Below are 144,179 nucleotides of genomic sequence, written 5' to 3'. Positions count from 1 at the left end.
CAAGTTGAGCGACCCGAACAGACGGGAGAGATAGGGCCAGCCATCTGGACTCGCAGGGGAACTAGAACAGTCTACCTCCCTGGACCCTGGAGTGGACCAGGGACTCCCCAAGGGTGAGGACAGAGCCTGAAGGGTTGGACTGAGGGAACCCTTCAAGGGAGGCGTGGAGGGGGCGGAGCTCCATTGACTCACAGAGAAAGGAGGGGGGACTGAGAGCTAGGCTCAACAGCGCCAGTAACCATTGTGGCCAGGAGTGGAACTGCACCGCTGACAGAAATAAGGAGCAGAAAGGGACAAGACCCACAGCAGGAAGGCTGCACTCTAGGTAGCAAAGGGGAGGAGAAAGGGCTAGGCCCAACAAACTCACCCAACAGGCCCCTCTAGAAACACCTTCAGGAAGGGGACCAAAGCAGGCCAAAATTAGAAGCCAAAGCACTCCAAAATACACCATTAAATACAAAGAACAATGCGTAAAGCAAGGAAATCGCTAATAACTGGAGACACCATGACAAACCCTATCAAATTTCCAAGTCCACCAAAGCGCACAGATCCACGGGAAGAAGACCTAAAAGCAGTCATGAGGAAGGAAATGCAAGAATTACTAAAAGAATTAAAAGAAACCCTAACAACCGAATATAAAAAATCCATGGACGAACGAATCAGCCAAATTAAAGAAGAAATGTCAAAGAACATGAGAGAGTCCATACAAAAAGAAGTGAAGGAATTAAAAGACAAGGTAACAAGCCTTACGAGCAGAAACACAGAGTTGGAGAAGCACATAGAAGAACTCGAAGGAAAACTACAATCAAAAAATGATCAAGAAACCAACAAAGAAATAAAAGGCAAAGCACTGGAAGGAAAAATCCAATATCTAATCAACAAGGACAAAAGAAACAATCTAAGAATTGTGGGTATACCAGAAGGGGAGGAAATAGGGAAGGGGGTAGAACAGGTAGTCGGGGAGATAATAACAGAGAACTTTCCCACCCTCTGGAAAGACAATTCAGGACAAATCCAAGAAGTCAAGAGAGTCCCTAATAAAGTAGACCCCAATAAACCCACACCAAGACACATAATAATCCAAATGGCAAAAAACAAAGAGAAAGAGGAACTCCTGAAAGCAATAAGGGAGAAAAAAAACCTCAAGTACAAAGGAAAGGACATAAGAATCAAACCAGATCTCCCATTTGAAATAATTCAAGCAAGAAGACAGTGGAATGACATATTTAAACGACTGAATGAAAGAAATTTCCAACCCAGGGTCCAATACCCAGCAAAACTATCATTCATATTGGAGGGCAGACTAAAAACATTCTCAAACATGAATGAACTTGAACTATTTGTGCAAACTAAGCCGATCCTAAGCGACTTACTCAGAGAAGAATTACACAATCCAAACCCCCGATTGTAACAACAACTACTCCATACAATACAACTGTACAACAGTCCTCTCTATCAATAATTTCCCTAAATGTAAACGGACTAAACTCTCCAATTAAAAGACACATAGTAGAGAACTGGTTTAGGAAAAATAAACCGGACTTCTGCTGTCTGCAAGAAACACACCTACAGCTACAGGATAAGCACAGGCTTAGAATAAAAGGATGGAAAGTAATTATTCAGGCCAATGGAAAACAAAAAAGAGCAGGGACAGCCATTCTTATATCAGACCAAATTGTATTCAACCTCAAGAAAGTGATCAGAGACAAAGAGGGTCACTACTTACTGGTCAGGGGAACATTAGATCAAGAAACACTAACCCTGGTCAACATCTATGCACCTAATGTAGAGTCACCAAAATATGTGAGGCAACTACTGGCAAACCTGGAGAAACACATGAAGGGAATTGTGATAATAGTAGGGGACCTCAATACTCCACTATCACCACTGGACAGATCCTCCAAGCAGAAAAATAGCAAAGAAATAAGAGCTCTAAATGAAAAATTAGAAGATTTAGGGCTAACAGACTTATATAGAGCCCTCCATCCCCAGAAAGCAGAATACACATTCTTCTCAAACCCACATGGAACCTTCTCCAGAATAGACCATGTCTTAGGATACAAAGCCAACCTATGTAAGATCACAAAGGTAAGGATCATTAGAAGTACCATTTCAGATCACTATGCAACAGAGCTTAAAATTGATGTCAAGAAGAAGCAATGGAGGAAAACTAATACCTGGAGACTAAACAACATGCTGCTTAACAACAGCTGGATCAAAGAACAACTCAAGGAAGAAATAAAAAGATTCCTTGAGACAAATGACAATGAAGAGACAACATGTCAAAATCTATGGGACACAGCAAAAGCAGTAATTAGGGGGAAACTCATAGCAATACAGGCCTATGTCAAGAAACAGGAAAACAACAAAACCAACAGTTTAAAAGATCACCTCAAAGAATTGGAACAACAGCAACAGAGAAATCCAACCACAACCAGAAGGCAAGAAATAATAAAAACCAGAGCAGAAATAAACAACATCGAAACTAAGAAAACAATACAAAAAATCAATGAGACCAGGAGTTGGTTTTTCGAAAAAATAAACAAGATAGACAAACCATTGGCAAGACTCACCAAAAAAAAGAGGGAAAACACACAAATCACTAGGATCACAAATGAAAGGGGAGAGATTACAACAGAACCCCAAGAAATACAACATATCATGAGATCATATTATGAACAACTATACTCAACTAGGCTAGAGAACCCAGTAGAAATCGACAGATTCTTGGACAAACACCCTCCTCCAAGACTGGAAAAGGAAGATCTAGAAAGTCTAAACAGACCAATCACTTCAGAGGAAATTGAAGAGGTAATTAAAAAACTCCCTAAGAACAAATGCCCAGGCCCAGATGGATTTACAGGTGAATTCTATCAAACATTTAAAGAAGACCTATTACCACTGTTCCAAAGGCTTTTCCAAACCATAGAAAAAACAGGAATCCTCCCCAACTCCTTTTATGAGGCTAATATCACACTCATTCCCAAAGAAGGCAAAGACACCACCAAAAAAGAAAACTACAGACCAATCTCACTAATGAACATAGATGCAAAGATACTCAACAAAATCTTAGCAAACCGAATCCAACACTTCATCAAAAAGATCATACATCACGACCAAGTGGGTTTCATACCAGGAATGCAAGGTTGGTTCAACATACGCAAATCAATAAACATGATACATCACATCAACAACATGAAAGACAAAAACCACATGATCATATCAATCGATGCCGAGAAGGCATTTGACAAAATCCAACATCCTTTCATGTTAAAGACACTCAGCAAAATAGGGTTAGAAGGAACCTTCCTCAAGATAGTTACAGCTATTTATGAAAAGCCTACAGCCAACATTATACTTAATGGCGAGAAACTAGAAGCATTTCCACTAAGGTCAGGAACTAGGCAAGGCTGTCCACTCTCTCCACTCTTATTCAATATAACCTTAGAAGTCCTAGCAATAGCAATCCGACAAGAGAAGGGAATCAAAGGAATTCAAGTAGGGAAAGATGAACACAAGCTAGCTCTATTTGCCGACGATATGATGATATACATCAAAAACCCTAAAGAGTCCACAGTAAAACTCCTAGAAACAATCAACCAATACAGCAAAGTGGCTGGATACAAAGTCAATACACAAAAGACAGTAGCGTTTCTATATACAAACAATGAAGTTGAGGAGAGAGAGATTAAAAATACAATCCCATTTAAGATAGTATCAAAAAATATCAAGTATCTAGGAATAAACCTTACAAGAGAAGTGAAAGACCTTTACCAGGGAAACTTCAAAACACTTCAGAAAGAAATTGAAGAAGATCTAAAGAAATGGAAGAACATCCCATGCTCATGGATAGGTAGAATTAACATAGTCAAAATGACTATCTTACCCAAACTTCTATATAGATTTAATGCAATCCCTATCCAAATTCAGACACAATTCTTTAAAGAAATAGAACAATCAATCACAAAATTCATCTGGAACCACAAAAGATCCAGGATAGCCAAACACATACTGAAAAACAAGAAGCTGGGAGGCATCTCCTTACCTAACTTGAAACTATACTATAAAGCCATAGTAATTAAAACAGCATGGTACTGGAACAGAGACAGGAGCTCAGACCAGTGGATCAGAACAGAATTCCCAGACATAAACCCCCAGATATACAGCCAACTAATATTTGATAAAAGAGGCAAGAATCTGAAATGGAACAAAGAAAGCCTATTCAACAAATGGTGTTGGTACAACTGGAAAACCACATGTACGAAAGTGAAAATTGACCCATACCTCACTCCTTATACAAAAGTCAACTCAAAATGGATCAAAGACCTTGAAATCAGACCTGAATCTATAAAGTTTATCGAGAATAAAATAGGCAGAACACTCGAAGACCTATATATCAAAAAGGTCTTTGAGAACGGAACACCAATGGCAAGAACGTTAGCATCAAATATAAACAAATGGGACTACATCAAACTAAAAAGCTTCTGCATGGCAAAAGAAACCCTACTTAATACAAGAAGACAGCTAACAGAATGGGAAAAAATCTTTTCACTTGACATATCAGATAAAGGGCTGATATCTAGAACATACAAAGCACTCAGAAAGCTGAGCCCCTCAAAACCAAATAAAGCCATAGAAAAATGGGGAAATGAAATGAATAGACACTTCTCTGAGGAAGACAGAAGGATGGCCAACAAACACATGAAAACATGCTCACCTTCACTCATCATCAGGGAGATCCAAATCAAGACAACAATGAGATACCACCTTACACCAGTGAGGTTGGCTCACATCAAAAATAATGGAAACAACCTTTGTTGGCGAGGATGCGGTATGAAAGGAACTCTCATCCACTGCTGGTGGGAATGCCCCCTAGTCCAACATCTATGGAGAAAAGTCTGGAGAGTGCTCAAAGAACTCAGAATTGATCTGCCATTTGACCCAGCAATTGCTCTACTAGGCATATACCCACAAGATGGAAGGACATTCATTCCAAAATATATATGCACCCCACTATTTATTGCAGCACTCAGTATAATAGCCAAATCTTGGAACCAACCTCGATGTCCAACAACAGATGAATGGATCATTAAGATGTGGTACATATACACAATGGAATATTACATGGCAGTCAGAAACGATACAATCACAGACTTTGCAGCAACATGGATGGACCTAGATCATGTTATGTTAAACGAAGTAAGTCAGAAGACAAAAGATAAACACAGAATGGTAGCACTATTCTGAAACACCTAGAACACATAGTTTATACACAACTAAATCCTATCAAATAACAGGGTAGAAACTCCGAACACTGTAATAGTCAGCATAGACGTGGGAGCAGTGTCCAAAATACATGAAAAAGGAACAACGCAAACTCTTGACTACACATTATACCACAAAGAAAACAGCAACAACAGAAACGGCAGCATAGAGAGAACAGGTATGTAATCAGACTTCTACAACAAAGGTCCACAATAATCCCTGAGAGTTCATATACAGGAACACAAGTATAGAACACCAAGGGAAATCACGGACTACAATGGCAACATACCATAACACTACCTTTTAATACCTTTATCTTACTATACTTTAAATAACCTCTCAGCTTTTCTGCCCACAGGTGCCCTTGGATACAAAGGGCGGACAAACTAAGGTGGCAACTCGGGATACCACACGGGATACCATACCTTGCTTGCACTACGAGATGGCCACAAGAAAACTCTTTAACATACACTTTATCTTTAGGTAATACCTTCATTTAGGAATTGAAGCACGTGACCAGTCAGACCACTGAAGCAGTACCTGAGACGTACAGACTTAAACTACAGGCTCTATTCTTCGAACACATTCAATCAAACCAGCATTCCCTTGCTATTCTCTCCCCTCTTCTCACTACTTTTTTTTTCTTCTATTCTGCTCATTACTTTTCTCCCTTTCTCCCCCCCTTTTCTCTCTAAGGTATTTTCTCTTTTCTCTCCCTTCAAACCCTTCCCATACACCTTCCCCTTTCCCCCCTCCGGAAATCCAACTATCCCCTCACCCCTCAATCCCATCCAGATCTCCCACCATATTAAAACTCTTCACCCCCAGTCCTTATTCTATTAGGCATCAAGATCGACCTCCTACCCAACGAACCAGTACCCAGCACCCAGGCGAGAGGACACCCAGATAAAACCACACCTCGTCTCCTGAAAGAAAAGACAGCCAACTCCCCTATGGACTCATGCTGCGAGGCCCTCCCGACCAACTCCCCCTAACGCGAACTGCTCCTTGAAACCGGGCCTAGATCCAAAAGTATCCCCAATGCAAGAACTCTTCCAAGACCCCCCTGCCGCAAATATTTACCAATCTGAAGAAGGTCAGGGGGTGGGTTAGGAAGATGCCTGGGAACCCACACACCACAAGAAAAACCCAAAAGACAATGGGAAAAACTGTACTTCCAACATAGGCATAAGACCTGTAATACACCACCTCTTTACCTGCCCTCCCCCAAATGTAAGGTAGTCTTTTGCACCACTTTGGTCCCATAAAAATTTCGCTAACTCATTTTATTTCTTTTTTTTTTTAATTTATTTATTTATCTTTTTTTTTAAATGTCCTTCATATATATTTGTGAGCACATACAGTTTCAATTCCCCCCCCCCCTTTTTTTTTTCTTTCTTCGTTTTTCGGTAGGTGACCTGTGACTGTTATCCCATCAGTTCACCCACGAATACACAGACATTATAATGTAGCACCACTTCCCCCTACAAAGGCACACTAAGTAAAGGGGAAATTTTACATTTAAAAAAAAAATAAAAGAGAGCTCTTATCTACTAGAGATAGGAACTCATAGTTATTTAAAATATAGGGATATCTCCTGCCTTGAAAATATGTCATGTGGAATCAAATTAGACCTCAGGTGATTAGATACCATTCATCCAGCCTTGAACCCTGGATCTCCGACATAGAAATGGCACAGCTCTCCACAACAGCTGCAGGAAACAAACTCCATCCAGGACGGCCTTAATACGACGAGACCAACAACAAGGCCCACCTCTAACATGATATCCTGACAACGGGGAAAATGCGAACATCTTGACCTTAGAGCAGATTAGCCTACCTTACCAACTAACGACAAGACAAAACCAGAAGTCTTGGCTCCCTTTGGTAGGACAAAAACCCAAGATCGGGATTTACAGATGACTGGCTGCTTGATCCACGACCAAACTGTATACATCTTGGGACCAATAAATAAGCCCTAGTTTAGGGTTTGAACTATGACCTGCACAAGAATCATGATCCCCAGCCCCAAAGATCCGGCAGAGACAATTGTAACGGAATGGGGCTTTTGGGAGCACAAAGAAAGACGCTATCCTAGGTGCCACCCTAGGCTCAGTGCAAAGACCAAGATCATCAACCACAGAAGATGGGTTAAAATGACACTGAGGTAACAGAACCTCTAGAACCACAAAGACTGACTTCATCATAAGTCCCACCTCAGGATCTGTACAGATACTGAGACCTCTAAACACAGAGCAGAAGTCTTCCACACACCAAAGGAAAAAAAAAAAGAAAGAAAAAAAAAAAAAAAAAACACCACTGGGAAAGTAAAGGATCCTGAGCAATGTCTAGAGTTGATCCCATGACAGTATGCTCCAAGGACGGAGAAATCCCATATCTCTTAGGCCAAGTGAATTCTTTTTCGAATGACCCCAATATTTACTGTGCCAGTGCAGGAGGGAAAAAAACAAAAATACAAAAAGCACAAAACCTTGGTTATTTTTTTGATATAAATATATATATTACCTTTATTTATTATTGTTATTATTATTTTTGATTTACCAATCTATTTTGGTCGATTTCTCTGTTTGGGTGTGATTATTGAAAGTGTAGTCCCCAATTATACTTATTTTTTTTATTTATTTTTTTTTCTCTTCCTTTCTTCTCTTTCGTTATGTGCTATGCCATGTTTCTTAATTCAAGACCATGGCGTGATTTTTGTGTGTCTGTTTTTGTTTTATTTTTTTTCTACTTGTTTGTTTGTTTGTTTGTTTTGTCTGCTCTGTGTGGTGCTTATCGATATAGCTGGAGCCCTCACTGGATATTTGACACTTCTTTTGGTACTAGTGGAGTGTTTCACCTACTTTTTCTCCATCTCCCAGATTGATGATGAGAGCCTTTAGAAGGACTCCGCCCATTTTCGGGGTATTAGACTCTTACCCCAGTTTATTGCTTTTTTCTCCTTCAAACAAAACCACGCAACTTGAACTAGCTAGTCCTGACTCCAGATAGAGGGGGAAATAAGGGAGGCATCAGGACCAAACAGGTGCAAGACTACTAAGTAGTGGGTTAGATACAGAGGGGACCACATATTCTAGCCGCCCTGGGGTGAGGGAAAAGGAAAAGGGAGGTAGGATAGAAACGGAGGCGTAGGGATGACAATTTGGCGATGGGAATCCCCCCTGATTTTATGTAAATATGTACCTAAAATATTATTGTCAACAATATGTAAGCCACTATGATCAAAATAAAAATTTATATTAAAAAAAAATACTCAAGAAAATGGACACCTCACCAAGAATATATTATTAAGTCAGACTCTTATTCAGATTTTAAAGAACATACAAAATCTTCACAGATAAACAACTATGTAACTTTATAGATGCAAAATCATAGTGTTTTTTGTTTGTTGGTTTGGTTTTTTGTTTTGGGATCACACCCGGCAGCGCTCAGGGGTTACTCCTGGCTCTAAGCTCAGAAATTGCCCCTGGCAGACACAGGGGACCATATGGGATGCCAGGATTCAAACCACTGTCCATCTGCATGAAAGGCAAACACCTTACTTCCAGCTATCTCTCTGGCCCCCAAAACCATAGCTTTAAGGAGAACTAAAAGGACCCCATAAACACCAAAAATGTTTTAAATAATATTTTTTATTTAAACACTTTGGTTAAAAACATGATTGTGGTTGAAATTCAGTCATATAAGAGGACACCCCCCATCACCAGTGCTACATTCCCACCACCAATGTCCCAAATATCCCTCCTCCCCACCCCACCCCCACCTATACTCTAGACAGGCTTTCTATTTCCCTCATACATTCTCATTGTTAGGATAGTTCACAATGTAGTTATTTCTCTAACTAAACTCATCACTCTTTGGTGAGGATCATGAAGTGGGCTGTAACTTCCAGTCCTCCTCTTTTTTTGTCTCTGAAAATTATTGCAAGAATGTCTTTCATTTTTCATAAAACCCATAGATCAGTGAGATCATTCTGCATATATCTCTCTCTCTGACTTATTTCACTCAGCATAATATATTCCATGTATAGGAAAATTTTATCTCTCCTGACAGCTGCATAATATTCCATTGTGTATATGTACCACAGTTTCTTTAGCCATTCATCTATTGAAGGGTATCTTGGTTGTTTCCAGAGTCTTGCTATGGTAAATAGTGCTGTAATAAATATAGGTGTAAGGAAGGGATTTTTGTGTTGTATTTTTGTGTTCCTAGGGTATATTCCTAGGAGTGGTATAGCTGGATCATATGGGAGCTCAATTTCCAGTTTTTGGATGCGTCTCCATACAGCTTTCCAGAAAGATTGAACTAGACAGCAGTCCCACCAGCAGTGGATAAGAGTTCCTTTCTCTCTGCATCTCTGCCAACACTGCTTGTTCTCATTCTTGTGAGGTGTGCCATCTCTGTGGTGTGAAGTGGTACCTCATAGTTGTTTTGATTTGCATCTCCCTGATGATTAGTGATGTGGAGCATTTTTTCATGTGTCTTTTGGCCATTTGTATTTCTTTATCAAAGTGTCTGTCCATTTCTTCTCCCCATTTCTAGATAGGATTAGAAGTTTTTTTCTTGTAAAGTTCTGTCAGTGCCTTGTATATTTTGGAGATTAGCTCCTTATCTGATGGGTTTTGGGTAAGTAGTTTCTCCCACTCAGTGGGTGGCTCTTATATCCTGGGCACTATTTCCTTCGAGGTGCAGAATCTTCTCAGCTTAATATATTCCCATCTAAAACACCAAAATTTTATAGAAAAATAGCACATAATTCCATGGCAATAATCTCTCTCAATGTCAAAGAATTGAACACACCAATTAAGAAAAACAGAGTGGCTGGATGGTTTCTAAAATTGAAATCAAAATTATTATGCCTACAAGAAACACATTTGAACAGTAAGAGCAAACACAGATTCGAAGTCAAAGATTGGAAGACAATCCTTCAAGCAAGAAATTTTCTTTAAAAGGTAATGTTGGCCATATTTGTATCAGATGACATAAATTTCAGTTTGAAGACATTTATAAGAGACAGCTAAAGTCATTTCTTAATGGTCAAGGGGCATGAAGGACTCACACTCCTAAACATATATGCACCTAATGAGGGAAAAAAAAAACTTACAACTGCTAATAGAGTTGAAGGAAGACATCTCTAGCAACACAATTGTAGTAGAACTCTTCAACACTGCTCTGTTACCTCTCAGTAGATTAAATATACTAAAACTCAGAAGGAAAATACATGCTTTGAAGGAACAAACAGAAGAGAGGGGCTTAGTAGATAAATAAAGGTATTTTCATCCACCCAAAATTCCATTACATATTCTTCTCTAGTGTATGTAAGACATTCTCCAGTATAGAACACTTGCTGGGACACAAAACTTACCTAGGTAAAGTCAAGAAAATAGAAATCATACCAACCTTTTCAGACCATTAAGCATTGAGAAATAGATATTAATTATAAACAAAAACAGAGAAACAATGTAAACACCTGGTAAGTAAATGGTTAATTACTTAATAACTAGTGAGTCAGAGAGAAATCAAAAGATTCCTGGAATCACATGAGAATGAGGAGACAAGTTACCAGAACTTATGGGGCACAGGAAAAGCAATGTAAAGAAGAAAGTTCATAATGTTGCAAGCACTCATCAGGAAGACAGAAAGGGCCACATAAACAATGTGCCTGCACAGTTTAAGAAATTGAAAAATTACCAACAAAATAAGCTAAAAGAAGGCAGGATTAAATAAACAAGGAAATTTAAAGTAGAAATAATAAACTAGAATCCAAAAAAAAAAAAAACAATACAAAGGATCGATGAAACAGAGATGGTTTTTTGAGGGAAATAAAGGATAGACAAACCATGAGCAAGACTCACAAAGTAAAAGAGAGAGAAAACTCTAATAAACCACATGAGGAATGCAAGAGAGAAACCACAACAAATACCATAATAAAAAAAAGTTAAATAATCATCAGAGATTACTTTGAGACCTCTATGACATAAAACAGTGAGAACTTTAAAATAATTTACAAATTCAATATGTATTTCCTCACAAAATCTATCATCTGAACTTTTATTTGATCTACCAATACCACTCATGAGAATATACCTTAGTGTACCAAAAACACAATTCAAAAAGGGCATTTGAACTCCTATGTTCATTTATGATAGCCAAAATCTGAAAAACTCAAGAGTCCAAAACAAGAGTATATTAAAAAAAACTAGGGTACATCTACACAATAAAATATTAATCATCTGTTATGAAAATAATATCATGAAATTTTTTTATTCATAGATAGACATAGATATAACATGATGAGTGAAATGAGCAGATAGAGAGGGATAGACATAGAATGATTGCACTAATCTGTGAAATATAAAAAAGAAACATATGTATGATAATAATACCTAAATACAATAAAAATGTTGGGTGGAAAGAGTAATTACAACAGAAAAGGATCACTATGACAATAGTAATTGGAAATAATCACTCTAGACAAGAAGTTTGAATAGAAAGGAAGTCAATGGATATGCCTATATTCCTTTAGTAACAATATTGCAAACCACAGTGCTTAAGAGGATAAAGGAGATAAAGAGAAAAAGAAAGGAAAAGTATCTGCCTTAAGGGCTGAGCGTGGGGGTGTGGTGGGACAATAGTGGGTAACTGGGGAAATTGGAGGTGGAAAATCAACAATGGTGAAGGGATGTTTTTTGGAATATTTCATGATAGAAAATTAACTGTCAACAACTTTGAACTCTGTATAATAGTGATTTAATAATTTTTTTAAAAAAACTATCCTGGTTTTAAAATAATATGCATCCAATATTCACCTTCTAGAATACATGACAAATGGATATATAAAGGGGAGGACCAGGAAAATCAATGCATAGTAGGAAGCTTACCACAAATAGTGAAGCAATGCAGTTAGGGAAAAGAATAGACCACTATGAAATGATCATTGGAACTGATTATTCAGGATAACAATTAGGTACTGGATGGAGATAAGTGATATGCATGGCACTCCTTCATTAACAATAGTAAATCACTGGGTCTAAAAAGGAAAAAAAGAAGAGAGAGCCAGAGAGAGAGGGAGAGAAAAAGAGGAGCAGAGTTCTTGCCTCAGGCAGGGGCGGGTGGGAGGGAAAATGAGGACACTGGTAGTGGGAAATGTTCATGGGTGAAGGAGGCATACATTGTAAGACTGAAACTCAATTTTGAACAACTTTATAATCACAGTGTTTAAATAAAATGTAAATACTTTCCAATTAAAATTGCTTACATTTTAATTCACATAAAATTTGTTTGGAAAATTGAAGTTATATATTATAAGCATATTTGATAGACTTTTAGTTTCCCTTTCTCTAGGTATGAATTTCATTTAGTATCTATGAAAATCATCATGTCCTTAGATCAAGTGAAAATGGATAAAATGGTTCATAAAATTCCTGAACATCAAATATTTTTATTAAATAATATTTCAATGAGTAATGTTTAACAAAATCAGAAACACATTTACTTCCCCTTGAAATTCAGCTAACTTTATTCTGAGTTTTGCACCTATTATTTGCTGAGTTTTCTTTTTCTATTTTTTTGGTTTTTGGATCACACCCCGCAGCGCTCAGGGGTTACTCCTGGCTCTATGCTCAGAAATTGCCCCTGGCAGGCATGGGAAATCATATGGGATGCCGGGATTCAAACCACTGTCCTTCTGCATGGAAGGCAAACGCCTCACCTCCATGCTATCTGGCCGGCCCCAAAGAATATGTCAATTTTTCTCACACAGAGACTTTTTTTTGTTTGTTTTGTTTTGTTTTGGGGTCACATCCGGCAGTGCTCAGGGGTTACTCCTGGCTCTATGCTCAGAAATCACTCCTGGCAGGCTCAGGGGACCATATGGGATGTCAGGATTTGAACCACCGACCTTTTGAATGAAGGGCAAATGCCTTACCTCCAGGCTATCTCTCCAGTCCTATTTGCTGAGTTTTCTAAGGCCAAATAAAAAGACAAATAAAGTTATTTGAAGATCCAAAATTCAAAATTTTTGCTCAACTGAAATAAATCTAAATTGAGAAATGCCATAATATTATAGAAAATGCTGGCTCCCTTAAGCAAATTGAACATTTCAACTATCTTGAGGTACTAGTAAGGATAAAATGACTTCTTCCTTCTAAGAGCTACTTGGTACATGAAAGACCCTTTATAATAATGTGAATGGAATTGAATCAAAATAATGATTTCATGACATTCTTATTTTCCTTGTAGCACCATTAACAGTGTGCATTCTTTGAAATCTTTTGAATTTAAATATAGACATAGTGTTTGTACTTACTACATATTTGTTTGCTATCTTGGTAGACTTAGAGGTTAATCTGTCATATTATACTTTATTAAGAAGTTATAGAAAACAAGAAATAATTGCTGGGGCTGAATCAATGGTGCATTAGTAGGGTGTTTGCCTTGCACGAGGCTGACCCAGGACAGACTGTAAAACTAAAAATTTTTTATTTTTGTCAAGATATGATGAATACATGACTTTCATCTGTATATAACTATGACATGAATTTCTATCATATTCAGCTTTTGTACAACTTACTTTTTGAAAATTTCTAGTGGCATTCTTTTGTCTGGAGATTAGGGTCTACACCCCACTTTGTGCTTAGAGATTACTCTTATCTCTGCTCAGAAAATCATGATGCTTTTGGAAATAGAATTGGGGTCAACTGGGAACAATATAAAAGATAAATGCCATAACCCCATTCTATTTCTCTATTCTTTAATCACTTTTCTTTTGCGAGATTAAGCCATCCCTCCCATCCAATAGAATGGCTGCTTCCATCATTTTTGTTGTGTCATTTCTCAACAACTAATAGTTCATTTTTAGTCAGTACCTCCTGAGTTTGAGCCTATGTATTATTTTCTATATAAATAAGTTCAAGGGAGTTGAGTGATGATACTGTAGATACAGTGCTTGTCTAGCATGTGGTTGACCCAACTTTAATCCTCAGCATCCAAGACACCTGGAGTGATCCCTCAGCATGGAGTCAGAAGTAAACCCTAAGTAAAAAACCTCATGTGGCCTAAAAACAAAAAATAAGTTAAAACTGAAAAAAGGTAATTTATATTTTAAACAAATCATGTCAGAGGGCTAGATTCAACTTGCGTGCAGCCCACCTGGATTTGACCGCTGGTAGCACATATGATCCATCAGCCTAGAATAGTGCAACATCCAAACCCCAAAATATTCACCAAAATGAAAACCATTAATTTCACTAAACAGCAAATAACCTCAATTCTATATCCATATATTGGTTGAGAAAATACTCAATTATGAGTAAAAGGACAAATTTTACATATAAATAATGAAAATATATAATTCAGTAGTGACTAAAAGGCAGGGAGATTGTTCCTTATTTATAATTTTAGTGCATACCTGCAATATGATTTTGTTTTATGTACACTGTAGTTACTCTCATATTTTTATCTATATTGTTTTTATTTTTCTTTAGTAAATTTTATTTTATTTGTTATAACATTAAAGTTGCTTTAAGCTTTTTTATCTTCTTTAGAATGAGGTAGAATTTACAATAATAAATTAAATATTAAATAAGTGCTTATCATTTATAAAGTTATTTGCATTTATTTTACACTTTGGACAGGCTGTTCTGATTAAGGTTTTGGGCTAAAGTTGTAAAGAATAAGATAAAAGTAATAGGTAAGCCATTTAATCTAGGTGAATTTCTATTTCCTTTTCGGTAAAGAAAAGAAATTTCAGACAAATGGTGAGGATTAGCTGGCTTTATACCTCAGAAAACCTTACATCAAGTTGGCATTTATAAGCAGTTACTGTCTAAGTATAAATGATTATGGTAATGACCATGTGAAGTTTACTACCATGTTAAAAAATATTGTTGATGGACTAAAGAAATAGTACAAGGGATAAAATTGTTGCCTTGCTTCTGGCTGTCCTGCATTCAATCCCCAGCACTACATGTGGTTCCCTCAGCTTCAGCATTGATCCCTGAGCTAGAAGTGAGAACTGAGCATAGTGGGTGTGGCACAAAAAGAAAAGCAACAAACAAGTTTTTGCTGCAACCAATGTATATAGATAGGATAGACTCTCAGCAAACACCTCTGATTTCTAACATCTCTTTATAAATATTTTTGGTGCACTCTCCCTAAAATGCACCACAATTTGGAATTTAACATTAAAAAAATATCAAAAACTAAGTCATTGTGGCTTTTATCCTAATTAATTACCTACATTTAGGTAACCATCTGGTCATCTGTCAGAATAGAGAAAAATAATGCTGAAAAGGAAATTAGAAAAATTGGCCTCTAAGTGATTACCTAGATGCTATAAAATCAACCTTTCTAAAGACAGGAGTCTAAGTTGGTCTCTAGTGACTCCCTGTGGCACAGCAGGAGGCAGAGCTGAGTTTGCAGAATGAGCAGCTGGCCGCTGGCTCTCCCTGAGCATGTCATTGTAATGACCCAAGCCTTTGAAGCAGAAGCAATTGGAAGTGGAATTAATATATTTCAAGAAGTAGGATAAAAGCTCTCCTCCTCTAAGGAAAAAGTTCTAATTTACTTAATTACTGACACTTATTATCTCACCTTGAGAGCTCTAATTATGCAAAGAAAATGTATTGGAGATTCTCTTTTAATACTGCTATTTTGGAATGGGAAAACGTATTAAATCATGTATAACTGGAGTTGGTCTCTGTCAGAAAGAGTTCTTTAATACCATGACTATTCCTTCAGACAGGGGACAAAGCCCAATAGAAGAGAGAATCCTTTCAGTGTGTCCTATCTACTTGTCCAATTATAACTCTACTCCCCAATGTTTTATACAGCAACATAGAGAAAACTGTAATTAGTAGAGCTTTTTCTGGAAGGAGCTTTGGCTATTTCAGAAATGGCTTTGATGATCAAGGCCCTGTCTGCTGATAGAAGAAATTTAAGATCAGATCTGTGGAGAGGTGAAGGTGAGTGAGCACAGGAGACACAGAGTCCCAGAATACTAGTATCTTGAAAGAAAAGGGCTAAAAGCAAGTAGATTATTAACACTTCAGTTAAAAAAAAAACTAAATATTTAATTTCATTGTCTCTGTTTATTCTTTTTTTCATTTTTTATATCTTTAGTTGAGGTATGTCTCATCAGTGACGGTGCCACAATTTAATTAGCTTTTTCTCATTATTGAGTCTGACATAAATTATCAGTGTAGTACAAACTGTGATGAAGTTCAGTACCTCTTTCCTCTGGAAGACAAGTTTAATAGTTTCAGACATCCCACATGGTCCTGAGCCCACCAGGTGTGATTTTTGAATGCAAAGCCAGGAGTAACCCCTGAGTTCTGCCAAGAATGGCCCATAAAGAAGCAAAAAAAAAAAAAAATCTGAGACATTCTGTGACCAAAAAACCTCAATACACTTTCATTTTACATCTTTTTCTTTATTTCTCTTTCTTTACAAATAATCTTTATGAAGTACCATCTTCCATATCTGTGGAAGTGTCTGAAAGGAGGCATGCCTCTTAGTAAATTCACAAAAGTGACTCTGTGAAAAAAATATTGCTGACAAAATCACAGGCAAACAATGTGATGAGTGATTCATTAAGTTTCACCAACTGCAAAAGGAAAAAATAAGAACAAAAGAAATGTGCTATAAAATAAAATATGACAAATGCTGCTTTGACTGGTGATTAGTTAGCCAAATTGAGAACAGTCTGCAGAACTTTTCTGCATAACTTTTTTATGCAGAAAAAAGTTCTTGAGTGTGGCTTTTCCTGGCAAACATTAATAGAGCACACCAAAATAACCCAAAGTGGATTTTCTTTTACAGGTGGGTTCTTGAGAATTGTATGAAAGATTTGCACACAAAACTCAGAAGATTAAAAGTTAGAATTTATTGGAAAGTTTAAGTTCATAGTTTCAGGTTCCTCCCCAAATGTCCAGGTCTCTTCTTCACTATGTACAACATACCTTTATATGTACATATGTACATACCATGAATGACTGATGTCCTGGTCTTATCCCAAGTGATCTACTCATCTTCACTGCACAATAGCCAGGTCTGCATTGCTCTCTTCCCTTGTACAGTTACCTGGGTCTTTCCCGTGCTGTATCCTGACATCTCGTCCAGGTTTTCTTTAGTCTCTGGTCACAACCATGTCACTTTGAATGAGATCCCTGTACTCTGTTCTTATTGCTGGGCCTCTCAATGATATCCCCAGACGTTCTTGCATCTAGGGCAGCTTTTGTAGTCACTAGCCACCGCCATGTTGTTCCTGGATGAGATTTCTGCATTCGGTATTTGTAGCTGTCTGGACATCTGAGCCTACCTGAATAAAGGTCCTGGGTGTATGAACTCTGACTGTATTCTTCCCCCTACCTCTAGTCCCTATAAGGCCTCTCTGTACTCCACCATCTGGGCACACCAGATATACCTGTTCCTGTTGTCTGTCTGAGAGTGTGTGAAGGGAGAGAAAGAAGTACAGAGGAAGAGATAAGGATGTCTGGGAGGCCACCTTTTATCTGCTGCCTTCTCCCATCCCCAGCCATCTCATTTTCTAATTTGTTCTTTTTTTTTCTTTATCATTTTCTAATTTGATTGACCACTGTGATGAACTACCTGTTCTATAGGCCAGATTTAAAGTGACAGACTAAACTCACTTAGCACCTTTCCACTTGCCCTGCATCAATAGGAAATTATTCAATAAACCAAAGGAGAGGGGGTAATTTCTTTGTTTCGTTGTTTTAATGTAGGGGCCACACCCAGCAGCACTCAGGGGGTAACTCTTGGCTCTTCACTCAAAATTTACTCTTGACAGGCTCAGGGAAGATAGAACCAAGGTTCGCTGCATGCAAGACAAACACACCATCCAGTATGCTATTAACTCTGACCCCCAGTGGGACAATTTTTTTTGTGTGTGTGACCAAGCTCTGCCCAAATATGATGGGCATGAAAGGCTATCTTAGGCGCCATTCAAGAAGACATGGTCTTTCCCTTATGCAGCTCTGAATCATGGTAGGGAAATGGACACTTGTAATAAGAATAATAACTAATTTGACAAATATTGAGCAAACTGAAGATAGCATAAATATTTCTGCAGAGTTGTCAATTATTTTTCAAATGTGAAGGAATTTTCATAAATATGCATTCTATTATGAAAAATATCAGAAAAATATTTTTATAAAGGAAGCTAGAGAGTGTCTAGTCCAACTGCTTTAGCTAAACAAAACAGTAGGAATTGCTAGGAGACAGGCAATTTTACTGTAAGTAGGATAAAGATTAGAACTCATGCTTTCTGATTGTTTAGGTTTCTTCTCTGCAGCATATCACTCTGTCTCCGATGCTTGACAATTAGTATTAAAGTTCTTGCTTCTGACTAACCAATAATGTAGTATTTCAGCTAAGATAAAAATTTTGTTAATCATGGAGTAATCATATGTATTACTTTTGGCTCCCCAAAATCTATTTCTCAACCCAAATATCTCCTCTCCAGCATCATCTGGTGTGGCCCTAGAAACCCTGGATCCTTCAGCCTTAGCATTGAACTGCCCAGCACAGTAGATTGAGTATTCTGGAAGTGGTCCCAAGGTCACTTTGTGGAAAGTCACTCTCCTTAAAGCTTCTCAGGGAAAACTATACACTTTTCCTGGCATGGTAAGACAGTGGGTTTTTCACAGACCAAGTGAATTTGTAAAGAGTCTCATGGACTCACTTCAAATCATGTTCCAAAAAGACTGCCTCTGAGCTGCAAGACACTCCACCACAAACAAAATGCTGTGTAGAATGGACTTTTAAAGCTCCATTAGGACCAAGCTAGCAAACAAAGGTTGTGCTGCTCTTTCCTTAATTTTCTGCATATCCCACTCCCCAGTCCTGACTATTAACAATTAGCAAAAGCATCTAGGGCTATATTCAGAGAAGAATGCTGAAGACAGACTAGACCATTTCCCAATATCAGGGTCCATGTCTGAATTAGGGCTAAAGGAAGAGCAGTATGCACTGGATTTGTTTCTTACAAAGATTAGGATATTTCAATTGCTAAAATAAAAATCATTCTTACTGATCATATTAAGAATAATTTTATCACATAAGAAAATGGATGAATGGAAAAGTTGTCATAAATAATCAAAAATTTTATCTAGGAAGGACATATCTAATGGAGATACTGAATCTTAGGAAGATTGATTCCTACTTGTACCCACACACAATATGATGATTTTTGAACTATAATTCCTTGTTAGCTTGCCTCTTCTACTGCCTTTGAACTGTGTCATGCTATTTCTCTTCAAAATTAATTACTCAGTCAAAATCTAAAATAACATTTCTAGGTGGTTTTCTAACTTTCCCCAAAAAGTCATTTTCCTCTTCATTGAATTTGACTACCCAGTTAAATTCTAAAATCTATTATTTGTGCATTATTTCAATAATGACCCCTTCCTGTCACATCCTTGTCAATTTGCACCTGTTCAACTAGCTTTCTTTTATTAATGTTATTTATGGTGTGTGGAGGATCACTTCTTTTTATGTTAAGAATTAATTGTAGAATTATTTGACTGTAGCTTGTACAAAAGTATCAAAGCCTATCAAATTTCTTTTCCCATAAAAATTGTATAATAATCCTATAAGAATGTCAGACAAGGGACCAGAGATAGTGCAACAGAATAAGGCACTTGCCTTATGCTTTATATATACATATATATATATATAATTTCTTTATTTAAGCATCATGGTTACAAACATGTTTGTAGTTGGATTTCAGCCATAAAATACACACCCTCTTCACCATTGCAACTTTCCCACCATCAATGTTCCCTATTTTCCTCCTTCACCATTCCTTGCCAGTTTTCTAGATAGGCATTGTATTTCTCTCTATATAATTGTCATAGTAATTGTTAATGTAGTTCTCTAATTGCACTTACCACTCTTTGTGATAAGTTTCATATCATGGGCTCGTCCTTTTGCTCCTCATCTCTATTGTCTCTAGATATTATTATACTGTCTTTTATTTTTCTTATATCGCACATATGACTGAGACTATTCTGTTTTTATCTCTCTCCCTCTGACTTATTTCACTCAACATAATTGACTCCATATCTATCCATGTATAGGCAAATTTTGTGATTTTTGTTTTTTTCTAACAACTGCATAGTATTCCATTGTAGAGATGTACCACAGTTTCTTTTGCCACTCATCTGCAGTTGTACATTTGGGCTGTTTTCAGATCTGGGATATTATAAATAGTGCTGCTATGAACATAGGAGTGCAGAGGGCATTATTGTATTGTGTTTTTGTGGTCTGAGGATATATCCCTAGGAGTGGTATTGCTGAATCATATGGAAACTCAATGTCCAGTTTTATTTTCTTCTTTCTTTCTTCCTTCCTTCCTTCCTTTCTTTCTTTCTTTCTTTCTAAGTGCAGGGCCAGGAGTGACCCCTGAGCATCACTGAGTGTGGCCCAACAAACAACCAATCAATCAATCAATAAATAAATGAAGTTTAAAAAACAATTATTTTTGAATAAACTTTCTAATTCTGAGTCTCAGCATTTTCTTACTCAATATTTTTATTCTTCAAAGTCTTGATGAATCTGGAAATTATGGATGAACAAAGATCCACAACCTATGGGCTTATTCATCACTACCCCAATTGAATAGTTGAAGCCTCTTAAGTTATCAAATCTACAATGTTCTGTTGAAGTAATAAACAATGTCTCCACCTTTGTTTTTCTTAAGATAACACTTTTTAATTTTTATTTATTTTACTTTTTAATAGTTTATTCAAGCATCTTGAGTCTAAAAATGTTCATGACTGAGTTTCTTTTATAGAATGTATATCACCTTTCACCAGTGCACATATCCTGCCACCAGTGTCCCAGCTTCATCTCCAAACCCCCAGTTTCCACACTAGCATCTGGGGCAGGCATTTTATGTCTCTCTATCCTTTTTGACACTGTGGCTTGAACTATTATTAATGAAGCAGTTCCATGCATGTCATTATATCCCCTTTCAGCACCCAGTTATTATCAAGAGTAATCATTTCCAACTATCATTGACATGGTACACTCTTCTCTACCATAATTGTACTAATTTGTGGCAAGCTTCCTACCGTAAACTGGTCCTTCTGGCCCTCAACTTTATTGTCTCTGGATATTATTACTATACTATCTTTATTTTTATTATATTCCACAAGTAAGTAGGACCATTTAATGTCTAATCCTCTCCATCTGACTATTTGCACTCAGCATAATAACCACCATGTGTAAGCAAATTTCATACTTCATTTTTCCGAACAGCTGCATAGTATTCCATTGTGTAGATGTACCACAGTTTCTTTAGCAACTCATCTGTCTCAGGCACTTGGGTTATTTCCAAATTCTGGATATTATAAATAGTGCTGCACTGAACATAGGAATGCCGAGGATTGTTTTCCATTGTGTTTTGAGCTTCCTAGGAATAGTACTGCTGGATCATATGTAAACTCAATTTCTAGTTTTTTGAGAAATATTCGTATTTTCAAAAAAGGCTATATTAGTCTGCCTTCCCACCAGCAGTTAATGTGAGTTCCTTTCCCTCAAAATCTTGCTCTAATTCATATGTCTTGTCCCCTTTACTAAGATTAATTGCTCGGGCCTGGAGAGATAGCACAGCAGCGTTTGCCTTGCAAGCAGCCGATCCAGGAACAAACGTGGTTGGTTCGAATCCCGGTGTCCCATATGGTCCCCCGTGCCTGCCAGGAGCTATTTCTGAGCACACAGCCAGGAGTGACCCCTGAGCACCGCCGGGTGTGGCCCAAAAAAAACAAACAAAAAAAAAGATTAATTGCTCATATACCTGAAGGGTTCTGTCTCAGAATATTCAATTCTATTGCATTGACCTGAGGGTTTGCCTTTATTGCAATACTATGCTGTTTTAATGATTACTGTTTTATTATACAGTTTAAAGTTGGGAAAAGTGATGCCTCCATCTTCTTTTTCCCAAGGGCTGCTTTAGCTATTCAGGAAGGTTTGTTGTTCCATCTGAATTTCAGGAGTGGTTTGATCTATTTCTTTGAAAAACATCATGGGTATTCCTCTAGGTATTGCATTGAGTCTGCACAATGCTTTGGGAATTATTGACATTTTAATTATTAATTAATCAGACCAATCCATGAACAGTGAATGTGTTTCTATTTCCATGTGTTCTCTTTAATTTCTTTGTTTTGTTTATGTTTTTGGGCCACACCCAGTGACACTCAGTTGTTACTCCTGGCTATAAGCTCAGAAATAGCTCTTGGCTTGGGGGACCATATGGGACACAGGGAAATCGAATCATTTCTTTTATTTTATGAAGCAACGTTTTGTAGTTTTATTTGTATAGGTTTTCATCTCTTTTGGTGAGTTGACTTTAAGATACTTAATTTTGGCAAAAGCCAGCTCCCTGTGTGTGACACCAGGCAGGGAAAATCCACGAAAGTACACCGGCCCAGTGGAGCCCAACTGTGAAAAACTGTGAGTGTGACCTGTATATGTCTGTCTACTATCCTCTTGCGTGAAACTCTTGCGAGTGGGGCAAAAAGAGGCTCCAGCGGAGCACGGCCGCTCCGCTTCGCTATGCGGCCATGCACTCTTTCTAAGGAAAGAACACCATTGCAACAAGAAGGAAAAATCACACTAAGAACGGCGCTATATCACAGAAGCAAACATTTCTCTCCAGACTGTCTTCTCTGTTGCATGCTCGGGCTTAAGATTTGACCCAGTGTGAGGCTTCATCCACGGAGGACTCCCCTCCCTTAGAGGCAAGTCAGCCCATCCAGAAAGGGAGGAGCCAGAGGAGTGTGCTGCCTGCATCATATAGACAATGAATACCACCACAACACGTAGAAAAACCCACAATACAAGTGTGACAATGGGGAAACAACGCAGGCCAGCATCAGACATAGAGAATGAAGATGACAATTCTGAGGACCAGATAATGACCAACCAACTTATCCGCTGGTGGGAATGCCGTCTAGTTCAACCTTTATGGAAAGCGATATAGAGATTCCTCCAAAAACTGGAAATCGAGCTCCCATACGATCCAGCTATACCACTCCTAGGAATATACCCTAGGAACACAAAAATACAATACAAAAACCCCTTCCTTACACCTATATTCATTGCAGCACTATTTACCATAGCAAGACTCTGGAAACAACCAAGATGCCCTTCAACAGACGAATGGCTAAAGAAACTGTGGTACATATACACAATGGAATATTATGCAGCTGTCAGGAGAGATGAAGTCATGACATTTTCCTATACATGGATGTACACGGAATCTATTATGCTGAGTGAAATAAGTCAGAGAGAGAGAGAAAAACGCAGAATGGTCTCACTCATCTATGGGTTTTAAGAAAAATGAAAGACACCCTTGTAATAATAATTTTCAGACACAAAAGAGAAAAGAGCTGGAAGTTCTAGCTCACCTCAGGAAGCTCACCACAAAGAGTGATGAGTTTAGTTAGGGAAATAACTACATTTTGAACTGTCCTAATAACGAGAATGTATGAGGAAAATGGAGAGCCTGTCTAGCGTACAGGCGGGGGTCGGGTGGGGAGATGGGAGACTTGGGACATTGGTGATGGGAATGTTGCACTGGTGATGGGTGGTGTTCTTTACATGACTTTACATGACTGAAACCCAAACACAATCATGTATGTAATTAAGGTGTTTAAATAAATTTAAAAAAAAGATACTTAATTTTATGAGACACAACTTTCAATGAAATTGTTTTTTGTTTTTTATTTAGTTTTTTGTGTTTGTTTTATTTTGTTTTTGGTCACACCTGGCAGCGCTCAGGGGTTACTCCTGGCTCTACGCTCAGAAATTGCTCCCGGCAGGCTCAGGGGACCATATGGGATGCCAGGATTTGAAACACCCGTCCTTCTGCATGCAAGGCCTTACTTCCATGCTAACTCTCTGTCCCCGAAATTGTTTCTTAAATATTTCTTTCTTCTATTATTTATATATAGAATGACCATTGGATCTTTGCATATTAATTTCATAGTGTGACACCTTACTCTACAAATTTATTGTTTTTAGAAGAGATATTTTTAGTAAGATCTTTAGGATATTTTAAATATATTATCATGGCCAGAGAGATAACACAGCAGGTAGAGTGTTAGCATTGCACAAGTTTGATCCCCAGCATCTCATATGGTCTCCCAAACTTATCAGGAGTAATTTCTGAGCATAGAGCCAGGAAGAATCACTGATAACATCAGGCTTTGGCTGAAAAAATAAATAAATATAATATCATGTCATATGCAAACAGTAAAAGCTTGACTTCTTCCTTTTCTATCTGGATGCCCTTGAAAATATTTTCTGTTTTGGGGAGATTGTTTGTTTGTTTGTTTGCCCATAATCAGTGATGATCTGCGGTTACTCCTGACTCTACACTCAGGAATTACTCCTGGCAAGTGAGGGGGACCACATGGAATGCTGAAGATAAAACCTGATCCATCACATGCAAAGCAAGCACCCTATCCACTGTACTATAGCTCTGATCCCTCCATTGATAACTTTTTCTTTCCTAATTTTCTTGCAAGTTCTTCCAGTATTATGTTGAATAGAAGTGATGAGAATTGGCAACCTTGTCTTGAGACAGATCTTGTAGAAAAGGCTTTTAGTTTTCTCTATTGAGAATAATGTTTGATTTGAGTTTGTAGTATATGTATTTATCATGAAAAGGTACTGTACCTTGTCAAATGTTTTCTCCCCATCTATTGATATAATAATATGATCTTCATATTTTCTTTTATTGATATGTTATATTACATTTATTTTCTTGAGTATGGTAAACATTCTTGACTTTCAAAATGTTGTATGACTTTCCTGATGAATTTTTGTGCTAGTATTTTGTTGATTATCTTGCCTCTGTGTTTATTATGGATATTAGCCTGTAATGCTCTTTTAAGTGGTGTTTTTGTCTGCCTTTAGTATTATGTTGATGTTAACTTTATTTATAGAAACTATTTGGGACTGTTTCTGTTTTTTCAGTTTCCTGAATAGCTTTAAAAGTATTGGCTGTAGGTCTTCTTTAAGGTTTGATAGAATTCACTAGTGAATTTATCTGGGCCTGGGGTTTTGTTTTTGTGAAGGCTTTTGATTACTATTTCAGTATGCTCAAAAGTGATAGGTCTATTTAGTATTCAGATAGTCTTAGTTCCTTAGAAGGATATATGAGCACAAAAATCTTTTCATTTCTTCCAGATTCTCTCATTTTGTAGTATACAGGTTCTTAAAGTATTCTCTGATTACCCATTGAATTTCTGTAGTATCTGTGGTGACATCCCCCTTTAATTTGATTCAGTTTATTATGCTTATCTCTCTATTTGTGCAGATTGCTAATGGTTAATGAATCTTTTTTTTTTTTTCAAAGAACCAGCTATTGTTTTCATTGATTTTTTTGGGTGGTTTTACTGGATATTATGGAGCACATCTTCCAGCTCACTAATTCTGTCCTTAGCATCTGCTAATCCCATGGTTAGGCTTTCCAGTGAGGTGTTCATTTGTTTGTTGCCTGCCAAGCTTTTCAGTTCTGACATTTTTGTTTGAAGCTTTCTCATTTCCTCTCTCAAATCTTCTTGAGTCTTATTGAGTCTGCTCCATGGTTTCTTTGAACATCATCAAAAATTCCTCTCTCTAAATTCCTTGTCAATGAGGCTATATAGGTAGCTGATATTAGTTTTGTCTCCAGCATTACTATCTTCATTCACTATGTATGGTGGAATTCTATATTGCTTTTCATTGCAACCTTTGCATTGTAGTGTTTTTCACATATTGTGGTGGGGCTCGCACTAACCTAAGGTCAAAATGGCTTTTTTGCTTCAAAAAGAAACCCCTCCACAGTAGCTGTCACCACTCATGGGTCCTATGTATCTCATGGCTATGCTCTTCCTGACTTATTTCTTATAATCAGCTTTAGAAAGAAACCTTCATTTCAGCCATAAGTGGTTAGTGAAAATGAAAAGCCAAAAATTGCTGTATAATAGAGATATTCTGGTAGTTGGAAAATTGAATAGAAGCAGACTACTATAAGAAATAAGCTTAAATGTGTGCATTAAAGACTATAATAAAGTTATTTTAAATATTGAAATACCCAGAGAGGGCCACAGAAAAAAGTAAGTGTAATTGACAGAGCATGCACTTACAACTACTTAGACCCAAAGTTTTTTTATGTTAGTTCTTTTCTTATGAATAAAAGTAATTTATTTTTCCTTTGCATTTAAATTTTTTATGTCTTATGTATTAATTCTAACCTTCTGAAGAGACAGATAAAGATATAAACCATATGGGCTATTACTACAGCTACTGAAAAGAAATTATTTTTTGGTTTTTGGGTCAAACCCAACAGTGCTCAGGGGTTACTCCTGACTCCACGCTCAAAAATAGCTCCTGGCAGGCTCAGGGAACCATATGGGATGACAGGATTCAAACTTTCTGCATGCAAGGCGAACACCTTACCTCCATGCTATCTCTCCAGCCAAATAAAAACAAATTTTAACTATTCTACATAGGCACAGAATTTGTGAACATATAGGAATATTAGATTGAGAGGAGAAATAAAAAGAGGTGAAATAATGAACTGACATGAAAATATATTGAAAATACTAAATGAAATTTCTTGTCCTGTTAAATGTTGGAAAGTTTGTTGAATAACAGTTAATTTGTTTGTTAAATACGATATAAAAATAGAAAAAAATTTAGTTAGTGCTACTTTAAATTATACTACCCTTCCAAAAATTTACTATTTTATTTTTAAATTATACATTCATTAGTTCTTATGATTTTTTGTTATTGTATTTTATATTGAGTTGTTCTACTGTGAGCTTTTATTTTTATAGGCACCTGAATTAGAATTAACTATACATAAATTCTATAAAGCCTTACTTCTTTCTCTTTCAATAATTACCAGGCAATAATAAAACCAGGAAGTTGACAGCAAAATTCATATACCTTATTCAGATGTGACTTCTTTAATTACACCTACAATATTAAAAAAAAGGTATTTCTTAATCAAAAGTCTCCCTATTTTACACCTTTATAGCCACACTACTCTTTCCCCAAATCCCAAATCGTTAATCTTTTTATATCTATAATTTTATTATTTCAAGACTGTTGTGAAAATGTAATCACACATAATTGGCTTTTTCATCCAAATAATGTACTCAAATTATATCAATTTGGGTTACTAAAATCCAAATAAAGTTATTATTCTGATTCATTTGAAAGCCAATCTATATAATCATAAAGATTTATCCTTATTTGGTAGGAAAAAATCTTGTTCTCTTTTAGGTGACCTAATTATATATCATAAATGACCCTACCATTCCTGCTTTGTTTTTTAAGCAATATGCTTACTTATCTTATACTTTTACTCAGAACACAAAAATTTCATTCTTATATCAGCCTTTTAGAGTAATTGTTTCAATATGCTCTACATTCACTTCATTAGAGAATTAACTTACTTTTCTGTAAACTAAAAATCTTTCTCTTATAAGAGAAATATAGATTATATCATAAATATGTTTTTTAGTCCACAAAACAGTGCTCAGGAGGAGGTCTTCTGGCTTTGTCCTCAAGGGCCAGCTATTTCAACTGAAATTCAAATATCTTGCAATATTTCCCAACTTTGTGCCTTAGTCTCTCTAGTAGCTTGTCTTCAACAACTCTGAAAATCACTGTTCTTTCATTCTTTTGATTCTTCCATGTCATTCATTCTTTTGTATTCTCACTGCACATTTCATCTAGCTTAATTAATTTCCATTAATCATAATTCTAATCAGTCTAGATATCTTTTTGTTATTTATTTTTTAATTTTTTACTGAAACTAATGTGAATTAAAAGTCTTTCACAGGGGCCGGGCGGTGGCGCTAAAGGTAAGGTGCCTGCCTTGCCTGCGCTAGCCTTGGACGGACCGCGGTTCGATCCCCCGGTGTCCCATATGGTCCCCCAAGCCAGGAGCAACTTCTGAGCACATAGCCAGGAGTAACCCCTGAGCGTTACTGGGTGTGGCCCAAAAACCAAAAAAAAAAAAAAAAAAAGTCTTTCACAGTTGTATTTTGATTGATAGTGAAAGTAAATTTGGGCCATTCCCACCATCAGTGTTGACCTCCGTCCACCATAGTTCCTGGCATGCCTCCCATATCTCCACTCTTAGCCCAGTGAACTGTTAGTGTAACAGGTTCGATTTGTATATAGCTTATTGCAGTTTGGTCTCTTGATTCAATTGTCATTGACTTTGGGTTGGGTATTTAGGTTTGTCCATTTTTATTTTCACTCAATGCTCCTGAGACCACTAGGCCATTGAGTCCCATCCACTTTTTTTTTTTCAGTTTGTAGGAAGACATAGAAATATGAGGCAGAACGAGATGATTTATGTTCTATGGTTCTATAAAAAAAAAGAAGTGGGCAGGATCCCCTGTCCAGAAGCTATAAATATAAATTAAATTAAAGAAGAAGAAAGAAAGAAAGAAAGAAAGAAAGAAAGAAAGAAAGAAAGAAAGAAAGAAAGAAAGAAAGAAAGAAAGAAAGAAAGAAAGAAAGAAAGAAAGAAAGAAAGAAAGAAAGAAAGGAAAGGAAGGAAGGAAAGGAAGGAAGGAAGGAAGGAAGGAAGGAAGGAAGGAAGGAAGGAAGGAAGGAAGGAAGGAAGGAAGGAAGGAAGGAAGGAAGGAAGGAAGGAAGGAAGGAAGGAAGGAAGGAAGAAGAAGGAAGAAGGAAGGAAAGAAAGAAAGAAAGAAAGAAAGAAAGAAAGAAAGAAAGAAAGAAAGAAAGAAAGAAAGAAAGAAAGAAAGAAAGAAAGAAAGAAAGAAAGAAAGAAAGAAAGAAAGAAAGAAAGAAAGAAAGAAAGAAAGAAAGAAAGAAAGAAAGAAAGAAAGACACATTTGGATCGTTTAATGATATGAATGCATCTTTTTATTTTATTCAAATTAAAATGTAAAACTTACTATGACCTTATTGAGAAACATATAGGTCCAAGTGTAAAGATATCACTTTTATGACCTTGATATCAGACCTGAAGCTATAAGGTATATAGATGGAAATGTAGGCAAAACACTCCATGACGAGTTTCTGAATACCTGAAGGTCTCCTCAGAGGCCTAGGGAGCGCACCACAAAAAAACTGCATTTTGAAGCTGCCCAGTGAGTAAATTCTGACTGTGGGGGTCGCCGTCCAATAAGCTGAGCTCTTTGGCCTGTGGAGGCTCCGCCCTGCTGTGCCTTTGTTCACTCTGAGGACTTCAAGGGAAACTTCTCCTGTGCCTGTCTGCCTGTGTTTCTGAAAACCTGAAGGTCTCCTCAGAGGCCTAGGGAACGCACCCCCAAAAATCTGTCAAATAGAAGAGTACCAGCTAAAAGAGACCCAAAGAAAAATACCCCAAGAAACGTCCTCGTTACAATGACAAATCCCACAGATAGAGATAGAATACTAAAAGCAGCAAGATCAAAAAGGGAAATTATATTCAAAGGAGCTTCCCTAAGACTTACAGCAGACATGTGACAAGAAACTCTCAAGGCCAGAAGACAGTGGTGGGATATTGTGACAAGACTGAATGAAATGAATGCCTCACCAAGAATACTGCACCCAGCTTGACTCACGTTCAGGTTTGAAGGAAGAATACATAGCTTCATCGATAAACAACAGGTCAGAAACTTCACAGATGAGAAACAAGCCTTAAAGGAAAAACTGACAGGTCTACTCTAAGACAAGAGAAACCAACAAACACAGCAAACTTATCTACAAAGATGACATTAAATCCTATGACAATCATCTCCCTCAATGTCAATGGACTAAATTCACCAATTAAAAGACACAGAGTGAAAAAAATGGGTCAAAAAGATGAATCCAACGTTCTGCTGCCTACAAAAAACATACCTGAATAGTCAGAACAAACATAGACTCAAAATAAAAGGCTGGAGGAAAATCATTCAAGCAAACAACACCCTCAAAAAAGCTGGGGTGGCCATATTAATATCTGATGACACCAACTTTATACTCAGAAAAGTGGTAAGGGACAAAGATGGACACTATGTACTAATCAAGGAATATGTGCAACAGGAAGAAATCAGACTATTAAACATATATGCACCCAATGGGAGACCAGCAAATTATCTAATACAATTACTGACAAATCTGAAAGAAGACATCAATAATAACACAATAATTGTGGGAGACTTCAACACAGCCCTATCAACACTTGATAGGTCAACCAGACTGAAACTCAACAAAAACATACTAGCCCTGAAAAGAGTAATAGAAGAGGGAGGACTAGTAGATATATATAGGACACTCCATCCCTAAAAACCTGGATACACATTCTTCTCCAATGTACATAGGTCATTCTCCAGGATAGACTACATGCTGACACATAAAACATACCTCCATAAAATCAAGAGGATAGAAATCTTGCAGGCTACCTTTACTGACTACAAGGCTCTGAAATTAGATGTGAACTACAAAGCCACACAGAAGAAAAACTTTAACAATTGGAAATTAAACACCCTGCTACTGAACAACCAGTGGGTCCACGATGAAATCAAAAAGGAAATCAAAACTTTTCTGGAAACAAATGATAATGAAGACACAAACTGCCTGAATCTATGGGACACAGCAAAAGCGTTCCTGAGAGGAAAATTTTTAGCTCTACAAGCACACATCAGGAAGGAATAAGGGGCATACCGAATAACTTAATGACGCAGCTCAAAAAATTAGAAAATAACCAAAAAAAGGGAACCAAAAATAGGGAGACAGAAGGAAATAACAAAGCTGAAAGCAGAACGCAATGAAGTGGAAAACCAACAAACAATCCGAAAGATCAACAAAAGCAGAACTTGGTTCTTTGAAAAAATAAACAAGATTGATAGACCATTGGCAAAACATACAAAGAGAGAGAGAGAGAGAGAGAGAGAGAGAGAGAGAGAGAGAGAGAGAAATCTGATAACCCATATTAGAAATGAAAAGGGGGAGATCACGACAGATGTTGCAGAGATCCAAGAGTAATAGAGACTACTTTGAGAAACTTTATGCTACTAAACATGAGAACCTAGAAAAATGGAAAAATTCTTGGACGTTTATAACCTTCCACATTTAAGTAAGGAGGATGTAGCATATCTAAACACCCCCATAACTACTGAGGAAATTGAAACTGTAATCAAACATCTGCCCAAAAAAAAAGCCCAGACCCAGATGGATTTCCTAATGAATTTTTTCAAATCTTTCAAGAGGAGCTACTACCAGTCCTAGCCAGGCTCTTCCATGAAATTGAATAAACAGGAATACTCCCAAACAGCTTTTATGAAGCCAACATCACCAAAACCAGACAGAGATGCTGCCAAAAAAGAAAATTACAGACCAATATTCCTGGTGAATGCTGATGCAAAGATCTTCAACAAAATCCTGGCAAATAGGATCCAATGCATCATAAAGAAGATCATACACTATGGCCAGGTAGGTTTCATCCCAGGAATGCAAGGATGGTTTAACATCCATAAATCTATTAACATATACACAACATCAACCACAAGAAAAATAAAAATCACATGATCATATCAATAGATGCAGAGAAAGCATTTGATAAGGTCCAACACCCATTCTTGATCAAAACTCTCAGCAAGATGGGAATGGAAGGAACCTTTCTCAATCTAGTTGAAGCCATCTACCACAAGCCAATGGCAAATATTATCCTCAGTGGAGAAAAACTAAGAGCCTTTTTTCTAAATTCTGGTACAAGACAAGGCTGTCCGCTCTCAACACTCCTCTTCAACATAGTACTGGAAGTGCTTGCTATAGCGATCAGGCAAGAAAAAGATATCAAGAGAATCCAGATAGAAAAGGAAGAAGTCGGGCTTGGGTGAGAGTTTTGCTCCCTTGTGCGGCTCGGGGGAGACAGGGTTTTCTGTGCAGCTTGGGTGAGAGTTTTGCTCCCTTCTGCGGCTCGGGGGAAACTTTGTTTCCTGTGCGGCTTGGGTGAGAGTTCCCTCCCTTGTGCGGCTCGGAGGAAAGTTGGTTCCCTGTGCGGCTTGGGTGAGAGTTTTGCTCCCTTGTGCGGCTCGGGGGAGACAGGGTTTTCTGTGCAGCTTGGGTGAGAGTTTTGCTCCCTTGTGCGGCTTGGGGGAAACTTGGTTCCCCGTGCGGCTTGGGTGAGAGTTTTGCTCCCTTGTGCGGCTCGGGGGAAACTTTGTTTCCTGTGCGGCTTGGGTGAGAGTTCCCTCCCTTGTGCGGCTCGGAGGAAACGTGGTTCCCTGTGCGTCTTGATTGAGAGTTTTGCTCCCTTGTGCGGCTCGGAGGAAACTTGGTTCCCTGTGGGGCTTGGGTGAGAGTTTTGCTCCCTTGTGCGGCTCGGGGGAGACAGGGTTTTCTGTGCGGCTTGGGTGAGATTTTGCTCCCTTGTGCGGCCTGGGGGAGACTTTGTTTCCTGTGCGGCTTGGGTGAGACTTTGTTTCCTTGTCGTCAGGACCGACTCCCCCCCCCCCCAGTGAGTCCCTTCCCCCGGGTGGGTGCCTGGAAAGGCAAGTTGAGCAACCTGAATAGTCGGGGGAGATAGGGCCAGCTATCTGGACTCTCAGGTGACCTAGAGCAATCCACCCACTTGGGCCCTGGAGCGGACCAGGGACTCCCCAAGGGCGAGGGCAGAGCCTGAAAGGGTAGACTGAGGGAACTCCTTCAAGGGAGGCTTGGAGGGGGCGGAAATCCATTGACTCCCAGAGAAAGGAGGGGGGATTGAGAGCTAGGCTCAACAGCGCCAGTAACCATTGTGGCCAGGAGTGGAACTGTACCGCTGACAGAAATAAGGAGCAGAAAAGGGAAAAGACCCACAGCAGGAAGGCTGAACTCTAGGTAGCAAAGGGGAGGAGAAAGGGCTAGGCTCAACAAACTCACCCAACAGGCCCCTCTAGAAACACCTTCAGGAAGGGGTCAAAGCAGGCCAAAATTAGAAGCCACAGCACTCCAAAATACACCATTAAATACAAAGAACAATGCGTAAAGCAAGGAAATCGCTAATAACTGGAGACACCATGACAAACCCTATCAAATTTCCAAGTCCGGGGCCGGGCGGTGGCGCTAAAGGTAAGGTGCCTGCCTTACCTGCGCTACCCTAGGACGGACCACGGTTCGATCCCCCGGCGTCCCATATGGTCCCCCAAGCCAGGAGCGACTTCTAAGCGCATAGCCAGGAGTAACCCCTGAGCATCACCGGGTGTGGCCCAAAAACCAAAAAAAAAAAAAAAAAAATTTCCAAGTCCACCAAAACGCACAGATCCACGGGAAGAAGACCTAAAAGCTGTCATGAGGAAGGAAATGCAAGAATTAATAAAAGAATTGAAAGAAACCCTAGCAACCGAGTATAAGAAATCCATGGACGAACGAATCAGCCAAATTAAAGAAGAAATGTCAAAGAACATGAGAGAGTCCATACAAAAAGAAGTGAAGGACTTAAAAGACAAAGTAGCAAGTCTTATGAGCAGAAACACAGAGTTGGAGAAGCACATCGAAGAACTCGAAGGAAAACTACAATCAAAAAAAGATCAAGAAACCAACAAAGAAATAAAAGGCAAAGCACTGAAAGGAAAAATCCAATATCTAATGAACAAAGACAAAAGAAACAATCTAAGAATTGTGGGTATACCAGAAGGGGAGGAAATAGGGAAGGGGGAAGAACAGGTAGTCAGGGAGATAATAACAGAGAACTTCCCCACACTCTGGAAAGACACTTCAGGACAAATCCAGGAAGTCAAGAGAGTCCCTAATAAAATAGACCCTAATAAACCCACACCAAGACACATAATAATCCAAATGGCAAAAAACAAAGAGAAAGAGGAACTCCTAAAAGCAATAAGGGAGAAAAAAAACCTCAAGTACAAAGGAAAGGACATAAGAATCAAACCGGATCTTCCATTTGAAATAATTCAAGCAAGAAGACAGTGGAATGACATATTTACACGACTGAATGAAAGAAACTTCCAACCCAGGGTCCAATACCCAGCAAAACTATCATTCATATGGGAGGGCAGACTAAAAACATTCTCAAACATGAACGAACTTGAACTATTTGTGCAAACTAAGCAGATCCTAAGCGACTTACTCAGAGATGAATTACACAATCCAAACCCCCGATTGTAACAACAACCACTGCACACAATACAACTGCACAACAGTCCTCTCTATAAATAATTTCCCTAAATGTGAACGGACTAAACTCTCCATTTAAAAGACACATAGTAGAGAACTGGGTTAGGAAAAATAAACCGGACTTCTGCTGTCTGCAAGAAACACACCTACAGCTACAGGATAAGCACAGGCTTAGAATTAAAGGATGGAAAGTAATTATTCAGGCCAATGGAAAACAAAAAAGAGCAGGGACAGCCATTCTTATATCAGACCAAATTGTATTCAACCTCAAGAAAGTGATCAGAGACAAAGAGGGTCACTACTTACTGATCAGGGGAACATTAGATCAAGAAACACTAACCCTGATCAATATCTATGCACCTAATGTAGAGTCAGCAAAATATGTAAGGCAACTACTGGCAAACCTGGAGAAACAAATGAAGGGAAATGTGATAATAGTAGGGGACCTCAATACTCCACTATCACCACTGGACAGATCCACCAAACAGAAAAATAACAAAGAAATAAGAGCTCTAAATGAAAAATTAGAAGATTTAGGGCTAATAGATTTATATAGAGCCCTCCATCCCCAGAAAGCAGAATACACATTCTTCTCAAACCCACATGAAACCTTTTCCAGAATAGACCATGTATTAGGATACAAAGCTAACCTATATAAGACCACAAAGGTAAAGATCATAAGAAGTACCCTTTCAGATCACTATGCAACAGAGGTTAAAATTGATGTCAAGAAGAAGCAATGGAGAAAAACTAGTACCTGGAGATTAAACAACATCCTGCTCAACAACAGCTGGATCAAAGAACAACTCAAGGAAGAAATAAAAAGATTCCTTGAGACAAATGACAATGAAGAGACAACATGTCAAAATTTATGGGACACAGCAAAAGCAGTAATTAGGGGGAAACTCATAGCAATACAGGCCTATGTCAAGAAACAGGAAAATAACAAAACCAACAGTTTAAAAGATCACCTCAAAGAATTGGAACAACAGCAACAGAGAAATCCAACCACAACCAGAAGGCAAGAAATAATAAAAACCAGAGCAGAAATAAACAACATCGAAACCAAGAAAACAACACAAAAAATCAATGAGACCAGGAGTTGGTTTTTCGAAAAAATAAACAAGATAGACAAAGCATTGGCAAAACTCACCAAAAAAAAGAGGGAAAACACCCAAATCAGCAGGATCACAAATGAAAGGGGAGAGATTACAACAGAACCCCAAGAAATACAACATATCATGAGATCATACTATGAACAACTATACTCAACTAGGCTAGAGAACCCAGTAGAAATCGACAGATTCTTAGACAAACACCCTCTTCCAAGACTGGAAAAGGAAGATCTAGAAAGCCTAAACAGAACAATCACCTCAGAGGAAATTGAAGATGTAATTAAAAACTCCCTAAGAACAAAAGCCCAGGCCCAGATGAATTTACAGGTGAATTCTATCAAACATTTCAAGAAGACTTACTACCACTTTTCCATAGGCTTTTCCAAACCATAGAAAAAACAGGAATCCTCCCCAACTGTTTTTATGAGGCTAATATCACACTCATTCCCAAAGAAGGCAAAGACACCACCAAAAAAGAAAACTACAGACCAATCTCACTAATGAACATAGATGCAAAGATACTTAACAAAATCTTAGCAAACTGAATTCAACACTTCATCAAAAAGATCATACATCACGACCAAGTGGGATTCATACCAGGAATGCAAGGTTGGTTCAACATACGCAAATCAATCAATTTGATACATCACATCAACAACACGAAAGACAAAACCACATGATCATATCAATCGATGCAGAGAAGGCATTTGACAAAATCCAACATCCTTTCATGTTAAAGACACTCAGAAAAATAGGGTTAGAAGGAACTTTCCTCAAGATAGTTACAGCTATATATGAAAAGCCAACAGCCAACATTATACTTAATGGCGAGAAACTAGAAGCATTCCCACTAAGGTCAGGAACTAGACAAGGCTGTCCACTCTCTCCACTCTTATTCAATATAACCTTAGAAGTCCTAGCAATAGCAATCCGACAAGAGAAGGGAATCAAAGGAATTCAAATAGGGAAAGAGGAACACAAGCTATCTCTATTTGCCGACGATATGATGATATACATTAAAAACCCTAAAGAGTCCACAGTAAAACTCCTAGAAACAATCAGCCAATACAGCAAAGTGGCTGGATACAAAGTCAATACACAAAAGACAGTAGCGTTTCTATATACAAAAATGAAGTTGAGGAGAGAGAGATTAAAAATACAATTCCATTTAAGATAGTATCAAAAAATATCAGGTATCTAGGAATCAACCTTACAAGAGAAGTGAAAGACCTATACCAGGAAAACTTCAAAAACACTCCAGAAAGAAATTGAAGACGATCTAAAGAAATGGAAGAACATCCCATGCTCATGGATAGGTAGAATTAACATAATCAAAATGACTATCCTACCCAAACTCCTATATAGATTTAATGCAATCCCTATCCAAATCCAGACACAATTCTTTAAAGAATTAGAACAATCATTAACAAAATTCATCTGGAACCACAAAAGACCCAGGATAGCCAAACACATACTGAAAAACAAGAAGCTGGGTGGAATCTCCTTACCTAACTTGAAACTATACTATAAAGCCATAGTAATCAAAACAGCATGGTACTGGAACAGAGACAGGACTTCAGACCAGTGGGTCAGGACAGAATTCCCAGACATAAACCCTCAGATATACAGCCAACTAATATTTGATAAAAGAGGCAAGAATCTGAAATGGAACAAAGAAAGCCTATTCAACAAATGGTGTTGGCACAACTGGAAAACCACATGTACGAAAGTGAAAATCAACCCATACCTCACTCCTTATACAAAAGTCAACTCAAAATGGATCAAAGACCTTGAAATCAGACCTGAATCTATAAAGTTTATTGAGAATAAAATAGGGAGAACACTCGAAGACCTATATATCAAAAAGGTCTTTGAGAATGGAGCACCAATGGCAAGAACCTTAGCAGCAAACATAAACAAATGGGACTACATCAAACTAAAAATCTTCTGCATGGCGAAAGAAACCTTACTTAATGCAAGAAGACAGTTAACAGAATGGGAAAAAATCTTTTCACTAGACATATCAGATAAAGGGCTGATATCTAGAACTTACAAAGCACTCAGAAAACTGAGCCCCTCAAAACCAAACAAAGCCATAAAAAAATGGGGAGAAGAAATGAATAAACACTTCTATGAGGATGACAGAAGGATGGCTAACAAACACATGAAAACATGCTCACCTTCACTCATCATCAGAGAGATCCAAATCAAGACAACAATGAGATACCACCTTACACCAGTGAGGATGGCTCACATCAAAAATACTGAGAACAATCTTTGTTGGCGTGGATGCGGTATGAAGGGAACTCTCATCCACTGCTGGTGGGAATGCCCCCTAGTCCAACATCTATGGAGAACAGTCTGGAGAGTACTCAAAGAACTCAGAATTGAGCTCCCTTTTGACCCAGCAATTGCACTCCTAGGTATATACCCCCAAGTTGGAAGAACATTCATTCCAAAATACGTGTGCACCCCACTATTTATCGCAGCACTCAGTATAATAGCCAAATCTTGGAACCAACCGCGATGTCCAACAACAGATGAATGGATCATTAAGATGTGGTATCTATACACAATGGAATATTACATGGCAGTCAGAAATGATACAATCACAGATTTTGCAGCAACGTGGATGGACTTAGATCATGTTATGTTAAACGAAGTAAGTCAGAAGACAAAAGATAAACACAGAATGGTAGCACTACTCTGAAGCACATAGAACATACATCTCAATCACAACTAATACTTAACAATCAAATAACAGGGTCTAACAGGGTAGAAACTCCAACCACTGTAATAGTCAACATATACCTCGGAACAGTGCCCAAAACACATGAAAAAGGAACAACACAAACTCGCGACTACACATTATACCACAAAGAAAACAGCAACACCAGAACAGCAGCATAGAGAGAACAGGTACGTAATTAACCTTCTACAATAATGGCCCATAATAATCCTGTAGAGATCGTATACAGGAACACAGGTAAAGAATACCAAGGCAAACCACTGGCTCCAATAAAAACATCCCATAAAACTACGTATTAATGCCTCTATCTTACTATATTTAAAATAACCTCTCAGCTTTTCTGTCCACAGGCGTTCTTGGATACAAAGGGCGGACAAGCTAAGATGGCAACTCGGGATACCACACGAGATACCATACCCAGTTTGCACTACGAGTTGGCGCTGAGAAAACTCTTTAACATACACTTTATCCCTAGGTTTACCTTCTTTTAGGGTTTCAAGCACGTGACCAGTCAGACCACCGAAGCAGTAACAGCGACGTACAGACCCAAACTACATGCTCTATTCACTGAACACATTCAAGCAAACCAGCATTCCCTTGCTATTTTCTCCTCTCTTCTCACCACTTTCTTGGTTATTTTTTTCTTTTCTATTCTTTTCTTTACTTTCTATCCTTTCTCTTCTCCCTTTCTTTCTAATGTATTTTTCTCTTTTCTCCCTCCCTACCCCTTCCATACACCTTACCCTTTCCCCCCTCTGGAAATCCAACTATCCCTCCACCCCTCAATCCCATCCAGACCTCCCTCTATATTAAAACACTTCACCCTCAGTCCTTAATCTATTAGGCAACAAGATCGACCTCCTACCCCAACGAACCAGTACCCAGCACCCAGGAGAAGGGACACCCAGTCAAACCCACACCTCAGTCCCGGGCAAGAAAAGACAGCCAACTCCCCTGCGGACTCATGCTGCGAGGCCCTCCCTACCAACTCCCCCTAACATGGACTGTTTCTTGAAACCGGACCTAGGTCCAAAAGTATCCCCAATGCAAGAACTCTTCCAAGACCTCCCTGCCGCAAATTTTTACCAACCTGAAGAAGGTCAGGGGGTGTGATAGGAAGATGCCTGGGAACCCACACATCACAAGAAAAACCCAAAAGACAATGGGAAAAACTGTACTTCCAACATAGGCATAAGACCTGTAATACACCACTTCGTTATCTGCTCTCCCCCAAATGTAAGGTAGTCTTTTGCACCACTTTGGTCCTTTAAAAACTTCGCTAACTCATTTTCGTTCTTTTTTTTTTTTTCTCCTCTTAAATTTATTTATTTATTTTTTTAAATGTTGGTCCTATATATACATTTGTGAGCACATACGTTTTTATTTATTTTATTTTATATTATTTTATTATTATTTTTTTTATCATTTTTGGGTATGTGACCTGTGTCTGTTATCCCCTCTGTCCACCCCCAACCACACCGACAATACAATGTGGCTCCACCTCCCCCTGCAAAGACACACTAAATAATGGGGAAACCTTACATATAAAAAAAAGAGCTCTTATCTACTAGAGATAGGAATTCATAGTTGTTTACAATACGGGGGAATCTCCTACCTTGAAAATATGTCATGTGGAATCACTTAGACCTCAGATGGTTAGATGCCATTCATCCAGCCTTGAACCCTGGATCCCAGACATAGAATCGGCACAGCTCTTCACAACAGCTACAGGAAACAAACTCCATCCGGAACAGCCTTAATACTGCGGGGTCAACAACAAGGACCAGCTCTAACATGATATCCTGACAAAGAGGAAAATGTGAACAACTTGACCTTAGAGCAGATTAGCCTACCTTACCAGCTAACGACAAGACAAAACCAGAAGACTCGGCACCCTTTGGTAGGTCCAAAAGCCAAGATCGTGACTTACAGATGACTGGCTACTAGAACCACGACCAGACAGTATACATCTTGGGACCAATAAAAAAGCCCTAGTTTAGGGTTTGAACTATGACTTTCACAATAAGCATGATCCCCAGTCCCAAAGGTCTGACAGAGACAACTGCAACAGAATGGGCCTTCTGGAAGCACAAAGAAAGACGCTAACCTAGGTGCCATCCTAGGTTTAGTGCAAAGACCAAGGTCACCAACCACAGAAGATGGACTAAAACGACACTGAGGTAACAGAACCTCTAGAACCACAAAGACTGACCTCACCATAAGTCCTACCTCAGGATCTGTGCAGATACTGAGACCTCTAAACACAGAGCTCTGAATGTATCACCCTGGACAGAACAGAAGTCTTCCACACACCAAAAAACACCACCTGGAGAATAAATGATCCTGAGCAAAGTCTGGAGCTGATCCCATGACAGTATACTCCAAGGATGGAGAAACCCCATATTTCTTAGGCCATGTGAATTCCTTTTCGAATGACCCCAATATTTACTGTGCCAGGGCAGGAGGGGAAAAAACAAAAATACAAAAAGCACAAAAACTTGGTATTTTATATATATGTATATATATGTGTGTGTGTGTATATATATATACATATATATCTTTTACCTTCATTTATTATTGTTATTATTATTTTTATTTACCTATCTATTTTGGTCGATTTCTCTGTTTGGGTGTGATTATTGAAATCGTCGTCCCCAATTATACTTATTTTTTTCTATTCTTTTCTTTTCCCTCGTTATGTGCTATGCCATGTTTCTTATTTCAAGACCATGGCGTGTTTTTGGTTTGTTTGTTTGTTTTTGTTTTGTTTTTTGTTTGTTTGTCTGTCTGTTTTGCTTTGTTTTTCGGCTGTTTTTTTTGTGGTGCTTATCGATATAGCTGGAGTCCTCACTGGATAATTGACACTTTTTTTGGTACTGGTGGAGTGTTTCACCTTCTTTCTCTCCTTCATCTCCCAAATCGATGATGAGAGCCTCTAGAAGGATTCCACCCATTTTGGGAGTATTAGACTCTTACCCCAGTTTATTTATCTTCTCCTTTTCAGGCAAAACCACGCAACTTGAACTAGCTAGTCCTGCCTACAGTTAGAGGGGGAGATAAGGGAGGCATCAAGACCAAACAGGTGCAAGACTACTAAGTAGTGGGTTGGATACAGAGGGGACCACATATTCTAGCCGCCCTGGGGGTGAGGGAAGAGGAAATGGGAGGTAGGACAACAACGGAGGGGTAGGGAGGACAATTTGGGGATGGGAATCCCCCCTGATTTTATGTAAATATGTACCTAAAATGTTATTGTCAACAATATGTAAGACACTATGATCAAAATAAAAATTATATTAAGAAAAAAGAAAAGGAATAAGTCAAGCTCTCATTGTTTGCACATGACATGATACTCTACTTAGAAAACCCTAAAGACTCTACCAAAAAGCTTCTAGAGACAATAGACTCATATAGCAAGGTGACAGGCTACAAAATTAACACGCAGAAATCATTGGCCTTTTTATACACCAATAATAAAAGGGAAGAGAAAGGAAGTCAAGAAGGCAATCCCATTCACATTAGTGCCACACAAAATCAAATATCTTGGAGTCAACTTGACCAAAGATGTGAAGGACCTATACAAAGAAAACTATAAAGCCCTGCTCCAAGAAATAAGAGAGGACACACGATAATGGAAAAAAATACCCTGCTCATGGATTGGCAGGATTAACATCATTAAAATGGCAATACTCCCCAAAGCATTATACATATTTAATACGATCCCCTTAAAAATACCCATGACATCCTTCAAAGAAGTGGATCAAACACTTATTAAGTTCATCTGGAACAATAAACACCCTCGAATACCTAAAACTCTCCTAGGGAAAATCAAAATTAGAGGCATTACTTTCCCCCAACTTTTAAACTGTACTACAAAGCAATAGTTATCAAAACAGCATGGTATTGGAATAAATACAGACCCTCAGATCAGTGGAATAGGCTTGAGTTCTCAGACATTGTCCCCCAGACATACAATCACCTAATTTTCAAAAAGGAGCAAGAAACCCTAAGTGGAGCAGGGGAAAACCTCTTCAACAAGTGGTGTTGGCAGAACTGGTTAGCCACTTGCAAAAAAAAGTGAACATAGACCCCCAGTTAACATCATGTATGAAGGTAAAATCCAAATGGATTAAAGACCTTGATATCAGAGCTGATACCATAAGTTATATAGAACAATAAGTCGGGAAAACACTCCATGACATTGAGACTAAAGGCATCTTCAAGGAGGAAACTTTACTTTCCAAACAAGTAGAAGCAGAGATCAACATATGGGAAAAAATTAAACTGAGAAGCCTCTGAACCTCAAAATAAATAGTGCCCAGGATACAAGAACCACCCACCATGTGGGAGAAACTATTCACCCAATACCCATCAGATAAGGGGCTCATATCCAAAATATACAGGGCATTGACAGAACTTTACAAGGAAAAAAACATCTAATCCCATCAAAAAATGGGGAGAAGAAATGAACAGACACTTTGATAAAAAAAAAATACAAATGGCCAAAAGGCACATGAAAAAATGCTCCTCGTCACTAATCATCAGGGAGATGCAAATCAAAACAATGATGAGATATCACCTCACACCACAGAGATTGACGTACATCACAAAGAATGAGAACAATCAGTGCTGGTGGGGATGTGGAGAGAAAGGAACTCTTATCCACTGCTGGTGGGAATGCCGTCTAGTCCAACCCTCTATGGAAAGCGATATGGAGATTCCTCCAAAATATGGAAATTGAGCTCCCATTCGACCCAGCTATTCCACTCCTCGGGATATACCCTAAGAACACAAGAATACAATACAAAACCCCCTTCCTCACACCTATATTTATTGCAGCACTATTCACAATAGGCAGGCTCTAGAAACAAATGTCCTTCAACAAACGAATGGCTAAAGAAACTGTGGTACATATACACAATGGAATATTATGCAGCTATCAGGAGAGATGAAGTCATGAAATTTTCCTATCCATGGATGTACATGGAATCTATCATGCTGAATGAAATAAGTCAGAGAGAGAGAGAGAGAGAGAGAGAGAGAGAGAGAGAGAGAGAGAGAGAGAGAGAGACGCAGAAAGTCTCACTCATCTATGGGTTTTAAGAAAAATAAAAGGTCATTTTATTTGCAACAATCCTCAGAGACAATGAGAGGAGGGCTGGAACTTCCAGATCACTTCATGAAGCTCACCACAACGAGTGATGAGTGCAGCTATAGAAATAACTACACAGAGAACTACCACAATCATGTGAATGAATGAGGGAAACTGGAAAGCCTGTCTGGAGTACAGGTGGTGGTGGGGTGAGATGGAGGGAGAATTTGGGACTTTGGTGGTGGGACTGTTGCAACTGGTTGCGTGAAGGGGGTAATCTTTACATGACTGAAAACCTAATCACAATCATATACTGTAATCAAGATGTTTAAATAAAGGAAAAAACACTCCATGACATTGAGGACATAAAGGTATCTTCAAGGAAGAAACACCCCACAGTCCAAGCCATGCGGAAGAAGAAATAAATATATGGGGACTATATTAAACCTGAGAAGATTCTGTACTTCAAAAGAAACAGGACTATGATACAAAGGCTACCCATGAAATGGTAAAAAATACTTCACTCAATACCCATCTGATAATGGGCTAATATCTAAGATAAACAAGGTACTGATAGAATTTAACAAGAAAAAAAATCTAGCCCCATCCAGAAATGGGGAGAGGAAATGAACAAACATTTCCTTAAAGAAGAAATATAGATCGACAAAAGGCATGAAAGAAAATGTTCCACATTACTAATCATCAGGTATATGCAAATCAAAACAAGAATATGCTATAATCTTACACTACAGACAGTGGCACACATCACAAAGAACAACAGCCAGTGCTAGCCTGGATGTGGGGTGAAAGGAACTCTCATTCATTGCTGGTTAAAATGTAGACTGGTCCAGCCTTTCCGGAAAACAATATGGAGATTCCTCAAAAATCTGGAAATTGAACTCCCATGTGATCCAGCAATATCACTCCTTGGGATCACTCCTAGGAATATAAAAAACACAATACAAAAATGCCCTCTGCACTCATGTGCAGTACTATTTAAAATAACCAGAACCTGGTAACAATACAGATGCCTGACAACAGATGAGTTGTACATTTACACAATGGAATATTATGCAGCCATAGGAAAATGAAGTAACGAAATTTGCCTATACATGATTGGACATGGAGACTATTGTGCTGAGTGAAATGAGTCAAATGAAGAAATACATAGAATAATCTCACTCATCTCTGAGATATAAGAAAAATAAAAGATAGTATGATAATAATATCCAGAGACAATAAAATGAGGGCCATGATATGAGGCTTACCACAAAGAATGGTGAGTGCAGTTAAAGCACTAACTGCACTGACCAAAACAATGATAGGGTAAGAAAGAGAAAGAAGCAGAATGCATGTCTCAGAGACAGGCAAAGAGTGAGGGAGGAGGAAAATGGAGGACATTAGTGGCAGAAAAGTTGCACAGGTGAAAGGTAGTGAACCTTCAATGACTGAAACTCAACTATGAACATTTCTGTAACCCTGGTGGTTAAAAAAAGAAATTATTAAAGATAAAATAAAAATATGTCATGTTATTAATATTTTATAGTCATTGGCACAAATATCATGTCACAGAGCTCCATTCTATAAAGTTATAAACATGCTATCTATAAGTGGAAATGAGCCTGTATTGGCAATTGAATAGGTGATACTGAATTCTCAAACATGTTAAAAAATAACATATTTATGACAATGTAAAGGAGACATTTTAAATAAATCACCGCTATCTACTTAGCTTTGAAATAATGACAACAGTTTTTGCTCTCTCTACTGAGAAATCTTCAACATGTAGCTAGAATGATAGTGCATGAGTAGGATACTTGCATTGCATGTCCCAACCTGTGTTTGATCCCCAATGCCCTATAGTGTCTCCTGACTGTAGTCAGGACTAAGACCTGGGCACTACAAAAAGGAAAAAGGAAGAAAATCTGGGGCCGGAGAGATAGCATGGAGGTAAGGCATTTACCTTTCATGCAGAAGGTCATCGGTTCGAATCCCGGTGTCCCATATGGTCCCCCGTGCATGCCAGGTGCAATTTCTGAGCGCGGAGCCAGGAAAAACCCCTGAGCACTGCCGGGTGTGACCCAAAAATCACAAAAAAAAAAAAAAAAAAAAAAGGAAGAAAATCTTCAACATATTCCTAACACATTGTATTCTTTTTTTATTTTTATTTGTTTCATTTACATAAATAACAAGCATGGGAAGAAACTTAACATAATCCAATAGTTAATATTTCTTCCAAATATACTTATAAAGTAGATTTCTTTGATTCAAAATCAATGGCAAAAGTAAAAGATAACATTTTAGATCCCTACCTAGTATTTATCAAACAATAAGTTAAATGTATCGTTTTCTCTAATCCTCAGAATTTCGTCACTAAAATAATAGCTATTATTGCTCCCATTTTATCATAAAATTTAATTTATAGGTGGAAAATGACAGGAAGAAATAATAGAGTGGATAGTAAAGGGACTTGCCTTTCTTGCAGCCAATCTGGTTTTAATCCCTGGCATTTCATATGCTCCCCCTAGCACAGGAATGATTCTTGAGTGCAGTGCCAAGAGTCATCCCTGAGCATCACTGGGTAAGTCCCCAAAAAAATGTTTTAAAAATAAACCATGCCCAAAAGTGGAGATTGGACATTGATTTTCTCAGCATTATGTCTAACTATTTTTGTAAGCTCAAGTACGACAACATTATGTTCTGTACACAATCAAAAATTAGAGATGAACACACTTATATATAAGTTCTCTTGATTAATCCTGGGTTGTTACACTTTTCTCTAAAAGTCTTCACCTGTTTATGTTCCCCATCTAATTTTTTGAAATTAGATTTGGTCTGGCTGGAGAAAAGGCCAAGATATTCTGTTACACAGAACAAGAGAACCAGTGATATTATGTAGGTTGTTTTCATTATTGGTTTTTCCTTTTTTTATTTATTATTAAAGTAGGCAATTCAGAACATTTGCATACTAAACTACTTGAAAAAAAACAACCGAATGAAAAAACTAGTAAAAATACATTGAAAGACAAGTATATTGAAAGAGAAAAGCTAAATAAAACTACCCCCTGGAAGTGTCTCCAGTGTTTAATTTATACTCCTCTATTGCCATCTTTTGGTTTGTTAAAAAAAATGCATTTGATAAATGTTTATATGGCTGTGCAGAAGTGAGAAAGAATCTCTTAATATTCATCATATTCTACAGATGGTATGACCCTCTGCAGGTTGCACAAACACCATAATTTGGTTTTGGTTTTGGTTTGGTTTGGTTTGGGGCCACACCCTGTTATGATCAGGGGTTTACTCCTGGCCTAAGCAGTCAGAATCGCTCATGGCTTGGGGAATCACTATGGGATGCAGGTATCGAACCCAGGTCCCATCCTGGAGTCAGCCACATGCAAGGCAAATGCTGTGCTATCCCTCTGGCCCCAAAACAACATCATTTTGGATTGAAACTTTTTATTTTACCTTTTGTGTATTAGTGCTAACTAATTATAAGCAAATCTATTGCTTGTTTAACTCTTGCTTTTAGACCCCACCATTTTTTCCATGGATTTAATGCTCTGTATTACAGAAGCATTGTTGTCAATGCTACACTTTGCAAAATGTTCACCATTTTTACACTTTAAGCACTATGACTATAATGTGTTTTAAATAGCAGAAATGTATTTATATGATGACAAAAAAACACTGAAATCATTTGGAAATTTCCTAAATTTAATATTTATAAGTTGGTTTATCTATACTATAGAAGATAAACCAAAATGATATTGTGATATATCATTATTTGTTATCTCTTTAATAACATGTACTCAAATATCAAGACATTTCATTAAAAATTTCTAATTCTAACTACACTTGAAAAATGGAAGTTCTGGGGCCGGCAAGGGGGCGCTAGAGATAAGGTGTCTGCCTTGCAAGCACTAGCCAAGGAAGGACCACAGTTCGATCCCCCAGTGTCCCATATAGTCCCCCCAAGCCAGGGGCAATTTTTGAGCGCTTAGCCAGGAGTAACCCCTGAGCATCAAACGGGTGTGACCAAAAAAGAAAGAAAGAAAGAAAGAAAGAAAGAAAGAAAGAAAGAAAGAAAGAAAGAAAGAAAGAAAGAAAGAAAGAAAGAAAGAAAGAAAGAAAGAAAGAAAGAAAGAAAGAAAGAAAGAAAGAAAGAAAGAAAAAGAAAGAAAGAAAGAAAGAAAGAAAGAAAGAAAGAAAGAAAGAAAGAAAGAAAGAAAGAAAGAAGAAAGAAAGAAAGAAAGAAAGAAAGAAAGAAAGAAGAAAGAAAGAAGGAAAGAAAGAAAGAAGAAAGAAAGAAAGAAAGAAAGAAAAAAGAAAGAAAGAAAGAAAGAAAGAAAGAAAGAAAGAAAGAAAGAAAGAAAGAAAAGAAAGAAAGAAAGAAAGAAAGAAAGAAAGAAAGAAAGAAAGAAAGAAAGAAAGAAAGAAAGAAAGAAAGAAAGAAAATTGGAAGCTCTGTAATTATTAGGGGAGCATCCCACATGGTAACCATGAATTCAACCTTTAATAAAGGGAGTCTGTACCCTTTTTTTTTTTTTTAATTTTTATTTTGATCATAATGGTTTACATAGTGTTGACAATAATATTTTAGGTACATATTTACATAAAATCAGGGGGGATTCCCATCACCAAATTGTCCTCCCTACACCTCCATTTCTGTCCTACCTCCCATTTCCTCTTCCCTCATCCCAGGTCGGCTTGAATATGTGGTCCCCTCTTTATCTAACCCACAACTTAGTAGTCTTGCACCTGTTTGGTCTTGATGCCTCCCTTAGTTCCCCCTCTAACTGGAGGCAGGACTAGCTAGTTCAAGTTGCGTGGTTTTGTTTGAAAAAGAGAAAAGTAATAAACTGGGGTAAGGATCTAATACCCCGAAACTGGGCGGAATCCTTCTAGAGGCTCTCATCATCGTTTTGAGAGATGGAGAAAAAGAAGGTGAAACACTCCACCAGTACCAAAAGAAGTGTCAAATATCTAGTGAGGGCTTGAGCTGTATCGATAAGCACCACAAAAAAAAAAAAAAAAACAGGCAAACAAACAAACAACAAAAAGCAAAACAAGCAAAAACAAACAAACAAAAAAAAACACACCATGGTCTTGAAATGAGAAACATGGCATAGCACATAACGAAAGAAAAGAAAGGAAGAGAAAATATAAGTATGGTTGGGGACAGTTTCAATAATCACTCCCAAACAGAGAAATCGACCAAAATAGATAGGTGAATAAAAATAATAACAACAATAATAAATGGAGGTAAAAAATATATAGATAATAACCAAGGTTTTGTGCTTTTTGTATTTTTATTTTTTCCCTCCTGCCCTGGCACAGTAAATATTGGGGTCATTCGAAAAGGAATTCACTTGGCCTAAGAGATATGGGGTTTCTCCGTCCTTGGAGCATACTGTCATGGGATCAACACTAGACTTTGCTCAGGAGCCTTTACTCTCCCGGTGGTGGTTTTTTTGTTTTTTTTTTTTTTTTTTTGGTGTGTGGAAGACTTCTGTTCTGTGTTTAGAGGTCTCAGTATCTGCACAGCTCCTGAGGTGGGACTTATGATGAAGTCAGTCTTTGTGGTTCTAGAGGTTCTGTTACCTCCGTATCATTTTAAACCATCTTCTGTGGTTGGTGATCTTGGTCTTTGCCCTGATCCTAGGGTGGCACCTAGGATAGCATCTTTCTTTGTGCTTCCAAAAGCCCTGTTCCGTTACAATTTTCTCTGCCGGACCTTTGGGACTGGGGATCCTGGTTATTGTGCAGGTCATAGTTCAAACCCTAACCTAGGGCTTTTTTTTTTTTTTTGGTCCCAAGATGTATACCGTCTGGTCGTAGTTCTAGCAGCCAGTCAACTATAAATCACGATCTTGGCTTTTGGACCTACCAAAGGGTGCCGAGACTTCTGGTTGTGTCTTGTCGTTAGCTGGTAAGGTAGGTTAATCTGCTCTGAGGTCAGGATGTTCAGATTTTCCTCATTGTCAGGAAATCATGTTAGAGTTGGCCCTTGTTGTTGACCCCGCAGTATTAAGGCAGTCCCGGCTGGGATTTGTTTCTTGCCACTGTTGTGAGGAACTGTGCCGTTTCTATGTCTGGGATCCAGGGTTCAAGGCTGGATGAATGGTATCTGATCACCTGAGGTCTAAGTTGATTCCACATGACATATTTTCAAGGTAGGAGATATCCCTGTTTTGTAAACAACTATGAGTTCCCATCTCTAGTAGACAAGAGCTCTTTTTTTTTATATGTAAGATTTCCCCTTTATTTGGTGTGCCTTTGCAGGGGGAAGTGGTGCTACATTATAATGTCTGTGTATTTGTGGGTGGACAGAGGGGATAACAGAAACAGGTCACATACCCAAAAGCGAGGAAAAGAAAAAAAAAAAAGGAAATAAAAATGTATGCGCTCACAAATGTATATGTAGGACAAACATTTAAAAAATAAATTAATTAATTAAAAAAAAATAAAAAAATTAAAAAAAAATTTAAGGTGAGTTAGTGAGGTTTTTTAAGGGACCAAAGTGGTGCAAAAGACTACCTTACATTTGGGGGAGAGTAGGTAAAGAGGTGGTGTATTACCAGTCTTATGCCTATGTTGGAGGTACAGTTTTTCCCATTGTCTTTTGGGTGTTTCCTGTGGTGTGTGGGTTCCCAGGCATCTTCCTATCCCACCCCCTGACCTTCTTCAGATTGGTAAAAATTTGCTGGCTGGGAAGGTCTTGGAAGAGTTCTTGCGTGGGGATACTTTTGGACCTAGATCGGTTTCAAGAAACAGTCCACGTTAGGGGGAGTTGGTAGGGAAGCCGCACAGCATGAGTCCGCAGGGAGTTGGCCTGTCTTTTCTTGCAGGAGACGAGGTGTGGGTTTGACTGGGTGTCCCCCTCGCCTGGGTGCTGCTGGTACTGTTTCGTAGGGTAGGAGGTCGGCCTTGATGCCCTAATAGATTAAGGATTGAGGAGTGAAGAGTTTTAATATGGTAGGGAGATCTGGATGGAATTGAGGGGTGAAGGGATAGTTGGATTTCAGAGGGGAGACAGGGGAAGGTATAATGGGAGGGGTATGCAGTGAGAGGAAAGAGAAAATACCTTAGAAAGAAAAGGAGAAGAGAAAGGGGAAAAAGTAAAGAGAGGAATAGAATTAAAAAAAAAAAAAAAAGTAGTGAGAAGAGAGGGGAGAATAGCAAGGGAATGCTGGTTAGGTTGAATGTGTTCGAAGAATAGAGCCTGTAGTTTAAGTCTGTACATCACAGGCACTGCTTCGGTGGTCTGACTGATCACTTGCTTCAATTCCTAAAAGAAGGAATAACCTAGAGATAAAGTATATGTTAGAGAGTTTTCTCGTGGCCCTCTCGTAGTGCATGCTATGTATGGTATCTCGTGTGGTATCCCGAGTTGCCATCTTAGTTTGTCCGCCCTTTGTATCCAAGGGCGCCTGTGGACAGAAAAGCTGAGAGGTTATGTACCCTTTTTTTTTTTATTGATTGAAGAACTGTGAGTAACAATACTGCTCAGGGTGATTTCATGTGTACATATTTCAGTACCACATTATCCACTTCCCTCCCCCAACATCCTTAAGGTTCCTACTCCTTACATACACATATCACACACACATGCACACAACTCCATTCAATGGAAAAACTCTCCAGTTGCCTTTGGCCCTTTTGTTGCTACTTTGCTGTGTATTTTTAAGTTTCGTATATGAGAGATATCATACTGTATCTATCCCTTTCCTTCTGATTTCACTCAACATGATATCTTTCATCCAGCTTGCAGCAAATTGCATGATTCTGCCATTTCTTATTTTTGCATAGTTTCCACCGTAGATATATACCAAATCTTGGGACATAGTTTCTCACTTTATCTTAACTTCTACACTTCCCTGAATGTTACATATTCTATACAAAATTCTTCTTTCTTAGATATTAGGCCCTTAGCTGGTGGCTATTGGGTGAGTAGTTTCTCCCATTCTGTGGGTGGCCTTTGTAGCCTAGTCACTATTTCCTTTAAGGTGCAGAAGCTTCTCAGTTTAATACAGTCCCATCTCGTTATCTCCGCTTCCACTTGTTTGGACAGTGCTGTTTCCTCCTTGAAGATGCCTTTAGTCTCCATGTCATAGAGTGTTTTACCTACGTGTTCTTCTGTATACCTTATGGTTCTGAGACTGATATCAAGGTCTTTAATCCTTTAAACAATTATGGAGATTCCTCAAAAAAACTGGTAATTGATCTCCCATATGATCCAGCTATACCACTTCTAGGAATATAGCCTAGGAACACAAAAGCACAATACAAAAATGCCTTCTACACACCTACATTCACTGCAGCACTATTTACTATAGCCAGGATCTGGAAACAACCCAGATGCCCAACAATAGATGAGTGGCTAAAGAAACTGTGATACATATACACAATGGAATACTATGCAGCCATCAGGAACAATAAAGTCATGAAATTTTCCTATTCATGGATGGACACAAAAACTCTTATGCTGAGTGAAATAAGTCAGAGGGAGAAAGATAGATACAGAATAGTCTCATTCATCTATGGCATTTAAGAAAAATAAAAGACTTTATTGTAATAATACCCAGAGACAATAGAGATGAGGGCTGGAGAGACTGTCGCATGGTGGGAAGCTTACCACAAAGAATGGTGAGTTCAATTAGACAAAAAAACTCCACTAACAACTATCATGACAATGGTAGTGAGTTAGAGAAATACAGGCAGTCTCAAATACAGGCAGGAGGTGAGAGAGGAGGGAGATGGGTTGCATTTGGTGGTTGGATGGTTGCACTGGTGAAGGGGGGGTGTCCTTTTTTAAAACTGAAACCCAACTACAAACATGTTTGTAATCATGGTGCTGAAATAAAGATATTAATTTTAAAAATGATTCCTTCTTTAATACAACATAAAAACATTTATAATCCATTTTCATTCTAGTTAATGTTCATTGTAGGATATGAATCGATACATTCTCCTAACTGATGGCTACTCAGAATACTTTGAATGTTTCTATTATTATAAACACCACCATAAATTATATTATTGTTAATTCTATGGCCACATCTTATGTTCCTTTCAAACATAGTTGATCTCAAATAATGACTGACTTAAAAATCAGATTCATGGGGCTGGAGAGATAACATGGAGGTAGGGCATTTGCCTTGCATGCAGAAGGTTGGTGGTTCGAATCCTGGCATCTCATATGGTCCCCTGAGCATGCCATGAGCAGTTTCTGAGCATAGAGCCGGAAGTAACCCCTGAGTGCTGCCGGGTATGACTCAAAAAAAAAATTAGATTAATGGGAGACTAGCTAAATCATTATAAAATGCACTGACCCTGAACATTATTTCAAATCCATTAGGTCAGGGAAGAGGGTTTAGATTTGGTACTCTACCAAGTTTCAGATGCTAATTTTCTAGGGATAATACTTTGAAATTTATATCTCTAGGTTCTACAGTGAAAAAAAAATTTTTTTTTTGGTTTTTGGGCCACACCCGGTGGTGCTCAGGGGCTACTTCTGGCTGTCTGCTCAGAAATAGCTCCTGGCAGGCACGGGGGACCATATGGGACACCGGGATTCAAACCAACCACCTTTGGTCCTGGATTGGCTGCTTGCAAGGCAAACGCCACTGTGCTATCTCTCCGGGCCCGAAAAAAAATTTTAATCTCTGGTGCACTTCTGAGATAACTACATCCTAACCTTGAATATCATGTCATGGCATTTTCAAATACAGTACAATGAATAATAAGCCCACTATCAGTTTCTATAAATTCTTCATTTAAAATTTAGTATTTTTATATTTATAATGGCTTCCAGTTTACAGAGTTTAAAGTGGATTCATAGCATAAATTTATTAATAGTTTTATGATTACTACATTAACTTTCACTTGCCATCCCCTCACTTATGAATTGTCTGTTTAGGAAATGTATTTTAAAGTTTTATAATTTTATCAAAAATGTCAGTTTAAACCTTTCCTATAAATGTTTTGTATTTTCTTTTTTTTCATCTTTTTTTATTAGATATATTTTTTATTTAAGTAACATGATCATATTTGGGTTAGTCATAACCAGAACACCCCCCTTCACCAGTGCAACATTATTCCCTCCCCTCTTCCCATCACCTGCCTGTATTCAAGACAGGCATTCTACTACAGCAATTTGTTTTTAAGTTCAGTAAGAATGTTTTGTATTTTCTAAATAATAATTTATTTAAACACCATAGTTATAAAAAGTGTTCATAGTTGGGTTTCAGTCATCGAATGTACACCACCCTTCACCAGTGTGTGTGTGTGTGTGTGTGTGTGTGTGTGTGTGTGTATAATGGAAATGTTTGAATGCTACAGCACCATTTATTGAATAATCTTAAATTTCTGTAATACTTTGTAACAACTGTTTATCATATATTAATTCCATAAATTGTAAAGCATGCTTTGGGACTCTCTCGTTATATTGGTTCATTTTTTTATATCCTTAATCATAATTTCTAAAGCCTAGTATGGTTACTGAGTAATTGCCTGTTCATATCTTTGTAATTTATTCATGAACTTTCTAAGGTCCCATCGGGCTTAAAAAACTTTTGTGAAAATCTTGAATGTATGATTCCTATTAGGATCTCCTAACTCCTTAAGCCCAAACATACAAACCACATTTGTAAAGCAGAGTGTAATTATACAAAATCCTGGAGATGGAGGGTGAGAGACCATTGTCTTGTTCTGGGAAGAAGCATTCCTTAAATTCCTTCCACCCTGGTTAAAATGTCACACAACAAGGCTGGAAGATGTGGCACCTCAATAATAACTATAAAGTAAAATCATCTATTTTCTTTTGTATTTTTATTTAAACACCATGGTTTCAATGTTGTTACTATACAGTTTGTTGCTACAGATAAAGTTGTTCATGATTGAATTACAATTATGCAATGTACCACAACCTTCACTAGTGCACATTAGCCAACACCAAAGTCCCCAGTTGCCCTCGAACCATCCCCAAACTCTTCTACCTTTCCTGTCTCTGGGGCATACGGTTTTCTTCTCACTCACTCTATCTCTCTTTCTCTTTCTTCTTTTTTTCCCTTTAGACACTTTAACTTGCAGTACAGCTGACACTTGCTGCCAGCAATGTCCCCAGTTTCCCTCGCACCCTCCCTTGCCTGCCTCTGGGGCAGGTATTTTACTCCTCTCTCTCTCTCTCTCTCTCTCTCTCTCTCTCTCTCTCTCTCTCTCTCTCTCTCTCTCTCTCTCTCTCTCTCTCTCTCTCTCTCTCTCTCTCTCTCTCTTTCTCTCTCTCTCTGTGTCTCTCTCTATGTCTCTTTCTCTCTCTCCTTTTCTGATATTGTAGTTTGCACAGTAATTGCTAATGAAGGGGTACCATGTACATTACTTTATCCCCTTTCAGCACTCAGTTTTTGTCCAGAGGGATCAGTTCCAACCAGTACTGTCACCATGGACCATTCACTACCTCGTTTACTTTCTTAATGTGACTTTGTTAGATCCCTCCCTATTTTCCTTTAAAACTCTCCTTGTGGAGCCCCACTTGCAATCCCTGACACCACTTGGTCAACCAAAATATGCCAATGTAAGTGATTACCAAGACCCATGCAAGGAGTACTTCCTGGGACATGGGTCTGCTCCCCAAATCACATACACACAGAATGTTTCCTGATCTTTTGCTAAAGAACCTTACTTAATTTTATGATATTTGTTTTAATTTATATGATAAACAAAAGAAAACATAACAAACAAAATGATGTCATTTGGGACCTTGATTTCATTACATATTGGTTTAAAAACAAGATTCTAAAAACACTTCAATAACAAAATTAAAACATTGGCTTTGATGGGAATTATATTTAATAAAGTAAATTCTGAAAATATATTTCTCTGTCATCTATCACTATATTCAGTATGGATTGGCAATAAATTTACAAGGAAAAATTGACTTCCTTGAGCACTAAGATGGCTTGGCTTGAAGAAAGAATAAACATTCCATAATACAAAGACACAGAAAAAAAATAGCAACTTTCAGGAAAAATTAACACCCAGGAAACAAACAGTTATGAAAAATAAAACAATATGAAAGACAAACTCTGCTCTATTAAGCCATAGGGAGTTGGGCTGTTCGCATTTCCTAATTTCTAGTCATTCAGCTCCTTAGAGCTATGTGACTACTTACCATTCTTTGGGGAAGAATCTCATCAACCTGATTTACTCATTAATTTCAGATTACTTAGTTTACAACTCTGAGGGACCATGCATTCAAGCAGCCCCTGTGGGGAAGAGTGGAGGATATGGGAGGCAGAATGGGAGCAGTTGTGGGAGGACAATTCGGTGGTGGGAATTCCCCTGATTCAATGTAAATATGTACCTGGAATGTTACTGTGAATGATATGTAAGCCATTACAATTAAAATAAAAATTATGTTAAAAAACAAAGTTTACAACTCTGACAATGAAGTCTAGGTGCTCAGATTGTGACACAGTCATCTCAGCCACATCTAGTTTCTAAGTCAAAATATAGAAAAATAATTGAATTTTCAATAGTGGCCTCTGATGCAGTCGAATTTAATTCTGCCAGTATCATATTATTATAAAAAAAATCCCAGTATTATATGATATCTTCAGTGTATCAGAAAAGAAATATTTAACTCTGGACATAATTCAGATTTATTTTATTCATTTGAATCCTTTTAAATGGTAAATTAGAAAACAAATTCTACTATAAATATCTCAATTAAGCAGGATGGTTCAGTGGGATAAGCACCAAGATAAAAAAAATGCTAATATTCCCTTCTTTAAAAATAGATGCTTTTACTTAGAGACAACTTACTTTTTAGCACAATTGGAACTCTGATCATTTTTTGCATCACTTCTAAAGAATCTTCCAACAAAAACTATCTAGAGATAGTAAGAAGAGGAAGTTGGGATTATCATTGTGAGATGTACAATGAAACAAGATAGTAACTGACTGTCTCTGTGACTCAGTTTCAACAAGTGCTCTGAGTTCCATTTCTGATCCCACACATGATTATACTGAGATACCTTGATAACTAGCAGAGTGAATGTCATAAATATATTTTATTGGTAAAGTTAATAACTTGCTCATCAGAATAATTAACTTTCAGCTATCACTGAGATAATTAGAAGTATCCAAGATATATAATTAGCTAAAATAAAATTCTCATACTTAGCACCTAAAGTTTGATCTTTGAGTAATCTGTTTTCATATCTTGAATTTCTGCAGCCACCTATAAACTTAAGAATGTGCCACTATAAGACATCCTACGTGAAACAATATCAGTAACAATATTGTAATCCAGCAGCAAACGTAATATAAAAGGTGCCTAACCAATGAAGAAAGGGGGTGAAAGGAAAACTAGGAACACTGGTACAGGGAAATGGAAACTGTTAAAGGAATTTGTGTTGGAACATTGTTGTGCCTAAAACTCAATGATGAATAACTTTATATATCATGGTACTGCAATTTCGAAAAATGAAATATAAGTAAAAAGAAAATGCTTTTTATTTTTTAATATATATTTTATTTCTTTTTTTACATCATGATTACAAACATGATTGTAATTTGGTTTCAGCCATACAAAGAACACCCCCTTCATCAGTGCAACATTCCCGCCACCAATGCCCCCAATCTCCCTCTTCCCGCACTCCCTGAGACAGGTGTTCTACTTCTACTTATTAACAATGTTATCATGGTAGTTATTAGTGCAGTTACTTTTCTAACTACACTCACCACTCTTTGTGGTAAACTTCATATCATGAACTGGTCCTTCCAGCCCTCATCTCTGGGGATTATAACAATAATGTCTTTTATTTTTCTTAAAACCCATAGATTAGTGAGATTATTCTGTGTCTCTCTCTTTCCCTCTCTGGCTTATTTTACTCAGCATAACCATTTCCATGTACATCCATGTATAAGAAATATTCATGGCTTCATCTCTCCTGATAGCTGCATAATATTCCATTGTTTATTTAGCCACAGTTTCTTTAGCCATCCATCTGTTGAAGGGCATCTCAGCCTTTATGGAAAACAATATGGAGATTCCTCAAAAAAAAAAAAAAAGCTGTAAATTGAGCATTGAGCTCTCAAATGATCTAGCTATACCACTCCTAGGGATATACCCTAGGAATAAAAAACGCAATACAAAAATCCCTTTCTCATATCTATATTCATTACAACACTATTTACAATAGCCAGACTCTGGAAACAACCAAGAAAAATGTTTTTTTTTAAAAAAATCTACAACTGGACATTTTTTTTTTACCTTTTGTGCATTTTAGAAGGTTAAAAGGACAGAAAGCTAGGTTTTATATTCTAATCATATGAACTATTTTTAGGCTTGCTTAAAGTATGTTTAATAAATGTATGGGTAATTTTTTTCAGAGATGTATTTTTATTATAAAGTGTCATCAAAATATTGAGAACATGGGCAGTCCTCACTCAGCTTCAAACTTTCACACAGTTAGTATTAACTGCCAAAAGGATCTTGTGGCCAAATAGATTAAGGTGCATTTGCAATGGATGTATTTTTAGTAAGATATTTTTCTGAAGGAAAATAACAAGTAATTAGTTTCTAATTTTATAAATTCTACTGTAAGGTCATGCTTACTAGCAAAAAAAATATTAAACTTAATAGAAAATATTTACATCTATTTTATCACAAAGTTAAATATATTATTTGTTATTAGAGTACTATATAAACAGCATAAATTACTTTTTAAAAATAAAGACGTCCAAAATTAAAAATTGACCGAATTCTTATTTTAGTTCTTGAGTCTAAGATTTAAGAATGTGACATAAGGGGCCGGAGAGATAGCATGGAGATAAGGCGTTTGCCTTTCATGCAGAAGGTCATCGGTTCGAATCCCGGCGTCCCATATGGTCCCCCGTGCCTGCCGGGAGCAATTTCTGAGCATGGAGCCAGGAGTGGCCCCTGAGCACTGCCGGGTGTGACCAAAAAACCACAAAAAAAAAAAAAAAAAAAAAGAATGTGACATAAAATTGAAAAAAATAATGAAATTTTGACCCCTTTTCCAATGATCAGGAAAATATCCTTCATGGCAGGAATAAAGTTCAAGTCTTTAAAAAATATCATTTTTCCCAACGGGATACAATTCTTAAACTCTTGGGATGTTTTTAATAGTTATAATTTTGTAATAGTGCATTAGGAGAAAGGTATTTGCAAAGCAGCTTTGAAGGATATATAACTATATGGATATCTACATATAAATACATATCTGCATTATAAATGGATATCTGCATATATAAATACCTACATAGAAAATTTAATTGAGTGAACACACAAATGTTATTATCTTGAAATGTATGGTTTCCTTTGCAGATTATCAAGATATTTTGCTATACAGATACTTCCCTTAGGAAAGACATACAGACATCTAATAGGTATAAAAAACTATCTTTATCATCCTCTTCAAGGAACTATAATCCATAACAACCAGATGTCATCTCATACCAATGAGAATGGCACACATGAAGAAGAATAAAGTCAATGAATGCTATTGTGAGTGTGAGGAAAAATGAACCATGATTGACTGCTGTTGGCAATCTCAACTTCAATCTCTTTGGAAACCAATATTAAACTCCTCTTTCAAAACATTAAGAATTGGGCCAGAGAGATAGCACAGCAGTAGGGCATTTGCCTTGCACATAGCCAACTCAGGATGGACCAGTGTTTGATCCCCACCATCCCATATGGTTCACGTGCCTGCAGGAGTGATTTCTGAGTGAAAAGCTAAGAGTAACACCTGAGCACTGCCAATTGTGGCCCAAAAATCAAAAATTAAAAAGAAGTTCACAACTGATTAAAAAGTGGGCAATTAACTTATGAATATACACAGGCTTATCTCCATTGAACTATAAGCATTTGATTTATTTATATTTTTCTATTGCTTGCTTCCACAGACAAGACACAGGGTTAAGAAAAGTGTTTTGGGTTGGGCCGAGAAGGTGGTGCTAGCGATAGCGTAGGATGGACCACAGTTCAATCTCCCAGCGTCCCATATGGTCCCCCCAAGCCAGGGGGGATTTCTGAGTGCATAGCCAGGAGTAACCCCTGAGCATCAAACGAGTGTGGCCCAAAAACAAACAAAAAAAAAGAAAGAAAGAAAGAAAAAGTAAAAGTGTTTGGGGCTGGAGAGATAGCATGGAGGTAAGGCGTTTGCCTTGCATGCAGAAGGTTGGTGGTTCTATAGAAAAGACTTGTTATGTTAAACAAATTTTAGAGAGATTAAGTTTTATGTATAGTAAATCTATAGAATCTATAGAAATACTTATGAAAACTGTGGGAAAATCTTTTGTAGTCATAGATTGGGAAATTCTTGTCTATTCCCATAAGACATTAATATTTCTTATCAGTAGGGATTCGAGGTTACCTGGGTTTAATACCCAGAATTCCATATGGTTTCCAAGCCTGACAGGAGCAATTTCTAAATGCAGAGCCAGAAGTAACCTCTGAGCACTGCCAGGTGTGGCCCAAAAACAAATGAACAAAAAAATCTTGTCAGTTAATGTTATTGCACACCATTGTTAAAAATGTGTTATGTGTATCTATGTGCATAGTGTTTAGGGGGGAGTGTCTACAGATAAATCAAAACATGAGAAAAGGTGGCAATTTTTAAATGAATGTCTTTTTCTCTGAACTTGAAATAATAATGATGGCTCTTTTCTGCTGAGCCAGCCTAGACACACCAAGGACTACAATCTCTCCAGGACCCACACCCGGTAAGATGTCCCCACCCAACAAATGTGGGACCAACTCCTGCCATGTGATTGGGTATCTAGAGACTTATAAAGAACGGCAGCCATGCTCTCTGCCTCTTTTCTGCTGAGCCAACCTAGACACACCAAGGACTACAATCTCTCCAGGATCCACACCCGAAAAGCGCTGCCACTCCACGATTTCTGCACATTGTAAGAAGCAATCTACAGCTTTACCAATGGAGTAATTTTGCACTAAACCCCCATATTTACAGGAATCAAGATGGTTCCTCTAATAATCTAAAAAGGAAACAGCTAGGTATCCTCTCAAATGAGAAGTTTAGAGTAGAATTATGGAAAATATTCAGGGAGCTAAAAAAAAAAGCATCAATAGAATTGACTAGAGCATAATTAATTATCAAGAGGATTTTTCAACTGAAATTAGAAATTTTCACACTGAACTAACAGATCAAAAAAACTGAGCTTATGCAACTATTGCCAGGCACGGGGTTTGGGGAGACCCCATGCCGGAGGGTCTCTCCCTAGGCTGGGGAGTGCTGGGAGGCTTGGCAGGCCCCATAGTCTATCCCTCTTTTTCCCTTGGACTCCAAGCCCTCCCTGGGTGCCGGCTCAGATTGCCAGGAGTGGGTTCAGGTGGACTCTTAGTGGTCCTCAGGCTTCCCTCCTCCCTCTGTATTCCAGGGGGAGGTGCATGGGGAGGAGGGAGGGCAGACATCTGGCTTCCAGTTTCCTCTTTGATTCTGGAGACCAGCTCTTGCCAGGTATGGGGTTTGGGGAGGCCCCATATTGGAGCCCTTCTCCCTGGCCTGGGGAGTGCTGGGAGGCTTGGCAAGCCCCCAGCCATCCTTGTCTTTTTCCCCTGACTCCAGGCCTTCCCTGGGTGCCAGCTCAGATGGTCAGAAGTGGGTTCAGGTGGACTCTTAGTGGTCCTCAGGCTTCCCCACTCTGTCCGTACTCCAGGGGGGAGGTGCATGGGGAGGAGGGCGGGCAGACATTTGGCTTCCGGTTTTCTCTTTGATTCTGGAGGCCAGTTCTTGCCAGGTATGGGGTTTGGGGAGGCCCCATATTGGAGCCCTTCTCCCTGGCCTGGGGAGTGCTGGGAGCCTTGGCAGGTCCCCAGCCGTCCCCCTTTTTCTCCCTTGGACTTCAGGCCTTCCCTGGATGCCGGTCTAGGTGGACTCTATAGGGGTCGACAGGTTTTCCCCCTACCTCTCCCTACACTAATGGGAATGCGCTTTGGGAGGAGGGTGGGCCGTTTTGTACTGGTTTATGTTGGGACAGTCACTGGAATTTTTTTCTCTTTGTTTTCTATTGATAGCATTGTATGCATATATTTTATATATCCATAACATCCATCTTGTACTGTGACCTTGATACTGCCCTACAAATCTCATTTCTAATATTTTACTGCCTCAGTCCCAACCCTTATTTCCCCCATCTTCCCATGTAGGTGCAGCTCATGACATGAACCTCAACACATAGAGTGATGAGTGCAGTTAGAGAAATAACTACACTGAAAACTATCATAACAATGTGAATGAATGAGGGAAAAAGAAAGCCTGTCTTGAGTACAGGTGTGGGTGGGGTGGGGAGGAGGGAGATCTGGGAAATTGGTGGTGGGAATCCTGCACTGGTGAAGGGGGGTATTCTTTACATGACTGTAATCATACAACTACAATTATATTTGTAATAATGGTTTTTAAATAAAGATAATTTATTTAAAAAAAGAAATAATAATGATGATGATAAATTTGAAAGAAATGGAAAGCTGAAAGATTTTTATCACAACAAATAATCACAAGAAGATTCAATTTATTTATTAAAATAATAATGATGGGCTTGGGGCCAGAGAGATTGCACAGTGGTAAGGTATTTGCCTTGCATGCAGAAGGATGGTTGTTTGAATCCCGGCATCTCATATAGTCCCCTGTGCCTTCCAGGGGCAATTGTTAAGCATAGAGCCAGGATTAAGCCCTGAGCGCTGCTGGGTGTGACCCAAAAAGCAAATGATGATGATGATGATGATGATGATGATGATGGACAAATCTATAAAACCTGGATCTTGAAAGAACAAATAATGTCACAGAAATAGATTCCAAAAAACAACCCAATTCAAATCTCATATCTCACACAAGTTGAATCAATGTATCACCAAGGAGATCTGATCATCAAATATCTTCATTTTTGGAGGAAGGTGGCCAAAAGTCTATAATGTTGGCAGAAAGGGAAAAGGAGATTAGTGTTATTCCAGTTGCTTAGGCAAAGACCTGTAGTGCTATGGTGGCAAATATTGCAGACCAAGGAATAGAAGCCTTTAGGGATATTTAGAAGTCTTTAGGGACATTCAATTTGTTAGAGCCCCAACGATCTCCCTCACTTAAGCAAGAGTGACCAACTATCTCACCTAAAACTGGGTACTACAATTAATCTCTGAACCCCAAAAGCATTGGTAGATATAGTATGGCAGGTAGAACTCCTGCCCACCACAACATCAAAACTAAATTAAACTAAACTAACACAGTGATTAGAATTTAGTCTAACAGAAGGAAAGCTAAACTGTTAAGGTAGAAATCCAAGAAGAGAAAGTACCTGGATGTTTGAAGTCAAAAATATCCAGTAAATAACTAAATTTACAGAAGAGATAAAAAATAATCCACAATGGGCCCGGAGAGATAGCACAGCGGCGTTTGCCTTGCAAGCAGCCGATCCAGGACCTAAGGTGGTTGGTTCGAATCCCAGTGTCCCATATGGTCCCCCATGCCTACCAGGAGCTATTTCTGAGCAGACAGCCAGGAGTAACCCCTGAGCACTAACGGGTGTGGCCCAAAAATCAAAAAAAAAAAAAAATCCACAAAGCAACCCAAGACAGGATGCCTAAAATTGGCAGACAAGACTGGAGTACAACAGGTAGGACATTTGTCTTGCACATAGCTGACCTAGGTTCTATCCCCGGCACCTCATATGTTAACTCCTCTCTGTTAAGAGTGCTCTCTGAGTGCAGAATCAGAATTAAGGCCTGAATACTACTTCTAAAACAAAAAATATATAATAAAATAAATTGGCATTAAAAACCCTATCCCCAAACTTTCAGAGCTTTAAATCAATACAGCTGTCAAAAAGCCATGGTTATAAAATGGATGAAAAATCTCAGACTGCAGAGAGGTGTGATCTGCATGAGCTGTTACTCTAAATATGCACAAATATCCAGAATTCCATCAAGCTTCTTTATAAAGGAAAATACTCAAGTAAACAACCAGGTGGGAAGTTGCGATTTAGAGAAAATTCCCTAATGAATGACAGTGAGTAGTTCAAATGGCAGGAGCATATGCTTTGAAATTAGGAAGCCTAGGTTTTATGTCAATGGCCCAGCTTCACCACTCAACTATGGCTTCCTGCAGAAACATCAATATGACCCACCAATCTGACCCAAACTCCAAGTATTCTGGTATCTGGGCTGACATTGCCAGATGCCAGGAACTTTTTGGAGTGATGCACCTTCCCCCTGCCTCCTTGTACATCTGGAAGGCTGGCATTTAAAAAAGAAAAAAGCAAACAAAACAAAAACAAACACAAAAAAACTGCCTCACAAAAGCTGCAATATCAGCCATAGAGCTTTCTGGACACATAGGCAGCCACATAATCCCGATTTTTCAATACTATCATCTCAGTAGGAGCACAATTTAATTCCTAAACTTGAAAGAAAAATTTGGACAAAAGCTCTGTAGCGAGTAGCCTTGGCAGGAGTTGCAGAGACCAGAAACAAAGGGCACTCCCTGTGTTTTCCAGGGGCCAAAGTTTTACCTTGGGAAGAAGATGGAGATCAACAACCTTGTGTGGTTGTACAAACTACTTTAGAAAAGACTGAGTTGTACAAAGAATTATCTGATTCTATAGAGCAAACCTTTCAACAACAACAACAAAAACCAATAAAACAAAAGTTCGATGGAGCACAAGGCTGCAAATAGATTTGGAAAATGAAGGGCTTGTGTGGGTTTCTTATCCATCTTCTTATCCATACATCCAAGAGAACCAAAATCATATTCCACAGCAGTGGTCTGAAAATCTGCTCTCCAAAAAAGAAATGATGTCCTCAGGAGAAACACCAGGGGTGCCACCCATTATAACAAGTAAAGGAAAGCTAGGGCTTTGTTGTCATTTCAAATGTATTTGGCAAGAGGAGGAGAAGAGTTTTTGTACATCTGTACTTGAAAATACAAAAAATACTACTTTAAGAATGCTTCTTAACCAGAAGGGAGAAAAGTCTTCAGATGTCTTATCAGAGATCTAAAGAACTGACATTTCCTATGAACACTTAACCAGGAAAAAAGTAACTATCATGGGAAAAAGAATCTTTCTTCATTCTAGTTTTCATTCTTTGTTTAACTTCAATGTTTGAAAAGTTTGAGATAAAACCATCTGAGTTGAATCTAAAAAATATGAAGAAAAAATAGTACCAAACGCATCATGGGTGGTTTACAGTGTGGGCCACATAGAACTCCTTCCACAGGATAGCCCTTCGAATCAGCATGGATTCAAAGCCATTTAATGTTCAGAAACAAAACAAGTAAGGGAGCAATCAACTGGCAACAAGAGCTTAACAAACCTTCTGACAATGAATTAATAACCTCATTAATTTATTGAGAGATAAAATAATGTCAATAATTTTTACAAGATTTCTTGTTGCTCTAATCTTATTTCTTTCTTTTCTTTAATTTCCTTCATTTTAAAAAATAATTTCATTGCCACTTACTGTAAAGAAATGTATTATGAGCAGCATGGTCTTTAAATAAAATAATTAATATATTAAAAAAGATAAATACTGGGCTGGAGCAGCAGCACAAGTAGTAGGGTGTTTGCCTTACACATGCTGCTAACTTAGGACTGACCGGGGTTCGATCCCCCGGCGTCCCATATTGTCCCCCAAGCTAGGAGGGATGTCTGAGCACATAGCACGAGTAGCCCCTGAGCATCACCAGCTATAGCTCATAAAACAATAAATAAATAATAAAAATAAAAAGATAAATACTGGATGATCTCACTCATATTTGGATAAAGAAGCAAAGTAAGAGGGTTTTGTTAGGTCTGTGCTATCAGCCCAGTGATAAGACAAAGAGAACACCCGACAATGTAAGTCACAAAGCAAGATTTTACATGCTTATCTAGCTAAGGGTCCAAGACCTCCACTTAGAAACAGGTTTTCAGTCAAGGATCCAGAGTCTGGGGCAGAAGCGATAGCCAAGCATGCCCATCCATCAGAGCTGACTGTACAGCTCCAGGAAGCAAATAATTCAAATGCCACAAGATACATAATTCAGATGTCACAAGGCTAATCTATTAAGGCCTATCCTGAGTGCATGGACATGGGTGCCGTGTTCCAGATGTGGATGCCGTGTTTTGGGTCTTGTGTCTTCCTTTGTTTCTAATTCTTATCTGAAGGTCACATTTCCACAAACTAACAAGCTAGCAAGGGGGTTACACAGAAACAGTTTAGCAAAAGCCGAAACTTTCATGAGGAAAGAGGGAACCTCAGAATCCTACATTCCCTTTTTTTTTTTTTTCAAAACACAGTCTCTGAAGGTGCTTCTGAGTCTAGTCGTCCACATCTCAGGGTAAGGAGGTATTTATTTTTGCTAGTCTTCCTTTGTTGCATAGTCATAGTCATAAGTATCTGCATTCTTGTTCTAATCTTGTGAGCTGGGCAGTTAGGTCTGCAGGGTGTCTTTCCCTTTCAGGAGACTCCACCACAAAGAGAAAGGAGGTTCTTGCCTTTTCTTTAATCTTGCAACTTAAACAGCTGTTGGGGTGGAGAGAACAACACAACCCACACCTGGTAAAATTGATGTCAATAATGGCCTTAGCTCATTGAATTCTGTGGCCCTTTCTTGCCCTAATTCTCCTGGAGGTTTTCCTGATGACCTTCCTGCTCCATATTCTTCCTAGAGACTTCACCACTTTAAAGTCATTAAAAGGGAGTATGGTTGAAGGTCTGTCCTTTATAGTTTCTTCAGGCTGGCAAGGTACTGTAGTCTCTCCCCAACAAGGGGTGAAATTTCATGCTAACCCAAAGAAGCAATTAACTGGTTCAGTTCTGCAGTTTCAACACCTGAAAAGGATCAGATCCAATGAACAGGTCCTGGAGCAGTGAATGATACAGCTCTGTCCTTGTTATCTGCAGTGATTACAAATAAGTTAAACAATAGAAACTAAAGCATCATAGCATTATCAACAAACATAGCCCTGAACTCAGAATATATTGGCCATACTCTACAAACAAAAGAAATGATGCATGCTATTAGCAAATTAAAACCAAAATAAATTAGGATATGTGGCCGGAGAAATAGCATGGAGGTAAGGTGTTTGCCTTTCATGCAGAAGGACTGTGGTTCAAATCCCGGCATCCCATATGGTCCCCCGAGCCTGCCAGGAGCGACTTCTGAGTGTGGAGCCAGGAGTGACTCCTGAGCACTGCCAGGCATGACCCAAAAACACACAAAAAATTTTTTTATAAAAGGAAAGAAATTAGGATACATTCCCAGTTTTAAACATAGCAAATAAAAATACAGTACTACAGTTACCACTGCTGTTATATACATAGGATTAAATTTGAACAAACATTGACTGTGGCATCAGAGGATTTGAACCTGTGCTTTTGAATAATAAATGGCTAAAATTTGAATTTATTTAAATAAATTTTTATATAATTTAAAGTCAGAGGTCCAGAACAACTTGCTATTAAAGAAAAGAAAGAAATAAGATTAATGTTTACATATGAAGCTCATAAATCTGGAACTTAATAAATCTATATACAGTTAGATAAAATTATAAATTATTCATGTATCTTTCAGGTGTTTGTATGCTAATTCATACAAGTTAAATAATTTTATAGATAATTATTCAGATGACTCCTAAACTCATCCTCTCTTGACAATTTAGAAAATAACATGTTTATTAAGACATTATATTAATGTATTTGAGCAGAATTATACATTAGCCAAAGGTCATTACATGTAATGACTTTTCCACCCCAAATTTTACTTTTACTAACTCAAGATACTTTTGTTTTGCTGAAATTTAAACAAGAAAAGTAAATATTCCATTTTTATGGCATTATATCTGTGAAAATTTTTCCATCTTAATTATAAATGTTCTAACATCATAATGGCATTCATATTTCATTTATTTGCATGGTCACATATAGATCTAGAATGTTACTTTTTCTATTTAGACAAAGTTTTATGGGTAGAGTTTTTGTCAGGCTAATTATTGCATTTACAGCTTTCAGTTCTTCATGATCTAGTCTATTACATTTTCACATAAGAAGCAGACTGTAAGTTAGACTTGCTAGAATACATTTATTTACAGAAAAATAGTTTTTCTCTCCACCCTTACCTTGAACCCACCAGATACCTGAATAATTTTTGACTTGTTCCTTTACATACACACAGCAATACTGGAGAAATCTCCATCTGGGTCACCCCATTATTTACAGAGAATTTCTGAGGATTGGTTGAGGACAGAGCAGATGGTGCATCAGTGAAGGCACCAATAATTTACCTGTCATGTTACGGTCACTCAGGCTTGACCAATGTAAAGATGAGATGGTCAGTTCAGCATGATAATCTGAAGGATGGCTTTGGGCATTTCACCCTCTGCAGGAGTGTCCCAGAGGTTGCCTGTATCACCTCTCTCCGGGGTTAGGAGAGACTCTAACCTCCAAATCGGTTTTCCTTTTCTTGAGACTGAGAGTGGAGGATAAGAGCAGGGCCCAGGCTCTCAGGCTGTGATAAGTCAATGCAGAGATCCTGAAACTCCCAAAAAATCTTTGATTTCCTCTGGCCATTCCGCCTCTGTTGTCTTCTATTCACCACTTACCAGTAGGGGCCTACTTGCACTCAACCTCAACCCCTTTGAATTCTGTTTCCTGAAAAAAGGGCTCTGGGGTCCCTTACCTGATTTTTAAGATTTTTTGCTTGCATGAGGAGTAATCCCCATTACAGAGAGGAAAATTTCTTGCTTGTATTTATGCAAACCAACATAATGCCACAAAACATCAATAATACTGAAGGTGCCAAGGAGAGAGAAAAAGCAAAAAATAAAATAAAAATAAAACCATAACCATATTCATAAAGTTCTTTATGATACACTTGTCAATATTCTTGGCAGAATGTAATGAAAATCTGGTAAGTGGTATAGCAACAAGTACAAAAGCATTTAAATATGTCTTTCTGAAGTGTTATTCATTCTACTGACCGACATCACATAAATTCCACCACTAATATGTAAAATTTGTTATATATTTACTTTAAACAGAACTTTAAAATTTAGCATTTTGAATACCTTGAAGAATGCCCACTACTCTTGGAAGACTTCAGACTTAAAAATTTCTAGTCAAATGTTGACTACCACTAATTTTTCAAAAATCTTTAAACTAAACTTCAATGAAACTTTCTTAAATTCTTGTTTATTCCTTTTAAAACCTTTTATCTTTTAGGTAGAAAAACCCACAATACAAGTGTGACAATGGGGAGACAACGCAGGCCAGCATCAGACATAGAGAATGAAGATGACAATTCTGATGACCAGATAATGACCAACCAACTAATCAACCTCTCAGATAAGGACTTTAGACTAGCAATATGGAAGATGCTCAAAGAACCCAAAGAAACCATGGATCAAGTTGAACAAAACACTAATAAGAACCAAGAAAATATGAAGACAGAAATCACAAAACTCCAAACTTAAATAACATGTCAACTAACAGGCCTTAAAAGGTCAGTAAATGAAGTGAATGACAAAATGGATAAGCTCTGGGACAGGGTATCAGAAGCTGAGAATAGACTTGGTGCTGTGGAAGATGAGATACATAACAATTCCATTCATCAGGAGAGATTGGAAAAAAACTTAAATCAAATGAACAGACAATGGAAAAATTAGTCAAAGAATGGGAACAGATGAAAATAGAAGTCTATGATAAGATGAACAGAAACAACAAGAATCATTGGAGTCCTGGAGACCCAGGAAGAAAATTTCCAGGAAGAATCAACAGTCAAGAACATCATTAAAGAGAAACTTCCAGAGCTAAAGAATATATGTGATCAAATCCTGCATGCTCAAAGAGTACCAACCAAAAGAGACCCCAGAAAAACCACCACAAGACACATCCTAGTCACAATGACAAATCCCACAGATAAAGACAGAATTCTGAAAACAGCAAGATCAAAAGGGGAAATTACATTCAAGGGAGCATCCTTGAGATTTGCAGCAGACATGTCACCAGAAACACTCAAGGCCAGAAAGCAGTGGTAGGATTTGTGAAAAGACTGAATGAAATGAATGCTTCACCTAGAATACTGTACCCAGCAAAACTCACTTTCCGGTTTGACGGAAGAATACATGGTTTCACAGACAAAAACAGCTCAGAAAATTTACAGACTCAAAACCAGTATTAAGAGAAAAACCGAAAGACCTAATTTAAAACAAGACTAACCAAAAGCACACCAAATTTCGAAATAAAGATGACATTAAATCCAAGGACAATTCTTTCTCTCAACAACAATGGACTAAATGCACCAGTTAAGAGACACAGAGTGGCTAAATGGATCAAAAAACACAATTCAACCTTCTGCTGCCTACAAGAAATGCACCTGAATAGTCAGAACAAACATAGACTCAAAATAAAAGGCTGGAGAAAAATTATCCAAGCAAACAACACCCATAAAAAAGCTGGAGTGGCCATACTAATATCAAATAATGCAAACTTTATACTCAGGAAGGTTGTAAGGGACAAAGATGGACATTTTATATTAATCAAGGGGTATGTAGAGCAGGAAGAAATCACTCTCCTAAACATATATGCACCGAATGAGGGGTCAGCAAAATATTTAATACAAGTGTTGACAAATCTGAAAAATAATATCAATAACAACACAATAATTTTGGGGAACCTCAACATGGCTTTGTCAACACTGGATAGGTCAACCAGACTGAAACCCAACAAGAATATACTATAACTGAGGAGAGAAACGGAAGAAAGAGGCCTAGTGGATATATATAGGACACTCCATCCCCAGAAACCTGGATACACATTCTTCTCCAATGTACATGGGACATTCTCCAGGATAGACTATATGCTGGCACATAAAACATACCTCCATAATATCAAGAGAATAGAAATTTTGCAGACTACCTTCGCTGACCACAAGGCTCTGAAATTATTTGTGAATTTCAAAGGGACTCAGAAGAAAAACTTTAACATCTGGAAGTTAAACAGCCTCATACTGAATAACCAGTGGGTCTGAGATGAAATCAAGGAGGAAATCAAAATTTCCTGGAAACAAATGACAATAAAGGCACAAACTATCAGAACTTATGGGACACAACAAAAGCAGTACTGAGAGGAAAATTTATAGCTTTGCAAGCACACATCAGGAAGGAAGAAGGAGCTTACCTGAGTAGCTTAATGACACTGCTAATAGAACTAGAAAGTGCTCAACAAAAGGACCCAAAAATAGGGAGAGGATTCCTGTCTATTCAATGGTTTGGAAGAGCCTGTGGATCAGTGGAAGTAATTCTTCTTGGAATGTTTGATAGAATTCACCTGTAAAACCATCTGGGCCTGGACTTTTGTTCTTGGGAAATTTCTTAATTACTGCTTCAATTTCCTCCATGGTGATTGGCCTGTTTAGGCTTTTTAAATCCTCCTTTTCTAGTCTGGAAGCTGGTATTTTTCCAAGAATCTGTCACTTTCTTCTGGGTTCTCTAGCCTAACTGAGTACAGTTGTTCATAATATATCCTCATGATGTGTTGGATTTCTTGAGGTTCTGTTGTAATCTTTCCCCTTTCATTTGTGATCTTGCTTATTTGGGTTTTTCCCTTATTTTTTGGTGAGTCTTGCCAGTGGTTTGTCTATCTTGTTTATTCTTTCAAAAAACCAATTCCTGGTCTCATTGATTTTCTGTATTGTTTTCTTAGCTTCTATGTTGTTTATTTCTGCTCTGGTTTTTATTATATCCTGTCTTATTGTGTTTGGGTTTCTTTGTTGCTGTTGTTCCAGCTCCTTAAGATGGTCCTTTAAACTACTAATTTTGTCGTTTTCCTCTTTCCTGATATAAGATTGTATTGCTATGAGTTTCCCCCTAATTACTGCTTTTGCTGTGTCCCACAATTTTTTTTAATTTTTTATTTTTAATTATGAGAACAAAGATGCAAAGAAAGAGGACAAGGTAAAGTTACAGTGGAAGGACAATCACCCATAACATAATTCTCAGAAGTCCTCTTGCTGATATCTTAACTTTGAAATTTCAGCCAAAGAACATTAAGATAAATAAGACAGAATCCATGTACAATTACCTTGTGCCTCAAGTCTCCAGATTGTAAAACATTATAATATTTCTTAACAGCACACAAGGCAATCTAAATCCATAAAACTCTGTAGCTTTTGGATGCATAGGGAGGAATTTCTCACCCACTCCCCCCAGGGCCCGATTAACCAGGCGTGGCCCTGAAGACCCACCTGGTATGAGGGGATCTCGGTCCCCTGGACTAAATGGTCAGCCCAGGGGGCCTATGGCTAGCTGTCCTTCCCAGAGCCCCCAACACACCAGTCGAAGATACCCAGAAGTCCTGGCATGTGGAGTGTTCTGAGCCCAGCCCTGCCTCTGTAGTTTTTGGATGCATAGGGAGGAATTTCTCACCCCCTCCCCCCAGGGCCCGATTAACTAGGCGTGGCCCTGAAGACCCACCTGGTGTGGGGGGATCTCGGTCCCCTGGACTAAGTCCCACAAGTTTTGACAAGTTGTTTCTTCATTGTCATTTGTCTCAAGGAATCTTTTTATTTCTTCCTTGAGTACCACTTTGATCCAGCTGTTTTTGAGCAGCATGTTGTTTAATCTCCAGGTGTTGGATTTTCTCCATTTCTTCTTTTTACAGTCAATTTTGACCTCTGTTGCATAGTGATCTGACAGGGTGCTTCTAATGATCCTTACCTTTGTGATTTTATGCAGGTTAGATTTGTATCCTAAGGCATGGTCTATTTTGGAGAAGGTTCCATGTGGACTTGAAAAGAATGTGTATTCTGCTTTCTGGGGGTGGCGGGTCCTATATAAGTCTTTTAGCCCTAGTTCTTCTAATTTTTTGCTTAGGGCTCTTATTTCTTTGTTAGTTTTCTGTCTGGTGGATCTGTCCTGTGGTTATAATGGAGTATTAAGGTCTCCTACTACTATCACATTTCCTTTCATGTGTTTTTCCACTTTTGCAAGTAGTTGCCATACATATTTTGCTGGTTTTGCATTAGGTGCGTAGATATTAACCAGTGTTAGCACTTCTTGGTCTAGTGGTCCCCTGATCAGTAAGTAGTGACCATCTTTGTCTCTGATCACTTTCTTGAGGTTGAAAGGAATTTGGTCTGATATAAGAATGGCCGTCCCTGCTTTTTTTTATATTTCCATTGGCCTAGATAATTGATTTCCATTCTTTTATTCTAAGCCTGTGCCTATCTTGAATTTGTAGGTGTGTTTCTTGTAGGCAGCAAAAATCTTGTTTATGTTTTCTAATCCAGTTCTCTGTTATGTGTCTTTTAATGGAAGAGTTTAGTTCATTACCATTGAAGGAAATTAGTGACAGAGAGGGCTGTTGTGCAGTTGTGTTGTTTAGGGTGATTGTTGTTACAATCGGAGGGTTGGATTGTGTAATTTGTCTCTGAGTAGGTCATTTAGGGTCGATTTTGTTTGCGCAAATAATGCTCATTTTTGTTTGAGAATGATTTTAGTCTTCCCTCCCATATAAATGATAGTTTTGCTGGATAGTGGACTCTAGGTTAAAAATTTCTTTCATTCAGACTTTTAAATATGGCATTCCACTGTCTCCTTGCTTAAAGTATTTCATATGGGAGATCTGGTTTGATTCTAATGTTCCTTCCTTTGTATGTGAGGTCTTTTTTCTCCCTTATTGCTGTAAGTAAGTTGCCTTTCTCTTTGCTTCTTGCCATTTGAATTACTATGTGTCTTGGAGTTGGTTTGTTAGGGTCTATTTTGTTGGGAACTCTTTTCACCTCCTAGATTTGCTCAGATGCGTCTTTCCAGAGGGTTGGAAAGTTTTCCGCTATTATCTCCCTGACTAATTGTTCTTCTCCTTTCGCTGTTTCCTCCCCTTCTGGTATATCTACAATTCTTAGATTGTTTCTTTTGTCTTTGTTCATTAAATACTGGACTTTTTTTTTTCGAGCCACACCCATTTGATGCTCAGGGATTACTCCTGGCTAAGAGCTCAGAAATTGCCCCTGGCTTCGGGGGACGATATGGGATGCTGGGGGATCAAATCGCCGTTGCAATCTTTCCTTGGTTAGCACTTGTAAGGTAGACACCTTACCTCTAGCACCACCTCACCGGCCCCGATACTGAACTTTTACTTCCAGTGCTTTACCTTCTATTTCTTTGTTGGCATCATTGTTGTATTTTGATTGCAGTTTATCTTTGAGTTGTTCTATGTGATTCTTGAGCTGTGCGATTCTGCTCTTCTGGCTTTCTATGTTTTTATGAATTTCTTTTAATTCTGTTTGTATGTAGTCTTTTATGTTTTATAGCAATTCTTGTTTAAGTTGGTTCATTTGCTCATCTATTGATTTCTTGTGATCTCTGGCCAGTGTATCTTTCATTTCTTCTAGCATGGCTTGAAATTCTATTCTCATGGTTGCTTTTAGGTCTTCCTCTCTTGGGTCTGTGCATTTTGGTGGACTTGGAAACTTGTTATGATTTCTCTCCATCTCCCCTGTTGTTAATGTTTTCCTTGGTTTACCCATCCTTCTTTGCATTTATTCGCTTGGTGTGGAGTGCAGTGCCTTCAGGTTTTAGCCCGCTTTTGCCACCTGTGGTGTGTGGCTGGGTCCCTTCTCGGGGTATGGCTCTACGTCACTATGTTGGGTGATGTTGCTACGTTTTGGTCCTTCCCTCATCCTCCAAACAAGCCTGGTCAATCGCCACCCCTTTCCTGCCAGACAGTGCAGGTTAACTCCTGGCCAAAATGGTAGAGGGTGCCATTGAGCCTAGATCACTAGCCCTCTCCACCTGGAAGGCAGCCTGTGCTTTCTTCTTGCCCCTCTAGTCACTGGTTCCCCTGACTCTCTGTCTCCCTGGGCTGTATATGATAGATTGCTGAGTTTGCGATCCCCACATGTGCTCCCACTGGCCTTTCTCCCCGGCCTCATGGACCTAGGGTCCCTTGGGCTGCCCGTACTATGTCGAAGAGTGGGATCCTTTGGGTGGGCGCTCACCAAAGCTCCAGTTGGTGGTCTTCCCAACCTCCCCTGGCCTGTCCCAGGTGCTCACAGTTCCCATGAATGGGTGCCTTACCCTGGCTCCAGTCATCGATCTCCCCACACTCCCTCTGGTCTGTCCCAGGAGCTCAAGGTTCCCGTGAATGGGCGCCTTACCCTGGCTCCTGAAGCCTCAGCATTTTATCTAACTACTCACAATTCTATTTTATTACTTCTAGTTTTGAGAAACAAATTGCTTACATTTGATTGGACCAAATTGTCCTTGATTATATCTTTTAAGGACATTTAAAGCATTTCCACATTTAGATCCCACTTATAAAATTTAGTTACCTTAATAATGTTAAGTACTAATAAAATTATTTATAAAGGTCAACCACACATTTTCCCACACAATGTTCTACTTGGAGATACCTTTTAAAACCAAAATTTTTCACCAGTGAGAATATGAAAGACTCAAATTTTTAATACTTTTCTAGCCCCCTTAAATTTAAAATGAAAAGTTTTTCTTTGGCTGACAGTCTGTTACTACAGATAGCCTTTAACAGAATTATGAACAGAATTATTAGCAACAAAAAAGAATTTTTTCTGAAAAAGAAAAAATTATTCAAAATTATGAATTTTCTGTTGCTCAGGAATTTTTGAGAGGCTTTGGACAAAGGGAGTTCAGTGCTTTTATCTCTTTGTTGCTCAGCTCTCTGTGTAGGATTTTTAACTATTACAGGCCTGAACTTAGAAAGTTCCCCAATCTCCAATGGCTTAATAATTACTTTATACCACCCAATGCAAACCCACTTTCTGGTCAGCAAGTTGGTCCAATCTGACCCCACAGTTGGAAAGGGTCCACCCCACCCTCCATTTTTTCAGGTATCATAGACATTCACAAATTGGTTGGTTGAGAGTGGAGAAGTGGGGAGGGCATTCTCTTGCCTGCTGACAGCCCAGCCCCAATTCCTAAGTGCTGGAGCCAAGCCAGCTCTCCAGACTCTGCTTGCTTAAACGGTGGTTGAGACTCCCTCACTCCCATGGAAGGGGGCACAGGAGGAGGAGGAGAGCCCCAGAAGTCTCAGGAGCCTGTAAACTGAAAAGGACAACAGACTAATAGCAATCCAAAGTCATAGGACTTCAACACACTCACAGGGCGGCTCCGCACACATTCTGGACACAGAAGACAACTGATAGGGCTGGAAGACAAGAATGAATGTATCAGATAGCACAAAGCTTAAGCTGCAAAACCTGCAGTCACACAAATGCCTTCAAGAGAGGCACACACAAGCTGCACGCTTCACTTCACAGTATTGCTAGAAACTTGGCCGATGTGTAAAGCTTAGATTCAGAATCCAGCGTGCTAGCCTGCCCCAGGCAGAGAACATAGTTCTGTTAAACCTGCCCCAGGCAGGTGGAGAACGCAGTTCTCACTAAGGAGGAAGGCCAGTCCTAGCAACGCAGGTAAATACACTGAGCCCAGCCCAGACGTACATGTTGGGCCCAGACTTATGATCCCCGCCTAGCAGGTATCACAAGAGACCCAGTTTCCAAAACCCCAGGTGCGGAGTGGAGGCTGTTTGCCGTATCAACAGGGTCAAAAAGGATGAGCCTCCAAAATGTTAGGTTTGTGCTATCAATCCAATTGATAAGACAAAGAGAACACCCGGCAGTGCAAGTCACAAAGTGGGGTTTTACATGCTTAGCTAGCCAAGACTTCCACCTGGCAACAAATTTCCAGTCAAAGACCCAAAGTCTAGGGCAGAAGGGACATGTAAGTCATTGCCAAGCATGCCCAGGCTTCAGAACTGAATGCACAGCTCCAGGTAGCTGATAAAAGGGATGGATACGCAATTCAAATGCCACAAGATACATAGTTCAGATGTCAGAAGTCTAATTTATTAAGGCCTATTTACAGTACACGGACATGGACGCTGTGTTCTGGACGTGGGTGCCATGTTCTGGGTCTTGTGTCTTTCTTTGTTTCCAACTCTTCTCTGAAGGCCACATTCCCACAAGCTAACAAGCTAACAAGTGGGTTATACAGAAGCAGGTTAGCAAAGGCAAACACTTTCATGGGGAAAGAGAGAACTTCAGAATCCTACAGTTTAAGTAACACAAGAGATTTATGATATGAACACACAACTAATGCTACCAAGTTGGAAAAGTTGAGAAATGGAGAAGAAAGGAAGGACCCTTTGAAGCAGGGGCCTGGTGGTGGGAATTGTCACATCAGTGATAAATGTGGTTTTATAAAATTTTCACTTTGGCAATCTAATAACTCAATCAAAAATGATAATAAAAGCAAAAGAAAGAAAGCAATCACATTTACAATTGCATCAAAAGGGTAAAATACCAGAAAATACATTGAACAAGTCATATGCATCAAAACATATTTAAAATAAATAAAATACAAAATAATGGGAAAATGTCTTCTGTTCATGGATTGAAGAGCTAATCTTTCAAAGTACAGATTTCTTAACACAGCACATAGATTTTTATTAACTTTCAAAGTCATTATTCTTAGAAAATATAATGAATTATAATATTTGTGTGGAAACTCAAAGATCACAAATAACTTAGAAAAAAATTTTAAAATGAATGAGACTTGACAAATAGTTCAATGAACTGGAGCACATGTTTTGCATACAAGAGCTCTAGGTTTGAAACCCAGAAATGCATTGTCCCAAGAGCAGGACTAGGACCAACTCTGAAACTAAGAGAGACATAGCCTTATGCCTCACTGATATGCTATCTCCCTGCTACCAAAAACAAAATAGTAAAATAAAAGAAAAATTGAAACATTACATTCCACACTTAGTTTGTGTTTTTATTCTCTTTCATATTGAGAAATTTTTTAATTTTCTCTTTTGATTTTTCTCATGGATCTAATGGTTGTTCAAAATTATATTTTTCAATATTTAAATGTTCGAGTTTTTCCTGACTTTTTACTTTGTGATGATTTCCTAACTTCGTAGATTTGTGATCTAAACAGACATTGAGGGTCTGGAGAGATAACACAGCAGTGGGTGTTTGTCCTTGCACACAGCCAATCCAGTATGGACCTCAATTTGATTCCTGACATCCCATATGGTCCTCCAAGACTGCCAGGAGTGACTTCTGAGAACAGAGCCAGGAGTAATCCCTGAGCACTGTTGATGTTGCCCAAAAACAAAAAAAAAAAAAAAAAAAAAAGAGAGAAATTGAAATGATTTCCATTTCCTATGACTTCATAGACACTTGTCTTGTATTCCAGCATATGGTTTATAACCTACCCCTCCCCACTAAAATATTCCATGTGTACTGAAGAATAAATAATCCACTTTAAGGCAAAAACAATACCCATGCATATATATTAATTACAGTTCTTCTAATTCTACATTTAAGGTCATTGTTTTCTAGTTGATTTTCTCTGCTGGCTCTATTTAATGAGTGTGTTGACGTATGCTTCTACTATTATGCTGTTATCAAAGTCTTAGTTGCTTGAAGAACTTAGAAGCTCTTTCAGCTGATGTATGCATGCATATGTATATGTATGTATATATATCAGAACTAGATCCTTTTGGTTTATTTATCCTTTATTCTATATGTAATTGCCTTTTTGGTCTCTTATTACTTTCTTTATTTTGATTTCTGTTTTGTCTGATACAAGCATTGTTGCCTTTGCCATTTTTAAGGCCATAAATTGTTGAATGAGAGTTTTCTCAACTTTTAATCTAAGACTGCTTATCATGAGATTGAATATGTCTCTTGTGTTTCATGAACCACATAAACTGAGGTAGAGCGATATTTATCTAAAATTATAGGATTTTTGACTACGTGTTATATTTGATTAAGATGCCAAGAGCTAACCCTGTGAAAGCAAAATTTCCATTTAAAGGCTGTAGCATGATAGAAACATTCTGTGTCTCCAAATTCAGGCATCTAGGAAAATTCTGTCAAATTTACCTATGCAGATAAAACTAGAAATAATTGTCAAAATGAGACCTCTACTACTGGCAAAAAATATATATTCATGAAGAAAGCTTACTATGAATCTTGTTTTTCCTTGAAAACAAATACAGAGCAATTATTCTGTATTATAAATGCAAAATGATTGTTATCATTCTTCTGATATTTAACAAAATCCATTTAACATTACAAATGCATGGAGTTTTTTCATCTAAAATTTCAACCTTTATTTTTTATTAGATCAATTTTTCTTAATCCTAGAAGGGTTTACACACATATATATGTGATTACTTCTATTGACCTTGTATAAAGTAAATATAAACCCTAAATATACATTTTATGATCCTTTCTACATCTGAATAAAAATTTACTTTTAAAAACTGAGTATGATAGGCCAAGAAGATAGCTCATAGACTGGAGCATATATTTTGCAAGCTGGTGTCTGGGTTAGATCTTCAGCACTGCACAGTGCTCTAAACATTTCCAGCATTGACCTAGAAGTATGCCTGAAAACCACCAGGTATAGCCACCCAAGGAAAAGCAAAAAATGTAAATAAATAATATTTTATTATGGGAATATCCCATAGGAAAGCAATTTATAAGCAGTTACAAAGGCTGAGTGTTTACATAAATCAATTTTTAATCCTAAAAATGTTTAAACATTCTACCTCAAGGCACTTACACACTTTCAAAAACAATGCAGTCAAAAAAAGTAAATGTTTGGAATAGTTTCAAAAGTATTGCCCTCTTTAAGGGAAAAATAAAATCTGAGAAAGTACTAAAAAGATGTCCATATTCAATTTTATTAATCATCAATATATCTTTAAGTCTAACAGAATAATAGCATAATATTCACTGAGTACTTCCTTTTTATACACTTATAAATGAATATGTGCCCAATGCCTGCAGTTACACATATCAGGCATATAAAAGACAATGTGAATTGTGAAATGTTTAAACTAACAGAGAAGAGCAATTTAAAGTTCTTGTTCTTAAGCACTAAAAGGTATGGCATACACAAACAAATTTTTGTTTTTGTTCTGAGTTTGAGCCCATGCCCTCAAAGTTTGCTTCTGTTTTGGGACTCAGGAACCACTTCTAAAGGACATGTGGACCCATATGATACTGAGAATCAAATCAGAGTTAATTATATGCAAGACAGTTGCCGTGCCCTCTCTACTATCTCTATGCCTCCCAGATAATAATTTTAAACTATCAAGATAGGGCTGGTTCTATGGCTCATTAATGTAAACATGTAAAAGATCTTGAATTTTATCCCTGGATCTTCTTGGACCACCAATATCACCAGGTTTTGGACATGGTAGACCCAAGCAACATTAAGAGTAGTTTCTATAAATAAATGAATATACATTAACATATGATATAAATAAGTAGAGGCTTCTTCCATATCTCCAGCACTACTCCACATAAACAAGTCTAATCCTGGATCTGTTAATAATAAGATTTCCTGTATCTAACTAAATATGGTCACACTGCAACCTATTTTACAACCTTTGGCCAATTGAAGTAACAATAATAAATTAAAATAAAATATTCTCATTTTCACAAGGGCAGAGGGTGGGAAATAGAGATGAATCGGCTGAAGTGGGAGGCCCATATTAGATTCCTAGCCTCACGTTGTCCCCGAGCACTCCCAGGAATAATTACTGGATACTGCATTTTGGGACACAGCCACCTTCAATAAAATGTGTACAAAAAATTATTGACCTACATATTAGAAATTAGAAAGGCCATGTGTTGTAAATCTTTTTCAAATAAATCAATTAGTTGGTCAGTTTTCCATGGGAATTATTTGTTTTCCTAGAAATTTGAGAAGAGTTGACTCTCTCAAGAATCAAGACAGAGGTTCATAGAGTAAAGGGAATATGTCGAGTAGACCCTATTGTAGGGTCTACAATAGCTGTAACAGTCTTATTTGAACTAAATGCTGCAAGCAGGCACTAGAGAGATGGTATGTGGGCCCTGCATGAGCTGACTCTGGTTCAAACTCTGGTGCCACGTGAATTCTTGAGCATTTCCAATGAGCCTTTGAGACTGAGCACTGCCAGTGTGATGCTGGTGTTCTCCAAGCAGAGCAGAGCCTAGTAAAACCACATCCTCCTTATTAACTAATTATGACAAGAAGTGATTTCTGAAACACTTAGCTTTGTTAGGGAAGTTGGACTCAACAAGAAACAAATGAATAAACACAGCAAGCCATTAAATACTCCAACCTTGTAGCCACTATCATGCTCAGGGCAATGATCTTGGTCCAATTTTTCTTATAGATAAAATTGGTTCTAGATAGCATCCCTTGTAACATGACAGGCTAGTGGGGTCATGTGCTGCTGTGCCTCATCCCTGTCCTCTCTTTCTAAGGTCCAAGAAAACTACTGAGGAGGACTCAAATAGTCAACTCTTTATGCCCAAGCTAGAGTCTGCACTGTCACATAAACAACTTTCCCAAAGCTCCTTTTAATGTCATCTTCAAATAATACAGCTGTCTTACCCACCCACCTCTAGAAGGTTACCAAGACACTTTCCTTAAAAATTCAATACAGACACTAAAGTCTCTGAGCAGAGAATCCAGGTTCCAACAATGGAACAACCACTACATGACGTTTTTCTTTTTTTTTTTTTATTTAAACAACTTTATTACATACATGATTGTGTTTGGGTTTCAGTCATGTAAAGAACACCACCCATCACCAGTGCAACATTCCCATCACCAATGTCCCAAATCTCCCTCCTCCCCACCCAACCCCCGCTTGTACTCTAGACAGGCTTTCTATTTCCCTGTACATTCTCTTTATTAGGATATTTCAAAACGTAGTTATTTCTCTAACTAAACTTATCCCTGTTTGTGGTGAGCTTCATGAGGTGAGCTGTAACTTCCAGCTCTTTTCTATTTTGTGTCTGAAAGTTATTATTGCAAGAATGTCTTTCATTTTTCTTAAAAGCCATAGATGAGTGAGACCATTCTGCATCTTTCTCTCTCTCTCTGACTTATTTCACTCAGCATAATAGATTCCATGTACATCCATGTATAAGAAAATTTCATGACTTCATCTCTCCTGACAGCTGCATAATCTTCCATTGCGTATATGTACCACAGTTTCTTTAGCCATTCATCTGTTGAAGGGTATCTTGGCTGTTTCCAGAGTCTTGCTAGTTTTTCTACAAGAACAAGAAAGTGAATTAATTAACTCTTTAAAATAAATAGAAGGGGAGGGAGAAACATAACATAGGTGGCAAAGTGTAGGGTAACCTTTATAACTAAAAGCTATATTTCTGGCTCCAATAACAGCCTGAGATTTCCGGGCCCCCGGGTAAACTCACCTCTACCCTGCTTCCCTGTTATCTCTTGCTGCCACGTTCTGTGGCAGTCGGGCCAGGTACCTGCTTGCTTTCTTTTAGGTCAGTCTCCTCTTCCAAATATCCCTGACAAATATGCAAGTATTTGGACAAATCGATATCTAATGCAAACATCTGAACTTCAAAGAAATGACTTTGCATACTGCTGCATCTGTATATATTGGCATGCAAAAGTGCTAGTAAACGGACTTTGCGGGGCTGGAGAGATAGCATGGAGGTAAGGCATTCGCCTTTCATACAAGTCACTGGTTCCAATCCTGGCATCCCATATGGCCCCCGGAGCCTGCCAGGAGTGATTTCTGAGCATAGAGCCAGGAATAACCCCTGAGCACTGCGGGGTGTGACCCAAAAAACAAACAAACAAAAAATGGACTTTGCTGCCCGACAGCATTTTCCTCAGCTGCATAAGTGCCTGTTCTTGCTACTTGTGTCTCCTATTCCCCCAGCTTGCCCTCGACTGCAGATAGGGGTGAAGGGACAGCAGCCCCCTCAAGGGAAAGCTCTACTCTGCTGCCTTTTGTGAGCCATGGGAACCTCCGTGCAGGCAAACGGGGCCCTAGACTTGTTGTCTATTGAGTTGCTGCACTTGGTTGGAGGAAGATGGGGCCAACGGCTAGCAAGGGAGGGAACTGAACCCTTCTGTGCAGGAACAAGCCTCGGCTCAACAGCAAAGTGCTTCCTTACATGCATCAGTCCCCAATTCAGCTGAATGCAAGACCTTCAGGTCTTGTTGACACTCCCAAGTATTGAGCCAGGCAGGAATAACCTCTAAACATCTCTTTTTGTGGTCCAACCACACACACACACTTTTTTAATTACCTCTGAGACTTGTTAAGCATACTGAATCCTGGTCCCTATCCCTATAATTAGATATTTTTATTCAACAAGGGCTACCACTACTGTAGTGATTCTCAGACCACAACAAGCACCCCAGTTTGGTGCCTGTTTATTTGGAATGGGGTGATGTTGGGATAGTTGAGTTACATACAGAAGTTCTAGGGAATGTTCTTTACTGAGATGACTAAGCAGTCCTGGGGATGAAAGAGGGTCAGCAGCATGCATGTCAAGTAACCAGCCCAGTACAGCCTCTCCTTCCAATAGTTCATTATTTTGCTGTTTTTAGTCTTAGCAAGATCCTGCAGAGAAGGGTCTCCTATTAATCAATACCAGCAGTTTACTTGATCAGCTTGAAAAACTAAGTTATGGGGGTAGGAAAAAAAAAAAAAAAGAAAAAGAAAAACTAAGTTATGGCCTCAAGATACTGGTAAATATCCTGTAAATACCCTAATAGTTGATACAACTCAATACAGATTAATACAAGTCATCGTGACTTGTATTAAGCTCTTTGCTTAATACAATACTAAGCATTTAGTTCTCTAAGTGCTTGTATGAGTTCATGCTGCTGTCAGCTAGAACCATTTGCAAGCTCCTGATTAAAAATAAGACTTACTTTTTAAACTTAATATTCTGTGTTCAGTTAATTTGCTAGTGTTTTTTATTTCTACTGTAAAATATGTACCATATCAAACCTTTAACAAATGCTACCCACTATTAAATTGATCTTAGTATTCTACTATACTTTTATAAAAATAGTTTTTATTGAGGCCAATGTGAATTACAAGTCTTTCACAGTTACGTTTAAGGTACATAGTGACAGTGAGTTGGGGCAATTCCCACCACCAGTGTTGACCACCCTCTGCCCTTGTTCCCAGGATGTATCCGGTACCTCCACCCTTAGCCCCCCTGGACTGCCCATGTAACAGATCCCTTTTGTGTATAGCTAGTTGTGGTTTGGGTCTGTTGATTCCACTGTCTTTGACCTTGAGTTGGGTATCTAGGTCTGATCATTTTTTATTTCCATTCAATGTTCATGAGACTGCTTGCCCCTGGTACCATCCACTTTATTTTCTCAATGTATGAAGCAGAATAAGATGATTTGGGTTCTATGGTTCTATTGAAAAGAAAAATAAAAAGAAGAAAATAGAGGAGAAGCCACTGTCTAGAAGTTATGAATATAAATTTAAAAGATGAAAGAAAAAAAAGGAAAAATGAAACCAAACAGAACAAAACTAAACTAAACAGAAATAAAAAAATAATAATAGGGGCTGGCGAGGTGGTGCTAGAGGTAAGGTGTCTGCCTTGCAATCGCAAGCCAAGGAAGGACCGCGGTTCGATCCCCGGCGTCCCATATGGTCCCCCCAAGCCAGGGGCAATTTCTGAGTGCTTAGCCAGGAGTAACCTCTGAGCATCAAATGGGTGTGGCACGAAAAACCAATAATAATAATAATAATAATAATAATAATAATAACAGGATGTGGGGACTGCTGTGGTAAATTTTTTGTTGTTTGTTTTGTTTTTGTTTTGTTTTTTTGTATAGGCACAGTAAGTATTGAGGACATTAGAAAGGAAATTTCCTTGGCCTAAAAAGTAAGATTTCTCCACCCTTGAAGCATATTGTCATGGGATCTTCTACAGGCTACAGCCATGTTCATTGTTGAATCTCTAGGTACTTTTATGGTTTCAGGAAACATTCTGCTCAGTTGTGGTTCTCAATATCAGTCTTCTGTAATTTAAGATCTTGGTGTTTGCACAGGTTCTAGGATGAAGTCTAGGAAGAGTCTTTCTTTATGGTTCCAGAAGTTCTGTTCAGTCATGGTTGTTGTTGTCAGTCTTCTGTATTTAGTAATCTTGATTTTTTGCACAGATCAAAGGATGGAGTGCCTTCTGATTTCATCTCACCTTTAAGTTATGAGGTGAAAGTTGTTACTGTTTCCTCATCATCAGGATGTTGTATGAATAGGTTTTGGGGGCAAGTTGGTGCCAGAGCTGTATTAAGGACTCCACCAGTGGGAGTTTGACTCCTGGTGCTGTTGCAGGGAACTGTCAATTTTAAGATTGGGATCCAGGATTTGGGATTGGACAATTGATGTTCAATCATATGAGGTCTAGGTCGAGTTCCCATGATACATGTTCAGAGTGGGAGGAGCCCCTGTATTATAAACTTCATGGATTCTTATCCCTAGAATATACGGGCTTGTTTCTATACTTAAGATTTCCACATTTTAGTGTGCCTATGCAAAAAGGAACAATGCCTTATTATATTGTTGGTGCATTATGGGGTAGAAATGTCAGGCTGAACAATCTCTGTGCCTTAGTTTGACTTAATTTTTTTTATTCCAAATAAGAATTTTATTTTAGAATTTGTACTAAGCAAAAACCAGAACAGGCAACAAAAAATAAAGAAATATATGAATAAAAATTTAAAAAAATTTTTTAAAGTAGATTTAAAAAAGGGGATGGACTATGCTACCTTTACATCTTTACATTTGGAAGTAGAAACACTAAGAGGTATAACTTTTACGGGATTAAACATACATAGAAAATATAGATATCCCCATTAAGTCTTTTGAGATAAACTTGAGAGAGATGAGATCCAGGGCACATTTTCATCCCACACCATGGTCTTATTGAGACTGAGAAATGGTTTGTAGAATTCTGTAAGGAATCAAGTAGTGTCCTCAAGCTTCGGGTCCTTCTGAATCTGAACCCAGTAGCATGAATGAGTCCATGTTGGGGGGTGTGTGTGTGTGAGAAAAAGGGCTGCATAGAATATGTCAGCAGGAGTGGTGGTTGCAGGTTCTTACTGGGGCAAGAGATGTGGGTCTGAGAGGGTGTCTTTTCACTTTGGAGCTGTATGGTGGCTTGTTGGGGCAGGAGTTCAGTCACAGTTCCAAAGAAATTAAGAACTAAGGGTAAAAAGGGTTAAAAGGGGAGAGATAATGGTTTAGGATTGAGGGCCTGAGAGGTTAAAAGAAACTTTGAACAGGGAGGAGGGATTGTATATGAGAGGGGCTATATACAATATAAGCATGGCTTGTTTACAGTATAGATTAGATAAACATAAGGAGCATCCTGCATATAAACTCATGCCTGTTTATAGAACAACATTAGAGATATTCATAGGTTATAGTTGGAGGCCTGACTCTTATGGGATGGGTCAGAGCACTTAAGAAATAATTGAATTAAGAAAGAAAATAAATAAATAAATAAATAAATAAATAGTTTAAGAGTAAAAAAAGAGAGAGAAAATAAAGATAGAAAAAATAAATAAGTTGGGTTGGTACCTCAGAGGAGAATGGGTTTTTCCAATTTCTTGGTGCTTCATTGATGGCAGATGTGAACATTGCTAAATGAAGCTTTCAGGATAAGATTGTGTATGGAGCATTTTTGCATAAACGTAATTTTCACTACCAGAGTACTATGTAATATGAAAGTTAGCACTATAAGAATCTACCTTACATAGTATCACCACCATGTCTTGTGCATCGAGATTCCGTTCTGGAAAAGAACTGACAGCATAGACATTATGATATATTAGTACCATACCTTGATTTAAAAATGAAGGAGAGAAGAGTGAAAAAGGGAAAAGAAGAAAAAAAAAAATTTTGAGGGAAGTAGAAAGCCTATCTCAAATACAAACCCAGAGGAGGGAAATGAGGGCATTGGTGATGGGAATGTTGCACTGGTGAAGGGGCGTTCTTTTTATGACTGAAAGCCAAACACAATCATGTTTGTAATCACAGTATTTAAATAAAGGTATCATTTAAAAAATAAAAAATTAGGGATTGGAGAGATAGCACAATGGTAGGGCATTTGCCTTGCAAGCAGCCGATCCAGGATTGATGGTGGTTCGAATCCCAGCATCCCATATGGTCCCCCAAGCCAGCCAGGGGCGATTTCTAAGCACAGAGCCAGGAGTAATCCCTGAGAGCTGCCAGGTGTGACCCCAAAAACCGAAAATTAATTAAGTAAGTAATTAATTAATTTAAAAAGGAGGAAAGGGATAAAAAAATTTGCAAAAACATTTTCAATGAGTGGTTCCTGTGACATAGTCTATGTCTATTTCAGTGGTCTCAATGATCATAAGCTTTAGGTTATAGTAGAAGAAATAATCAAAAGGAAATGAGTAAATTGAAGTATTTTTATCAAGACATGGTCATAGTGAAAACTGTATATGGAGTCTAATATGTTAGAGTACCTAATTGCAACATTAGGGTGACCAACCAATATCTTCAAAATACTGGAGGATGAGAAACACAAAGACTTCTCTCTCTCTCTCTCTCTCTCTCTCTCTCTCTCTCTCTCTCTCTCTCTCTCTCTCTCTCTCTCCCCTCTCCTCTGTCTCTCTCTCCTCTCCTCTGTCTCTCTCCCTCTCCTCTCTCCCTCTCCCTCCTCTCCTCTCCTCTCCTCTCCTCTCCTCTTTTCTCTCTCTCTCTCTCTCTCTCTCTCTCTCTCTCTCTCTCTCTCCCCTCTCCTCTGTCTCTCTCTCCTCTCCTCTGTCTCTCTCCCTCTCCTCTCTCCCTCTCCCTCCTCTCCTCTCCTCTCCTCTCCTCTCCTCTTTTCTCTCTCTCTCTCTCTCTCTCTCTCTCTCTCTCTCTTTCTCTCTCTCTCTCTCGCTCTCTCTGTGTGTGTCTGTGTGTGTGTGTCTTTCTCTCACCAAATACAGTGACACTCAGGGGTTACTCCTTGGCTATGTGCTCAGAAATTGCTCCATATGAGACCCCAGGGGATCGAACCCCGTCCTAGGTCAGCTGCTTGTAGGCAAACGCCCTACAGCTGTGCCACAGCTCCAGCCCCCCCTTTACTCTTTTTTATACCACAAACTGCAGCAGAGGAAATAGCAGTTTAGATCGAACAGTGTTCAATCAACCTCACACTACAAAATAATATTCTAATATGTTTACTCACAGAATCAGGAACAGAACACGATTGGAAGTCTGGGACCCCCGCTCCAGTGCTAACTATCAGTTTGTTTTAATGTCTTAAGTTTAATATGTATAAAATAAACTCTTCAACTTCTTTATCCACAGAGGATCGTGAAGAGATACTTTTTTTAAAGCACCCAGAGGGTGGTGAGTGCAGTTAGGGAAATAACTACACTAACAACTATCATGACAATCTTAATAAGTGAGAGAAGTAGAATGCCTGTCTTGAATACAGGCAGGGGGGTGGGGGAGAAGGGAGATGAGGGCATTGGTGGTGGGAATGTTGCACTGGTGAAGTGTGGGTATTCTTTTTATGACTGAAACCCAAGTACAATCCTGTTTGTAATCATGGTGCTTAAATAGAGATTAAAAAGGAAATTACTATTACAAAAGAAAAGAAAAAATAAGACACACCCAGAAATGCTCAAAGCTCACATTAGCTCTGCACTCAGGGATTACTCCTGGCAGGGCTCAGGAGTCTATATGTGGTGTCAGGGATCAAACATCCACCAGTCAACATACAAGGCAAGAATCTACCTGTTACATTATCTGTCTGGCTCCTGTTTTACCTTCTTAGAAATACTGCAAACCCATTCGAGTTCAAATACCTTTACAGATTTTCTGTTACTTAGAAACAAATACAAAAAAAAAAAAAAAACAGTAAGAAAGAAAACAAGTCCATGACTAAGTAGCTCAGATGTCATAAAAACTGACAGACTGATTTAAAATCTTGGAAAACCTGTGTGGAAAAAAAAATGACACGAATTTGAAACAAATCCTGGTTGGTTTGGAACTGAAGTTTTTTTATTTACATTCTGAATTTTTTGTTCCAGGAAGTAGTCACGAATTTTTTGATTAAGGATAGTCAACTGTCCATGGGAAGTTCATTTAATTCTAATGCAAACTTCTCAGTAACCCTTTGTATATTTGCGTTGGGCTGATTTTACAAGATTGGCATTTTGCTTAAAAACAAAACAAAACAAAACAAAAAACGATTTAGAGAGCGCTAAAATATTTGGGGGTGCAGGAAGGACCCGGAGAAGAGCAGCTGTTGGGCTTTGAGAGGCTCAGATCTCAGCAGGGCTAAGATCTCTGCTAGGCAGAGAGACCTCCTAGGCTCAGTGCAGGGCGACCTTTGGCCCTAGACTACAGCGAGGGGGCACCTTGACCCGGAGCCGCGGGCTGGGCCGGTGGGGCGTGAGCGCGCAGTGGGCCGGGGCGCCCCGCCTGCTAGCCTGGAGCCCAGCCCGGAGCCCAGCCCGGAGCCCCGCCTGCTTGCAGGCCGAGTCCCAGTCGCCGCACCCGCAGCCCGCGCCTCGCCATGGCCGTCCGTCTCCTCCGCCGTTCCCTGCGCCTTTGGAGCGTGCCCCGTGCCCCGAGCCGGCCGCTGGCCGCCAGGTACGAGCCGACACACACACGTCTACACCCCTTCTGTCGGGGCCCCCGGAGGCAGCCAGTTCCGAGGTCCCAGAGCCCATCTTTTTTGGGAAGGGGCTACAACTTGGAGGCCCTGGGCCTGGGGAGAGAGGCTAGGAGGTTGGCGAGCCCCTGGACTGCAGACTCAGGCGTTGGCCGGGATGGTGTTGGCCTGCAGCCCCCCAACTTCGGGAGAAGGCTAAGTTAGCTGGGCAGCGGGATGGTCTTCAAACGTTTGATCTCAAAGCCAAACAGTGCCAGTGTGGTTCCGGCCCTCACCAGGAGATCAAGGCCAGATGGTTTACCTCCTTGATCTGGTGCCTTGTGCCCTTTGGCCCACTTGGGGCATCAAGCCTTTTGGCCCACTTCGGGCCCCACGCCCTTTGGCCCAGTTCGAACCCCTGCTCGTGGAGTCCCCCTGATGGTGAATTCAGTTGGCTGACCTTCCAGGCGCCTCTAAAGTTCAAGTGTAGACCACTTTCAGCGCCTCCAAGTCTCTGGCCTGTATGCCTGAGGCAATGAATGAAGGGAAGACAGGAGAGGAATGATTCGGGATCAAGTCATTTTAATGCAGAAGAATCCATGAATCCATCGAGGTTTTCAGTGGAGCAATGACTAACTTGGTCGTGGTTTTTGTTTGTTTTGTTTCGTTTTGTTTGGGGGAGATAATTGTGCAGGAATGATGGGCAGGCAGGAGTGGATATTGATTCGGGATAAAGTCTTGTTAATGCAGATGAAGCCAAGAATCCACCGTGGTCATGGGTTTTGTTCATTTTGTTTCGTTTTGTTTGCGGGGAAAATTAGGGAGAAACTCCTGGCTCTGTGCTTAGCATCTAGTGGTGATGGGGGTGACCTTAGGGAATGCTGGTAATCAAACCTTAGTAAATCTGATCACCTTGAGCAAAGCTAAAGCAATCCCTGATGTTATATCTCCAGGCACAAAAATAATGTTTTGTTTTGTTGGTTTTTTTTGGTTTGGGTTTTGGTTTCGTTTCGTTTTGGGGCCACACCCGGCGGCGCTCAGGGGTTACTCCTGGCTCTGTGCTCTGAAATCACTCCTGGCAGGCACGAGGGATCATATGGGGTGTCGGGATTTGAACCATTGTTAGTTCTGGGTCGGCTGCTTGCAAGGCAAATGCCCTTCTGCTGTGCAATCTCTCCGGCCTTCTTTTTAAGAATAAAAGTTTCTGCTGGCTCTGAAACATAAAATCCATTCATTGGGCCCGGAGAGATAGCACAGCAGCATTTGCCTTGCAAGCAGCCTATCCAGGACCAAAGGTGATTGGTTCGAATCCCGGTGTCCCATATGGTCCCCCGTGCCTGCCAGGAGCTATTTCTGAGCAGACAGCCAGGAGTAACCCCTGAGCACCGCCGGGTGTGCCCCCCCCCCCAAAAAAAAAATTCATTGACTCCAGCTAGCGAATTACTACATTGTTCCAGAAGCCCAGTGGTTTTGACTGTAATTACCTTATTAATTACAGCATTGTTCTCTAAAGTGTGTGGGAGTGCAGAACTACTTCCTTGTCTCTTCCTGAAGAGACTAGGGAGATCTCACCCAGGAATTGACTTCACAAACTTGCTAAACTTTCCTTGAACGCAAAAAAAGGCTGTGATATATTTTTTTAATCAGAGCGTCCTTTTTCTCATAACATTAGTGGATTTCTATTCTCCCAAATTTTGTAGAGGTTATATCTATCAATAACTTCACCAATAGGTATCTACAAAACAAATTTTACAAATATTTGAATCATTTAAAAGTGATATTATAGGTGAAGTGTAAGTATAGTATAAAGTATAAAGTATGAAGTATAGTATAAAATACTATATGATCTCCTTATATGTAAGGCTTTAAAAACAAACCCGGGGGGTAGTGCGATAATACAGTGGGTAAGACAGTTGTCTTGCACACTACTAAACCTGATTTGACTCCTGGCACCCCTTATGTATCCTGAGCACAGAGCCTAAAGTGATCCCTCAGAGCACAGAGCCAGAACTAAGTAAGCCCTGAACACAGCCAGTAAGCTGAACCCTAAAACCAATTATAAATAAATTCAAAAAGATAAAAATGAACAATTTAAAGAGGCAAAAAATATTATTAATGAGGCAAGGACAGATGAAATGGATAAGGGCTTCAAAAATTAGAAACCAGTCATGAAATAAATAAGTTATTATAATATGGGTTATTTTTTTCTATTTGAAATTTGCTCTGAGACTAATATTTTGTTTGCCAGGCTGTATTTGGGGACTGTTCTCCAGTCAAGTTGGGGGTGCTATTCTGAGGATTGTGTCTATCTTTTCTTTCCTCAAAGAGAAGGAAGTGAAAGGCAGGAAATGTACTTTGAATTGTCAAAAGCATTGTCATAAGCATTACCAACAGAATTATCCCTAACTGTTCTGGGGATATACCTCTAAAGTTCTCAACATATGAAGAAAATCTGTAAATATGGCAATGGATGGACACTAGATTTAATGTAGTAATTGTTTCTCAATATACGGGTACATATTTTGTATATTTTCAATATATATGTATGTTTGTATACACATTTGTATATAAGAATATATACTGAACTTAATACAAAGTTATGTCAATATCTCAGTAAATTAATATAACAACTTTATTCATTACATGTTCAAATAGTTTTTTTTAATTAAATCATGTTAATAAAAAGAGTTAAAAATTGTTGATAGTTGAATTTTGGTCATACAATGTTCCAACACACATCCCATCACTAGTGCTCATTTTCTGCCACTAATTTCCCCAGTTACCCTCTTGTCCTCCCACTTTCAGATGGCTTCTATGGAAATTTTTTTTCTCTCTCTCTCTGTCTCTATATGTCTCTCTTTCTCTATTTGTCCTTTTGTGGTTTGCAGTACTTGAAGGGATATCATGCACATCACTCCTTTCTGGATAAGACTGGAATTAAAATTATTATGAAAAAATATTTTAGGGGCCAGAGTGATAGCACAGCGCGGTCAACCCAGGTTTGATCCCCAGATCCCATAAGGTCTGTCCTGCCTGCCAGGAGTGGTTTCTGAGTGCAGATCCAGGAGTAATCCCTGAGCACCGCTAGGTTTTAAATATTTAATTGATGATTGATCTTTTTTGCAGGTTCTTAAGAGCTTGCCCAATAGAAGAAAATCCAATTTTCATTTCTACAGTTGCATTAAGTCTTTCATTTCAATGTCTTTCATTTTAAGTATGGGAAGAAAATCTGAAGAGTATTAGACAAAAGGAGAACTCTAGATTAGGAACTACAGTTTTGTTACTGAAAAATTTACTGTTTTATTTTTAGACTTCTTAAGCTTAATGAGCACATATTCATTGAGGGTTTTTTAAAATACATATTCAGATTCAGTAGGTTGAAAGTGAACCTTGAGATTATATAGTTTATGCAGTTCCCAAGTGCTGCTGATGATATTGGTTGAAACTGTTTCCTTTTGTTAAGTGAGACTTCAAAAACTATAAGACTTTAAAAAGTAATACTATTTAGAGATTGGCTTGTTAGTCGTACTTAATTGCATTAGGAAAACAGTGGTCAATATACTTAGTGTGGATTTTCTAATCTTTATAGGAAGAAAAGAAGCCAATTAATCAGAACAGGTTCTTTGTTCTTTAAAGTTAGAAATTGGGAGCTTGTGAATCTACTAATTTTAGGTGTCATTTTTTTTCTTATTTCAGAAGTAAAATGTTAATTGCATAGAATAAACTACTTCATAATTTTAATCCAGGTAAGATAGTTCCTAATTGGTATTTGGGAAAGTGTGTGCAACAATAGAAAGACACAAATCAGGACTTTTTCAGATTGTTCAATAGAATCTTTTACTTTTAATGACATTGATTTGGATATGAAGAATAACAGTTTGTTTCATTTTACCAATCTATGTATATGTATGATTTTTCTAAAGATGCTCTCATTCTGGAGGGGAGGAACGTCTTGAAACTCCTTCTGCTAAACATTTAACAGATATAGGAATTAGAAGAATCTACTCTTCAGAGCATGACATTTTCCGGGAAAGTGTAAGGAAATTTTTTCAAGAAGAAGTGATTCCAAATCATGCGGAGTAAGTGATACCTTCTTTAAAATACTGTACATGAAGAATGTAGTGAAGATTGTTTCTTAGAATCCTGTGTCTTACTCAACATAAAAAATTACCTAGTACTTTAGTAACATTTTTATTGCTCTTCAACAAAATATTATAAGATTAAAGGATTCTTACAGAAATTTTAAACATTAAAATGAATTTTATAGCATACAATTCAACATTTTTAAACTATAATTTTCAATCAAAGTCCCTGAGCCTGTCAGCAGCGATTTCTGAGTGCAGAGCCAGCAGTAACCTCTGCACACCATCGGGTATGACCCAAAACCCACTCTTCTCCCAACAACAACAAAAAAACACATAGGATTTTTCAAATCACTGCTTAAGTAGCAATGGAAAAATCAAATTTTCTTTTATGCCTCCATAAATTAATTAAAATACATAGATACGTAAAAAGATCTTCAGCAAACTTGGTTGGCAGTGGCTACCTCAAATATTTATTACTGAATAATTTTATTGATAAAGTAATTACTAGTTTTTAACTTTTTACTATGAACATACCACTTCTAATGCAATATTTTGTTCCCAAAATTTGTTGACTGTCAGTACTTTATTTAGAGTTTTGGGCCACACTTGGCCCTGCTAGGGACTTAATCCTGGCTTTGTACTCAGGGATGACTCCTGAGCATGGAGTTTGGGGAAGCATACTGTATTCTGAGGATCAAACCTGATTTGACCACTCACAAGGCAAGCACCCTACTGGCTGTACTATTGCTCCTGCCTGCCAATTCTTTAGTATATCTAGAATGGTTTTCAGTTTATAGGGTTAGGGTGTTTTTTTTTTTTTAGAATGGTTTTTATTTTAAAATTTTGTAATGTTTAAATAATTTTCTTTAGGTTTTATTGATAGTATTTTAAGAAAAAATGACCACAATTAGCTAAACTCTGCTGCCTTAACTAGTTTTATTTAAAAAAAAAACTGACTTCTTGAAGACAAATAAATGCAGTATACTTTACTGGAAAGGAATTACTTTTATTTGTTCTTTTACTGATTGTAAATTTTATCTTCAAAATAATTGGTGGTGAATTTTTGAAATAAAAATGAAGTTGACAAATCTGGGATTGATAGAATGTTTCCAAAGCCACATTAGACAACACTATACCAAAAGCACACATGATAAATTCTTTCTATTAGGTAGGTAGGTCAGAAAGAAAGCTGAAAGGTAGGGAACATGCGCCTTGCATCCAGGGGTCCCAAGTTCAAATTCTGGCTCCACATCCTGAGCAATGTGGGATGTGTTTGGATGATCTCTGCACCACCAATTCTCACTCACCTCACATCACATGACCTGAGCACCAGACTGCCTTTCCCACATACTAATGTAATATAATATATAAGTGATTCCTAGACCCTCAAGTGATCCCACTTGTAATAAGGACCAAAAACATTTTTTAGTAAATGAATGAAATTTCTGAGGTATCCATGTTTGTCTTTAATCAGTATCTTCAGATACTGCCAATGTTTTTTCCCTGTTATATACAGTTGTATTGAGTTTGTATATGATATAATATAAATACAAAACAATCCCACCCTTTCTGATCCTGGATGATTTTTTCACATGACGAAAATTTGGGCCAACAAAAGAAAACTATTAGAGAAGAGTACAGATCTAGGAAAATAATATATTTTATATAAATTATACGGGATAGTTACAATGAAAATCCATTACTTTCCCATTCAATTTTATAAAATAAAGTCAACATGTATTATTCTGTGAGCCACTAAGAGTAAATAAATACTACAGATAGTGGTCACTGATGAACGTTATCTTTTCATATATTGCTCTGAGTTATTAACTGGAGTGGACCTTCCCTTTATAGTCTTCTTTAGGTACTGGCAGTTTGGTAAGATTTTCATTAGGAAATCAAACTGTAGAGTCTGAGGCTATGGTCATTCAGTTTGCACTTGATGAAGGCAGTCTGCAGCATGTACCATTGTATTCTCAGGGATGTCTTCAAAGGTATTCAGGTTACAGTAACATATATATATATATATATATATACATATAGTAATATAATAACATTATTATTTCTCATTTTCATAGCTTGGAAATAATGGTCAACTTCAAACACATTATCAGTGCTGATGATCATAGGTTTGGAATCTGGGCCTTTAGTTTCAAGGGTGATATTATCAGGATAACCATTTATGATGAGGGCCTATTCTTCTATTAGGCATCTACACCAATCACTATTGGCCAGCTTGTGCAACAATCTATGTTTTGGGGTGGTCACAGTCCTGGGTCCTGTAGTTATACTTCTCCCCTGATTTCACTTTCTACACACAACTGCTCAGGAACAATCTTCACACTCTTTAGAGCCTTCTCTACCATGGCTGCCTCCAATTTATTGAAACAAAAATCCTATCACAAATGTTTGCAACTTATCTAACTACCACTTATTTTTATATAATCTTTATCTCCCATCTCTTTATAATTCCATTAATTTTAAAGGAGAAAAGTAGAGGCTAAGGACTCATTGGAAAGTGCAGCATGTCTTGAAAGCATGAAATCTGGGTTTTATCCTCAGCACCTCAAAATAAAGAAATTGGATAAAGAGGTTACAAAGCAATAAGAAATCATAAAGATATCAAAAATCAACAGTTATATTAAATGAACATTCCTGCACAAAGTTATTCATAAATTCTAGGTTGTGGCCATTTTAAATAATATTAGTGATGTTTTCTGTTTTTAAATTGTTATTTGCAGGTGGGAGAAAGCTGGCGAAGTGAGTAGAGAGCTTTGGGAGAAAGCTGGAAAGCAAGGACTACTAGGTGTCAACATTGCAGAGAAGCATGGTGGGATTGGTGGGGATTTTCTCTCATCAGCTGTTGTTTGGGAAGAGCAGTAAGTATAGAAACACTTAAAATTGAATCTTATTTTGTATTTTAAGTACAGTGGTTGCCTTTCTAAGATGGTTATAAAAATTATTTCTAACCTTGTAAGATTAAAACTGCATAAAGTGTGCCATTCTCTTCCACTTGCTTTGAAATGGAAGATTTTTGTGAATCCCCTTTAAATTATTTAAATGTGTGCTATTGAAGAATAAAGAGAGAGATTTGTTTCTAATAGAATCACATGGCCATCTCCCACTATGAAAAGGCATTTGGTGGGCCAAAGCAAAAGCACAGCAGTAGGGCATTTGCCTTGCAAGTGGCTGACCTGGATGGACCCAGGTTTGATTCCAGGCTTCCCACATGGTCCTCCAGCCTGCCAGGAACCATTTCTGAGAGCAGACCCAGGAGTAACCCTTTGAGCTGGGTTTGGAACCAAAATCAAAAAAGGAAAATACATTTGAGGAGGCCAGAGAAATTTTACAGTAGGTAGAGCACTGGCACTCACACACAGCTGACCCAGGTTCAGTCCCCAATACTCTGAGCCCACTTGGAGTAATCCCAGGAATAACTCCTAAGCACCACCAGGAGTTACCCAAAACAACCAAAATTATATTTGAAAGTGAACTTACGTTGAGTGGACAACTATTTCCTAAGTATACTGAATTTTTAATATATAAAAAAAATAATGGTTTATGTTGACAAATAGCTCAGGATTTACCGTGCTCATCCAAAAATGCAAATCAGTATTTTAAATTAAAGAAGTTCATCATTGTTATTAACCAAGTGCAAATTAAATTAACCTGTATAAGTCAATATGAGTAGAAGTTATTCAAATGGAAAACATTGCAGTATATATTCTTGGTGGCACTTAAATTAGAATTTTAAGTACTTTGTGCATTAAAATATGGACATATATAAAAATATTTCTACTTTTTGATCTGTGATGGCACTGAGTAATTTATCTTATGGAACCATTTTATAAGAGAAAATATCAGTTCTGTATAGAAACTATTTTCCTATTATAATTCCTCAAGTTTGGAAGCAATTTAAGTGTTCAGCCATGAGATAAAGAATAAGCAAATTGTTGTGCATAATAAATATTTAATATTTTGTAGTTATTAAAGTTTTGTCAATAAACACAAAAGGGCATTTTTATATAAAGTAGTAAAGAAAACAGTTAATTACAAAATTAAAACAATAATAAATACTAGCTCTATTTGAATATATCCTTATGGCGAAGATAATTTGTCAAGGTGGAAATAGTATACTGTTTTAGGGTAATGTAGTTGTAGGTGATCATTATTTTTCAGTGTTTAATCTTTTAATTCATTAAATGAATATACATTATCTCTTTCAAGCACTTTCACTACATTAGAACCCAAAATTAAAATATTTGTGAGGGAAAAAAAGAGAGAAAAATCTAAAGAACTTCCAAAGTTTGTGGGCATGGTGTATTGCCATATAATGAGATGCAGTCTTTATAGAATGTGTTTTAATCAAAAACATAGAAACTGAAAGCAGAATATATTATGTTTAAATTTTTTTCCTCCCTTTTTACTTTTTAAGAGCATATTCAAATTGCACAGGCCCAGGATTTAGTCTTCACTCAGATATTGTTATGCCCTATATTGCAAACTATGGATCAGAAGAACAAATTAAGCGCTTCATCCCTGAAATGACTGCTGGAAAATGTATTGGTGCCATTGCAATGACAGAGCCTGGTGCTGGAAGGTAAATTAGCAATATTTTCTGTTTTAGATTCTTATAAGCAATGTTCTAACAACAAATAGTTTCTCGGTACTTGGTTTATATGAGAGTCTAAACAAGATATTTAGAAGAATATAAAGATGAACACAGCATAATTTGCTGCCTCAGGATACTCTAAAATGAAGTAGAATGATAAGGCTTTGTCAAAAATTAAAATGTGAGGCCAGGAAGGTGGCGCTAGAGGTAAGGTGCTTGCCTTGCAAGTGCTACCGTAGGACGGACCGCAGTTCGATCCCCCGGCGTCCCATATGGTCCCCCCCAAGCCAGGAGCAACTTCTGAGTGCATAGCCAGGAGTAACCCCTGAGCATCAAACGGGTGTGGCCCAAAAAATAATTAAAATGTAAATTTAAAAAAGTGAATCAAAATTAAAGTAGGTAAAAATTAAATTAAAAAGTAAAAATTATAATGAGGCAGACTATGATATATAGAGTGTATTGGAACATAAATTGTAGGATATTAGGTGAGTTTGGAGTATAGTGAACTTTAGACATGGCATGATACAAACATAGAAATGTCTTGTAGGCTGTTATAATATGAAATTGGAAGAGCAGAAAAAGACTGGATGGCAATAGGTTTTTAAAATAGGTAAGGACAAATGAAAGCAATGGGCATGAATAAGTGGTTTATTCAGATATTTGACAGTTGCTTTGCAAGTGATTTCCATGTTCCAGGCCTGCAATGGTGAGTAAGACAATTGTGATCACTGTCCTTGTTGAACAGAATGACAAGAAACATATAAACAAATATATTCATAATTATAAACTATGCATACCCAAAGAAAGCAAGGTCCTATACTAGATATTAATCTTTGGGGAGGGGAAGATAAAATATATTTGAGTGCCACAGAAGGCCTATTATAAAGTAACTATATTTAGATTGTTATTTGACTAATAAGAAGAAACTAGTTACTTATGAATGTGGGGAGAGTTTCCATATGGTGAAACTTGATCTGCAAAGGACAAAGTGGAAGGATGAAAGCAGACTGAGGAGGAATTCTTTGGTATTATGTTTCCTTTGGTGTGTGTATGTAAATATTTTAGGGGATTATTATGTTACTGACCCTACCCTGATCGGTGATTGTGCCCTACCCTAGGGTGTGACCTGGCATTCTGTCCCCACCCTAGGGTAGTACCTGATTCTGCTTCCACCATTGGGTGGTATCTGATCCCACCATTGGGTGGTACCTGATTCTGGGGGATAAAAGCAAGGGTCTGTGGAAGGCGAGAGGTTTTTGCTGGAACTTATGCTGAGTCTTTGGACTTCAGTCTTGTCCACCGAATAAAGCTAATATTTCCGCAAGCCTGGCTGTCTGCGAGCTGTTTACCCGCCGTTTCACCTCAGAACCGTCGGCTGGATGGGGTGGCAGACGCGTGCTCCAAGCTAGAGGGGAAAGACCTCATCCTCCATCCCTCCATCAGTCAACCTCTTCAGGGGCTGACTTGCAACACTTTGGAACCATCTGAAAGATATATCAACAGAGACAGAAGGTGACTGAAGGATTGAATTGGAAGGAAATTTATATTTATACACACAGATATACAAATATATGTCAGTAGGGGAAGAAATTACTTTGGAAGGGAATAAGATGGATATTGATAAACTATGCAGATCATTCAGAGCTGTGTTACATATACACAATGGAAAACTCTGTAGTCATCAGGAAAAATGAAGCCATGAAATTTTCCTATACATATATAGACATGGAAACTATTATGCTGAGTGAAACAAGACAAAGAAAGAGCGATAGACACAGAATAGTCTCACTCATCTGTGGGATTTAAGAAAAATAAAAGACATTATTGCAATAATACCCAAATACAATAGAGAGGAGGGCTGGAAGGACTGGCCATGGTATAAAGCTTACCACAAAGAGTGGTGAGACCAGTTAGAGAAATAACTACGCTGACAAACTATCATGACAATGGTATTGAGTGAGAGAAATAGAATGCCTGTCTTGAATACAGGCAGAGGAAGTGGGGAGAAGGAAGAGGGGGCTATTGGTGGTGAAAATTTTGTACTGGTGAAGAGGGATGTTCTTTTTTATGACTAAAACCTAACTACAAACATGACTGTAGTCATGTTGCTTAAATAAGAATATTATTATTTAAAAACAATACAGAGTTGGAGCTGGAGAGATAGCAGAGCAGTAGGGCATTTGCCTTGCACAAGGCCTATGCAGGAGGGACCTAGTTCGATCCCCAGCGTCCCATATGGTCCCCAAGCCAGCAGCCATTTCTGAGTGCATAGCCAGGAGTAACCCCTGAGCATCACTGGGTATAGCCCAAAAACAAAACAAAATAATAAAGACCAATACAGAGTAATCTTTTTTTCCAGAGTTGTGTGATGAAAAAGAGGTAGGATACTGTAGTTTGACACACTAGCAGGAAGATTTGTGTTGCAGAGAAGTGATTTTTTTTCCTTTGTCTAAGGAAAAACAGCGCAGGGGGAAAGGACCTAAAAGTAAGACAGAGTACCTAAAAGTTCAAGATTTGTTTCTGTAATGATTAGGCCTTGCTGTTTTGATTTTTTTAATTGCTTTCTTTTTTATTTATTTTTTGTTGTTGTTAGATTTGGTTTGAGCAACCTACCTGTCTGTTCTCAGTCCTTACTCTTAGCTCTGTACTTACAGATCTCTTACTTGGGGATAGTATGTAATGCTGAAAATCAGACCTGATTAGCCATGTACAAGTCAAATACTATCACTCCACCCATTATGGTTTATTTTTAAATGTCTAAACATTAAGTACTGTCATATGACAAAACTTAGCTTGTGCTTACCTTCTAAGCATTAATCTGTAGAGAGAAGCAAGCACTGTTACTGTTACTTAATTTTGTGAACTAAAACAATTTTTTACTTTTTTAACTGAAAGTATTACATAAAGGCATCGATTTTATCTTCTTAGCTTTATGGTCTGAGATAATTCTCCAAGATAACAAGTTTACTGCCAAATGTTTTGATCAAATCACATTAACTGTAAGGAGCCAGAGCGGTGGTACAAATGGTAAGGCATCTGCACTAGCCTAGGATGAACTGCGGTTTGATTCCCCCGTGTCCCATATGGTCCCCCAAGCCAGGAGTGATTTCTCAGTGCATAGCCAGGAGTAACCCCTGAGCGTCACCAGGGTTGGCCTAAAAACAAAAAAATCAAATCACATTAACTGTAAACAGTTTGTTCTTGTTTCAGCACATTGCTTGGAAGATCTCTTCTAAAAGCAAAAGATAAAAATAAGAAATCTTGTTTTATCCCAAAGTCTACACAAAAGGCAAAGGCTTGCTTGACTTTGATTTAAATGTCTGTCTTTCTTGGTAGTTGGATTCTTTAAGCAAGAAGGAAACAAATTGAGAATGAAGAAAATAGGCGATTTTTTGTAGACAGGCAAGATAAAAAGGATAGCAAATCAGTTTGATACAAAATATCTAAATGCAGAGATTTAGGGTTTTGAGGACTTACATAGAGAAATAAAAGGGAAACATAAAAAACAAAGCAAGTCTGAAAAAAATAGAGAAGTGGAACATACATGGTTCCTTTTTAAACTTCCAGAAATAGCTTACCCATTGCCGCTTCTTTCTCTGATTAGTTTTCACAGAGGCAGGAGTGTGTTGGAAAGCAGCTGAGTGTACTGCATCTTCACACACACTCCTTCCACAAACATAGGGACTATAATGTATAACTGTGTATTTATGAAATACCTTGATACCCTAAATGCTTTAATATTGATTTATTTTCTGTGTAGTAGCTTATATGAAATACATATTATGATCTGTATGTTATGAAAAATAAAGTACTTTAATCAAGTCATAGAGCCAATGGTTCATTGTACTGGGTCTAGAATGTTTTTATACTCAGCTGGGCAAAATCGCTAATCTTCAGTGTCTCTATCATCAAAATCAAAATAGTAATTTATAATAGGCTTATTGGGAAGCTCCAAATTGTTGGTGATGTTAAGTGGTATATTTTTATAACTTTTTTTTTTCACATGTGTTATCCAAAGGATTTTTCCCATAAATTACATTGTCATTGCTTTTGTTACCTTTGTTATATGTCCTATATAGAAATATTATGTTGATAAATTATGGGAGGGACCAAGCAATAGTATAGTGGACAGAACTTGCACCTTGCATGAAGCTGACCCAGGTTTAATCCTTGGCACTACATATTGCCACCTGAGCCTGCCAGGGATGATCCTCTGGATGTAGAGCCCAAAGTATGTCCTGAGCACATTACTAGGTGTGGCCCAAACAATCAAAAAAAAAAAAACAACATAAATCATAGGCGTATATTTTATTAACTAATTCTTAATGTTGACAGGATGAAAATTATGGTGCTGGAATACAATATAGCTTTGAAAATGCTCCCTATAAGCATCTATCTTTTTTGCTGAAACCCAGTCTACTGCTGATTTATTAATTTTTATGTTTCAAATTATCTTTCAAAGAAATAATATTTTTCTTAAAGGGAGGTATCCCCAGTTTTTCTCAGGTTCAATATTTCCTTTTTTTTTTAATTTTTTTCTTTGTTTTAACAACTTGATTACAAATATGATTGTAATTAGGTTTCAGTCATGTAAAGAACACCCCCCTTCACCAGTGCAACATTCCCACCACCAATGTTCCAAATCTCCCTCCATCCCACCCCACCCCCACCTGTACTCCAGACCAGCTTTCCAGTTCCCTCATTCATTCGCATACTTATGGTAGTTCTCTGTGTAGTTATTCCTATAACTGCATTCACCACTCTTTGTGGTGAGCTTCATGAAGTGAGCTGGAAGTTCCAGCCCTCCTCTCATTGTCTCTGAGGATTGTTGCAAAAATGACTTTTATTTTTCTTAAAACCCATAGATGAGTGAGACTACTCTGCATCTTTCTCTCTCCCTCTGACTTATTTCACTCAGCATGATAGATTCCATGTACATCCATGTATAGGAAAATTTCATGACTTCATCTCTCGTGACGGCTGCATAAAATTCCATTGTGTATATGTACCACAGTTTCTTTAGCCATTCGTTTGTTGAAGGGCATCTTGGTTGTTTCCAGAGCCTGGCTATTGTGAATGGTGCTGCAATAATATAGGTGTGAGGAAGGGGTTTTTGTATTGTATTCTTGTATTCTTAGGGTATATCCCTAGAAGTGGAATAGCTGGGTCGAATGGGAGCTCAATTTCCAGATTTTGAAGGAATCTCCATATTGCTTTCCATAGAGGTTGGACTAGACAACATTCCACCAGCAGTGGATAAGAGTTCCTTTCTCTCCACAACCCCACCAGCACTGATTATTCTCATTCTTTGTGATGTATGCTAATCTCTGTGGTTGAGATGGTATCTCATCATTGTTTTGATTTGCATCTCCCTGATGACTAGTTATGTGTAGCATTTTTTCATGTGCCTTTTGGCCATTTGTGTTTCTTCTTTATCAAAGTGTCTGTTCATTTCTTCTCCCCATTTTTTGGTGGGATTAGATGTTTTTTTTCTTATAAAGTTCTGTCAGTGCCCTGTATATGTTGGATATTAGCCCCTTATCTGATGGGTGTTGGGTGAATAGTTTCTCCCACTCAGTGGGTTGCTCTTGTATCCTGGGCACTATTTCTTTTGAGGTGCAGAAGCTTCTCAGCTTAATGTATTCCCATCTGTTGATCTCTGCTTCCACTTGTTTGGAATGTGAAGTTTCCTCCTTGAAGATGCCTTTAGTCTCAATGTCATGGAGTGTTTTACCGACATGTTGTTCTATATACCTTATGGTATCCGGTCTGATATCAAGGTCTTTAATCCATTTGGATTTTACCTTCATACATGATGTTAACTAGGGGTCTGTGTTCACTTATTTGCAAGTGGCTAACCAGTTGTGCCCACACCACTTGTTGAAGAGGTTTTTCCCTGCTCCACTTAGGATTTTATTGCTCCTTTGTCAAAACTTAGGTGGTTGTATGTCTGAGGAACATTGTCTGAGAACTCAAGCCTATTCCACTGATCTGAGGGTCTGTCTTTATTCCAATACCATGCTGTTTTGATAACTATTGCTTTGTAGAACAGTTTAAAGATGGGGAAAGTAATGCCTCCCATTTTGATTTTCACTAGTAGTGCTTTAGGTATTCAAGGGTGTTTATTGTTCCAGATGAACTTCATAAGTGTTTGATCCACTTCTTTGAAGAATGTCATGGGTATTTTTACGGGGATCGCATTAAATCTGTATAATGCTTTGGGGAGTATTGCCATTTTAATGATGTTAATCCTGCCAATCCATGAGCAGGGTATGTGTTTCCTCTCTTTTTCCGTGTGTCCTCTATTATTTCTTGGAGCAGGGCTTTATAGTTTTCTTTGTATAGGTCCTTCACGTCTTTGGTCAAGTTGACTCCAAGGTATTTGATTTTGTGTGGCACTAATGTGAATGGGATTGCCTTCTTGATGTCCTTCTCTTCCTTATCATTATTGGTGTATAAAAAGGCCATTGATTTCTGTGTGTTAATTTTGTAGCATGCCACCTTGCTATATGAGTCTATTGTTTCTAGAAGCTTTTTGGTAGTCTTTAGGGTTTTCTAAGTAGAGTATCATGTCATGTGCAAACAATGAGAACTTGACTTCTTCCTTTTCTATCCGGATTCCCTTGATATCTTTTTCTTGCCTGATCACTATAGCAAGCACTTCCAGTACTATGTTGAAGAGGAGTGGTGAGAGAGGACAGCCTTGTCTTGTGCCAGAATTCAGAGGGAAGGCTTTATTTTTTCTTCATTGAGGATAATATTTGCCATTGGCTTGTGGTAGATGGCTTCAACTAGATTGAGAAAGGTTCCTTTCATTCCCATCTTGCTGAGAGTTTTGATCAAGAATGGGTGTTGGACCTTATCAAATGCTTACTCTGCATCTATTGATATGATCATGTGATTTTAATTTTTTTTGTTTTTGATGTTGTGTAGGACGTTGATAGATTTACGGATATTCAACCATCCTTGCATTCCTGGGATGAAACCTACTTGGTCGTAGTGTATGATCTTCTTGATGATACATTGGATCCTATTTGCCAGGATTTTGTTGAAGATCGTTGCCTCAGCATTCATCAGGGATATTGGTCTGTAATTTTCTTTTTTGGCAGCGTCTCTGGTTTTGGTATCAAGGTGATGTTGGCTTCATAAAAGCTGTTTGGGAGTATTCCCGTTTTTTCAATTTCATGTAAGAGCCTGGCTAGGATTGGTAGTAGCTCCTCTTGAAAGATTTGAAAGATTTCATTAGGAAATCCATCTGGGCCTGGGCGTTTCTTTTTGGGCAGATGTTTGATTACAGTTTCAATTTCCTCAGTAGTGATGGGGTGTTTAGATATGCTACATCCTCCTTACTTAAATGTGGAAGGTTATAAGTGTCCAAGAATTTTTGCATTTCTTCTAGGTTCTCATGTTTAGTAGCATAAAGTTTCTCAAAGTAGTCTCGGATTACCCTTTGGATCTCTGCAATATCTGTCGTGATCTCCCCCTTTTCATTTCTAATATGGGTTATCAGGTGCCTCTCTTTCTCTTTCTTTGTGAGTTTTGCCAATGGTCTATTAATCTTGTTTATTTTTTTTTAAAGAACCAAGTTCTGCTTTCGTTGATCTTTCGGATTGTTTTTTGGTTTTTCACTCCATTGATTTCTGCTTTCAGCTTTGTTATTTCCTTTTATCTCCCTATTTTTGCTTCCTTTTGTTGGTCAGTTTCTAATTTTTTGAGCTGTGTCATTAAGTTATTCAGGTATGCCCCTTCCTTCCTTTTTTTTTTTTTTTTTTTTTTTTTTTTTGGTTTTTGGGCCACACCCGGCATTGCTCAGGGGTTACTCCTGGCTGTCTGCTCAGAAATAGCTCCTGGCAGGCACGGGGGACCATATGGGACACCAGGATTCGAACCAACCACCTTAGGTCCTGGATCGGCTGCTTGCAAGGCAAACACTGATGTGCTATCTCTCCGGGCCCCCCTTCTTCCTTCCTGATGTATGCTTGTAGAGCTATAAATTTTCCTTTCAGGACCGCTTTTGCAGTGTCCCATAGATTCTGGCAGTTTGTGTCTTCATTATCGTTTGTTTCCAGGAAAGTTTTGATTTCCTCTTTGATTTTACCTCAAACTCACTGGTTGTTCAGTAGCAGGGTGTTTAATTTCCAATTGTTAAAGTTTTTCTTCTATGTGGCTTTGTAGTTCACATCTAATTTCAGAGCCTTGTGGTCAGCAAAGGTAGCCTGCAAGATTTCTATTCCCTTGATTTTATGGAGGTATGTTTTATGTGTCAGCATGTAGTCTATCCTGGAGAATGACCCATGTACATTGGAGAAGAATGTGTATCAAGATTTTTTGGAATGGAGTGTTCTATATATATCTACTAGTCCTCATTCTTCCATTACTGTTTTCAGGGCTAGTATGTTTTTGTTGGGTTTCAGTCTGGTTGACCTATCAAGTGTTGATAGGGCCGTGTTGAGGTCTCCCACAATTGTGTTATTATTGATGTCTTCTTTCAGATTTGTCAGTAACTGTATAAAATAATTTGCTGGTCTCTCATTGGGTGCATATATGTTTAATAGTCTGATTTCTTCTTGTTGCACATATTCCTTGATTAGTACATAGTGTCCATCTTTGTCCCTTACCACTTTTCTGAGTATAAAGTTGGTGTCATCAGATATTAATATGGCCACCCCAGCTTTTTTGAGGGTGTTGTTTGCGTGGATGATTTTCCTCCAGCCTTTGATTTTGAGTCTATGTTTGTTCTGACAATTCAGGTGTGTTTTTTGTAGGCAGCAGAACGTTGGATTCATCTTTTTGACCCATTTTTTCACTCTGTGTCTTTTAATTGATGAATTTAATCCATTGACATTGAGGGAGATGATTGTCATAGGATTTAATGTCATCTTTGTAGATAAGTTTGCTTTGTTTGTTGGTCTCTCTTTTCTTAAAGTAGACCTGTCAGTTTTTCCTTTAAGGCTGGTTTTTCATCTGTAAAGTTTCTGAGCTGTTGTTTATCGATGAAGCTATGTATTCTTCTTTCAAACCTGAACGTGAGTCGGCTGTGTGCAGTATTCTCGGCGAGGCTTTCCTTTCATTCAGTCTTGTCACAATATCCCACCACTGTCTTCTGGCCTTGAGAGTTTCTTGTCACATGTCTGCTGTAAGTCTTAGGGATGCTCCTTTGAATTTAATTTCCCTTTTTGATCTTGCTGCTTTCAGTATTGTATCTCTATCTGTGGGATTTGTCATTGTAATGAGGATATGTCTTGTGATGTTTTTCTTTGGGTCTCTTTTAGCTGATACTCTTCTGGCATGCAGGATTTGATGCATGCAGTCTTTAACTCTGGGAGTATCTCTTTGATGATGTCTTTGACAGTTGATTATCCTGGAGATCTCCTACCTGGGTATCTGAGACTCCAATGATTCTTATGTGATTTCTGTTGAGTTTATCAAAGACTTCTATTTTCATCTGTTCGCATTCCTTGATTTCCTGATCACTTGTCTTAAGGTTCTTTTCCAACTTCTTCTGCTGTGTTGAGTTTTTCTGCATCTCATCTTCCAGTACTCCGATTCTGTCCTCAGCTGCTGTTACCCTGCTGGCGAGGCCATCCATGGAGGTTTTAAGTTGAGATACCGTGTTTTTCAGATCTGTTATTTCAGTTTGGAGTTTTCTGATTTCTGTCTTTGTGTTCTGTTTAGTTCGATCTATGCTTTCTTTGAGTTCTACAAACATTTTCCATATTGCTATTTTAAGTTCCTTATCCAAGAGGTTAATCAGATGGTTGGAATTTTTTAGGTCATCCGAGCTTTCATCTTCATTCTCTGTGCATGGTGTTTGTCTTTGAGGTTTCCCCATTGTCACGCTTGTAGTGTGATTTTTCCTGCATTTTGTGGTGGGGTTCATTGGTTAGAAAGAGTGTGTGGCCACGAAGCAAAGTGGCTATGCTCTTCTGTGGCCTCTAGATGACAGTTATTTTTGGGGGGGGTGCCTCCTAGGCCTCTAAGTAGAGCTTCAAGTATTCAGGGAAGGCAGACAAGCAAAGCAAAGAGTTTCCTTCAAGTCCTTAGGGTCATCCAAGGCACAGCAGGAGGGCGGAGCCAGCCAAGAACTCTCTGTAGTAGACTGAAAGAGCAAATCCTGGGCCAACCAGGGCTGCCTCCCTCCCTTTGTTTCCTGGGGCCAGTGAGAAGAGGAATCCCACCACCATAGGCCTGCCATATCCCATACAACAATAGGATCTGAGAGAGTGAGACACTTGCCCAGGAGACAGAGCCAGTGACTGAGCTCTGGGCAAGGCTTTAGAAGATGAGATGGCACCCTGGGTGCTAAATAGCATGAGGGGTGGTGACAAACTCAGAACTAATATATAGATGAAGAAACCCAATTCATGCTCAGTGCTAGGGTGGAAGGGAGTAAGGGCCAGACTGGGTGGAGAAAGGTGCTGTAGAGAACAGATTTAGGAAAGACTTTCCCAGGGACACCCCTTTTTTGGGAGGGCACACCCAGCAATGTTCAGGGGTTACTATTGGCTTTACACTCAGGAGTTACTCCTAGAGGTGCTTAAGGGACCATATGGGATGCCAGGTATCAAACAGGTTGTCTGTAAGGCAAGTACCTTACCCACTGTACTATCACTTCAGCCCCCCATTTCTATGGAAACTAAATGGATGAAAGAAGATCCCCCCCTCCGAAATAGCAGGGAGAGTGTCTCAGCAAAGGCCCCAAGTTGAGACCTCACTTTCTTGGTCTGGGGGAGTAGTAGAAGGAAAAGCAGACAGAGCTCAGAGTGGCCTGGGTTGGCATTTGACTCGGAGTGGGAGGCAGGGTGGTGTTTGGGGCAGGATGTTAAACAGGGGAAGTATCCCTAACCCTATTCTGGAAAGATCCCCCTGACTCCCTGCATAAAGGGAGCACAGGGGCATTTGGAGAGGAGAAAGTCCACAAGGAGGCTGGGAAATCCTGAGGGCAGAGTCAGAGATGAGGAGGGGCTGACTGCAGCACTTCTTTTGTTTGTTTGTTTTGTTTCTGGGCCACACCTGGCAGCACTCAGGGATTACTTCTGGCTGTGTGCTCAGAAATCACTCCTGGTAAGCACAGGGGACCATATGCGGTGCCAGGATTCAAACCACTGTTGGTCCTGGGTTGGCCACTTGCAAAGCAAACGCCCTACTGATGTGCTATCTCTTCAGCCCTATGACTGCAGCACTTCTGAGGAATGTATCCTGCCCAGGCCTTTTGCGAATGGGGTGTGTAAGTGCACAGAAAAGGTGACTGAGACCCACCCCATGATGGGGGAGGTGAGAAATGAGGGAGGAGCCTACTGAGGGGAAAAAGTCAGGAGTACAGTTTTGGCCAAATTATGTCAATGAAATTTGAGTTATCCATGGAGATGTTGAACAGACACTGGAGCCAACACACTTAATCTCTGCATCAGGCCTTCTGTGTGTTAACTCATTCTTGTCTTCCGATCTCCTTTAGAAAAAGATTTATTATCAGGGCTGGAGTGATAGTGCAGTGGTAGTGCATTTGCCTTGTATGTGGCTGACGCGGGACCAACCCGGGTGCAATCCCCAGCATCCCATATGGTTTCTCGAGCCTTATAAAATCCAGTCTCAGGCGGCTGGAAGCACTATGGCCCAAGATGGCTTCTGTGCCCTTCTGACACCCAGCAGAAACCAGCAGGAATCTGTGTGTACATCCAACCCACCTCTGAAGCAGGCAGGATCACCGGCAGGAACGCTGATGAAATCCAGTCTCAGGCAGCTGAAAATCGCATGGCTCAAGATGGCTTCTGCGCCCTTCTGACTCCTGGCAGAAACCAACAGGAATCAGTGTGCATATGTCCCAACCCACCTCTGAAGCAGGCAGAATCACCGGCAGGAACGCTGTTGAAATCCAGTCTCAGGCAGCTGGAAACCACATGGCCCAAGATGGCTTCTGCACCTTCTGACTCCTGGCAGAAACCAGCAGGAATCAGTGTGTGTACATCCCGACCCACCTCTGAAGCAGGCAGGATCACCGGCAGGAACGCTGATGAAATCCAGTCTCAGGCAACTGGAAACCGCATAGCCCAAGATGGCTTCTGCGCCCTTCTGACTCCTGGCAGAAACCAACCCTCAATGATATTTCTAAGGATTCATGGGATTTAACATTAAACACGTTGAACTTTGTTTATTATAGTGAAGAATACAAAACAAAATTAGCAATAGGAAAAGCTTTTTGGATTGAAATCTATAAAAGACCAAGAATAGCTTTTAAGAATCCTCTACCAATGTTTTCCCACAGGATTTACTTAATACCTATAGCAAGCAATGGCATGTCTGAATTGCTATCTCCAAACTTAACTCTCAGTCACTTAGTGCCCCAAAAGTGATCTAATGGGTTCCAGTATGTGCTGAGAGTTGAAGTTTTTAGAATGAAAACAGGTGTTTAACACAAACTGTATTTTTACACAAGTTAAGCACAGTAACTCTTCAGTTCAGGGAATGATAAGAATCCTTCTGAAATCTAAATTCACAAATGACAACCAACATTAAACTTTATAATCAAACTATCCTACAAACAGCAAGTTAAACTGGTAATATCAACTCTTCATATTTGATGGTTTTGTTTTGTTTTGGGACCACATCTAGTGGTTTTAACAGCTTACTCCTGGCTCTCTGCTGAGGGATCACTTGCAGAAGTGCTCTGTGTACAATATGGAGTGTGGGGACCATATCTGGGTCAGCCACATGCAAGGCAAATGTCTAATCCACTGCACTGTTGTTCAGACCTCACAATTAACATTTTAATAATGTAACTTAACAAATTTTTTACTGTAATGTGCAAAAGCACTATATGTTACTAAGGTATTTATTAATATGATCTAAAGATACTTTATGTCTTCAAAATGCTTGATAAACAGAGTGGATGGGAAAGGTCATGTTTTTAATTGCTAAAATTCAAGATAATGCTCTAAGTACATTAGATTCTTCTGATTTACATAACAAATCACCACAAAGTTTCTGACTTAAAAGACCACAAATTGGGGACAGAGATATAGTGCAGTAGGTAAGGTGCTTGCCTTACTTGTTGCTAACCTGCATTGGATCCCTAGCATACCATATGGTTCCTTGAACCTGCCAAGAGTGATCTCTGATCACAGAGTCAAGATTAAGCAGGGTGTGCCCCAAAGATCTTCCCTAATCAAAATAAAGCCAAAATAACATCAGAAATTTATTTTCATATTGTATTGAGGGTCAGAAGTCCAAATACCAAAGTAGGGTCACACTCACATTTGTCACTCTTGGGCAATATCTTGTGGTGTCCATCTCCTGTTTCTTTAATAATACTTTTATGTAATTTTCTTTTTTTTAGTGAAGCAAAATAGTTTTTATTGAAAGAAAAGTTAGAAAAATGTGAAAGGAGATAAAGGTAAGGATACATGTCTAAGAGAGAACTTGGGCTTCTTCAGATGCCAGTACTGCTATCCTATGGATCATTGACCCTCTTTTACTAATCTCCTTTCATATGCATATTTGTTATTATATATGGTATGGATTAGAATAATATAATATATTCATCTCAATAGAGATCCTTAAGTTATTCCCATCTCTAAGACTATTTTCCATAGAATATTAAGACTAGTTTCAGGAATTAGAACATGTTACCTTTGGGGATGATAAAGTGCCATGGATTAAAGATAATACAAAGGAATAAAATTTGGAAAATTTGGTCCCGGAGAGATAGCACAGCAGCATTTGCCTTGCAAGCAGCCAATCCAGGACCAAAGGTGGTTGGTTCGAATCCCAATGTCCCATATGGTCCCCCGTGCCTGCCAGGAGCTATTTCTGAGCAGACAGCCAGGAGTAACCCCTGAGCAATGCCGGGTGTGGCCCAAAAACAAAAAACAAAACAAAAAAAAATTTTGGAAAATTTTACAATAATAAGCAATGTAGACCCTTTAGACTTGATACTCTTCACAGGAAGATATTAATAAAAATTTAAAACTAAAAGTTCAAAAGTAAGAGATGGTTTAAAATTTTATACATAAATGAAATTCTATACCAACATTAGCTGTCACTAAGAGTTCCAAATCGGGGCTGGCGAGGTGGCACTAGAGGTAAGGTGTCTGCCTTGCAAGCGCTAGCGGTTCGATCCCCCGGCGTCCCATATGGTCCCCCAAGCCAGGGGCGATTTCTGAGCGCTTAGCCAGGAGTAACCCCTGAGCATCAAACGGGGTGGCACAAAAAAAAAAGAGTACCAAATCATATGTATGGTTCTGATTTATGAAATTATATGTCTGCCTTTCACAATAAAACTACAGAAAGAATGTTTTTTAATGGTTTGTTCATTTTAAATATTCTTTTGTTCTCACTTTTCCCACTAGCATACTTTAATTTTTGTTATTCCTAGTTTTGTTTTGTTTTGTTTTTAGGCCATACCGGACCATGCTTAGAAAACAAATACTCAGATTCACTTTTGACTGTCTTTGCAGTGCTCTTGGGACTATAGGCTCCTACATTGGGACCAGGGCTCCTACATCCACAGCATGTGCACTATCCTGTTGAGCAATTTCTCTGACCTAGAAAGAATTATTTTTAATATTTATTCTAAGCATAAATATAATTATTTTAATAACTTTTCTTTGTGTGGAATATTAGCTATTTGTTTTGTTTTATTTTATTTTCTGGGTTTTTGGGGACCACACCCAGCGGCACTCAGAAATGGCTTTGCATTCAGAAATCGCTCCTACCTCAGTGGACCATATGGATGCCAGGGATAGAACCCACGCCGTCCTGGGTCAGCCATGTGTAAGGCAAATGCCCTACCACTGTGCTACTACTCTGGTCCAGCTACTTGTTTTATATTTATCCAAGAATACATGCACTTTTTATATTAATAAAGTAATCTAGTTTACTTTCAGAGTAGTTTGCTAGAGGAATTTGCTTTTGACATAAACTTAAAAATCGCCAACATATTTAAAAATTTTATTTTATTGAAATGATCTGTTATGATTCACTAACAAGAAAATACTTAGGGCCCGGAGAAATAGCACAGCGGTGTTTGCCTTGCAAGCAGCCAATCCAGGACCAAAGATGGTTGGCTCGAATCCCAGTGTCCCATATGGTCCGTTCCGTTCCCCCCCCCCCCCCCCCCCCCGTGCCTGCCAGGAGCTATTTCTGAGCAGACAGCCAGAAGTAACCCCTGAGCAAGGCCGGGTGTGGCCCAAAAAAACAAAAAAAAAAAAAGAAAGAAAAAAAAAAAAAGAAAATACTTAATTTTTGTTCACTTAATTTTTGTTAATTTCCAGATGTTTGACTCCCACCCCTATTTCTGTTTGTGATTAGTTTTCATTTTCAACACAATATAGTCTGAGAAGATAATAGAATCTCTGCCTTTTTTATTTTTTAGAGATGTGTTTTGAAACCCAGCATGTGGTTTGTCTTGGAGCTTGTCCATGTGCAATGAAAAAATGTAAAAAAAAATATAAGAAAAGAAAAGAAACTATTATATTAACATGAGCATGATTTAATGTTTTACCTTGTAATAAATTTTTCTTTGAATTATAGTGATTTGCAAGGAGTAAGAACAAATGCCAAAAAAGATGGAAGTGACTGGATTCTAAATGGAAGCAAGGTGTGTTGAGAAAGGACCTCCTTTCCTTAATCATACTTTGAGTAACAATGTCTTATGGGTAACAATGTCTTAATGATTTCAATTACTGATTCTGTCTGATTAGTAACTCATAGAGGAATTAAGTTTACTTAAGTGTTTTAGTAACTTAGTTCTGTGATTAGAATCTAAGGTTTTGTTTTCATGAGACAGTCTTCAATCTGACTTTATAGATCAGATATTAACATTTATATGAGATCTTTGTTTTTCAGACCTATTTTACTTAGCGTTAACCTTCACCATTTCCATCCATATTGTGGCAAAAATTCAAATTTTATTTTTATAAGAGTAGTGTTTATGATATGTGTCTATAGATCACATTTTTATTTACTCATTTATCTTTGGATATTGAGTTGTTTCCAGAGTTTAGGTTTAGAAGTAGCACTGTAATAAACATAGTAGTGCACATATCTTTTCAAATTAGAGGTTTGTTTTTTTTTTTAAACAAGAGTAAAATTGTGTTTCTTATGGAAATTTTATTTATGTATTTATTTATTGAGCTTGCGCTTAAGAAAACACTACCGGCCGGAGAGATAGCATGGAGGGTAAGGCGTTTGCCTTTCATGCAGGAGGTCATCGGTTTGAATCCCGGCGCCCCATATGGTCCCCCGTGCCTGCCAGGAGCAATTTCTGAGCCTGGAGCCAGGAATAACGTCTGAGCACTGCCGGGTGTGACCCAAAAACCACAAAAAAAAAAAAAAAAAAAAAAAAGAAAACACTACCAATTTCTCATAGACATAGAGGTAACCTAGGTCTCAATGTTTCAAATCCCAGGGCACACCCAGGTGTTCCCCAAATTTGAGCAGTTCAAGTGGCAGTTAGGGGTACAAAGTCACAAATGTTCAGTGGTTTTTTTTGTACCAAGTTCAGATGGGTAGTGGGAAGAGGGGGCAACTCAGATTCAACATAGCAAGTCACTCTAGTTACCTGTGCACCAAGTTCAAGAGAGTCTGAGCCAGCTACAGTTGCAGCTCCTTAGTGACCAGCAATAGTGTGGCTGGGGCAGTTCCCACAGATTTAGGCCATGCTGTGAAACTGGTGATGGATCATGCCCTCTGGTGGTATCACAAAACACAGCAGATCTTGAGAACTTGCTTGAAATCGTCTATTTACGATCTTCACAGAGCTCTTTCTGTCCCTAGAGATGTGACTTGATTCCTAGCAATTAGAGATTGAATAGGGTAGGCTTGATCTGTTTGTTTTCTAAATATACAAGATCTAAGTTTTTCTCAGTTCCCTCCTAGATGATTAATTTGTTAGTGGTAGGTGAGGGCTGTCCCCAAGAATTTTTCTCAGGTAATTTTATTACCTTGAAAATGAGATCCAATCCAGTGTGCACCAAATTTATCATCAACAGGGTCACCCACATAACACCTGCTGGTGACTTCCTACAATCTTCTGCCTTCCCTTATAGTTGTTTAAGTATGAAATAATTTTGAAACTATTGAAATAATGAGCTCAACTTTCTAAAATAAAAATAAAAATAAAAATAACTGTGAGTAAATAAATAATTGTGCCAAATATACAGTGGAACAAGTCTGCAATAGCAAGCTTATATACAAGTAAAACAAGCAAAATACAATTCAAAGATGAACACAAGAATCAAGCAGAAAAGAGTACACAATTTATGGTTCCCATTTATATAGAATTCAAAACCATAACTATAGTATGGAGGGGGTTGGAGTGGAAAGCAATGACTGCCTATGACCAGGAGCAGAAAAGAATTAATTGTGAATCATCGTGGAAATTTTTTGTGAAAAGAAAAATTTGGGGGGGAGTGGTTGAAGAGGTCCAAGCCAATTTCTTTCTGTTTGACCATTTTATTTCTTATTTTGTACGTTTTTTCTTCATAATATATAATGTTATAATATACTTTAAAATATATATACATGTATAAAATATATGTCCCTATATAATGTCAACAATGAACTTACGTTATAATCTTTCAGTAACTTATCAATAAGCCTTTTAGAAAAGATAATTATAGCCCAATTAAAAATGTGGCTGTTGGGCTGGAGAGATAGCATGGAGGTAAGGCATTTGCATTGCATGCAGAAGGACGGTAGTTCGAATCCTGGCATCCCATATGGTCCCCCGAGTTTGCAAGGAGTGAATTCTGAGCATAGAGCCAGGAGTAATCCCTGAGCACTGCCAGGTGTGACCAAAAACCAAAAAAAAATGTTTTTTGGCTGTCACTGGGGCTGGAGTGGGGGCACAGTGGTAGGGCATTTTCCTTGCACGTGGCTGACCCAGGATGAACCTTGGTTCGATCATCTGGCATCCCATATAGTCCCACAAACCAGGAGCAGTTTCTTAGTGCATAGCCAGGAGAAACACCTGAGCATCACCAGGTGTGGTTCAAAAACAAAAACAAAAAAAAAAAAAAAAAGAAAGAAAACTTGGCTGTCACAATTAGAAAATAAATTCATAATGTCATCCTACAAAGAAAATTCTCCTAAAGTTTATATTAAAGAAAGGGATCAGCCTTGGATCTAATGTCATTTCAGATCATTTAAGAATAGTTCCAGGGGCCTGGAGAGATAACAGCGGTGTTTGCCTTGCAGGCAGCCGATCCAGGACCAAAGGTAGTTTGTTCGAATCTCGGTGTCCCATATGGTCCCCCGTGCCTGCCAGGAGCTATTTCTGAGCAGACAGCCAGGAGTAACCCTTGGATAGAGTTCAGAGAGCCGTGGATGTCTTGCTATCTTTAATATACTTCTCCCCAAACAATGACCTGCATATGGACTTGAGTGATTTGTGGGGCTTCACAAAGTACTTGGCATGTTTCAGGTATTCATCACCAATGGTTGGCTAAGTGATCTTGTGATTGTGGTAGCAGTGACAAGTCGGGAAGCTCGCTCTCCTGCCCATGGCATTAGCCTTTTTCTGGTTGAAAATGGAATGAAAGGATTTATCAAGGGTCGAAAGCTCCATAAAATGGGACTAAAAGCCCAGGTGAGTCATAATACATACATCATTTCAGGTAATAATTGAAATTATTAACAGTAAATTATTAGAAATACTTGAGTTTACTTAGGACTATGTAAGCACCATAAAACCATTAAATCTTCTATGGGGGAGATTTATTCTGCTCTTGATAGAACTATTTCTGTGTGTGTGTGTGTGTGTGTGTGTGTGTGTGTGTGTGTGTGTGTGTGTATGTGTGTGTTTTGTTTGTGTGTTTTTGGTGCTATGGCCAGCTATGCTTAGGACTTAGTAATAGCTTTTTGCTCATGGATCATTCCTGGCTGGATTCAGGGATTATAAGGGGTACTAAAGATCAAACCATGGATTAGCCATGATCAAAGCAAGCATCTTACCTATTTTACTATCCTTCTGGCCCCAGGAACTATGCTTCTTTCTGAAAGTCAGCAATGGAAGTGAATCTCAGGGTATTTTGAATATTTACTTTAGAAATGGAAAAATAAATTTTCATGACAAAAATTAATTGATAAGGGACTAGAGAGAAAGCATGGAGGTAAGGAAGGCATTTGCCTTTCATGCAGAAGGATAGTGGTTCAAATCCCGGCATCCCCATGCCTGCCAGGGGTGATTTCTGAGCATTGAGCCAGGAATAACCCCTGAGCGCTGCTGGGTGTGACCCAATAAAACAAAACAAAAATAATTAATTGATAAATACAAATAGTGTTTGTTATTTGATAATATTTAATAACATTTTTATTGCCTAAAAGGAAAACCTGATATATATATATATATATATATATATATATATATATATATAATATACATACATAAGAAAGCCTCAATTAAACTTAAATTAAACTAATAAGCCTTCTCTAAATTACTGGAAGTTTGAATGAGATAATTCTCCACTTAATTGCTTGATTATCTTTAGGATACTGCAGAATTGTTCTTTGAAGATGTTCGGTTGCCAGCTAGTGCTCTACTTGGAGAAGAGAATAAAGGTTTCTATTACCTCATGCAAGAACTCCCACAGGTCACAAATATGAGATTTCTTCTTTTAACTAACAAATGGGCTGGAATGAGTAATATAGAACAAATTAATCAAGGCATACAGCACTTATAAAATTACCAGTCAATTGAATATGACTTTAAAGTTCTGAAAAAATAAGCTTGCAGGCTAGATAAGGAAATAAACTCAGATATCCAGCTTTAGTTTATAAATGAAATGTAAAAATAGTTGTTTTTGTCTTCTGATTGCTTCTTGGAGTGAATTTTAACTTTTTATCACAAGTAAAAATTCCTATTTCTTTTTAATAATACATACATCAGACAAATTATTTGATAGTTTCTTGTTTTTACTAATACCTGTGGAACAATGGGAGATGTGCTAAGTTCAGAAAGAAAAGTTTTAGCCATATAGAATAATTGTCTTACATCTCGGTTTCTGGAGTATGGTGGAGCTTCTCTTGCCGGCATAGTGAACCTGCCTGGAGACTACTCTTAGAAGGCTAAGGCTAGAAATTCTGCCATGAAAACAGGATATAAACTCACCAGTGACATGGAGTTAAAATTAATTGGGATAGTTTTTCACCACAGATATCTGAAACAGTTTAACCTACACATGATAAGATGTTGACTTTTACAGATATATTAGAATATGTGAACAGCTTCGTAATTTTTATAGATTAAATGAGGTTCAAGAATGTATATATACATATTGTAAAGAGATATTTGTAAAAGTAAGGGGTTCATTTTGGGATTATAGATATTATCGCATGTTCTTTCACATCTCTGTGAGAGTGAAAAACCTTAAGATGTCGGTTATTTAAGAAATTTACAAATATTCAGAAGTTAATCATATGAATGCACTTTATAATAAGAATAATGCTGACAATCTACTGTTTGGATTTCAGGAAAGGTTATTGATCGCTGATATTGCAATTTCAGCGTGTGAATTCATGTTTGAGGAAACAAGGAATTATGTTAAACAAAGAAAAGCCTTTGGAAAAACAGTTGCACATATACAAGTAAGTTTTCCCTTCTGGCTTAGTAGTAGATGAAGATAATGGAAAAAGTGGTTCTTAAAACTCAATGTTTGAACATTGAATGAATGTTTGAGTGACATGTCATTCAGGGAACATGAGGAAGGTTGCAAACGTTCTCTTCAGTTGTGACATACTGAACTAACTAAAACTATATAAGTATATTAAATATACAAGTATGTTTGATTAGAATGAATTTTGCCAAAAACTTTAAGTTTTCAGAAATCAGTATACAATGTAAACTCAATTTACATTACAAAATCTTTGACCCTCTAGTTCTTAAATGAAGGCATAATTTACTAACTGCACTACTAAATTGGTAAAATATTTTTTCCAGAAATAAAATCTAGATTTTAAAATATGCTGTAAAATGTTTGAGAATAATGACTTAACAAAAAGACTTTATGAAGAAAGATGGAGAAAGGAAATCATTCAGTAACTTTATAGGGGTGAAATCATAGAAATTCTGAGCTCATAAATAAATGGTTTAAATTCTGGCACAACTTCTTGAGTCTTAGTTCTGTAGACCAGAAGTCTTCAGCCATCATCTGCAAAAGGAGAAAGGTTTAAAATCAATGTTCTGTCTTCTTGGTTTTAACTGCTACTCTGTGGGCCTACTTGCACAAAGGTCATTGTCCTCAGGTGTGAAAACATAGAATTCTTATATAGGCCTCTGTGTGTCTACACTTTTTTTAACCTTCTGATCTTAATTATTCCCTTTGCCTCCTAGTCCTGTACTATGATGTGCACCTTTATTAGATACAATATATTGACTTATTTTAGAGAAGTGAATGATATCAGTAGCTTCTTTTATAGTTGCTGTGAGATTTAGGGGAGGTAATACTATGCAAATAGTACTTAAATTATTGCCTGGAAAAGTAAGTATTTATTCAATTTAGCTATGTTTTGGGGTCAAAATTATAGTGCTAGGGCATTATCTTGCCCGTGCCAATCTAAACTGAATCCCCAGATCCTCATGTGGTTCCCTGAGCCCTCAAGGAGTGATGGTTATATCCCCTTGAAAAATTGTTTCCTGTTTTTTTGGAAGTTGTATTACATTAAATTATAAAGATAATTAAATAGGATCCAGATTGTCTATATACCACTCAGATTTAAACATGAATTGATATTTAACATTTTTATATGTACACCTCTCCACACACTCATACACTAATGTTTTTACTTTGTTTACTACTTAGCAATTTTACATTCTTTTGTTTTGTTTTGTTTTGGTTTTTTTGGGGGGTGGTCACACTCCTGGCTCTATGCTCAGAAGTCACTCCTGGCAGGCTCAGGGGACCATATGGGATGCCAGGATTTGAACCAATGACCTTCTGCATAAAAGGCAAATATCTTACCTCCATGCTATCTCTCCGACCCAGTACTTAACAATTTAAAAAGATAAATAGTTTAGGGGCCAGAGCGATAGCACAGTGGTAGGACGTTTGCCTTGCACATGACTGACCCAGGACCATATGGCGTCCCATATGGTCCCCCAAGCTAGGAGCGATTTCTGAGCACATAGCCAGCAGTAACCCCTGAGCTTCACTGGGTATGGCCCCAAAACAAACAAACAAACAAATAAATAAAAAGATAGATAGTTGAATCCTTTTCCAAGCAAATACCTTTTTTCATTTTCTTCATAGGTAGATTACTAAAATTTCACTAGGTGGCAGCAGCATCCCCCTATGTTAGTAACATAAATATTTTGTTTTCTACCATATATTGAGATTTCTGAGATGTATTTCTAATCTTCATTTTTAATCCTAGTACCTATCTTTAAATATTCATTTCATGCGAGAAAAAGAAAAAAACATTCATTTCATGTTCAGTATGAGAATGCATTCAAAGAAGATGAATTATTTCTATGTATATACTTTTATCCTAAAGCTGTGTAGAACTATGGTTCTAGTTATTAAATAGAAATAGAAGACCTTTACATTTTATATTATAAATCAGAAAAATTTTACTAAATAATTTTATTTTGTTTTGGATTACGTGAATATTGAACATGTGTAGTCTTGCTGACCATTTGAATGTATTACACAAAAATTATTTTTAATGGAAATCTGCTACAATCAAATTGTAACAACTGTATAATTACTATTTCTCTTTCTATAATCCATACTCTTCATAATTAATGTCACCATGTGATTTCCATATGGACAATAAAACATTAGAATTTATATTTTGAATAGTATTATATTTATTCACTGCATAATATCTATGTGCCAGACACTATTCTTTTTTTTTTGTGTGTGTGTGTGTGTGGTTTTTGGGTCACACCCGGCAGTGCTCAGGGGTTATTCCTGACTTCACGCTCAAAAATTGCTCCTGGCAGGCACGGGGGACCATATGGGATGCCGGGATTCGAACTGATGACCTCCTGCATGAAAGGCAAACACCTTACCTCCATGCTATCTCTCCGGCCCCGCCAGACACTATTCTAATAAAAATATTTACAAATCTTTATAAACACAATATTTATCTCCCTGTACATATAAAGATATTAAACATAGAGAGGTTAAATAACTTGGTCAGGATTATACATTCTAATTCAATAATCTACACTCTTAACCCATAATAGTTTTACTACTTTGAAATTTTAAAGAAAAAATACACATAAACATACACATATACACACACCCTTTATTTAAGGACAATGAAGTGAAAAATACAATGTTCTTTTCTAATGCAAGCTTCAAACTATTTGGGGAAAAATAAAAAAGAAAAATAGATCATTCCTTCCTTAAATGCCTCCAAGTAAGAAATGTTCTGTTCCTAACATCTAGATTAATTTACTATTAAACAAGGTAGCAATTATAATACATTTTAGTCATATTAGATAATACATAATGGTGCTATCGAAATGAAATATTGTATTAGATAAAATTTTAAGACTCTTTTCATTCCATAATTTGAGGATTCTAACAAACTTTCCATTTGGAACTTCAAGTATACTTACTAACTAAGTAACTGGTTTTTTTGGTTTTTTTTTTTTTGAAGACGAGCTTATTTATTTTCTATTAGCAATTGTCAATGAGTGTTGGGAAAATACTTCTATGATCATTGACAAAAAGCATCTTACTAATAATGTGTAGTATAATAATTACCTGTCCTCCACTGGAGAATAATTTCTAAAAACAGAATCTATGCCTGCAAAGACCAAGTATGTTTAGTGATATCCAACTTCACACTCATAGTATTTAAATATTTAATATTTTATCCTCTAAATGTAAATTATGATCTCATAGCAGCATTAACTTTTTTAAATTGAATCTCACTGAATGAACAGAAAAATATTAAATATACCTGACATTCTGGAAAGAATTTCAAAGAAATTCAAATTTTAAAGAAGTAGCTCTCATACGCAAGAACATATTTAGACGACTTGATTCTCTCATTTTGTAAATATTGTATAAAATTATTGACCATCCTGTCAAGAAACAGGAACAAGAGCACCTTGAGATCTTTAGATTTTTTTTAACTTATAAAATTAAGTGACATAAAGGGTGTCATTAATGTAAACCATGAGAAGTCTTATAATTCAGTGTCAGGAATTTTCTTGGCAAATGCAGGTATATAAGGTTGTACACATCTATATAATGATGTATTTATCTGTACTCAATATATAGAAGAGTATTTCCATTTCTGTTTTTAATTTTGGGGCAAGATCTATTTGAGCTCAGGAATTACTCCTCATATTCCATGGATCTATCCAGGGTTGACTATATTTTTTTAATTTCTTTGTTCTATGCTTAGGTGTTCTTGCTAGTGCTTAATTTTTACATTATTAGATGCCAGTAGTTACATTGTTTGATTCTGGAATGGGGTAGAGTAAAACCAAAGTTTAGGGAAGGCAGTTATTTGGGTTTTTCATTAGTACAATCTTAAATTGATCTACCAAAAAAGAATCTATTATTCAGAGGGTTTTTATAAATTTTTTTTTATTTCAGGCACTTCCATTTATAATACTATTACTGGTAGGGTTTCATGCATAAAATATTCCAAAACCACACCTTCCACTTGAGTGTTCATTTCTATTCACTGTTGTCCCAAGATTTCGCCTGCCATGGTAAGCTTCTTTCTGAAGGCCTGTTCTCAATTTTTGCCTGTTGTTATTTCCTAATTGTGGTTCTTTATATCCCACATATGAGAAAAACCATTCTGTCTTTTTCTGTTCTTATCCCCCCACTTGCTTTTTTTTTTTAACTTAAGCACTGTGGTTATAAAAACTTTCTTTGAGTTATAAAATTTTTAATGAGTTTTTCATGTTTCAGTAAACCACCCTTCACCAATGCACCTTTCCCAATACCAATGTTCCCAGTTTCCCTCTGTCTCCTAACTTCCCTCCCCACTGCTTGTCTCTTAGTAGACATTTTATTTCACTCTCTTCCTGCTTTTTCTATTTTGACATGGTAATTTGCACTATTGTCAATGAAGGGATATGTTTCATGCATATCACTATACCCTTTTTAGCACCCTGGTGTTTTTTTTTTTCAGGAGTGATCAGTTCTAACTGTCATTGTCATAGTCGTCCCTTCTCTATGCTAAATGCACTGCTCCACTGTTTGTGGCAAGCTTCCTACCATAGACTTGTCCTCCTGGTTCTAATTTCTATTTTTACCATACTATCATTTTCCCCCTTATATCCTACAAATGAGTGAGATTATTCTATGTCTATCCCTCTCTCTCTCTGACTCATTTTACTCAGCATAATAATCTCCATATTCATCCAAGTATAAGTGACTTTCGTGACTTTATTTTTCTTAACAGCTGCATAGTATTCCTTTATATAGATGTACCATAGTTTCTTTATCCACTCATCTGTTCTTGGGCACTTGGGTTGTTTCCAGATTCTGTCTATTGTAAATAGTGCTGTGATAGACTTAGGAATGAAGAGGATTTTTCTATATTGTGTTCTTGGATTCCTAGAGTATATTCCTAGGATTGGTATTACCAGGTCATTTTGTTATAGTGAAATTTATCCAGCAAAGTAACTATGACTTGATATGGAAGCCCTCTTTCTACTTTTTTGTTTTTTAAGAATAATCATATTCTTTGACAAAAAGACTGGACCGATTAACATTCCCACCAGCAGTGAATGAGAGTCCCTTTCTTCCTGCATCCATGCCAGCACTGCTTATTTTTATTCTTTGTAATATATGTCAATCTCAACAACTCGGGCCCGGAGAGATAGCATAGCGGCGTTTGCCTTGCAAGCAGCCAATCCAGGACCAAAGGTGGTTGGTTTGAGTCCCGGTGTCCCATATGGTCCCCCATGCCTGCCAGGAGCTATTTCTGAGCAGACAGCCAGGAGTAACCCCTGAGCAACACCAGGTGTGGCCCAAAAAACAAAACAAAACAAAAAAAATCTCAACAACTCAGTGTTGTTTTGATTTGAATTTTCCTGATAATTAGTGGTGTGGAGCATTTTTTTTCATGTGTCTTTTGGTCATCTATACTTATTCTTTTAGGAAATGTCTGTTCATTTCTTCTCTCCATTTCTGGATGGGCTTATTCTTCCTATTTCTGGATGAGGTTGGATGGCTTTTTCTTGCTAATTTCTATCAGTACCTTGAATAATTTGGATATTAAACTCTTATCAGATATATATTGGGTGAATAGTTTCTCTCATTCCCTGGGTAGCCTTTCTATCCTAGCCACTGTTTCCTTTCAGGTGCAGAAGCTTCTCAGTTTAATGTAGTCCCATTTACTTATCTTTGCTTCCACTTGTTTGACCAGTAGTGTTTCATCCTTGAAGATGCCTTTGGCTTCAATGTCATGGAGTTTTCTGTCTATATTTTCCTCGATTGAAATTTATTGTTTCAGGACTAATATCAAGGTTTTTCATCCATTTTGATTTGGCCTTTGTGCACAGCATTAAACAGAGGTCTGAGTTCATTTTTTTTTTTGCATATAGTTGACCGTTTTTCCCTACACCAGTTGTTGGGAGGCTTTCCTTGCTCCACTTTCTATTTTTTGCTCAATATTAATATTAATTTATCATAAATATGTGGGTCCAGCTCTGAATATTTCTATTTAGCTCTGAATATTTATTTATATTCTATTGATCTGAAGGTCTGTATTTATTCCAATACCATACTGCTTTAATACTACTGATTTATAAGTACAATTTAGTTTCCCCCTTGCCATTTTTTATGGAGTTATTTTGTTATTGTTAACAGGTCTATGAATGCTTATCTATCTTAGATTTTAAATACCCTTTGACAGATGTTCCCTTTAGTGATTACACTTTACTAGCACAACCTGTTCTTGCCTGATCCTGTCTTGAGAATTGTTAAATGTCTTTCTATTCTTTTTTTAGAAATAAAATGTACTAAAACTATCCCCCAAGATAATCAATCATCCTGAAAGCCTGGATTTTGTGGTTTGAAAATTGCTTTAAGCAGTATAAAAAGATCAGTCTCCTGTGAATCTAATTCTTAAAAACTCCCTCCAAACACTCAATTAAAATTGCCAGAGAGATAGTACAACATGCAAGGCACTTGCATCGCTAGCATCCTATATGGTCCCTGAACCCTCTCAGGATGATCTCTGAGTGCAGAGACATGAGTAAACCTTGAGAATAGCCAAGTGTGGCCCAAATAAAAAGATAAACAAAACAAAATAAAAAAGAGAGTTACAGATTCAGACCTGGTAGTACATGGCTTGAGTGCATTTAATTTCTTGTTTGAGAAATGTCAATTCTCAATTGTCAGAATGTCAATTCTATATATTTTGTTATAGTGAAAATTATTCAGCAAAATAACTGTAACTATTCATAGCTGGTTTTCAATAAGGAGGGTATAGACAGCTGACCATCAGTGGACCTTGAGCCTACGAGCCATGTGTGTTTTTGGAGACTTTTAATGTTGGAAGACAATATTTTATATATATATATTTTTTTTATTTAAACACCTTGATTACATACATGTTTGTGTTTGGGTTTCAGTCATGTAAAGAACACCACCCTTCACCAGTGCAACATTCCCATCACCAATGTCCCAAAAATCCCTCCTTCCCACCCAACTCCCGCCTGTACTCTAGACAGGCTTTCTATTTCCCTCATACATTCTCATTGTTAGGATAGTTCACATTGTAATTATTCTCTTAACTAAACTCATCCCTGTTTGTGGTGAGCTTCATGAGGTGAGCTGTAACTTCCAGCCCTCCTCTCTTTTGTGTCTGAATATTATTATTGCAAGAATGTCTTTCATTTTTCTTAAAACCCATAGATGAGTGAGACCATTCTGCTTTTTTCTCTTTCTCTCTGACTTATTTTACTCAGCATAATAGATTCCATGTATATCCATGTGTAGGAAAATTTCATGACTTCATCTCTTCTGACAGCTGCATAATATTCCATTGTGTATATGTATCACAGTTTCTTTAGCCATTCATCTGTTGAAGGGCATCTTGGTTGTTTCCAGAGTATTACTATGGTAAATAGTGCTGCAATGAATATAGGTATAAGGAAGGGATTTTTGTATTGTATTTTTGTGTTCCTAGGGTATATTCCTAGGAGTGGTATAGCTGGGTCATATGGGAGCTCTATTTTCAGTTTTTGGAGGAATCGCCATATCACTTTCCATAAAGGTTGAACTAGACAGCATTCCCACAAGCAGTGGATAAGAGTTCCTTTCTCTCCACATCCCCGCCACACTGCTTGTTCTCATTCTTTGTGATGTGTGCCAATCTCTGTGGTGTGAGGTGGTACCTCTTAGTTGTTTTTTTTTTTTTTTGTTTTGGTTTTTTTTTTTTTGGTTTTTGGGCCACACCCGTTTGACGCTCAGGGGTTACTCCTGGCTATGTGCTCAGAAATTGCCCCTGGCTTGGGGGGACCATATGGGACGCCGGGGGATTGAACCGTGGTCCGTTCCTTGGCTAGCGCTTGCAAGGCAGACACCTTACCTCTAGCGCCACCTTCCCGGCCCCCTCTTAGTTGTTTTGATTTGCGTCTCCCTGATGATTAGTGAGGTGGAGCATTTTTTTCATGTGTCTTTTGGCCATTTGTATTTCTTCTTTGTCAAAGTGTCCATTTCTTCTCCCCATTTTTTGATGGAATTAGATGTTTTTTTCTTGTAAAGTTCTGTCAGTGCCTTGTATATTTTGGAGATTAGTCCCTTATCTGATGGGTATTCGGTGAATAGTTTCTCTCACTCAGTGGGTGGCTCTTGAATCCTGGGCACTATTTCCTTTGAGGAGCAGAAGCTTCTCAGCTTAATATATTCCCATCTGTTAATGTCTGCTTTTACTTGCTTAGAGAGTGCAGTTTTCTCCTTGAAGATGCCTATAGTCTCAATGTCCTGGAGTGTTTTGCCTACGTGTTGTTTTATATATCTTATGGCTTCGGATCTGCTATCGAGGTCTTTCATCCATTTGGATTTACATGATGTTAACTGGGGCTCTAAGTTCAATTTTTTGCAAGTGGCTAGCCAGTTGTGCTAACACCACTTGTTGAAGAGGCTTTCTTTGCTCCATTTAGGATTTCTTGCTCCTATCAAAAATTAGGTGATTGTATGTCTGGGGAACATTCTCTGAGTATTCAAGTTTATACTACTGATCTGAGGGCCTGTCTTTATTCCAATACCATGCTGTTTTGATAACTATTGCTTTGTAGTAAAGTTTAAAGTTGGGGAAAGTAGTTCCTCCCATATTCTTTTTCCCAATGATTGCTTTAACTATTCTAGGGTGTTTATTGTTCCAAATGAATTTCAAAAGTGCCTGATCCACTTCTTTGAAGAAGAGGGATTGCATTAAATCTGTATAATGCCTTGGGGAGTATTGCCATTTTGATGATGTTAATCCTGCCAGTCCATGAGCAGGGTATGTGTTTCCATTTCCACATGTCCTCTCTTATTTCTTGGAGCAGAATTTTATAGTTTTCTTTGTATAGTTCCTTCATATTTTTAGTCATGTTAATTCAATATATTTGAATTTGTGTGGCACTATTGTGAATGGGGTTGTTTTCTTAATGTCCATTTCTTCCTTATTATTATTGGTGTATAGAAAGGTCATTGATTTTTGTGTGTTAATTTTGTAGCCTGCTACCTTGCTATATGAGTCTATTGTTTCTAGAAGCTTTTTGGTAGGGTCTTTAGGGTTTTCTAAGTAGAGTATCATGTCATCTACAAATAGCAAGAGCTTGACTTCTTCCTTTCCTATCTGGATTCTCTTGATATCTTTTTCTTGCCTAATCGCTATAGCAAGTACTTCCAATGTTATGTTGAATTGGCGTGGTGAGAGAGGACAGCCTTGTCTTGTGCCAGAATTTTGAGGGAAGGCTTTTAGTTTTTCTCCATTGAGGACAATATTTGCCACTGGCTGGTGGTAGATGGCCTTAACTATATTGAGAAAGGTTCCTTTCATTCCCATCTTGCTTAGAGTTTTGATCAAGAATGGGTGTTGGGGGGCCGGGCGGTGGCGCAAGAGGTAAGGTGCCTGCCTTGCCTGCGCTAGCCTTGGACGGACCACAGTTCGATCCCCCGGCGTCCCATATGGTCCCCCAAGCCAGGAGCAACTTCTGAGCGCATAGCCAGGAGTAACCCCTGAGCGTTACCGGGTGTGGCCCAAAAATCAAAAAAAAAAAAAATGGGTGTTGGACCTTATCAAATGCTTTCTCTGCGTCTATTGATATGATCATGTGATTTTTATTCTTCTTGTTGTTGATGTTGTGTATTATGTTGATAGATTTATGGATGTTAAATCATCCTTGCTTTCCTGAGATGAAACCTACTTGATCGTAGTGGATGATCTTTTCTTAATGAGGCATTAAATCCTATTTGCCAGGATTTTGTTGAGAATCTTTTCATCTGTGTTCATCAGCGATAATGGTCTGGAAGACAATATTTTTAATTCAGACAGTCCCATACAGAATTGTCAAGGGTCTGTAGCAAAGAAAGAAGATATGAAACTTTTAGTTCAAGGTGTATGAGCCAAGTATAAAAATGAAATAAATTTTCATTGAAGTGAGAGCAGATGAGTATGTTTTAGATAGGATATCTAGACAAGATAACTATTACTTTTACCACAACCAGGAGGAAATATATAGGCATGCTAACTGTGACAGTTTTATATGGAATACATATGGAGATCTGTCCCAAAAATTGGGGCTAGAACAGCCATATGACCTAACAATACTACTTCTTGACATATATTCTCCAAAACACACACACACACACAAAAAAAAAAAAAAAACTATTAGATTGAAAGAATGTGTGCACACCTATACTCATTGTCTCACTTAATACAATACTTAATATAAAAAATACCCAAAAACCTCAATGAAGATGAATGGATCAAGAAGTTGTTTTATGGGCCCGGAGAGATAGCACAGCGGCGTTTGCCTTGCAAGCAGCCGATCCAGGACCAAAGGTGGTTGGTTCGAATCCCGGTGTCCCATATGGTCCCCCGTGCCTGCCAGGAGCTATTTCTGAGCAGACAGGCAGGAGTAACCCCTGAGCACTGCCGGATGTGGCCCAAAAACCAAAAAAAAAAAAAAAAAAAAAAAGAAGTTGTTTTATATATACATATACATATACATTTATATGGAATATTATTCAACTCAAAAAATAACAAAATCATGAAATTTGCAGCAACATGGATAAAACAAGGGGTCATCATGCTGGTGAAATCAGTCAGAAGGAGACAGACACAAAATGATCTCTGTATCATTAAGTCTATCATTGAACTTAAAAATACACAGCTAAAGGCCAAAGGCAACATAATAAGAACATTGATATGTATAATTGAGTTGCTGGAAGTTGAAAAGGAAAAGCATTCAGGTAATTGAGGGTGAAAGATGGGTACATTGGTGATGATATGGTGTTGGAATTGAGAAACCATTATTAACAATATTATAAATTATAGAATTCCAAGCAATAAAATGTTTAAATAAAAGAAAACTAAATTTTAATTTGGTTTAATTTTATTAATTTAATAGATTTAATTTAACTAATAGAGGATGTGCTAGATAACTTATTAAGAGAAATAAGATGGAGAATGGAAAAATGTAGAAGTTGAGGGAAGTTCCTTTTCATTTGGTTACTTGTTTGTTTTGAACCACACCTTTCAGAGCTCATGGCTTTGTGCTCAGAAGTCATTCTGGGTATTGTTTAGGGGAACATACATGGTGTTAGAGATCAAACGTAGGACCACAGAATGCAAAACAAGTGCATTATCCTTTACTGTCTCTAGTAACTGGATTTTTAGAAGTTAGTGCTCTAACTTCTTCAATTTCCCTTTTCAAGTTTAGGTGAAATATTTTGCAATTTAAGAAATGTGCCATAAATATTTGTAAATATTTTTATATCTTCTATATTTGTCTCCATATCTATATTTCATTATTTTACACTAAGAAAATGACCTTAATTGTGAAAAATCCATTGCTATAGATTCCCAAGCAATCTTCTTTCAAGCACTGTATCTCTAGTACTGTACCACAAGATGGTGCTCATCATCTTGGTGAGCTGGTTTTATTTTTCCAGGAAGTTTCCCTAAATGTCTGGAATTTTAGAATCTAAAACTGAGATGTATTTATGTTTCTTAATTTTTCTATCTTCTTTGTACAAATGAAATGTAGAGGATTTAAAATTTTATTAAGTTTGTTTTTTAGTTTTGAAAAGAAATTAAAAAGTAATCACACTGTGTTTAGCTCTAAAGATCTTTGATCTTTAATGTTTATATGCTAGATGATTCAAAAAATATTTTTTTCTTTTATTTTCTTGACACTCAAGACGGTGCAGCATAAACTAGCAGAATTAAAAACACATATTTGTGTAACTAGAGCTTTTGTGGACAGCTGTCTTCAGCTTCATGAGAATAAACGACTGGACTCTGCCACTGCTTCCATGGCAAAATACTGGTATGTATGCTCAGTAATTAAAATGTGTTTTCCCGGACTGTTTTGGAAATTTGCCAGCCCTAAACTCAATCTTTGAGATTTTTAAAGGAAGAAAGTTGTGAAAATGAAAACTAATAGGGGCTGGAGAGATAGCATGGAGGTAAGGTGTTTGCCTTTCATGCAGAAGGTCATCGGTTCAAATCCCGGCACCCCATATGGTCCCCCGTGCTTGCCAAGAGCGATTTCTGAGCATGGAGCCAGGAGTAACTCCTGAGCACTTCCGGGTGTGACCCAAAAACAAACAAACAAAAAAAAAAATGAAAACTAATAGTAAGAACGAGCTTTTGAAAAAAAAATGCTGAATGGTCCTATTAAGCCTATTTAAAATGTACTAAAAATTACTTAAGTTGGCATTTAACTTTTAATTTGTCATTCAAAATTAATTAGAATGAGGGCTGGAGAGATAGCATGGAGGTAAGGCATTTTGAAGGACAGTGGTTCGGTTCCAGGCATCCCATATGGTCCCCCGAGCCTACCAGGAGCGATTTCTGAACATAGAGCCAGTAGTAACCCCTGAGCACTGCCGGGTGTGACCCAAAAAAAACAAAACAAAACAAAAAATTAATTATAATGGTAGTAGGAATATGGATTGGTTTATTCGAGTTATATTATTTCTAGATAACAATATCATGAGACTGAAAATAATAATAGATTTTAGGATTCCTTTGATAACTTCCTAATTCTTTTTAACAACAGCTATAATAAAATATGTCTCTAGGAAAAATTTTTAATGTCTATTAAATGAGTGCATTGGACAGGATTTTTGTACTTAAAAGTGATTTTCAAAATAAAATAAAATAAAATAAAGTGATTTTCAAATTTTATAAAAATCCTGAAGAATTGATTGTCCAGTCAAATGTTGTACATGTTTTTTTAACTTTTTCTTTATTTATTAAATTCATCTTTTTTCCAATGTTTAACAAACAAAATTGTCATACTTTTCTTAACTCAATAGCTTGCTCTCCATAAGACAAATTTTTTAATTAATGTTTTATTTTTAATTATGAGAACAATGATGCAAAGAGGACAAGGTAAAGTTACAGTGAAAGGACAATCGCCCATAAAACAGTTCTCAGAAGAAATCCCCTTGCTGACGCCTAAATATTAAACTTACAGTCAAAGAACATTAAGAAAAATAAGGCAGAACCCATGTACAATTACTTTGTCCACAAGTCCCCAGATTGTAGTACATTATAACATTCTTAGCAGTACACAAAGCAACCTAGTACATTATAACATTCTTAGCAGTACACAAAGCAACCTAAATCCATGAGATTATGTGACTCCTTAAACATTGAAGGCATAGTATTTTTTAATATTTTCATGCACATGCATATTAGTTTAAGTTAACATCAAAAGTTTAAGAGGTTTTTTTTTAAGGGTTAGTCAAAAGAGCACAGTAAAAACGGTGTTAGAGTGGCAAATATTGTTTGCATAGGCCCACCAAAATATGGGGGACATGGAAAGAAAAAGCCTTGGTCTAAATACAAGGAGACCCTATGCCCTGAAGTTTCCTGGCATAAGACCAAATCTAGGCTCCAGGCAAACTAGTTTATTCAATCCAAGTCATTGTCTGTAGTGCCAATACAGTTTTATTTTTCATGCAGTCCTGTTGTTGGCATCAGGTTTCTGTATTAAAGATCCTGGAATCTGCACATCTTACATTGAAGTCAGGCTGGTGTGGAGTATCCTCTAGTTTCACCTCACAATTAAGGGGCAATACAGCAAGCCCTGTCCAGTAAGCAGGACATTGTTGTTAAGTCTTCTCAGAGTTAAGGGAAGTCTCGTTTGAGTAGGTTGATGTCAGAGCAGCGGTAGGGTTTTCCTGGTAGAGGATTGCCTCCAGGTGATGTTATAGACAACCTTGCATGTTTTGTAGATGTCTTCCCTAGATCAGGGGTGAATGAAGAATGCCCATTCTTCTGAGGTTGTGCCAGGTCTTTATGTCAATGTTCAGGATGTAAGGTCCCATTACACTACAAGATTTGTGTACTCTCATCTCTATTAGATTAAAATGTATTTGTATGTATAGTATTTTCCCATTTTAGTGTGCCTATGCAAACAAGAAATAAAGCTACCTGGCGTTATCAGAGTATATGGAGGCTTAAGAACTCGTCCAACAATACCCATGTATTGGTTCAAACATAAGCATTAAACTGAGGGACTCTATCACCAAATTCCCTATTGAATATAAAAGAGGATTTTTTTTTTTTTTTTTTTTTTTTGGTTTTTGGGCCACACCCGGCGGTGCTCAGGGTTTACTCCTGGTTATCTGCTCAGAAATAGCTCCTGGCAAGCCCGGGGCCATATGGGACACCAGGATTCGAACCAAACACCCACTTTAGGTCCTGGATCTTCTGCTTGTAAGGCAAACACCGCTGTGCTATCTCTCCGGCCCCAAATGTTGTACATGTTTTAAGTGAAGAGAGAAATGTCTGATTACGTTTAGAAAGACTTTTCCTTGAATTATAAGTAATTTGCAGTGGTATAAAGATTAGTTAATTGAATAAAAATCTTAAAATTCTCCTTTGTATTTCCAAATTCAAAAGTTTAAATCAGATTCTGGAAGATAGGGTTGGTTTTTTCTATTTTATTTTATTTTATTTTATTTTATTTTATTTTATTTTATTTTATTTTATTTTGCTTTTTTGGGCCACACCTAGTGATGCTCAGGGGTTACTCCTGGCTATACACTCAGAAATTGCTCCTGGCTTGGGGAACCATATGGGACACTGGCAGATAGAACCATGTTCCGTCCTAGGTTAGCGTTTGCGAGGCAAACATCCTACCGCTCAGGCTCCAGGTTTTCTCTATTTTAAAAACAAGTATTCTCACATCATATTAGGCCAAAATAACCTAGAAAAAAATTCCTGTCATTATTCATTAACTTAGGCTCAGTTAAGTCAGTAGAATGAGAAAAATGCATACATCATGCTTTATGTAATGCTTCCAAAATAATAATATTGTCATATTGAAAATTCACATGGACTTAAGAATCATTTTGAGGGAAAAAATGTTTGCATTTACATTTATAGAAATTTATTTGTCTAGTGAAAAATAAAGTTCTAGAAAAAGTCAAGATATTTTTGGAAAGCTTTTTGGATAGCTATTGACTTTAGTGTTTTTTTAGAAACACTAAATGCGTAGGTTACTAGTATTTCTTACTGAAACAAAGAAATAAAATTACTACACACTACTAGATATTTCACTGAAATACATGCCAAATATACTTATTTAATTAAATAGTTTCCAGTCTTAATAAACAATAACCAGAAATAAAATTTATAGTGAGATTATTTGTTATGTAAAAATACACTCAAGATTTATTTCATGTGTAATTTACATTCCTCTTTTCTGGTTGATGAATATGCCAATAACCTGGTTAATTATGATAGTTTAAAATACTGTTAATTGATAAATATGTACAGTGAAAAATCACAAGTAATTTTGCTTCCTGATTGTGAAGAATTAAGTCAAAATGTATTTTAAGTGTTGATTTTCTGACTTTTATTTTTGGTTCATCTAGGGCATCAGATTTGCAAAACAGTGTAGCTTATGACTGTGTACAGCTCCATGGAGGTTGGGGATACATGTGGGAATACCCAATTACAAAGTAAGTATGGTCATGTTCTCTTTGTTGCATCCTGAGATAATGTGAAGAAAAGATAAAATTTACTTTTTGTATCTTGAATGTTGTGTAGAAAGAGATGAAGAGGTGGAAGATCTTTGCATTTTAGAACTATAGTGTTCAAGAAGAATTATACTGTAATTAATAACAAAATGCCACAAAATACTCTAAATAGTTAATAAATAATATTCCTATTCCATAAACTCAAGAGGAAAAATTTCCCACAAACAATTAGAAAATATTTGGAAATATCACAAACGATGTTTTTAAGAGAGAAAATTATGACATTCGATGTTTATATATATAAACATATATATTTATATATAGATATATAGTATATATTATATTTATACATACAAACATGTATGTATGTATTTTAAAGGTACATTTGAGGGCCAGAGAGCTAGCTCAATGATCTAAGTGCTTAATTGTTGTGGAAGGCCTGGATTGGATTCCCAACATTTATGTACTCTGGAAAGGAATCCCTGAGCATGGAGCCAGGAGTATTACCAAACACCACAGGTTGCCACCAAAACCAAATTAAAAGAATAAATAAAATGAAAATTCACAAGGTAATTTGTTTTTACTTCAGTTATCTAGAAAAGGAAAAGTATAATAAGCATCAATATGATAAAAGAAATATAAGAGCAGAAGTCAATGAAATTTAAAACAAAAAAGAGAAAGTAAATGAAATAAAGGAAATAAGAAACTAAAATATTTCTGAGACCGGAGCGGTGGCACAGCAGTAGGGAGTTTGCCTTGCCCGTGGCTGACCTAGGACCTCTGTTCAATCCCCCGGCATCCCACATGGTCACCCGAGCCAGGAGCAATTTCTGAGCACATAGCCAGGAGTAACCCCTGAGCATCATTGGGTATGCCCCCCAAAAAACACACACACACACACACACACACACACACACACAAAGAAACTATTTATGAAAGCTCAATAAAACTGATAAACTTCTAAATTTCTAACAAGGCTTAAAAGACCAAAAAAGAAAAGAAACTAGCTAATTTAATGCTTCAGAGATTAAATTAAATGTCATGATAGACTACACCAACTTTTAAAAGAATTATACGAAGTACTGTGTACATAAATTTAAAAATTTGGATAAGGCCATAGAGACAGTACAGGTATTAGGTGCTTACTTTGCTTGGTATTGACCCTGGTTCAGTTCTGATACTACATGTGATCCCCTGATCATTGCCAAGAGAGAGTGACCTCTGAGCACAATGCCAGGAATTGCTACTGAGTACCTCTGGGTGTGACTCCAAACTCAAAGGTAAATACATAAATAAGTAAAAAGTTGAATGAAATGAATCTGTTCCTTAAACTACAAATTACTACAATCGAAATAGAATTTAAGTCCTAAAATAATTTTTCAACAGAGAATTGTAATAAATTCTGAAAGAGCCAAATGTTAAAAAATATATATATAAATTAAAAATAAAATACTAAAAATAATTAAAGCTACCTGTAAATTTAAAACAGAAAAAATACAAAATCAGACATTTAAAATTTACTAAACTTTACAGAACAGAGATAGCAATAAAATAATCAATAAATTTGAAAATAAATTTAGAATCCTCATTTTTTTCCAGTTCTTAGCTATTTAAGGTATTGTACTACTTTTAAGTAGTACATCATCTTTTATAAAGAAATCACTTAAATATTAATGGATGGGTCAGTTTAGTTGTGGTGAATTTCTTTAACTGCTGTTTCTCCAAAAAGATCTGCATTCCAGCCTCATATCTGACTGAGGGTAGAATATTCTTGGGAATCTTTACCTTTTATCACTTGGTATTCAACATACCGCTTCCTTCTGTGTTTTTGTTTTGGGAGCACACCATCAGTGCTCCTCGCTGTGTGTTCAGGATCACTCGTTTTGATACATAGAGGACCATATGCAGTGCCCCCCAAAAAGTCTTAATACCTTGTTCTATTTCTCTGGCCTTGTACCACTTTCTTATGATTTGTAGAGTTTTTGAAAAGAAATCAGCTTAGGGAGCCCTTTTATGCCACCTCTGCTTTCCTCTTGCTGCTTTTAGGATTTTATCTTTATTTTTTGATAATTACCAATTTAATTATAATGTGTCTTTGTTGCATCTACTTTATTTTATTTTTGTTTTGGAATCAACCCAGAACTTAGGGGTTACTCCTGGCTCTGCACTCAGAAATTGCTCCTGCAGTCTCTGGGGACCATATGAGATGCCAGGTATTGAATCCAGGTTGGCCAGGTGTAAGGCACATGCCCTACCTGCTGTGCTATCAATTAAGCCCTTACTTGGCTTTATTTTGTTTGGGATAGAACTCTAAGTGTCCAGAATCTTGGTGTCAAATTCCTTCCTGAACTTGATGCTTTTTCAGATTGTATTAATTTCTTCAAATAAAAATTTTACAAATTTCTCTTTTTATGAAGCACTTGTAATATGAAGATATATCTATTGATACTGTACCATTATCATTGTTTTTATTTTTTTCTTCTTTTTGCTGGTGTTTTGGTTGGTTTCTACTACATTACCTACAAGTTCACTTACTTTGTTTTTGGCTGCTTCCATTCTCCTGTTAAGCCAGAAGAAATGGTGTAATGGTGTGTGTGTGTGTGTGTGTGTGTGTGTGTGTGTGTGTGTGTGTGTGTGTGTGTGTGTGTGTGTGTGTGTGTGTGTGTGGTTTAATTTATTGGGTTATTTTTTTTGCAGTCCAAATATTATTTTTTTCAAATATTCTTTAACTTTATAATTTCTGTTTGGATTTCCTTTTCTTTTGTTAATTTCAGTGAGCATTGTTATAATAGTTTTTAAGTCTTCTTCAAGTAGCTTGTGTCACTCTATAGTAGGAATTCTTTGCAAGCTGATTCTTGATTCATTTATTTTGTTGGGTTCTTACATCTCCCCATTATGCCGGGTGCTCCATAAGAGCCTATGTAGGGCTTGGGGGACATGTGTTCAAATGGTCCTGAGTGGCAACTGGGGAGTTTAGTTACAGATGCCTCACCCTGGATATGGTTTCAAGTTTGAGCAGGCCTGGGCAGGAACTGGGAGTTTGCAATCATGATTTTCTGGCACCCGCTATATCACCAAGATTAAGCATGCCTGGGATTCATTCATATTATTTCAAGTGCCTAACTCCTGCTGTGTCACTGAGTTTGAACGGGCCTGGGCAGAGACCAGGAATTGGAGTTAGGAAGTCTCTTGGGGTACCTGTGAGTTAAGTGCAAGCAAGTCTACCCAGCTACCAGGAGCTCAAGGCACCAGTGTTCATCAACCTTGGTCATATTGACCTGATTGAAAAACCTGTGCTGATTATGTGTGTGGGAGAATGGGGGTGTCAGAAGTGACTTAAGGCTTTTTATTCCCAACTGACATCAGAGCATATATCCATGACTGGCAGGAAGCAGTCTAGTGGACACTGGGATAGCAAGGGAGCACAGCAAACTGAGCAGACCCTGACCTAACTGGTGCATTTGGGGAGGCCCACAGAATGCTTTTTTGTCTGTAGAGGTATAGCTGCTAACTAGCAATCAGATGTTGACTTGGAAAGGCTGGGTTTATTTTGTCTGACAGGAATTAGAACTCCTGCAAATTGCCTTATCCTTTTGCAAGCTCAGTTATTTGTTAGAGCCGGATAGCATTCAGGGATTTCCCCCTAGGATTTGTTACTGTAGAGAATAAAATCCAGTCTGGTGTTGATCAGCTGTGCCATCAGCAAAGTCAAGAGACACTAAGATAGGACCTGCCAGTGAGTAGAACCCCTTTTTATACCATATATTTCTTGTAAGCCTTTCTGTTGCAGTGTTGGAAATAGAGGATTCTAGAATTGAAATTCTACACACACACACACACACACACACACACACACACACACACACACACATACACATAGACACACACACACGTACGCACACATGCACACACAACTCCATCTTCACCATAAATTAAGGGATTGTATGGTGTCTAGGATTGGATCTGGGAGCCTTGCAAGCAAAGCATCCACTCAGACCACTGAGCATCTTTCCAGATCCTAATCATAAATGTTAAGAGTACCATACTTTAGTATCAGCATATACAATGATCTTTAAGTCAATTTTGCATAAATGAAAAAATTTTAAATAATATCTTATTTAAGCCCATGATTACAAACATGATTGTAGTTGGGTTTCAGTCATAAAAAGAACAACCCCTTCACCAGTGAAAAATCCTCATAACCAATGTCCCTCATCTCCCTCCTCCCCACATAAATGAAATTTTAGTACTAGTGATTAGCGCAACTATTGTTTCTCCCTCTCACTATCCCTTGCAATGAATTTATGAATTTAACTATTATAGGTAGTATTTCTTACAGATAAAGTCAAACAATATTTATCTTTGCATGACTAAAAGTTTGCAGAAGGTTTTAAGAGTCATCTAGGTTGTCATATTGCAGAATTTTCTCCTGTTTAAGACTACACAATATTCCATTATATATACATGCCACCATTTCTTTTTTCCTTGATCTGCCAATAGACATTTCATTTGTTTTGTACTGATGATTTATGTGAGTAATGATGCACTGGACACAAAAATTCTGATCTCAGGACTGGAGCAGTGGCGCGGAGCAGTAAAGCATTTGCCTTGCCCATGCTAGCCTAGGATGTACTGCGGTTCAACCCCCTGGCATCCCATATGGTCTCCTAAGCCAGGCGCGATTTCTGAGTGCATAACCAGGAGTAACACCTGAGCATCACCGTGTGTGGCTGAAAAACCAAAAAAAAAAAAATCCTGATCTTTCTTGGATTTCAGTTCTTCTTGAATAAATATAAATACAGTTACTGAATTATATTATAGTTGCATTTAATTTTGAGAAACTTCTTAATGAGAAAAATAAGAGTTTTATTTAATTACATTGATAACACAAACTCCAGCATAATTTACTATTTAATTGCCTCCCTTGAGAAGATTACAAAGCCCTAATTAGGATTTATGTTTATAATCTTTTTTGTTTGTTTGTTTTGGTGCCACACTTGGCAGCACTGAGGGGTCACTTCTGGCTCTGTACTCCTTGTGGACTTGGGGGACCCTTTAAGATGCTGAGGATCAAACCACAGTTGGTCACATGCAAGACAAACACCCTATCTGCCATGCTATCACTCTGGCCCTTGTTTATAATCTTTTATAAAAGTTCAGAAAAAACTGGGGCTTTTTCTCTTACTTGGGAATACAGAGATGAAACAGTCAAAAAATTTTATTATTTTTTATTTATTGTCTTATTTTTAGTCAGTCTTTGGGCTTGAATTTTGATATGTCCTTCCTGAACTGCCTCAAATAAGCCCTATTAAAAGCATTTTTGTGTAGTCATTAAGTCAGAATTAAACACTAAATTATGTCAGCACAAATTAAACAACTGATGGGCTCTTTCCTGTGAATTTCCCTCTTATCTTCATGGTATTTATCCATCTTATCCATAATATTTGTAATGATATTAAGAATAAAATAACAACAAATATTTATATTTTTCTACTATGTTCTTATAATTGTTGTTGAGAATGTCAGCATGTAGTGTGGGTCAGTGTTTTTTAGGGTTTTAAGAAAGACATTAGGTGAAGGGAGTAAACATATCCTTAGTCCAAGATTATAGTCTGATTGTCTTGTTCTCTTTTCTCTGAGGCAATTCTTCCACATCAGTAGTCAACCAATAGTGATTTGATGGCTATTTGAAAGCACTGGTTTCAATTTGAGAAGCATATTTTCAGGAACAATAATCCCTTTCTTGGCCAATTTGTTAGTTCAAAAATTATATGAACTTTTAAATTGAACTATTTCCACCAAAGACACAGAGAAGGAACTTTTCTTCCTTCCTAAAAAATTAAAAAAGTAGTAGATAATATTTTAAGTGAATTAGATACACCATACAACATGTATATCTAGTATATAAAGGCTGATAGAAAAGAAAACATTTCTAGTTATGTCTCATCCTCAGTTTAAGTTATTCTATGGGTATATATGTGTGTTGCTTTGCATTGTTACATTAATAAAAGGTTGTTTTTCATTTTTTCATTACTTTATTTTTTCTTTTGTTTGTCTATTTTTTATTTTTTGAATGGTCTAAAACATATGCTTTTATTATAGTCTTGCTTTTGATCATTAGAGTTGTGGGTCAGGGGACAGTGGAAGATGAGATTTAAACTTTGTTGTTTCAAAACTTCTCTGCTATGTGAGAAACAGTATTCTGAAACAGAGAGCTTCATCATTGTGTGGTTAAACATTTCTTTTGCTGCTTTTCTCTGTTAATTTTAGTTGACGACTGTATTTAATTAGTAACCTATAAAAGGCTTACTGATCTCTGTTATGACCTACTCCTGGGAAACTTCTTTAATATGAAGGTGATTTAAAAAAACAGTACAAAACAGTCTTGTGCAAACAAAACTGGTTCAAAAGAAAAAAAAAAGTATATCTTAAAACATCAATGACCAGTGTCTTTAGATTTCAAGTGTCATCAAAAATGCTACTGAAACTATAAAATTTCTTTGTAAACAACAAGTTGAATCAGTAAATGCATTAGCAAAAATGCTTACTGCTTGCAAAGTGCTGTGATGAATATGAAGAATAAGCCCAGAAGTAGTCATGTTTCTAGAGATCTGGAACATTCTTTTTTTTTTTTTTCATTAAAATTTTAATACAATACTTAATGTTTAAAAAAAAAGAGTACTTTATGTCCCAAGCTCAGTAACTAAATATTTGTGCTAATGAAAATGTGGTTATGTAAAAAAAAAGGCAGTATGTATACTGCCTACATACATGCCTACATACCTTATTTCTCTTTAAAGTTTCCAATTACCTGTTTATGTGACCATTAAAGAGCAAACAGTATTGTTTATACTTTCTTACATCTCAGATCCTTTACCTGCTAAAATTTTTAAAGATGTATTTATTTCCTTAGATCCTAGAACTGAAAGAATAAAGTGACATGTAAAAATTTTTTCAAACAGAAGTTCAGTGTCATGGTTACTATCATAGCTACCAAAAGTGGATTCCTGATAACATTTGTTTCTTTTATGGCAATGAGCTCAGCCACTCAGTATTTACCTCATACATCATTGAAGTACTATTAACCTTTTCCAAAAAAATAAGTTACTAGTTAACTTTGTGGGACCTAATTTTTAAAAGCATCAACCTTAACTCATAAAACAGTAATGATAGTGATATCTGAAGGGATGCTAGAAATGATCTTATTTCTTTTACTTCATTTTCTATAAGATCAGTGAATATTTAAATTTTTCTGGTACATTAAAGGTAGAAACTTAGAGATTCCATGTGTTTATGACTCTTAAACACTTTTTTTTAGCAGGCTATAATTTAGGCTGAATTTTACCAAATTTATGAGCTGTAACATACTATAAATGTTATTTTAATATGTCATCTCTTTAAGCAGTCTAAAAGCTATACCAGTATCTTAAGAGATTAATGATTGTGTAATCTAGGATGAATGTCATACTCTAAAGACTAAGTAATTCTTGAAGGACTTTTATTGTTTGGGTTTCATTGAATAAATTCTTTAGTTACTAATTACTTAGTGAGACAAAGCTGAAAATTTCCCATAAACTTTATATATTTATTCCGTCATTTTCTGGTTTTTGCAGAGCTTATGTGGATGCCCGAGTTCAACCAATCTATGGTGGTACCAATGAAATAATGAAAGAGCTGATTGCAAGAGCGATCGTGCAGCCGTGAATAATAGACATCTGCCCACATCCTGGAATCCTATTACAACTAATCTGGCTCGAAATCTTCTCAAGATAAAATGCAACCTGGATGAGAGAAAATACTAGACATATTTTATATGCCCTTCCTCTAGAGAAAGAAACAAATCAAATATAAAATTAACAATGGGAGGAGCAATCCTTGAACTTAGAGTTTACAAAACTCTCTAATATATTCAAAGTTTTAGGTTTTAACATTTCCAATATTAATATAGCTCTAAAACAAAGATTATCTAATTCTAGGAGCCTTGATATTTCACTTATCCTTAAAATTTTAAAAGAACATAAATGTTTGTGTCTTCAATTGTGGCAGGAAAAATGTGAATTTTGTAAAGAAAAAAGTTTTTAATGTTTATAACACATTGACTTTTAAAGGAAAAATAAATTCACTTTATGATTCAAAATAATTTCATCTCTCTTTTACCTAAATTCTCTAATGTTTCCAACTACCCTAACCCTAATCTTTGTTTTTAATCAATGAAATACTTTCTTCTAATGAATCTTGCACAGGGCCCCTGGATAATACCAATGAAACTGCTCAGGTTTTATAAGGAAGTTTTCTTTCTTATGGTGTTGGATCCACAACCAATCAGCTAAGCATTTTTCTAGTCTTTGTTTCTCTCAACCACTGACAACTGAACTTTGGACAGTTTAAATTATAGGAAAACAGAAACTAATATATAACTTGTATTTTGTTTTAAGATGTTAGTATATTTTGTAGATGTCAAAACATTGTCTTTTATTATAAAAAAATTAAACTATATAATCTATGGATATATAATTTTTTTATTGATTCAACAATAAATACTTACATGAACCAAGGAATTTAAAATGTGGTAGCAAACAACACTGATGATCCTTGCTAATAAATGAATAAGCAAATAAGTTATAACAAAATAATGAAGAGATGAATGAATAAGATGATTTGAAAGCTGGAGATAAAGTAAAAATATAGCAGGTAGGATGCTTGCCTTGCATGCAGCTGCCCTGGGTTCAATCCCTGACACCACATATGGTCTCCCAGCCCCACAAGGGTGATCTCTGAGTACAAACATAGATGTAAGATCTGAGCTACACTGGGTTTGGCTCCAAAATAAAAATAAATCTTAATAAGAGCAATAGAAAAAATAAACATTTAAGATAAGAAAGCAAGGAATTAACATTTGATTTAAAATCAAAATAATTATTTTGTAAACTGCTGACCTCACAGGGCCTGAGTAATAGTATAGTGAGTATGGAGTTTACCTTGCACGTAGCTGACCTGGGTTTGATAACAAACATCTCATCTGGTTCCCTGAGTACTCCAGGTGTGATCTCTGAGCTCTGAGCCAGCTGTGTACCACCAGTTCTGAACCCCCCCCCCCAAAAAAAAAAATAACTGCTGGCATTTTTTACTTGTTTTTCTTTTAATGTATTGGTGAGATAGTGTATAAAGCATTCCCAAAATAATGTAAATATATATATATGCATCTTATTCAGCTCAGAAAACCTAAGCATTTATTTTGGCTTCATTAGTATTAGACTTGTGTTTTCTCCCAAACCATGACAATTGTACAGAGCAGAAGGAAGAAAAATAATGAATAGAACTTTCTCCTTAAATTATATTTTAATGTCCACTTGGGTTGAAGTTTGTCAGCTTGAGTTCTTGCTCAGCTGCATTAAATACAATGCAAGACAGATTTAAGACATTCATATGTTGCTGTATTAAGAGCTTTCAATTCATTTTTTTACTGCTAAGCAAGAATATAAAATTAGACAAATCAGCTCCTTTTCCTTTTTTTTTTACAAAACAGCTGTAGGATTAACAATTAACAAATCAGGGGCCAGAGCGGTAGCACAGGAGTAGCTTGCCTTGCACGCAGCTGACCCAGAACGGACCTACGTTAGATCCCAGGCGTTCCATATGGTCCCTAGAGCCAGGAGCAATTTCTGAGCGCATAGCCAGGAGTAATCCCTGAGTGTCAGTGGCCCCAAAAACAAAAAACAACAACAGAAAACAATATTAACAAATTAGAAAAATATGCTATATAAGGTATATTATTAAAACTTATGTTTAAACAATGACTACCTTTCAAAGTTGGTGATATCTTAAATAAGTTACTTATTTTGGATTCTTTCAAATGCATTTGAATATGCTAGCTATAAAACATTATAGAGGTTTTCTGTTGGAGTTGTGGATTGTGCTGGTTTCTTTGCTTGGCAGACACTTGGGGGCCTCCCCAGGCATCCCCTGACGGCTTGCCTCGGCTGAGGCGTGTCTCGCTGGGGCTGTGAGTTTTCTGTTGGAGTTGTGGATTGTGCTGGTTTCTTTGCTTGGCAGACACTTGGGGGCCTCCCCAGGCATCCCCTGACGGCTTGCCTCGGCTGAGGTGAGTGTTTGGGGGCCGGAGCGCGGCCGCTCCGCTGCGCTTCGCGGCCGCGCACTCCACCTCGCCAATGAGTACCACCACAACACGTAGAAAAACCCACAGCGTAAGCGAGACAATGGGGAGACTACGCAGACCAACTTCAACCATAGAGAATGAAGATGGAAACTCTGATGACCCAACAACGACCAACTACCTAAGCAGTCTTTCAGAAATGGAGTTTAGAGACGAAATATGGAGGTTGCTATCAGATATCAAAGAAAGTATAAATCAGAGCACTAATAAAAATCAAGAGAATATGAAGACAGAAATCAGAAAACTCCAAACTGAAATATCAGATCAGATAACAGGTCTGAAAAACTCAATAGACGAATTGAAGA

At 37.7% G+C, this 144,179-nt stretch overlaps 2 protein-coding genes across 2 annotated transcripts; one reads left to right on the top strand and one right to left on the bottom strand.

The window, feature by feature from the left end:
• The first annotated feature begins 88,766 nt into the window (after positions 1–88,766).
• ACADL (acyl-CoA dehydrogenase long chain) lies at positions 88,767–141,840 on the top strand. Its single transcript, XM_049784156.1, has 11 exons — positions 88,767–88,868; positions 92,793–92,948; positions 95,696–95,833; positions 97,390–97,554; positions 113,095–113,161; positions 115,988–116,152; positions 117,054–117,155; positions 118,036–118,149; positions 129,903–130,030; positions 133,596–133,682; positions 141,314–141,840. The coding sequence occupies exons 1-11, from the start codon at positions 88,792–88,794 to the stop codon at positions 141,402–141,404; spliced, it is 1,290 nt and encodes a 429-aa protein (XP_049640113.1). The 5' UTR covers positions 88,767–88,791; the 3' UTR covers positions 141,405–141,840.
• Positions 94,737–95,320, bottom strand: DCTN6 (dynactin subunit 6). The gene is given in 3 exon segments (XM_049784227.1): positions 94,737–95,003; positions 95,006–95,240; positions 95,243–95,320. Coding segments are annotated over 3 exon segments (564 nt in total). The 3' UTR covers positions 94,737–94,752.
• Positions 141,841–144,179: the final 2,339 nt, after the last annotated feature.

The sequence above is a fragment of the Suncus etruscus genome, chromosome 1 (assembly GCF_024139225.1).
Source record: "Suncus etruscus isolate mSunEtr1 chromosome 1, mSunEtr1.pri.cur, whole genome shotgun sequence".
In the NCBI taxonomy this organism is placed as follows: Eukaryota; Metazoa; Chordata; class Mammalia; order Eulipotyphla; family Soricidae; genus Suncus; species Suncus etruscus.
Note: the sequence above shows the minus strand (reverse complement) of the source record. Positions and strands in the feature narration are given on the sequence as shown.

Excerpts from the sequence above, each read along its gene's own strand:
- ACADL (XM_049784156.1), top strand. The coding sequence starts at position 88,792 with ATGGCCGTCCGTCTCCTCCGCCGTTCCCTGCGCCTTTGGAGCGTGCCC. Across the intron at positions 95,834-97,389 it reads GCTGTTGTTTGGGAAGAGCA|AGCATATTCAAATTGCACAG; the intron begins GTAAGTATAGAA and ends TTACTTTTTAAG. Across the intron at positions 118,150-129,902 it reads AAACAGTTGCACATATACAA|ACGGTGCAGCATAAACTAGC; the intron begins GTAAGTTTTCCC and ends TTGACACTCAAG.